General features: G+C 43.2%; 1 protein-coding gene and 6 pseudogenes across 5 annotated transcripts, besides 3 other annotated features; 3 read left to right on the plus strand and 4 right to left on the minus strand.

The window, feature by feature from the left end:
* BMS1P21 (BMS1 pseudogene 21) lies at positions 2,396-29,299 on the plus strand (annotated as a pseudogene). Its single transcript, NR_033857.1, has 6 exons — positions 2,396-2,547; positions 4,070-4,278; positions 5,166-5,354; positions 18,450-18,566; positions 19,412-19,486; positions 29,224-29,299. The product of NR_033857.1 is annotated as a BMS1 pseudogene 21 (transcript).
* Positions 2,468-2,567: an enhancer, noted in NCBI's record as "active region_3648". NCBI's record gives its function as "activates an Ori minimal core promoter by ATAC-STARR-seq in GM12878 lymphoblastoid cells {active_cell/tissue: GM12878}" and the evidence as "EXISTENCE:reporter gene assay evidence [ECO:0000049][PMID:35858748]".
* MBL1P (mannose binding lectin 1, pseudogene) lies at positions 17,676-20,617 on the plus strand (annotated as a pseudogene). Its single transcript, NR_002724.2, has 3 exons — positions 17,676-18,566; positions 19,412-19,486; positions 20,160-20,617. The product of NR_002724.2 is annotated as a mannose binding lectin 1, pseudogene (transcript).
* On the minus strand, positions 35,238-79,881 carry SFTPD (surfactant protein D). 3 transcript variants are annotated; one of them, XM_011540087.2, is made up of 8 exons: positions 79,716-79,881; positions 43,959-44,160; positions 40,261-40,377; positions 39,886-40,002; positions 39,452-39,568; positions 38,896-39,012; positions 38,203-38,286; positions 35,238-35,726 (listed from the first exon to the last, which is right to left on the minus strand). In XM_011540087.2, the coding sequence occupies exons 2-8, from the start codon at positions 44,155-44,157 to the stop codon at positions 35,350-35,352; spliced, it is 1,128 nt and encodes a 375-aa protein (XP_011538389.1). In that variant the 5' UTR covers positions 44,158-44,160; positions 79,716-79,881; the 3' UTR covers positions 35,238-35,349. The 3 variants fall into 3 exon arrangements, with proteins under 3 accessions (XP_011538389.1, NP_003010.4, XP_011538390.1); NM_003019.5 differs by lacking the exon at positions 79,716-79,881 and adding an exon at positions 46,564-46,603; XM_011540088.3 differs by lacking the exons at positions 39,886-40,002; positions 79,716-79,881 and adding an exon at positions 46,564-46,603.
* ZNRF2P3 (zinc and ring finger 2 pseudogene 3) lies at positions 78,968-80,116 on the plus strand (annotated as a pseudogene).
* Positions 80,408-80,738, minus strand: DPY19L2P5 (DPY19L2 pseudogene 5; annotated as a pseudogene).
* Positions 92,519-92,750: a silencer, noted in NCBI's record as "fragment chr10:81754777-81755008 (GRCh37/hg19 assembly coordinates)". NCBI's record gives its function as "represses an EF-1alpha promoter that drives an FKBP-Casp9 reporter gene in an ReSE screen in K562 erythroleukemia cells {active_cell/tissue: K562}" and the evidence as "EXISTENCE:reporter gene assay evidence [ECO:0000049][PMID:32094911]".
* C1DP3 (C1D nuclear receptor corepressor pseudogene 3) lies at positions 121,877-122,716 on the minus strand (annotated as a pseudogene).
* C1DP2 (C1D nuclear receptor corepressor pseudogene 2) lies at positions 129,108-129,947 on the minus strand (annotated as a pseudogene).
* Positions 132,937-133,456: an enhancer, noted in NCBI's record as "H3K27ac-H3K4me1 hESC enhancer chr10:81795195-81795714 (GRCh37/hg19 assembly coordinates)". NCBI's record gives its function as "activates a minimal SCP1, AML or CMV promoter by ChIP-STARR-seq in naive H9 embryonic stem cells {active_cell/tissue: H9 hESC(naive)}" and the evidence as "EXISTENCE:reporter gene assay evidence [ECO:0000049][PMID:30033119]".

Genomic DNA, 135,123 nt, shown 5'->3' on the forward strand with positions numbered 1-135,123 from the left:
TGTTTGCATCTTCATCATCTCCAAACTTTTTTCTCCTACTATGGCATCTTTTCATATCTGCATGAACCAAATGTGGCTTTTGAAATAGGAAATTTTGGATGGAATGATAATCCACTATGAAGGAGTCATATAGTTAATGTAAGGAGAAGGGCTGACTTACAAGACCTAAATATATTTTGAAATTCTTCAACACTACTATACCTTCTCTTTAATGTACCCAGAACATATGTCTCAGATTTCAATAGTCCTTGGAGACACATTTTCCTCAAATACCTGAATAAAAAGACAAACCTACAGTCTTACTTTATTATATATAAGAACTTAATAATTTACCAGGTATTCAAAGATACCCAGGAACATTTATCTTCTTCAAAATATTTCCTGATTTTCACTTGCCATTCCATTTCTCATCTGGATCCAGATCAGAACCTTTACCTACTTTTCTGCAGGTTACTCACTCCTGGCTTTCTTCGTGCTTGTGTGGCTCTCTTTTAAACACTTCACACTGAGTTGTGAACACCTATCCCTTCTTTTTTCAAAAGGTCTTTTTTCCCTTCTTTTTTCAGGAGGCAAGGAAGGGGGAGGCAGTAGGAAGGACTGAACAGAGAGGAAGACGTGCAAAATACTCATTTGGAACAATGGGAGATTGAATAGACCGGACAAAGAATGATTAAAGTGAGGACTGCTGGCATGGCCCTGTTTTCCTCCAGCCATGTTTAGTTGCATCGTTGTGGCATGGAATAGATGGAGAGCTGGGTTTATCCAGGGCTCCCATCTTACTAAGCAGATAGGAGGTGACAGGGAGGCGGGTGAGTTGAGGAGGTGTGCAAGGGACCAATGAGAATGGTTGGCCATGGAGTTTAAGCTGGCTCACTAGAGAGGGAAAAGTCATAAAGGAAGGAAGAAACAGTGAACAGGTAGTAAGATCTTGATTGGAGGTGCTGGTAAGGTTGCAGGAGTTTTGTTTCAGGGCAGTATAGGGAGTAACCTGGATAGCTAGGAGGTGGTGGTCAGAGTGGGCTACTGTGGGGTTTGCAGTCCTTGGACCTGACAAGGTCTAAGGTCTGATCATGGAGGGAGGGGGAAGCTGAGGTAGGGCAGAGGACAGGAGTGGGCTTCATGAGATCAAAAGGATGTCAGAAGGATTATCTACCCAGATACTGACATCTCCATGAAGTAAGAGGCCTAGTGTGAAGAAGTTACAACATCCTAAGCTCTTCAGGGATAAGGGAATCATGTGCCACGTGGGTAGCCTCCCCAGTCTAGCACCCAGTATATAGCCTATGCAGAATGAATACCTGAGGGCTGCTGGGGGCGAAAACAAGGTCCCTGTGACAGGACTTGAAGCCTGGGGGTCTCGGTGACAGGAGTGGGCCTAGTTTTTAGGTGTAGAATTGAGCCTTGCGTGCACTGGTGGGATCTTATTGAAAGGATCCCCTCCAAGACTAGAGGAAGATGCATCCTGACAATGTAGGCTCTGTAGGCGTCCCAAGTACCTGGGCTGGGGGTTAGATGGACTCCAAGGCATTTCCTCAGGTGGCAATGGGAGGATCCCTGGGAAGGCAAAGCTGTGCAGGAAGAAAATGGCAAGATGCTACATTCCCTCAGGGAAAGCCCCTTTACCGGGAGCAGGGAAGGCGAGGTAGTTTAGGCTGGGTCAGTTTGTCCCTGCCCTCAGAGTCTGTTGGTCCTGGAAAAAGAAGGCCTTATTTTATTTATTTATTTTTCTTTGAGACAGTGTCTTGCTCTGTCGCCCAGGCTAGAGTGCAGTGGCTCGATCTCAGCTCACTGCAACCTCCGCCTCCAAGGCTCAAGCGATCGTTCTGCCTTAGCCTCCAGAGTAGCTGGGACCACAGGGACCACAGGCGCCCGCCAGGACGCGGGCTTGCTTTTATTTATTTATTTATTTATTGAGAGAGAGCCGTAGCCTCCCTATGTTGCCCAGGCTGGTCTTGAACTCCTGGGCTCGAGCGATCCTCCCGCCTCGGCCTCCCAAAGGGATGGGATTACAGGCATGAGCCACCGCTTCCGGCCAAAAGAGGGCTTTAGGGCACCCCCAGAACGCGAGATCTCCCTCATCTGTCATCTTTAAAGAGGAGGAAGTGGACTCCCAGTCCAGCCATAGTCCATTCGTCCGGAGCACGGTCACTCCGGGGTGGCCAGGACCAAATGTGCCTCCTTCTGGCTTTTGCACCGCACCAACTAATCCGCGCCAGGCCGCACAGCTGCTCTGGCCTTCGGGGAGGACTCCTGGAGCGCGGTGTACACTGCTCCGGAGTCCCTCCGCAGGAGTTGAGGCAGCGAGTTCCGAGGGCGGGGTGGGGCGGAATCCGGAGGCACGCGGACCCGGTGGAACGCACTGCGCAGACGGCGCCGGCGCCTGCACTCAGCTGTTGACGAGTCTTTCTTCCAGCTCTACCCTGAAAGTCCTCCAGGCACCGGTCTTTTTTTTCTGCCTTTTGTTTCCCTCCCGGCGAGTCGGCGCGACAGTGAATTTCCGTTTCCCGCGGTGTCCAAGCGGACCTGAGGAGTTGCAGCTGTGAGCAGGTTCGGTGGTGCCGCGGGCTGGGGTAGGCGGCGGTGGGGTCCCTGGCTCTGGGGCACTGGGAAGATCGCGAGTCGTGCGCGTGGGAAGGTCCTCCGGCTCATCTTTGCTCCCCAGGAGCAGCATATTTCGCATCTGCCAGAGGTGTGCCCGGGGGTCGTTGGGAGAGGGACGGGGTGAATCCCTGCAGAGAGCCGGGACGGGGAGGGAAGGTGTCGGGGAGACGTGGTTTCCTGGCGACGTGGTCCCGGCAGGCGACTTAGACCTGAGCCGAATGTGTTGACCCCAAATTGTGCTTTTCCCAAGAAGAAAAGGGAGAGAAACATTAGGACAAGTTCGGAACTAAAATATAGTAGAGAAGCAACATAATCTCTGAAATCACACAGCTATTCGGTTTCAAAGAGTTCCTAGTGCCCAGCTCTCCTAACTCCCGGCTGGTGTTCCTTGACATTATGGTGATATATAAAGACTTTCTATTTCCGCTCGTGTGTGTGTCTGTGGGAAGCCTCTGACTCACCTCTGTGCCCCAGTAGCACCCTGTGCAGCCTTGCAATGTAGCCCTTATTGCATGGCACGAAAGATACTAGTTTGGATTCTCTGCAAGTCAGATCATAGGTATATCCATTTACTGGCACAGTGGCTAGCACATCATAGACAGACACAAACATTTATTAAACGGAATTAATACAGGACCTTAATTGAATGAAGTGGCACCCTGCCCCGCTGTTTTTCAATCAAGCTGTCAGATTTTATGCAGCCCGATATTCTAAAAAAAAAACTCACTAATTCAGTGATTACCAATTTATTGGCCACAGATTCCCAGGTACCTCAGAAATCACTGGAAGGGTCTCTGTAAGTCCATAGGGTCTCCAGGCATCATTTAGAACCAGTCATATCTCACACATGCAGATATTGCTATTTTTCAAATGTATGTAGATGAGTTGTAATTTAGGAGTTTTGCAGAGTCAACAGGTACTAAAAGTAATACTGTGATCATGTTGGAAGTTCATAAAAGCATTTTAAATTTTTTATTAAAATTTAAGTTTTGGTTTAAGTTAGGAAACCACTTCATTAGTCCAGTCAATATCTAGGTCTGAGCTGTCTAGTATGGTAGCCACATGTGACTATTTAGAGTTGGAATGAAATTAATTAAAAATTCGTTTTTTTCAGTTTCTCTAAGTACATTTTCAGTAACCACATGTGGCTAATGGCTAAATGGTGGAAAAGTACAGATACAGAATATTTCTATCCTTGCAGAAATAGATACTGATGATGTTGACACTTAAGACGAATAAAAAGTAACTTAATCATAAAGTGTAATCTTAGCAGAAGTAACTCATCTAATTTATAGCATAACAGAGATAAATGAAATTGGGGAGGGTTAAGCAGTTTCTACCCTTGTTCAGTGAACAAATACATCATGTCTTCATAAAGAAATAAATGAAATTTAATGTTTTTCCCTGGGTATTGCCTGGATTGTAAAATGCTTCTCCCACCTCCTTACCCCAACCTTCTTCCTTGTAGGTTAGAGTTACTTGTTATTGGTAAATAGCCACTATGGAGACTAAGGACCAGAAGAAACAAAGAAAGAAAAACAGTGGACCCAAAGATGAAAAGAAAAAGAAGCGGCATCTGCAGGATCTCCAGCTAGGAGACGAAGAAGATGCCCAGAAGAGAAATCCCAAAGCTTTTGCAGTTCAGTCTGCTGTGTGGATGGCTCGATCCTTTCACAGGTATGTTTAGCTACAGTCTGATGCTTCTTTCATTGATTCTTTTTAAATAGTAGGAGCCTCTCACAGGTGACATTTGGATTCACAAGTCTAGTCCAGCTCCAAAGGACATGGAGATGCATGCTGTGTGGCTTTTACTAAAACGTGAGAAGACTTCCCATAGAAGCTGCCTTGCCTCCAGCATCTGCACACTGGTTGGTGTTTCTTGCCCAAGATACAAGAATTTATAGAATTTGATTCTTCCTAAACTTTAAACTGTTTCTATGGTGATAAGTGTGCTTTTTCCCACTGGATATGTTTTACAAAGTTGTAATATAAAATACAAAAATTACAACATTTAATACTAACATAGCTTTATTGAATGAGTCCTTATGATATTCTTAGCAGTGTACTTTAAACATTATTCAACTAAATCCTCCCAGCAGCCTTACCAGAGTAGGAATCATTCTTGCCCTCTTTTTATGGACAAGAAAACTGAGGTCAAGAAAACAAGTTACCTCCAATCGTATAACCAGTAAGTAGGAGAGCCAAATTTAACTCCAGAGCCTCTGCTCTTATCTGTTATGATGCACTGCCTCGGTATTTACCTTTTGGTTTTTAAAAAATTATTAAAATCACTCATAAAACAGTCAGATTTAAGGAGTGTTTAATTTTCAACTCTCTATACTATTGAAGTTATCTTGTTACATCTTTATTGAACAGAAGTTATTTGGATGGGGCTCAAAAGTTAACAAGTTAATTGACAAGTTAATTATATTTATATATTGTCTGTTATACTCTATAAAATATACGAAAGTACTGATATCTATAAGTATATTTTAAAAGTCTACTTTTACTCTATTTTGAAAGTGAGTTTACTTTTTTGTTTGTTTTTTTTTTTAAATGAATAGGACTCAGGATTTGAAGACAAAAAAGCATCGTATTCCAGTGGTTGATCGAACTCCACTAGAGCCCCCACCAATAGTGGTAGTGGTGACGGGGCCTCCAAAGTTGGAAAGAGCACTTTGATATAATGCCTCATTCAGAACTTCATTGGCAGAAGTTGACTGAGATCAGAGGCCCTGTGATGATCGTGTCAGGTAGGGGATGCCACCACAGACATAGAGTTGGCATGGCTGTTGTCATCTGAGGGACATGCGTGTGTTTGTTGTTTTCTTGAGTGGAACATGTTAAATTTTGTCATATCATGTTACTTCTCTTATGCTTTTACTAAGTTAGCTATAACTTCAGAAAAGGGTAAGTTCCCAGAGATAAGGATGTGATACATATCTTATCCTGACTGCTGTATGGCTTTGCCAAGCATGTTCCTTGGAAGGGCGTAGCAGGCCTGGTCACTGTGAACATATCATTTAACAAATAGCACGTACCTCCTATGTGCCAGGTGCACATGCTTGCCCTTACGAAGCCACATGCTGGTGGAAGTGCGCGTTTTCTCTTTTTCCTGTGAGAATTTGTCTGCTTTGGGAGATGGCGACCTTTCCGAGTGTGAGGGAAGATGAAACAAACTTCCAGTGGTAGAATGGCAATGTACACTCTGAAATCTCTTGTTATTGCAATAATATAGTTGGATTGAGGCTTTTCTTTATCTTTGGAGCTTCCATATTTTCTTTTCCTTTTTTTTTTTTTTTGAGGCAGAGGCTTACTTTTTATGAAAAAAAGTTCATAAATATGTATTGATTTTTGTACACATGGCACCTCTCTTCTTTTTTTTTTTTTTTTTGAGATGGAGTCTCACTCTGTCACCCAGGCTGGAGCGCAGTGGCATGATCTCGGCTCACTGCAAGCTCTGCCTCCCAGGTTGACACCATTCTCCTGCCTCAGCCTCCCAAGTAGCTGGGACTACAGGCGCCTGCCACCACGCCCGGCTAATTTTTTATATTTTTAGTAAAGACGGGCTTTCACCATGTTAGCCAGGATGGTCTTGATCTCCTGACCTCTTGATCCACCTGCCTCAGCCTCCCAAAGTGCTGGGATTACAGGCGTGAGCCACCATACCCGGCTGGATGTTGGTTTTTATCAAAAGCCTTTTCTGCATCTATTGAGATAATTATGTGGTTTTTGTCTTTAGTTCTCTTTATGTGACAAATCACATTTATTGATTTCTGTATGTTGAACCAACCTTGCATCCCAGGGATAAAGCCTACTTAACTGTGATGGATAAGCTTTTTGATGTGCTGCTGGATTCAGTTGCTGAGTTTTGTTGAGAATTTTTTCATCAATGTTCATCAAGGATATTTGCCTGAAGTTTCCTTTTTTTATTGTGTCTCTGCCAGGTTTTGGTATCAGAATGATTCTGGCCTCACATAATGAGGTATGAAGGAGAAGGAGTCCCTCCTCCTCAATTTTTTGGAATAGTTTCAGCAGGAACGGTACTAGCTCTTCTTTGTTCATCTGGTAGAATTCAGCTGTGAATCTGTCTAGTCTTGGGCTTTTATTTTTTTTTATTTTTTTTATTTTTTGGTAGGCTATTTGTTACTGATTCAGTTTCAGAGCTCATTCACTATTGGCCTCTTCAGGGATTCAAAATTTCTTCCTGGCTCAGTCTTGGGAGGGTGTATGTGTCCAGGAATGTATCCATTTCTTCTAGATTTTCTTGTGTGTGCATAGAGGTATTCATAATATTCTCTGATAGTTATTTGTATTTCTTTGGAGTCAGTGGTAATATCTCCTCCATTGTTTCTGATTGTGTTATATATGGATTTTCTCTCTTATTAGTCTAGCTGGCAGTGTTTCTATTTTATTGATTTTTTTGCAAAAAGCCAACTCCTGGATTCATTGATCTTTTGAATACTTTTGTGTTTCAATCTCCTTCAGTTCAGCTCTGATTTTGGTTATTTACTGTCTTCTGCTGGCTTTGGGGCTGGTTTTTTGTTGGTTCTTTTGTTATTTTAGTTGTGATGTTAGGTTGTTAAATTGAAATATTTCTAACTTTTTGTTGTGAGTATTTAGTGCTGTAAATTTCCATCTTGACACCGCCTTGGTTGTGTCCCAGAGATTCTGGTATGTTGTATCTTTTTTCTCATTCGTTTCAAAGAACTTCTTAATTTTGGCCTTAAGTTCATTATTTACCTAAAAGTCATTTAGCAGCAGGTTATTCTATTTTGAATTGAACGTTTATGAAATGCTTAAACATTTTAACTAGCCTTTTTTAAAGTGCAATGAGAACTATTAACAAAGAGATAATAGATACATGAAATGATGCTTATCAATTTACCTAACTTTGCATTTTTCTGTCACTACTATTTTGTGGGAGTCTAAGTCTCTTTGAAGGTCTCTAAGAACTTGCTTTATGAATCTGGGTGTTCCTGTTTTGGATGCATAAATATTAATGTTTAGAATAGTGAAGTTTTCTTGTTCAATCAACACTTTATCATTATGTAATGCCCTTCTTTGTGGGCCAGTCCCAGAGAAAGCCTGTTATATTTCACTCAATTTTCTTGGAAACCTCTCTTGTTTAAAGTGTATTGGGACCCAGGTGCTATGAGGTATATTCTTATTCCCCACCTCAAAATATGTAAATTATTGATACTGTTAAAAGAAAAACTTTAGACAAATTTAAGAGAGTTTACTTGAGAAAAGAAAAAAAATGATTTGCAAATCAGCCCTTAGAATCAAAGAAATTTCAGAAAGACTTTGGCACTGTCACATGGTCAAATATCTATGGGAAAAAAATGTAATGTGCAGAAACCGAAACTGAGGTACAGAAATAGCTGGATTGGTTACAGCTCAGCATTTGCCTTATTTAAACAAGGTTTAACCAGTTGGCCGCCTATGAGTGGTTAAAGTATAGCTACTGGGATTGGCTGAGACTAAGCTGTTGTTACGGGGACACATACTACTAAACTTAGACTTTTAGTTTGTTTACCTGCTAAGTATGTGAGTATGGAGATTTTTCAGGCTAGATTTTAGTTTTATTTAGTAATACATTATGGGATCTGAAGGACACTTTTGTAAAGGTTGAAACAAACATATTTTATGCACATTTCCATTTCCGACAAAAGAAAAATGCTCCTTTAGCTCTGCTAAGTGTGACAGTTTCTAAATTAAAAGAACATTATTTACATCTCAATTGTTAATTCTAATATTAATTTCAAGTATTAATAATATAATCATTTTTCACTAAGCCTTCCCTTTTATGCCCGTTTACACTTTCAAATCTAATTATATTCCATTTTCATTTTAAAGGTCAAGCCCCAACTGTTTCATGGTGTGCCTTCTTTCTAATCAAGTATTTGAGACCAGTGGGAGTCAGGCTGGAACTGTATCATGTCAATTTTCACAAGCTGACATTCACAGTAAAAGTAGTTCTTGATTACTTCCCTAACACCTTTGATGTTAAGGGAAAAAAAAACAACAACAACACTGAGCTGTGTATATTCCCTCCTCATGCTCCTGGGTGAGAAATCATAGTTAGTAGCTGCTGATCTTGGAAATCAGAGTTTCGGCTACATTGCTAGCAATAACCTAAATCAATACAGAATAACAACACAAGCCAGTATGTGGTAAGTCATGAAAAATAGATCGGTAGTGATATCAATTGAAAATGATACAGAAAAACCATATTATCTAGAAAGAAAAATACAATTTTATAACACTCTTGGTCCTGAATAGTTTTAACTATGGTACACAAAGCAAGCAAGCAGCAAATTACAGATAAAGATGACTGTTACTTTCTTTCTACTGTTAACACCCTCTGGTAATAGATTGTAACAGAATGACTATTTGGAGGGTTAAGCATTGGGAGATGTCCCTAATTACATAGCATGTTTGGTAACATCATCACATTTTAATTTGCATAGTTTTGCTGTTTTTGAAACTGCATTTATGAGATTTTGGGGAACAGGGTTAAATGGTGACAGAATAGTGTCCTTTGTGAGTATGTGAAATGGAATAATTGGGATAAATAAATAGGGTTTATGTTTCATCTTCACTTCATCTCCAAGAAGTGAAGCATTATTTGTACCATTCCTTACATTTTATATATTTTAGGAATTTATAAGGTTCTTGTTTAAGGTAGGGTAGTAATTGGAACATGTTTAATATGAGCAATTTTGACCAACTCTCTTATTTTTACATATATTATATATATATATAACGTTGTGAGAATTATGTAGACATTTAAGACTTCTTTTTTCAGGCTTTGATACTGATTTCTGAAATAAATATGCTCCATAAAAATTCTTGCAATTTTTAATAGTTATGGACTTTCAAATCAGTTCCCAAATACTTAGTATTCTCACTATACTTTTTTAGAAAGTATATATATATATATATATATATATAGAGAGAGAGAGAGAGAGAGAGAGAGAGAGAGAGAGAGAGAGAGAGAAAATCATTACAGCTGTGAAGTATTTTATTTCCCTCTGTTGAGATTTTGAGAGCTATTGTAGCCTTTCAGAGCTTAGATGAGCTACCTGAGGAATTATTTGCAAAGGGATTGCAATCCTAATTTCAGACAAAACAAACTTTACAAACCAACAAAGATCAAAAAAACAAATAAGAAACCGTATACTCAAGTGATGGAAATGGAATATCTCAATTTATCAAATCTTATAGAACTTTTCATAAGAAAAATATATTTTCTTTAGAAATGCGTACTTGGGACCAAATTGTATCACTTAATATTATTTAATATTTTAACTATGAGATTTTTCTAGGACTTGACTTTAATCCTTAGTGTATCATTGATTACTAATTCTTGCTACAGTATGATGAGGGCAATAACATGTTTGAAAATTTAACCTTAAATTTTTGCTAATTCTAGTGGTAGCAAAATATTTATATACCCCTAAATAAATTTTGAGGAATCAAAGGATTGATACATAAGTGAATACATATAAAATGTTGATTGCAAACAAAAGAAAGATGATTGTCTGAGAGAATATAATTTGTCAGGGCATTTTATTTGCAGGACGTAATAAAACTGGACAATAATATCTATCTCATACAGTCCTTGTGAGTATTAGATATATTAATCTTATAAAGCATATGAAAGAATGCTTAGCACATAGTATTTGCTATATGAGTGTTATTTATTATCAATAGTATTCTTAAGTATCTAGATTTAGAGCTACCCTGAGGCTCTACTGAATACAGTATGTAAGAAATTTCTCATTGTAACTTTCCCTTTTCTGTTTTGCACACATTTCTTGTGGGATTACTTGAAGAAATATTCTCAGTATTGTTCCACATCAAGATGGCCACTAGTAGCACTGAGCTTATGTCTTACTAGCTAAGCTACTTTTTCAGAAAATGAACATTGTTTTCCTCAATAATTTCAACAAAATTTCTAGTTAAGTTTCTCAATACACTAGGTTGGATCATGAGCATATTACAAAATAAACCATATGGTTAATCTTTATTTTGGACAGGTTGAGACATATTATGACCACTGCCCATGATGATTAGGTCCATTGCTCTCACATGGTGTGAACTAGAAGTGAAAGAGAGGTAGAAATTCAAAAAAGATTGAAATGCTGCTACAGAAGAAAAAGAAAATACTGAGGTCTCTGTAATCACAGATATTTATGTTATAAGAAATCAATACAGATTAAAAATTAGGTAAGAAAATTGATTTACTAATAATCTTGATCTTTAGCCACATTTCTCTGAAATAAATTTGCTCTAATGCTGTGACGGGGATCAGCAAGCTACGTTTTCCAAGTTCCTTCAAGTGGGATCCTGCTAGGTTCTGCTATTGGGAGGTACTAGAGAAACATAGGCAAAAGAATGGAAGAATAGGTCTCCTTTTCCTGTTTGTTTGCTGTCCTTGCCGATATTCTCCCAAGAACATCCCCTTGCCCAAGGAGCAGTAATTGTTTCAGTTTACCAATTTTTTCAGAGCCCCAGAAAGTGCCTCTTCAGAGGTAACAGCAGCAGTTGGAACATATCTCTCCCTCAGAGGTCTAGCCTCAGCTCAGGAAGGCTTTTACTCTGAGTTAACAAATTTTAATAACTCCAGTCTCTTCCCTTTATTCATCTAAGCTTCTGAGGAGGTCTGTATGTGGCCAGGAGATGGTGGTGATAGCTGCATCTTGCAGTAATTTTCTTTGCTTTCCACAGTGTTGTTACTTTTTTCTCCGATTTCTTATGTGGTCAATTTTTTAATATTAACTCATAGTCATAGTGTAGTATTCATGCTTTATGTGAAATGAAATGTTTTTTATAATGTAGCCATGGCCTACCAATAGCATATTTTCTTTTAGATTTGGTGATATATATTTTGCTTCAGTGACTTTATATCCTTATTTGTTGCCCAAATTAGTTTTTTGTATACAAAACATCCACTATTACCCTGGTCCCATCATTTCTTCTGTTATCCATTGTCCTGTGATTTCTCCTGGAAAGTGAATTGTTTATCCGTCCATTTCACTCTGTGAAGTCATACAGGTCTATCTATATAGAACTCCTGTGCTCCAATTTATTCCCTGTGTGAAACTGGGCAATGTATTAATCTGGGAATATGTTTCTTCATATGCAAATCAGAGATAACACTTACCTCACAACATTGTTTAGAGCATTAAAAGAAATATAATATGATATCATTCACACAGAATTTCCCTGGGTGTGAATTGAACAATGTCAATTTTTCTCCCATTTAATGTGAAAACTAACTATATAAATAAACAAAAAAAACAAAAAAAAGAAGAAAAAATCAATAAAAATTATTATCAAATGTATACATATTAAAATATTATCGAGTCTTATACAAATTGAGTTTTTCAAAAATAATAATGATTGTAACTTTTATATTGCAGTTAATGCAAGAAGCATTATGAAGGAGAATCACATGTCTAGAGCAAAGTGATGTTAATAGTGTTTATGTTTGAGCCAGATGGAACTCCTCATAGGAGCACACAGTGCTCACCTCCTCCCAACTTTGCATTCAAAGAAATCATATTCATAAGCCAAAATTGGTCATAGAGGAAATATTCAACACCACTAAATTAAGCAAACTAAAAATACAGCAGTTTTTCTCAGTGAACTGGTTGTTAAATACATACTAAATCACCACTAGGTGGTATAGGCCCTCATAAATCGCAAAATAAAAATGGGACTGCTTAGTTTCTATTTTGTTACTTTCTTTATTTCTGAAGAGAATGAGCTCAAATTTTAACAGCAGAGAAAAAAATATAGTTATGAGAGAATCAGACTTTCAAGTATGTGGGGCTATTTTAAGGAAGGACATAGATGTTCTAAATTTATCCTAGCCAAGAAAAAAAATGTGCTTGGTTGGCTACAAATGAAAATCAATAAAATCCTCCCATAGGATTATTGATCAGTCTAAACCAAGTGTCAATTTTTTTTTTTTTGTAAAGGGTCATATTGTAAAAATGTTGGTCTTTATCAGCCTGTTTCTGTCTCAACTAACAAACTCTGCTGCATTAGTGTAAAAGTAACCATAGGCAAAGAATGTAAATGTAAATGAATAAATATAATTGTGTTCTAATAAAATTTTATTTGTATATCAAAATTTAAATTTTAGCATGTCATGATAAGTTATTCTTTGGGTTTTTTTCAATGAGTAAAAAATGTATAATCTACATTTAGTTTGCTTGCTCTACTAAGTGAGTTGGGGGCCAGATTCAGCTTGAGGAGGGTGGCTAGCTAACTCTTAGTGTAAACAATATATATTATTTAGTATTCCTTTGAAGTGATCAACTTGGTTATAATCATGGTAAGCTGGCAAGTGAGTTGTAAGATAAGGACTATGTTACTTAAGTTCTCCAGAGAAACAGAACCATAAATGAGATAGATAGCTGAGATAGATAGCTAAGGTAGATGTAGACATAGAGGTAGAGATGGAGATAGAGATAGATGAGATAAAGATACAGATGATAGAGATAGATATAGATGACACAGAGATACATATACTGATACAGATGAGATAGATAGAGATAGAGACAGAGATAGCTAGAAGAAGATAATTCTTGGGAGGAATTGGCTCACAAGGATGTCGAGGCTGAGAAGTTCCACAATCTCCTGCCTGCACGATGGAGGCCCAGGAAAGTTAGTGATATAGTTCAACCTAAGCCCAAAAGTCTGAGAACCAGGTGTTCCAATATCGGAGGACAATAGAAGATGGATGTCCCAGCTCAAGAAGACAGATTAAATTCACCCTTCCTCTGCCTTTTTGTTTTATTTGGGCTCTGAATAGATTGAAGGATGCCCATAGATACTAGTGAGGATGATCTTCTTCACCCAGTCTACCTATTCAAATACTAATTTCTCTGGAAACACAGACACACTCAGAAATAATGTTTCATCAGCCATGTGGGCAACCCTTAGCCCAGTAAAACTGACACATGAAATTACTCATCACAGGGAGGTCTGGGACAATTCACGTCTTTGTTAATTTAAATAGACACATGAAGAAATTATTTTTCCTCTATCTTTTTTCCTTCTTCTTTCTCTTTCTTTCTTTCTCTCTTTCTCTTTCTTTTTGTTTTTAACTAAAGGACATTTTGTAAGCACATGAAACCAGGGAATTGCAGTAGCCATATGGCTACTATGAGGTGAGAAAAAGGAACGTTTTTGCATCCTGCAGATCTGCCCCATCTATGGTCTTTGTGTTAACTGAGACGACAAATACGTTACTGTCTAAGCTTCCTTTAGTAACGTCTTCCACTACCTTTATGTTAAAACATTTTAAAAGATAAAATTAAAAATATAAAATGTTGTCCTTTTAGAGTGGAATAAAGTTGGCTTCCATAAGCTCCGATGTGAATTTTACACTGATTCTGGCCAAATTTTTCAGACAATTTTAGAAAATTGCCTAAAAATACTCTGTAAATCTAGTGTTAATTATTAGACATTATTTTTTTCAAATGTTATTAATATTATAGTGTTAGATGAAGAAAGTATAATCACTAGGGATGAGTTTAATTTCCTTAAGACAGACAGATATCAGGATCCTCTAATAATACATTAAAGGCCCACTAAAGTCAGAGGTATGTATTTGGTAATGTACCTCACTATATTCTTGTGGACAAGAAGGAGCAATATGGATTAGGTAATGGAATAATTTGGTAAATTATTTAATGGTTAATAGTTACATATTACTAACAAATAAAATGGTTTTAACCTGAAAAATTCATTTTTGTTTATATTCTGATAACATTTTCATCAGTGTTTTAGACATGTTCATCTGTCAAACACATGAAAAGTGAAACAACTCTGAGGATTAGCTAATAGGTTGATAAAATAAAAACCTATATGGATGTCTGTGTATTATAATTATGAAACAGCTTTTAGTCAATAAAACTAAATAGGAAAGACCCTTAAATATTACATATTTAACAATAAACCACACACACATAATGACAATGCTAGGATGAGAGACATATGTTTTAAAAAGCAAGATTTTACTACAGCAAGCAGTGTTTAGCTAGCTAGGCTGTAAACCAAGGGTTGGCAAAGTATGGCCTGCAAGCCATATCCAGCCAATAGACTGGTTTTGTAAATAAAGTTTTATTGCAGCATGGACACACTCATTCATTTGTGTATTGTCTATAAATGCTTTCTCACTGCAACAGCAGAGCTGAATAGTTGTATAGAGATTATATGGCCCACAAAACCTAAAATCTTAGCCTCTTTCCCTTTACAGTAAAGGTTTATTAATCCTGCCTAAAAACAATTTAGCAGAGTAATTTGGCTACAAGGAAAATAATGAATTTCTCTTATACGTTTAATGTCTGGACAAGGTTAATGAGAGCTATGTTTTTCTCCAGGTAGAGTATCCTGGACGTGCAGTTTAAAAAAAAAAAAGCATCACATTTTGAGAGTCTGTCATTTGAAGGCATGGTCTAGTCTAATCATGGTTTATCTCAAATGTAAGTTCAGAAATTGTGGATGTTACAGCAAGATATAATTTGACTCTAAATCAGCAAGTACTTTCAAATATTCAGAACTATCTGGAAGTGAAACAGCTTCCTCTGTAGACAGACAGCAAGTTTCTTATCCCAGAGCCTTGTAGATAGACCATCTGTGCAGGTTATAATCAGGAGATTCACAAATGTGGTAATGATGACATAGTCACATTGACAATGAGGCTTTTAGTCATACAGATTAAATATATACTCTATTGTGCAAACCTCCTAGTAATTGAGAATAAACTTAATCTTGGGCTGCAAGTAGATACAAAGTATTCCCAGTTAGATTTTACATGTATACATTTTGAAACTATTAATTTTTTTAAAATAAAGCAACGACTTTAAAAAAATTTTTATTTATTATTTATTTATTTATTTATTTTTATGGAGTCTCACTCTGTCGCCCAAGTTGGAGTGCAGTGGCGTGATCTTGGCTCACTGCAACCTCTGCCTCCCAGGTTCAAGTGATTCTCCTGCCTCAGCCTCCCGGGTAGCTGGGACCACAGGCATGTGCCACCATGCCCGGCTAATTTTTGTATTTTTAGTAGAGACAGGGTTTCACCATGTTGGCCAGGCAGGTCTTGAACTCCTGACCTCAGGTGATCTGCATGCCTCAGCCTCCCAAAGAGCTGGGATTACAGGCGTGAGCCACTGCACCCAGCCAATTTTCCCATTTTTGACACACTAATTCTAAAGTAAACTTTCCCCTTCATTACTTGAAGATTTATTTCAGGTGTTTTTCAGTTCCTCCTAATTTCAGCTCCTCAGTTCATATTTGGCTCACATTAATGATGGTTATCTGTTCTTGACACATAGAAAATACAAATATAGGACTTTTACTGAATTCTATTTTTTAAAAAGTTCTAAGGAAAAAGCTATTACATCCACATATATGTGTAAAATGTAACATGGACCTAAGAACTACTGTGAATAAATAGCTTGACTTTTAATACAAGAGAGTATATTGAATTTAAAGCTAAGAATCTGGGAATTCTAGAGTACTGTCTGCTAGAAACATTATTATGTCAAAAATAACAAAAAGGGTTATTTGACATGATTTGCTGATCACTAAGCCCACTGAGGGAAGCCCTCCAAGGTTTATGTGAGAAGTAGTCAGTTTTTTACTGGTGCAGAAGAAATGCTTTTTATTGCTCCAAGGATGGCACTGAGCCCCACAAAGCAACCACTGGGGAATATCAGGTTAATAGCATGAATCTGTGGTTATAAAACAAGCACACTGTTTTAAAAACATATTTAAAGTAATTCATGAGTTGGATGTTTCCTGATAGGTATACTTTTCAGTTTAGGCATTTAAAAAAAAGTCTGCAGTGTACCTTTATTTTCACTTTTACTTTGGTGTTTTGATGTCTATAGAAATGAGCAGTTTCTCTACTTCTTTCCCAGAAATTAATCTCCAATGCTGACGTGAGCACAAAGACCTTATGTACTGCGCTGGGAAATATGTTGTGTTTTAAGAATAAAAATTTTCATTAGAGTTAGTTCATGCATCACAGATATTATCCTTCCTGACAAGAGGAACACTGAAGCACAGACACTGTGTTGGGCTGTAGTTCTCAATGGAAAAATTAAGCTTTTCAAAATGTTAGTCACTGCCATGCTAGATGTTTCTTTAAGTCATTTTTACTACCTGTTTTGATAGATTCTAAGAATCAGTCTTACATTGTATTTTTCTATGGCTTACTGTTAAAATCTTATTCATAAAAATAACTATCACGCATGGAAATAGTATACACCAAAATCATAAACCAGAAAGTAATTTATATTTAACCCTCATAACAGTACTTCAAAGTAGAAATTATCTCATATTGTAGAGGAAACACAGGCTCAGATAGGATATAAATTGCCCATATCACAAAACTAGTAAGTGATGGAGCTAGAATACAAACAAGATCTGCCTATTTACACAAATCAATAATTTTTCCTCTATAACATGTTGTCATTACATGCCTTTGGTTTTCAAGTGAAATGCACTCAACTTCACATTTTAAAATATGCCACAAATGTACCCATAAAGTAAGTGAACTTGACTATTGAGTGGGACCACAATTATTAAAAAGTTTGCCTTGGGACCTTTGAAACAAAGACAGTATAGTGACCCTCGGGGAACTGAGTTACATGCCCAAGTCCAGCCAAGAGATGGAACTTGTGGGACCTCAGGTCTCCTGCTCCAGTCTAAGTCCAGCTCTTTCCTTCCATAGGAAAGGAAGAAGAAGGAAACCATGGCTCCTTTGGCACTTTAGAAAGAAATCCGAGCAATCCAGGGGCCAAAGCTCACACAGGCAATGAGTTCTCTTCACCTTTGTCTGGACCACTGTACCCAGGGCTCATGGATAATCCTCAAGCCCTGTGGGCTGTCAAGTAGGACGTGCCTAACTGCTAAGACTTGTGCTAACAGGAGCTCTGGGACCTCAGGGAGAATGGGCTCGCGTTCATCTTGCACCTGCCTTTGTTTTAGCACTGATCTAACTCTCACATTTTTTACCCACCAGTCTCCCTAGTAGCCTGAAAGTCATTCAGAGCCAGGGGTTGTGATGGTCCCCTCTGTGTCCACTGTCCCCAGCACAGGGTCCAGCACACCACAGTGGGTAGCAAATGCTATTTAAATGAGATGGGATGAAATTCCCTTCCTTCACTTTCTTCACCTCAAGGTAAGGACCATGTTCCTGTTTCCATCATTCCCTGTCCTTCTCCTGTCTGTGGTGACAGCTTCCTGCTCCAAAACAAAAGCCTGTGCAGATACCCAGAAGACCTGCTCCATGATTACCTGTGGCATCCCCGTCACCAATGGCACCCCAGGCAGAGATGGGCGAGATAGACCCAAGGGGGAAAAGGGAGAGCCAGGTCTGGGACAGGTTTCTGTGGCTTCCTAAATCTCCACCTCCGGCAGGTGTTCAAGCAAATCTGTGCTTGAGCCTGCCACACGAGGGTTAAAGCACAGACTTGGGGAGGCTCCCCTTTCATCAGGACCCATGCTACACTCAGAACAACCCCTGTAAAATGCCATTGCCTCCAAAACAAAGCTGTTCGTGGACTCTCTGGGATCCCATATTTCCACACAGGAACTGGGGGTGTGTGGTTGTCCCTTCAGAGGGGTGTCCTGCCTGGTTGGGGAGCTGGCCTTGGTGCAGGCCCTCCACTAGGTTGCAGGAGAGTCTTTCTTCTTTGGGTCAGATCACTGGCTCATTGGCTGTGCCGGGGGTGAACAGGAATGGAGCATTGAGCTTTTGGGGAAAAAAAAAAGAGTGACAGCCACTGGGTCATCTTCCCTTTGTCTTGCAACAGGTCAAGGGCTCAGAGGTTTGCAGGGCCCTCCTGGGAAGATGGGGCCCCCAGGAAACACAGGGACTTCTGGAATTCCAGGACCTAGGGGCCAAAAAGGAGATCGTGGGGACAATTCAGGTAAGGGGCACACGTCAGCATGTGTGGCCTGGGGGTCCCGGGCCTGGGGAGCTGAAGGACCAGCTGGGAGGTCCCCTTTTCCTTCTTCTCCTGCTGCCTCATGGGAAGATGCCCAACTCTGCATCCAGGCCCAGTGCGCCTGGCCCTCTCAACTTTACTTGGGGCCTGAGGAGACTCCCATAGGTGCCCAGGTGCAGACGTTCAAGCCATGTAGGGCCATTCCCTCATCAGGCCCCTTAGCAGATGGGCCCTGGCTTCTCTTCAGTGGAAACAGTTCAGTGTGCACCTCCGGGGTGCCAGGGAAGAAATAAGGCCCTTTAGGGGGTTGGGTTTACGTCCATTGTCACAAGAGTGGCACGAAAATGTTCTGCCTCTTAGGACCCCTGGCTGATGGGGAACATCACAGCCAACTTAGTTCAGAGTAAAATAGAGCAAAATTCAGTAAGAACAAAACAATAATGACAATCCACTTATTCATATTTGTCTACCAGCCTGTCAAAACAATAAAGGTATTTAAAAGTGTATCTGGAATGAGAAATGAGAAAGAATTACAAGAAAAATTTTCAAAAAGGAGGGTAATGAGTTGAGTATTTTCTTATGAATTCTTACAATATGACAATATGCAAGCCATATGTGGAGACGGGGGTCCAGGACTGAAGTTCCAGGTTGTGAAGGGATGTGGAGGTATAGCTGGGAAGGAGGAATGTAGTCATTTTCCCCTTTTTATTTCTTCTGCATTCTTATTTTCCTGGAATAAGCATTCTTCTTAGTAAGCTTTTTTCAAAATGCTCCGCTCTCCAAATTAAGGTCTTCTCCATAAATACCTTCTCCCTATTGCGTTGCAGTTGCTGAGGCTAAGCTGGCCAACTTAGAGAGAAAGCTATAGAGCCTGAGATCAGAACTGGACCACACGAAGAAGCGTGAGCTTTCTCTCTGCCCATAATGTGTTCTTGGCTCTCACTCTTTTCTTCAGCGCACTCTAGATTTGGAGGAGGTGGGAGGGGAACTAATTCATGAGCGCTCGTCCTACACCAGGGCCTGTGCTGGGTGGCATTTTCCCATAAGATGGTTTCATTCAATCCTCTCAGCAACCTCAGTTGTGGTTGTTGAACTTGCTTTATTGACAGGTGAGGAAACCGAGGTGCAGGAAGTGTTAGTGACTCATTTCAGGTCACACAGCCGGGAAGTGGCAGGGGAAGGGTTGGATGGAGATCTGTTGTCTCCAAAGTCTGTGCTCCTTCCTTGTCATCTACTGTGCTCTGATGTCTGTCCCTGCCTCTTCCTTATCCTGGTGCCCAAGCCTGCAGTGAGGCCCAAGACCGTCTCCCTATATGTACCTGTGCTGGGGCAGGTTTTAGCAGATGCTTTTTCAAGGTGGGATACCCAGGGGAGTCTGGGCTGTCTGCAGGAGTCTGGATGCCCCTTCCCAGGCTCTGCAGCTGAGGCTTACTTCCTGACCAGGCTCTGGCCTGAACTGCTGGGCATAGGGTGATTTTTCAGAGGTCTGGCTTCCCAGGGAACTCAGACTGCTTGCCTACTGTCCTGCGCTGGGCTCCAAACCCAGCCAGCCTCACTCACCATTTGTGGTTTCAGTGTAAGCCTTCTCCTTGGGGAAAATGTCTGGGAAGAAGCTTTTCGTGACCAATGGTGAGCGGATGCCTTTCTCCAAAGTGAAGGCTCTGTGTGCTGGGCTCCAGGCCACAGTGGCTGCCCCCAAGAATGCCGAGGAGAATAAGGCCATCCAGGATGTGGCCAAAGACACTGCCTTCCTGGGCATCACAGATGAGGCAACTGAAGGCCAGTTCATGTACTTGACGGGCAGGAGGCTGACCTACAGCAACTGGAAGAAGGATGAGCCAAATGACCACGGCTCAGGGGAGGACTGCGTTATTCTCCTGAACAACGGGCTCTGGAATGGCATCTCCTGCACCTCCTCCTTCATTGCCATCTGTGAGTTTCCTGCCTGAAGAGGCACGTTCCTCAGCCCCCTCCTTGCCTCCCTGCTGAACTCTCTGCTGCTTTGGAAGAGAATTCAATGTTGGTTTTCTTCTGCCCTGTGTTGAGTCCTTCCTTCATGTGGATGGGAGGAAAATGAAGGGGATATATTTGATTGTGGGGTGAGAACAGAAGAAGAGGCTGGCTGTCAGGCACAAGGGTTCTGGTTCAGCACATGGCAAAGGACACCACCATCCCACTAGGAGCACAGCGCTGGGTCGGAGTCTACCCTGGAAAGGGCCACATCTGACCCTCTCATTTCATGGTGAAGACACTGAAGCCCACCAGAAGGAACCAGTGGGGCCACACCTGGGTCAGAGTAGGCTGTAGATCCCAGCCACTGAGAGATCTTATTCCTTTTCTCCATGAGTTGCCACTACTGAATGCCTAAACTCCTTCCATGGTGAGCCCAGACCTCTCTAGGACACAGGTATTGTTTCTAGTTGTTCATGAGCTGCGCCAGACAACCTCTCACTACCTGACTGTAACACTTGGCAATATCCTACGTGGGCAACAGTTGTTAGTCCTAGGAATCCTCTCATCCTGCCCATGTAGCTGTGGCCACCCTTTAGTCACTAGGGTGACCTTAAGGCCAAAGAACAGCTTTTCCTCCTGCATCATTTTAGGATGCTGACTCGATATTGAGGTGTGTCAGCTGCGTGTGAGGAGGCAAATTGTCATGCAGAGTGTACCCTTCTCCGCAGGCCTCGTGAGTCTCATGAGTCTCAGCCCCAACCCCTACTCCAGTCCCCCACCTGGCCAGCAGCCCCTCCTTTCCCTGTAACACCCTCTTCCCATTATAGTTCAGTGGGCCCATTATCAGTACAGACAAGCGGAAAATTACCCCAAAGGTGAGCTTCATACCCTACGGGTTAAATTATGCGGGCCCAGCTGGCCAACAAATGCCATCCACTTTCGGAGCAGGCTTCTGATGCCATTGGGACCCACAGTTCTGCTCATGACCATGGCTGTTTTTCAGCTATCTCAGGGTGGGTGGCTCTGAGATGACATAGAGCCTGTGCAGCAAACTAAGGGAAGGGAATGGATTCCAGACCTGCCGTATGCCATTCACACAATGAGATGGGAAAATATTTCATAAAAAGGCTAAGGGCCACTTTAACTCTGTGAAAAGCTTTAGTTAATCTTGGTTTTCTATTTTACTTCTCTTTGTATCTGAACTACCAGGAAAATCACCACATGGTTGGTAAGTGCTTGATGAATATTTGTCAAATGGATGCATCAAAAAATTACACAGTGTGGGATCATGGTGGGATCCCAGGAGTGAATATCAAGCATGCTTTCTCTCAGTTGTCCTTCTTCTGTAGGACTATCCGGGCAGGGCTGGGACGTGCCAAGGGCATTGGGACCATCAGGGTGAGGGTGGCAGGACCTGTGTCCTTGGCCTCTGGCCTACATAGACAGCCATATCACTGAATTTTCAATTCCAAAAACCCCTTCTAAAGGTGCCAAAATTGGGGTCAATGAGAGGAGTATTTTCGTGATGCACAGCAAAATAATTAACTGCTTCCAATACAATCCACACTGCTTACCGAGGGAACAGGACACTGGTTAAGCTTTAGAAGCACATATGAACCATAGTGTATGGCAAATAGAGAAAGGAAGGACCAGAAACTTTTTAGAGGGAGAAAAGACACACATATACGGTGACCCAGAACAAAAGAATGACCAGAACCAAGCATGAATGTTACACCAAGCATGAATGTTACACCTGAATGTTCTCACAGCCTAGATGAAAATGAGAAAACTGGCCGGTGATGGTTACATCGTCCTTCCTATGTTATGCTAAGGAGGGTTGTCGTGGTCAGTGCTGAGATGAATGCCTCCTTTTCCACACTGTGCATAAAGGACAATATCTTCAGCCATGAAACTGTAGAACATGCAGTTATGTACTTCACATAGGGGTGAAGTACATAACTGGTTGTTATGGTTTTCCAGCATGCAATGATTGCCCCTCGGTCAGGGAAATGCAAAAAATCTTGCAGGGCAAGCTCCAATTCTTCCATCCCCCTTTCAGACTGCTTCTCTTAGTTCCTTCTACGGGACTCTTTTCCTCCTATCTCTCAATGACTACAGCCTCATGTTCCTGCTCTAAGAGCTTTTTATGCCACCAATGCCCTGTACTCCTTCTCCCCAGTTCATAAGCCTCCTTTCCCTGCCCCCTGGCACTTTGAGGTTCCTTGCTAATTCTCTCTTCTCTCAGCTCACCTGGCAGGGCATGAAGACTCCTATTTCTATTTGATGGTAAGGAAGATTGCCATGGTCAGTGCTTCTGGATGGGTCGGGCTTTGTTCTCTCCCTGATCCAGCACCTAACCATCTCTTTTGAGCTCCTCTCTCTAAATGTATCTGCTGCCACACTGTTCTTCCTTTAGTCTGGAATTGAGACAGATTGCCTCTCTGTATTCATTTCTCAGTTCTTATCTGCAAGCAGTGAGAGCCTGGTGTGTGTTAGCTGGGGAGAAGGTGGAGTTAATCTGAAGATATAGGATTCTCTTTCTGCAAGAAAGATGCCAAGAAAAACAGCTTTTAAAAAAGATACAGGATTCTCATGAAAGTCCAAAGATTGAAACTTCAGTTTATCCAGGCCTTCCAGGACCTGGGACAAGAGGAAAATTTTGGATTTAAGATGACCCTCCAAACAGTCTCCCTCCCTCCTACCCATCCTTCCTTCCTCCTTCCCTTTCTTCCTTCCTCCCTCCCTCCTTCCCTTCCTTCCTTTCTTCCTTTCTCCCTCCCTTCCTCCCTTCCTTTCTCCCTCCCTTCCTCCCTTCCCGACTTCTCTCCTTCCCTTCTCTCTCCCTCTTTCTCTGTCTGAACGGCTGAGGACAGGCAGCTTCCTTTATTAAGGAACAGACAATGATTGACATCTCTTGCACAGGGAACCCAGTGAAGCCACACACTCCACGGACAGGCCTGAGGAGCCCCAGGCAGCTCATTCCCCTGAGACTGCAGGAGTGGGGATGACTGTGAGCAACCTCTTGAGCCCTGCCGTTTGTTCGAATGGAGGAGATGTCTCTGCCATTCATTTCTCACGTTGGTTTTTGGACCGCAGAGCTGAAAGACATCTCCTAGCTGCAGTCTTCCTTTGCTGCCTCTTGCATGGAGTAAGAACCTGAAGGCCATGCTCAGAGCATTCCTGGAAGGGAAGCTGGTGTTCAGAACTCTGTGCAGCCTGGGCTCTGGCTCTGGGCCATGCCCAGGGGAGAAGAAGGCCTCGGTCTCTGTGCACTATGTTAGGGCCGAAGGAGAAATGGCTTGGTGGATGGGAAGTTCAGATTTTGGGAGCAGGAGACAGGGGTTTCAGGTTAGCTCCCTGACTAATGTACTCAGTGGCATGTCGGTTTCCTGGGCCTCCATTTCCCTATCTATAAATAGGTCACTAAAGACTTCTTTCCTCTAAAACTTAATGAATCAATTGTCACACACAAGTCCAGAGTGTAGGAGCCAATTCAGGAGCAAAGTGGCAGGATCTGAGTTTTTGTGTGTGTGTTATTTTGTAGAGATAAGGTTTCACCATGTTGTCCAGGCTGGTCTCGAACTCCTGAGCCCAGGAGATCCCCCCACCTAGGCCTCCCAAAGTGGTGAGATTACAGGTATGAGCTACTGTGCCCGGCCCTGTTTTCAGTTTTTGTTTCCTGGCAATTCTGTCCAAAGTAATTGTGGGCTAAATATCAGCTACTTCTGAATTCTACAAAAGACAGTCTGGGTAAATTAGAATGACAAATATACCTTGGCCTCAAGGTGGGAACTTCGGATTTAAATTATGTCTGCAGAAGTAGAGACACAGCAAGTATAATCACAATTTGCCTCCTGTGTCTGAATGAAAACAGCTACCAAAGCCTGTGACACTCGAGGCTCAGGCTCCTGCCTGGGTCTGAATCCTGGAATTGTAGGGCCTTGTGCCTGCAGGACACTGTTTTCTCAGAGTCCTACAGCTCTGCTGCTTCACTTTATCCATGTCCAAGCCAGAAGATGGGGAATGGGGTACCAGCTGAGGGCCCAGTGTTCATATCTTTCAAATCTTCTTCCTGCTGGTGCCAGCCAGCCTCCCTTCTCTGTGGCTGTCAGAGGGGGACCAGTGCCAGGGGTCACAGTCAGTCCCTGGACTTGCCCTCTGTGTCACAGCAGAGCCTCTGACCTGGAAGGCTGTTTGCTTGTCATTATGTAACTGGTCTGTGCTTTTGAGCCTGCCAAAGCTCAGGGTTTTTCCATTCTGGAAAGGGATTGGTTGCTATCAGAGGGCCTGGGCTGGAGATGCCGGGAAGTAGATTTTATAAAACGATGTTGTCCTGGTAACCCTGAGTGGCTGATGGGCTGCTGGGAAGAGGGGAGGAGATCAGGGCAGTGGGCCATCTGGGAAAGGGTGCTTACAACCCTGGTGGCCACTGTGTGAGGAATAGACAGTGTCCCCAACTATGAACCTGTGGTTTGTCCAGCAAACACAGGTGTATGTTTCAAAAAAGCTGGGGGCAAGCAGCCATTCATTAACCAAGCAAATGCCTTGGGTGAGGCTAGCCATTGCCAACCCACAGCCCAGCCTGCCCTGCCCTGGCTTATGCTTGTGCCACCTTGTACCTCTCTTCTGAGTAGTGACCAGCAGAATTGACTGGAATGCTTGACAAAATCATAGGCTCTTGGCCTCATTCTGGACCCAGTGAGTGAAAACCTCAGAAATCTGTCATCTTCATGGGTTCCTCAGGTGAACCGGATGTTTGGCCAGTTTTGAAACCACTGCCCCAAGAAATGCAGACACCACAGTGGCTTTCTGCCTGCCTCTCACCGTACAGTGCAGCCCTGGAGCCTGGAAGCCAGCATTTTCCCATTCCTTACAGGCCCCTCATGAGGTGAAGGGAGTGCTGCTTAACTGTATAGTGTCAGACCCCAAATAATCTCCCTCAACGGACCAGCGCCCCGCTAGTGAAAACCAACTGCAGACCTAAACCTTCCCTATTTCCAGGGTTTCACTGCTTCCTGTGACTTTAGGGAGGAGGTCTGAGGTTGAGACAGCTCTGAGGAGCTTCAGAGCACGTGAGGCACTGGATGCGTGAGACCTTGAGGGGGGAATTGTGTGCACATGGGCTTGGGGCTGTTTGTGTGTATTGTTGTACATGTGTGAGTGTGTGTTGAGTGCTTGTATGGAAACCAGCAATCCAGTATGGAAACCAGAACCCAGTGCTTGATGTTCTCAGCATCCTGCCACTGGCGGGGGCTCAGCCCCTACCTCCCCAGCCTGTCTCCAGGTTTACCTCTGCCTACTCCCCACTGAAGAACATTGGCTCGGGCTGACCCCGGAGACTCTGGGTGAGGAGTTGAGGTGCTTGGTCATGGACAAAAGGTCCTCTGTAAGGGGTCCTAAGCTGTGTTCTAGGACACCGGGGGGTCCACAGAGATTGAGCACTAATATGATCCTCTTCCCCTGCCAGGTCTTGGATTGTATGTCACCATTCCCCCCACCACCCGAGTCCCTACCTGACCACTGAAGCTAAGGTTGCTCCAACCCCAGTCACCATTACAACACTCCATTTTATTTTCTTCTAAGAATTATGGTTATCTGATATCATCTTGGCTATCTGCTTAAGTTATGTCAGTGTTGCAAAGTCATTAAGAATAAGGAATCTAGCTGGGGTCAGTGGCTCACGCCTGTAACCCCAGCACTTTGGGAGGCTGAAGGGGGCAGATCATCTGAGCTCAGGAGTTCAAGACCAGCCTGGGCAACACAGCCAAACCCCACCTCTAAAAATACAAAAAATTAGGCGGGCATGTTGGCGCATGACTGTAATCCCACCTACTCAGGAGGCTGAGGCAGGAGGATTATTTGAGCCCAGGAAGCAGAGGTTGCAGTGAGCAGAGATCGTGCCATTGTGCCCCAGTCAGGGCAATGGAGTGAGACTCTGTCTCAAAAAAAAATAAAATAAAATAATAAAAATAAAAATAAAAATAAAAAGAGTAAGGATTCTGGAGTCAGACTGCCTGGATTCAAATCCTGGTTCTACCAGTTTGCACCTGTGTGACCTGGGCAAGTCACATAATACACTCTCTGTGTGTTAGTTCCCGTCTTGGTAAAATTGGGATCATGACAGTGTCCACCTCAGAGGGTTGTTGAAGGAATAGATGAACTGATATAAGCAAGGCAATTAGGACAGCACTGGCCTGCAATAAATGCCATGCAAACATTAGTCCCTGCTGTTGTTATTAGTACAAGACCATATCACTCACTTCTGCAGTCCCACTGCCTTGAAAAGGGCTGGGAACCACATACACACTCAATAACTGTTGAATGAATAAGTGAATGAATAATGAATGAATGAATCTGAGTCCTCCACCAAAATGTGTGACCCAATTCCCTTCTCTGGAGCTTAACTCAGCTCTAAGCTGGATCCAAGAGAGAAACAGCAAAACTCATTTTGGAATATGGTTACGGACACAGCCTCCTTTCTCTGATAATTGAGTATCCCTGGCCCCGGCAGCAGTGGCCATGTGCAGCTGGTGCTGTGGCCTCGTGCTGCCCCCTGCTGGTTGCCTCCAAGACAAGGCCAGCAAACCCAGAGAGACTCAAGCCCAGCCAGGTGAGTGGTGGGATCACATGAGCACCTTGTCTGCAACTTCGGATGCTCCCGCTTTCCTCCTCTCGACGATTGTCCTGGTTGCTTTGCTCACTGGGGTTGTGCCCCCACCCTGCAGGGCCAGGGCCAGACGCACGCTCCTACTGCGTGACCGCAGGTCTTCAGCATGCTGGATCCCGACAGCCCTCAGTGCACAGCAAGCCCCGGGGACTGGCGGGATGCTCTGCTCCTTGTCTATACATCTGTCTCCTTTCCAAGCCTAGAATGTGATCTCTTTAGGGCAGGACCCACAGGCCACCCCCACACTCTCCTTGCCTGCCCCTCCACAGGTCTCTGTGGCCGAGGCAATTTCAGAATCCCCTCAAGACAGGACTTTGCTGCTGCTCTTGCCCGAGCCCTGTCGGGGCTGGATTTGTGGGCTTCTCTCTGGGTTCCCTTTGCGGACTTTTTGGGTATCTCTCTCAAATGCAGTCACTTTTTTCTTTCCTCAGCATCAGCAGGGAAAGAATCTGGACTTTTCTCTGAATCAGGTTCTTTTGGAGAACACTACTAAGTATATGCTTGTGATTTTCGTGTGATGACCTCGCGTCATTTCAAAAGGACAAAGGGGTTCAGGCTGGGAACCTGTAACTCAGGACAGTTTAGGGACTCTGCCTGGGACCCATCAGGCCACCAGCAGAGGGTCCGGTGCACAGATGGATGGTGGGGATCTCCTAGGGGATCTCAAATGGAAATGACATTGTTGTTCCGCCAGCTTCTACACTGTTCTTGTTTCTTGTTCTTGGGCTTCCTGGGAAGTCAGCTGGTGGAAGCACAGGATTCTTGCAGAAGTCCCTGAAGGTGCCTTCACTGGGTGCATGATGAAGCTGGGGGCAACCCCCTTGTTGGGTACCCTATGGACCTGCAGGGCAGTGCCCTCTTAAGCCAAGGATGACAAACATTAGCACACATACTTACCCTCTCCTCCCCGATATCTGTGCCAGATGCAACTAATCAACGATCTCCTACACAGCCTGGAAAAGATCCTGAAAGCCATTTAACCCCACAGTCATTACCAAGGGATGTGAGATGGTGTGGGGAAAAAGACTCATTGTCCAGCCCTCCAGCCCTGCCCAGAGCTCCTGATGTGTCCAGCTTCCTATCCCCATGAGAATCTATGACCTTGACAATTACAGAAGTACCACCAAAAGCCATATGCCGAGTTGCATGTGAGACCCTTTTCCCCAGTGAGAGCATCCTCTGGAGACCTCACCTTGCCCAGCAGTGCTGACCCTTTCCTGTGCTGTCTGCAAGCAGTTCCTGGGTGGTCATCTCTCCTACACTGATGGGATCTGGTTCCCAAGCACCCCAAGGGCAGGAATCAGAAAAGGTCATGAACATTTTGGATTCACTATGTGAAAAGGGTCTGGGGAGTCCAGAGGTAGAAGCTCCCAACCATGGCTGAGATGGAGGGGAAGGTGATGAGACATGGTTTAACATCACACTCACTGTTATATGGTCGTGCTTGCCTAATGCACCAAGATTATGAGCTAAATTCCACATCAGATAAAAAGCAGTGCCGCTTTCCTCCTCAGCCAGGGAGATGTAAACCACCTGGAGCTTCAGGGCAAGGAGTGTAAAATCTGACCCCAAGCCACAGAGCAAAAGCAAGGGAAGGATGGGAAGGGATGCCAAATTCCCTGAGTTCTTGCTGCTTTCAATTCTGATCAATGCCTAAAAGGAAGTGAATATGTTATCTCAAAATTCTTTTTATCTTTTTTGTATCTCTGCTCCTTTCTTATCGCTACTACATATGTTGGCTTTTTTTTTTCTTATACAGATTTATCAACATGTATTTGTCTAATTCAACTCTTAAAAAGTCTAGTTTCTGAGATAATTTGTCATATCTATTATTGCTTTTTGTCGTTGTCAACACAGGGTCTTGCTCTGTCTTCCATGCTGAAGTGCGGTGTCACAATCATGGCTCACTGCAGCCTCGACTTCCTGGGCTCAAGTGATCCTCCTGCCTCAGCCTCACAAGTATCTGGGACTTCAGGTGCACGCCACCACACCTGGCTAATATTTATTTATTTATTATAGAGACAGGATCTCCGTATGTTGTCCAGGCTGGTCTTTAACTCCTGACCTCAAGTGATCCTCCCCAATCAGCCTCCCAAAGTGCTGGGATAACAGGTATGAGCCACCATGCCCAACTTATTTCTATTATTGTCATTTGTTTTATATTTCATTAATTTCACTTTTATATTTATTTGTTTTGTCCTTTTTTTGTTGTTTTAAAAATTTGTTTTAAGAAGATGAACACTTAGTTCAACTATTTTCAGTCCATGTTTTTTTATTTTTAAAATTTTAGTAATGAAAGCAAAGTTACTTATTTCCTCTGAGTATAGCTGTAACTCTATCTCATAGATTTTGGGATACATATTACTGTTTCATTAAGGTTTAAAAATTACTACTAAGATTATGCATTTTTCACGTATCAGTACTATTGGCCATTAGTATTTCTTCCTTTATGAATTTCCTCTTCTCATTCTTATGCCATTTTCCTATTTAGATATTCATTATTTTCTTATTGATTTATCTGTTGTGTACATTGCAAATACATAACCACTTTTCTTTTACATTGTGTTTTACTTTTCAGTAGAAAAGTTTTACGTATTTCTTATGTAGTCAGATATATCAATATTATCACTTTGGGTTCCCCTGTCTGATAACATTCTTAGATAGCTCTTTTTCCTTCCAAGACTACATAAATTGTTACTTATATTTTCTTCTAATTTTAATTTGTATATGTAATAAAATAATCTGATTTTACACTTCCTCTAAATGTTTATTTAACCCAGAATGATTCATTGGTAAGTCATTGTTTTCCTATGATTTTGGCATTCTCTCTTTATCATGCATATAGAACACATACGTGTATATATACATACTTGAGCCCATTTTTAGCCTTTCTATTCTTCTTCATTGTTCTATTTCTGTGTCATTAATATACAACTTCAATTATGCTAGTTTTATAAAACCCTCTAACATAGATGGGTCAAGTTCATCCTAGTTATCCTATTTTAAGCAATTTTCCTAACCCTTGAGAGTCATTCTTTCATAAGAGCTTTAGAATCACTTCATGAAGTCCTCACACCTTCCTCCACTCCCTCTTTTCTTTCCTGTGAACATTGTATAGGGGTACAGTAAGTGTCTAGGTTCTCTGCGGGATCCCCATCCCTCTCATCCTCTCTCTGTTCTCTCAGGCCGTCTCTCTAGCTGGGGGCCAAGCATCCCCTTCCTGCCCTGATCCTTCCCTCTGGTCACAGAATGCGTTTGCTTGGCCTGAAGTTGTCATCAGAACTTTCAGCCCTGGCCTGGCCCCAGGCACTTACGCTTCAAATGAAGTATTAAGGGAATTAAAAAATAAATATGTACAAGGGCTGGCAATGAGGCCACTCTGCAATTTCCTCAGATCAAAGGGCCTAGAGACATCTTAAAAACACTTTATTCAACCCTACAAACAGGACTTACATAAGGACCATTCTGCTCAGGCAGGGTGCTGCTAAGTCCCTCTCTGTGGCTCAAAGGTGTTTCAGCCAGGTAGTCTGAGATTGCCTACAGACTCTTAAGTAAATAGAGGGCAAACATGTTAATATTCAAATGTATCCAGGAAGGATGGGTGCTGCAGTAACAACCCCCAAATATCACTCAGAGTACAAGTCCATTGCCTAGATCCAGGCAGTTGCTTTCCATGCATCTGCTCAGGTTCCAGAATGTTTGATTGTACAACAACTTTATTATTATTATTATTATTATTATTATTATTATTGAGACAGGGTCTCACTCTGTCGCCTAGGCTGGAGTGCAGTGGCGCAATCTCTGCCCACTGCAACCTCCACCTCACGGGTTCAAGTGATTCTCCCTTCTCAGCTTCCCAAGTAGCTGGGATTACAGGCACGTGCCAGCACTCCCAACTAATTTTTGTATTTTTAGGAGAGACAGGGTTTTGCCCATGTTGGTCAGGCTGGTCTTGAACTCCTGACCTCAAAGTGATCCAGCCGCCTCGGCCTCCCAAAGTGCTGGGATTATAGACGTGAGCCACCGCACCTGGCCTTGTACAAGAACTTTATATCTACCAATCTGTCTATAATCACAGAAGACATGGCAGCAGACGAGAGGGCATTTTAGAAATGTATACCCACTCTTTTCTGCTTCTCCCCAGGAGTGACCCACATCACAGGTTCATGCCTGCCTTCAAAAGTCCTCTCAGTGAAAGATTGGCGAGAAACAGTAAAACCTACCATAAGATGCCAGGCCTGCTGTTAGCCATAGAGAGGTCTAATAGTCACAGGCAATTAGAGTGGACAGTAATGAAGACTGCTTTGATCTCTGAGTGGCTTGGTAATTGCACAAAGAGAGGTCTCTTCTCTATTCTCATGGTTAAAACTCTTATCATCCGTCCATTCATTCTAAATCCACTTGTTGAGCACCGCTATTGTCCATTGCCAGAACAATCCTGCAGCTTACTCATCTTGTTATGTTAGGGAAGTGCAGGATCACGAGGGCATGACTAGCCATGTCAATCTTTGTATCCAATGCCTGGATAAATATTTGACATACAGATTAAGACTGCATTTCTCTAATAGATAACTAGTTTCTTTGCTCTAGGTAGGTAACTTGAAAATGTCAAGCACATCATTAAACTTGAATTTTAAGGTGAACATCTGGAAAGGAAGAGTGGTTGAGAATGCCCTGAACTTACGCCACTCAAGTTTCAGTGATGTGTATCAAGGGGATTCAGAACATAGACAGGATCCTAGAAAAGCAAACGTCAGAGGGCTCCACATCAGCTGCTCATTATGGAATGTGGACTGGGTTGGTGACAGAAGGTTGAAAACCAGGATGAGACTTGAGAGTGTACTTTTTAACTGAACAGGGGTTTCTCTATGAAACTGCTGTGAAAGTCCCCGCTTCAGACATGGATGGGTCCCAGCCTGCTCTCATGGTGTCCATGGTGAGAGTCACAACATCACCTGAGAGTGCAAATCACTTGACACACAGGCTACTAAACAAGGGACCCTGACTGCTACAGTTAAGGTGGGGCAGACACTGAGATCTGTGTTGACCTTGGCCCATGTGTGTTAGTGCAGGGGAGACCTCTGTGCTCAGGAACTGGTTAGGACCTGAATTTCTGAAATAACTGCTTCAGTCCCCTATTCCAATCAGCCTGTGCCTACAGATCTCAAATGGCCCTCCCTGCTTGTTCTCTGTGCTGGAGAGCAAACCAGACCCCTGTGGCCCATGGCACTGATGGATCTGAAGCTTCTTCTTGGGGTTTGAAGTATCCACATTCCAGGCCTTCAACATCATAGGAGATTTTTTTCTCTCCACACACTTCAACTACGCTGACTTTTCCCTTAGCAAGAAGTAGGTTTGGCTTAAGTATTGGGGTAGGTAGTGGTCACTTTCAGGGGGTCTTCCCAGACCATCATGATCTTGCATCTATCCCAGTGGCCATATTGTACCACGGGACCCACTCCCCAAGTTTAGTTGATTGGACCAGAGGTGGGCATCTGAGACAGAAAGACTCATTTCCACAGGAGTTTCCAATTGATCCCATTGGAGAGTTTCTGATTTCTGTGCAGCCGTCTTTAGGACACATGATTCTTAATGCTTGGGTAGTCAAGAGACCAGGAAGCAGAGGAAGCTGGTGTGCAAAAGAGGGAAAGATGCAAAGATGCACAGGGAGAAGCAGAAGCCAGGGAGAGAGCATGCCATTACCTGAGTCCCCCTAGTCCTTTTTAAGCCCATTTGGAACCCTTTATTCAGAGAAAAAAACACTTCTCTTGGTTTATGCTACATCCAAGTGTTTTCTCTTACTTGTAATAAAAAAGCCATTCTGAGCTCCCTCGATGAATGTGTTTCGGTGTGGTCTCTGAGTAGTTTGCTCATTATTGTGTAACTGACTTATATTTCAGAAGCTGCCACAAATTTGGGTTTTTTTTTTTTCAGTAACTGGAGAATGATCTTAGCAGAGAACCTGGGCTGCATGCTGTCTTGAAGTGTGGCTTTTGTTTTATAGACATGTTGTCCTATATATGAAATGTAGGAGTGTCGGGAAGAGGGATGGGACTGGGGGGTCCCATCCAGAAAGAGAAGTCTCCCTGGTTTGTGTAAACTAAGGAGAGAGTGGCTGATTTTCTATCAGGAAAGAGGTTGTTTGCCCCCCCCCTTTTTTTTTTTTGAGATGGAGTCTCGCTCTTTCGCCCAGGCCAGAGTGCAGTGGCGCAATCTCAGCTCACTGCAAGCTCCGCCTCCCAGGTTCACACCATTCTCCTGCCTCAGCCTCCTGAGTAGCTGGGACTACAGGCGCCCACCACCGCGCCCAGCTAATTTTTTGTATTTTTAGTAGAGACGGGGTTTCACCGTGTTAACTAGGATGGTTTCTATCTCCTGACAGCATGATCCGCCTCCCAGGTTCACACCATTCTCCTGCCTCAGCCTCCCGAGTAGCTGGGACTACAGGCGTCCACCACCGCGCCCAGCTAATTTTTTGTATTTTTAGTAGAGACGGGGTTTCACCGTGTTTCACCTGACAGGGGTTTCACCTGACAGCATGATCCGCCCGCCTCGGCCTCCCAAAGTTCTGGGATTACAGGCATGAGCCACCACGCCCAGCCTTGTTTGCCCCTTTTATGGGGCCATGGTTCATCCAGGTGTCACTGACATCTTTTGAACACAGGTGTCATTTAAATCATTATGTGCAATAATATGTCAAATCAACTAAATATGCATGATCTTTGGCCTATATATTTACAGCCTAAATGTATGGGCTTTAGGGTCAAAATGACCTTGCTAATGACCCAGCTGTAACACTGACACCCCCTTTTGTCCCTGCACAGGTTCATCCCTCTCTGTGCCTTGGTTTTCATATTTGGAAAATGACGAGGAGGATTTAACTAGATTATCTCTAAGGTTGAATGGGGAAAGAACATTCCTGGAATCACCAGGCAAGAAGAGGATTGGAGGTAAATCGGAGCTTGGCCAGAGACCCTTTGTTCCAAAGTTCCCTAAGATTTCAGACAGCTTTAGGATTGTGCAGCTGGTACTCCTCCCATGAGTCAAGAGGCAGTCATGTTGGCAGTGATGGAGAGAGATCCTGGGCAGTGCAGGGGTGAGGAAGGGCCTACTGAGTGCAGGGCCATGTGGCCTGGCTGGGGAGGCAGACATTCTCTGCCAGGTCACCCTGCCATGCTGTGCAGCTTCCTGGGCTCAGACCTTGAAATAAGAGGCAGCAATGGAGGCTGGGAGCCTCCTTTTATCCCTGGGCTCCAGCCAGAACTGGCTAGAGGAATCCGGGGTTCAGGAAGAGGTGCTGAATAGGGATACATCTGCAGGGGAGCCACCAGCCTCCAGAAGGAATTTGAATGAGGGGACAGGATGAGCTCATCTCTGGAGTGAGTGTAAGAAGAGAAGACAGCTGAGAGCTGAGACTTTGGCACTGCACCATTAAATGGTCAAGGAGAGAAAGAGGGACAAGTTAAAAAGACTAATAAGGGGCCAGGGGCGGTGGTCTACACCTGTAATCCCAGCACTTTGGGAGGCCAAGGCAGGCAGATCACTTGAGCCCAGGAGTTCGAGACCAGCCTGAGCAACATGGCAAAACATCATCTCTACCAAAAATACAAAAAATTAGCCGGGCGTGATGTCTCATGCCTGTGGTCTCAGCTACTTGGGAGACAGAGGTTGCGGTGAGCCCAGATCGCACCACTGCACTCCGATATTGGTGACAGAGTGAGACCCAGTCTCAAACAAAAAAAAGAGACCAGGCAAGAGTGGTATCTGTGAAGCTGGGAGGAGGAAGTGCTTGAAAGAGGAGGGAGAGATCTGCAGGGTCAAATGCAGCTGATGGTTTGAGAAAAGGGCCTGAAAAGGAGTCTTTGGGTTTAGGGACAGGAAGGTCATTGGAGACCCACTTTTATCCCTTATAGGGAAAGTAGGCTGGCCCCTTCTTCCCCTGAAAGGAGTTTTAGTGTGAAGGAAGCCTCACATTTCACTCTGTGGTGTCCTGCAGCAGCTGTAACTTTTGGCCACATTCTGGAGAGAAGTCCTTCCCGGCACAGATGGTCACCTTTTTATTAGGATATTGGCAGCATGAGGGTCTAAGCCTTGACTTCTGGCCAAACTCCTGGGCCAAGCACTGCCCCACCCACCCCAGTTGGCTCAGAACTCGCAGACCACAAGACGCTTTTCTCCACAAGCCCTGTCATTCCACTTGCCATTGGTGAAGATCTCCACACAGTCCTCTGACCCGCCATCATCGTTGGGCTCCCCTGGGGCCCAGTTGGAATAGACCAGGGACTCTCCTGTGGGGTAGGTGAACTTGCCCTCTGTCTTGGAATCAGTCATGCTCAGGAAAGCAGCCTCGTTCTTAGCTACGACCAGCTGTTGCAAGGCGGCATTCTCAGCGGCAGAGCGTGGAGAGGCCAACTGTCCACCAGCCTGTGTGCACAGCAGCTGTGCCTCCGTAAATGGTTTTACAAAGCCTGCTGTCTTGAAAATCTTCTCCCCGACACTTTGGCCATTTGGGAAGAGCTCAACTAGGAGAAGAAGAAAGTCAGGTTGGGGTTGTGGCATCACCTGGCCAAAGCTCAGGGGCTGTGAGACCTCTGTGCTCCAACCTGAGCCTTTCAGACCTCCCAAACAGGCACCGCATCAGGATGCCAGAGAGAATGCAAGAGAGATTGTTCCAGAACAGCCCCCGTCCCATGACCTACCCTGTGAGGTGACACCATGATTCCCCACTTACAGATGAGAGTACTGGAGTTTAGAGAAGCTAAGAGGCTCAAAGTCACACAAGCAGCAAACGTGCAGTTAGGAATTCAACCTCACTCAGTCTGACACCAAAGCTCAGACATGCTCTTTCTATTTTGGCACATGCTATATACTAGAATTGATTTCTCAATTACTAGGTAGAAGTGAACAATTTTTCCCAAGTTGATCACAGTGTAGACCAGGCCAGTTTCTGAGAGTACAGAAAACACCTGCAGTTAGCCCACTGTCACCCTGTACAACAGTAGGGGATGTGGGGTTGTCGGAGAGGGTCTGTGCTGTGTGATGGGGTGATGAAAGGGGAGAGACAGGAAGAGGAGAGGACATCTGAAAGCTGTCAGATGCTAATCTCTGCTCTGGGTCTGGCCTCATGTCGGCCTCTTAGTATGCACATGGATGATGTCCTAGCCAGTCAGCCTGCCTGGGAGGTGCTGAGGGAGTGGAGGAGAGCATCTGAAGGGCATGTGTGAGTGAGGCGCAGGGGAGTGGTGTTAGTGCTGGAGACAGCCCTGGGTGGGAACTGGAAGACCAGGCATTCAGATCCACATTGCGTGGGCAAGGGAAAGTCACTTCCCTTTTCAGGGTTTCCATTTCCTCATCTCTAAAATGAGGGCTCACTTCACAAAAGCTGTTGCGTGGGCAAGGGAAAGTCACTTCCCTTTTCAGGGTTTCCATTTCCTCATCTCTAAAATGAGGGCTCACTTCACAAAAGCATTGCCTGTGTGACATGTCAAGTATCTCTTTTTAGTCTGTCTTTGTGGCTCTTGGGCCCATGCATGGAAATCTTCCGCAAAGGACACTGGAAGCTCCAGAGAAGGCTGTGCCCCTGGCTTTGTTGGGCTGCTCAGAATGCAGGCTGCACCCTGACTCATCGTCCTTAAGATTCTCCATGGGCTCAGGGTGGCACCCAGAGCAGCCCTGAACAAAGTCAGCATAAGAGTTCATGTACCATTACTAAGTTTATGTGCCATGCACATATGTGGGCATGCCTTTGAATATATGTGCATCTACCCAAAGGTACGTGGGAGTATGTAAGGTTCATCTGGATGTGTGTGCATATTTGTGTGTGCTATATAGACAACATATGAGCTCATGTATGTAGATGGAGGTGGAGTGAGTGATGGTGTTTAAGTGCACACACATGCAGTGGGTGCATATGGACATGTTCCTCTGTGTGTTTCTGTCACTGTGCCTCTGAGTGAATTAGAGCATATGCAGAAAGAGATATATACCAAATGCTTGAAACTCTCATTTCAGAGCTTGGGTACTTAGAAGCCAAACCTGTGTTGCACCCAGTCAGCCCTTTTATGCTCTACTACTTCAGAAAACTTTAATCTTTTATTTTTTGGCTCAATGAGATGCGCCTGAACTCAAAGCTGATATCAGGAAAGGCGGAGGAGAGTAGGGGCAGTTGGGCACTGATGTGGAGATTCAAAAAGGCACCAGGCCCTCAGCTGTGTGTCCCTGGAGGCCTCTGACTCTTCAGGATTCCAGGGTTAGGGCAAAGTCTGCTTTAAAATACCTCCAGAGCTGCAGGTAGAGCCCAGCAGTGGCTGGAGCCCAGAAGCAGCCTGCCCCCTATTTGAACCAAGAGCACGTCTAAGGTGAGATATCTGATGGCCACATACCAAGGTCAGGCCCCCACCTGCCTTGTACCCCCAGAGCAGAACCCCAGTCCTAGTTCCCAGAACAGTATCTGGTTTCTGGGCTGCCTTGGGATGTGCAGCAGCATCACTGGGGACTCCCATACCTGGCCCCTCTGAGCTAAGAAATGCAGCCCGTGTTGGGTAGCCCCTTATCTATCAGAGGGACCAGCACAAAGTAGGCAGGAGAGAGGCTCTACTGAATTGCACTGGACTCAGGACAACAATTTATCTCAGGGCACAGGTGGCATTGAGGTTGGTGGGTAGTTCAGGAGCCTGATGGCCTTAACTATGCTACTGCCAGCCTGGTGAGCTGGTGATAGGGGCCACATCCTCCTCCTTTGCCCCCTTGGATCTACTTTGAGCTCCAGGAGCAGGTGGCTGCCCTCTTCTAGCCCCATCCCAGCCTGAGCCCTACCCCCTGCCACAGTCCCAGGTCCAGCCCTACACAGGTCCCAGCTCATTCCCATCCTAGACCCAGGGCAGGCTCTGCCTCAGGTCCAGCCAAAGGTCTAGCCCCAGCCAAAGGCCAAACCAAGGTCAAGATCTAGTGTGGGGCCCAATGCCAGTGCTGGGTCCAGGTTCAGATCCAGGAACTCACCTTTCTTATACTGAGAGAAAGCAGCCTGGAGGTGCTGTACTTGTCCCTGTAAGGCCTCAACCTGCTGCCTCAGAGAAGCAACATCTGGAGGGGAGAAAATGGCCAAGTAAAGACTTGTCCAGAGAGCGAAGGAAGAGCTCAGAGTCTGGGCCCCAAAGGAAGGGTGTCTAGTTTCGGGCACATATTGTGGGGCTGACCCACAGCAAGCCCACATCTACTGACACAGCTGGCCTCTGCTGTGTAAGGATGTCTTATGGTTCTGCTATGAACAAATTGCTGCCTGTACTTCACTGACACTGAACCAGATGACATTGTGACTTTAAAGTCTTGGAATATAATGGCATCTCCATTGGGTGGGTGGGGGGGTTGCTGGGCAGGAATACACACTCATGTGTTTCCTATCCACTGGGTTTTTAATGCCCAAAACTGTCCTATGAATTGGGAAGGCAGTTGTAGTTTTCCCGATAGTCAGATGGAGAAGCTGCCCAGGTTGCTTTCCCATGAGTACTAAGTGGCTAAGACCAGAGCCCCATGCTCCTGCCTTCCAGCCTGTCCGCCTTTCCTGAGTTCCACCCACCAGCTGCCATTAATGGGGCACACATCCCAGAGCCCCTCCTCTGGGATGAGGAGGGCTTCCTCTCTGCCCACCCATGCCCCAGCGGGGCTTCCCTGGGCCAGGAGCTGCTACCTTACCTGGAAGCCCACTTTCTCCCTTTGCTCCTTTGTCTCCAGGAATGCCTTTGTCCCCCTTCAATCCCGGGGGTCCCCTGGCACCTGGACTTCCCTGGGGACCCATGGCTCCAGCAGACCCTGGGGTAAAAGAAGAACTGGGTGAGCTATGTACTCATTTTATTTTTTTTGTTTTTAGCATTTTTACCTTCCCATACATGGACTAACTATCCTTATTGCCCAGAAATAGACAGATGGTCCCCAGTACCCAGCCATGCAGCTCCCTGTACACTGACTGTCCCTGTCACCCAGCAATCAACCCCGCTGTGGAAAACTGCCCCGCCACCCAACAACTAACCTTCCCTGTATACAGACTTCTCCATTGCTTGCGCCTCACTCTCCCTAGATAGGAACAGTCCCCAGAGCCCCCTCATGCACCCTTCTTGGATACAGATTCTCTCCATGTTCCAGCGATACCACCTCTGCCTTTGTGGGTGGTGGAGGGGGTGTAGGCATTGACAGCTCCAAGCAGGCACAGGAGAACTGGACCCAGCCCAGCCCAGCTCTTTCCACTGCTCACCTGCTGCCCCTGTGTTTCCAGGGACTCCACGCTCACCAGGGACACCTCGCTCTCCCTTAGGGCCTGCGAGGCCTCTTGCCCCTGCCGAGCCCTGCATGCCTGGGGCACCTACTTCTCCTGAAGAAGGAACACACAGGAACAAACACAGCTAAGAGCGCGTTCAGCAGGTGTGGTTTTGTTAGCAATGGAGCTTTTTGCCCGCAACTTTAGGGTCAGAGAGAGAAGTGGGGAGACTCTCCTTGCTTTCTGGGGCTCCTCTGTGGAGGGTGAGAGGAAAATATTGCAGTTGTGGGGATTGGGAGGGTGCATGGCAAGCCTTTGCAGCATCAAGGGTCTGGGCTCTCCCTGGCACTCTGAGCACGCCTCAGGTCATATCATGGACCCTTGTCCTTCCTCCTTTCCCTTCTCAGACTGGCCACAGACCAGCCACCTACCTTTGGGCCCAGCTTCTCCTTTTGGGCCTGGCTTGCCCTGAGGTCCTATGTTCCCCTGCTTCCCCAGGGGACCTTCTCTTCCAGCTGGACCAGGCACACCGGGAGGTCCTGGAGGTCCTGAGCAAAAGCACCAGCCCGGTCAGTAACAATGAATCCTCTTGGCAGGAGGAGTGTGTAGTAAGGTGAGGGTAATAACAGAGGTAAGGGAGGCAGCATTGTTGTCCTCCCAACAGCAGGTCCCATCTGTCCTGAAATGACCCAGTGCCACCTTCAGACAACCTTCTTCCTGGGATGGGCTCTGTGCGTGCCCACTGGCATATCCTTGCAGCTGCACCACCACCTGGAAACACCTGAAGTCGACACCCAGTTGCTCACCACTTGGCCCAGTGTCTCCCTTTGGTCCAGGTTCTCCAACAGAGCCATTGTCCCCTTTGGGCCCAACTGGGCCAGCTTGTCCAGGCATCCCTGCTTGCCCTGCAGCTCCTGGCAAACCTGTAGCAGCAGAAGAAATGGACAAAGACCTGGCCCTAGACCCAGAAAGGGCCAGCCTCCTGCAGGATCAGCCCCTAGCATTCCTTTAGGATTCTGCAGAGCATGAGACTTCCACCGTCACACACCCAGGCCCAGTGGTGATCCAGGAAATGGGTATCAACATCCCCATTTTATAGATGAGGAAGAAGCCTTCCAGAGTTGGAGGCGGATTAAAGCCAAGACCTGCCTGACCTTCTATGCGGTGCTCCTTCCCCTACCCCAAGGCCACTGTATTGATGGCAGGCAATTTGTCAGCTCTTACCTGTGATCATGGACTTCTTGCATTCCATATATATATATTAGGGAAGCCAACCAGAAATGGCACCAGACAGGTGGTGCTAACTTGTTCATTCAGTTATTGGTCGATTTGCTCATTTATTTGTTCACTAAGAGCCATCTATGCAGCATCTACTTTATACCTAGCACTAGGCAAGATGCAAATCTGAGCTTAGCCTCAGGTCCTGCTCAGCAGGGGGTTCATAATACACTGTGAGACAAGGGAGAGGAAGGACAATGCATGAAGTGTCCCTCATCTCATCTGAGCGTCCCCACCCCAGCACTCACACACTCAGAGCTTTCTTCTTCAAAGAGAAAGTGGGATTTTAAGAGCAAGGAGAATCGAGGGAGATTTGCAGAGAGGAGGTGACATTTCAGGCTTGGAAGCCATGCTCCCGTGGCAGAGGAGGCCAGGCCTCCATGGGGGGTGAGCATGTGGTTGTGGGTAAATTTGCTGGATGGGTGGAAGAATCTGTGCTGGCGTATCCCAGCAGCACCACCACCTGGAAACATCTGAATTCCATGCCCAGTGGAATTCCGTGCCCTGGGTCCAGCCACTGGTTACAGTCCTTATTAGGGATGAAATGGAAGCACAGAGGGTTATAGGATGGGCCCCACCTCTGACACCCAACAGCACATTTTCCTCAAGGCAGGATGCCCTGACCCCATGTGGAGCCTTGCTTGGGCTTCACCCAGGCCAAGTCAGCAGCAGGAAGATGGACCAAGAGAAAAATGTCACTCTCCAGAAGAGAGTGTTAGAGCCCACTTGTTCTTGGTACACAAACTATGGAGGCCATGAGAGCACCAGGGTGGAGGAGGGGCACCTCCCCAAATGCTGCACCCATGCCTTTCAAAACACTCACTGTGTATCGTAGTGTACCCAGAGACCTAGACCTGCACCCGAGTGCCACCTGAAGTGGAGCTTTATGGCCCAGCCTTTTGCCTGTTTTGACTCCTAAAATTCCTCCACCCCTTCCAGCTTCCATTCACTCACTCCATAAATATCTCTGGAGCCTCTAATACATGCCAGGCACTGTCCTAAATACTGGGGATAAACAGCCCTTCTCTGGGGAGCTTCAACTCTATCTCATAGAAACAGATAATAAAACATTAAAAATGTACAACATATGATATGTTAGATATAATGCCACAGGGAAAAGTAAAGCATAGGGTGTGTTGGGGGTAGGGTCTGTTTTTGGTAGGGTGGTCGGGGAGTGCCTCACTGAGAAGGTGATCCGGGAGTAAAGTCCTGAAGGAGGTGAAGTATGAGCTGCAGGGACAGCTATGAGAAGAGCAAATGGCAAGCCCCTAAAGAGGGAGGAGGCTGAGCGTGACCGGGGGCCAGAAAGAAGCTATGTGGTTGGAGCTGAGTAGGGGTGGCAGCACCAAATTCAGAGGAGCAGCAGGGGTACAGGGGTACAGGGTGGTCCTGCCGGGACTCATGGGCTGCTGTAAGGTGTGTGATTTGTCCAAGGGAGACGAGCATCCCTGGTGGGACTCCCCCACGGAATATTGCTGAGCAGGAATGCTGAAGGTGCTGAGGAATAAGGAATTGTTCCCCACAAAGGCAGGATCTGGGTCATATTTACCCTCCATGATACGTCGGGGATGTCACCAGAGTGACTCAAGCTTCACCCTCCACCCCTGCTCAAAGATCTCTTCTTTCAAGCCCCAATTTTCCTCGTAGCAGATTCTGGGAACCACATGCTTCCAACTCTGCAGGGGTGGTTGTCACAAGCACAGACTTTGGCCCACAGAGACCTATTCTGGGTAGATTCTGAGGATGCTGAGGATTCTGAGGGAACCCAGCCCTCAGACCTGTAACAGTGGAGTGACTGGAGAGACTGCGATTGAGAAGCCAGAGTGGAGCCTCATCCTGTAGCCCCACCGTGTTCTGTCCTGTGTCCAAGTACTGACCCAAAGCCAGGCCTGGAATGTGCATGGGTTGAGGCACATATGTGGGGAAGGGAGGCCTTGACCATGCTTCAGGCAGCAAGCTCCCAGGGCCATTGTGGGAAAGATCCCTGAGATTCAAATCCGGGGCCCCACTGGAGGCCAGACTGAGTTGGGAATCTCTGAGAAAGAGCTGCCAAGATGAACCCCACCCCCATTCTGGGATCCCCCCTGGACAGCCCTCCCCAAGCCCCATCCCATTCACGTTGGGAGCCACTTTCTGTCTGTAAGGGATAGGCAGATGCTTACTTGCCCCTTACCCCACAAAGCCTGGGGATATTGCTTCGTCTTTCCAGAAAGTTAAAGACTGTATCTGATCCCTTTGAAGCCCTGCCCAATGTCATAGAGGTCCCTCAGTTCATGCTGCTGGCTGATGGAATTCTCCTTTCTTGCCAGTAAGACCTAGATCTTTCCCTACAAGCGGGGAGCAGTATTTCCAGGGACAATTCCCTTACTCATCAGTACCTCTGCTAAGCTCAAGATAATTCACCTATTAGGTACAGCAGAAAATGCAACTTTATCCCAAAGACTCAAGAAAAAATAAAGCCTTTGGCTCAATGATTCATCACTGGGTGGTAGATATCATTCCCATTACCAGATAAAAAAAACAGACTCAGTGACACTGAGGGGCTCTCCCAGTGTGGAGATGGAGCCCAGGCCAGTCTGATGCAGAGCCTTCGTCCTTTCCACCTCCAGAATGGTTGCTACTTAGCCTCTCTGCATCATCATTTTCTTACCTGTCGAAGGAGATTAATATGTCCCCTGTAAGACTCTTGGGAGGATTAAATGAACTACTCCAGTGAATGCCCAAGCACAAGGGTGGACAAAGAAATGTGAGTGCCTTTTCTCCCCGTGTAATGTATTAGAGCAAATCCTCTTGATTAGGCTTGAGAATGGAGCCATGGAGCCCCATTTTTTTCCCACCCTTCATGCAGTAGTGTTTAATTAAATATTTAAAATATTTAATGCCCTGCACAGGCATCATTTAATTGGAATGAACAACTGCTAACTGCTGGCACAGGGCTCTAGAAGGCCCCAGATATCAGTAATTTACCACTGTTTGCTTGCTCTTGGGATAGGAAGGATCCGGGGATCCTAGAGGAGGAGCTAGGGCAGTTGGGTGCTGGAGGAGGCACATGGGGGCTCAGCACAGCCACTTGTTTGCCAGCTGGTGGAGCAGTGTGGAACTCGCCTTCTTGGGAGGAAGAAACACGTCTCCAGACTTCCATAACAAAGTACCCAGAGTTGCTGGGCTAGTTACAGTTCCAATGACCATTCCTCCCCAGCAGGATAAGCCCAGGGCCCCACCCTACCTGGGTCCCCCTTCTCGCCCCGAGGGCCCTCTCTCCCATCCCGTCCATCGCGACCAGGCAGGCCACTCTCCACTGAGCTACACATGACCAGGGTGCAAGCACTGGGCATTGTTCTGTGGGAGTAGGTCTTCATTTCTGCTTCCAGGTAGCCCAGGGGCTGTGTGAGCAGGACCAGTGCAGAGAGGAGGAAGAGCAGCATGGCCTGGAGAGGTGAACAGAAAGAGAAAAGACATGCTTATGCTTCATGGACATGGTTTAGGGCTTGGCTCAGCTTCTAGAGGTGACAAGAAGCCCCCATTCCCTCCTTCTGTCCTCTGCTATGGGGCCTAGAGCAGCAGGAATCCAAAAGCAGTTTAAGGACAAGGAGGGCACAAGGTCTGGATGGAGAGCATGAGTTACCCAGCTGGAACTCTGACATAGGTTGACAGCAGCATCCCCCATTCCCAGGTGCTCATGTCTTCCCTTCTTGTGCCTTCCCTTGGGCACTAAGTTTGGCACAGTGGCTAGGATGTAGCATTCCTCACTGGGGCCATCTGTCACATCAAGAAGGGTTCATTGAGTGCCTCTGGGCAGGACACCCCCCGCCCACTCCCTAGACCATCTCCCTGTCTGTACCACTGAGGCAACTGGCTTAGCTCAGACAAGGCAAGCCTGTTTCTTCTCTCTTGCTGCCTTGCATGGACTAGCACTGGTGCTGATAGTGCTGGTCTGAAAATGCAGCCAGAGTCCTGAGTGCTTAGTAATGTCCTTCCTGAGCGCAGGCTGGGAGTGTGGTGCACATTTGCCTGGCAATTTGCCATTCCTCGAGCAGGTGCTGTCTCTAGAGAAAAGTCCCAGAGGGAACCCAGGTGAAAGTTTTCAGAGACACTAAACTAGCAGTAGGAGAAATCCTGAGACACCTAGAGTTCTTCTAAGACCTGAGAGGGTTTGGAAAAGAAGTATGTGGAGTCTGGGCACGGTCGCTCATGCCTGTAACCCCAGCACTTTGGGAGGCCGAGGCGGGCAGATCACTTGAAGTCAGGAGTTCGAGACCAGCCTGGCCAACATGGCAAAACCCCATCTCTACTAAAAGTATAAAAAATTAGCCAGATGTGGTGGTGCGTGCTGTAATCCCAGCTACTCGGGAGGCTGAGGCAGGAGAATCTCTTGAACCCGGGAGGTGGAGGGTGCAGTGAGCCGAGATCGTGCCACTGCACTCCAGCCTGGGCAAGAGAGTGAGACTCCATCTCAGAAAAAAAAAGAAGTCTTATATGGAAAGAGGACATGCCAGGTAGGCTCAGTCAGGCAGAAAGCTAGTGTTGTGGGTAAGCAAGAGCAACTACCCAACAGGGCACCCATTTACTATCTAAGATGGTCAGGAACTGAGACCAGGATAAGAGCAGGACCTGGGACATTAACTGTTTTGGGTATCTTTTCTCTCAATGAGAAACCGTAAAGTTATGAGAGTGAAAAGAGCTGATCAGATTCGCAGAGGCTAGGAACAAAGCCAGAGGGACTTGTGCAAAGAAAGGGGTCACCAGGCCAACTGGGGTGGTGGCAAGTGGGGGGCTTCCTGCCCAGAGGAGTGCCTTCTTCTTTGACTGCTGGTGATTCTGGGCTGTGGATGACCCCTATTTCTCACTAGCCTCTTTCAATTTTGAAATCACCACTTCCTTGGGTATCCTGGTAGTCTCTAGAAACACCTGGGTGAGCTCACTGCCAGCAGCGGCTACCTTGTTACACCTGTTCTGGCAGAGGCTCAATCATGAGCAGCAAGGGCCAGACCCAGGCCAGAGCAAGGGCATTGTTCTGTGCCCCGCAGCTCCCTCACCCCTCAGGCCCTGTGTCTGATTCTGGGGAAGAATGAAAGGCAATAGGCATTCTGTCTACAGGCTCAAGATGGCACAGAAGGCACCAGCAGCCACTGTGGCTTGAAGGACACTTGGAGAGGGCAGACCCGGGTTTTCAGGCCCAGGATTCAGATGAGGCATCTTAGCTGGGGCAGCAGATGGAGTGGGCAGAGTTGTGGTCCCCCTCAACCCCTGCAGTGCCCAGTTTATGCTAAGCTTTCAGAGTACAATTTCATTGAAAAGGCCATCTCCTCTGAACATGGATTGGAAAATCAGAGACCTACTCCAGTAAGTATATTTTTTAAAGTAAAGACCTGAAGCTATGAGAAAAACAGGCTTGCCCTGCTTTTCCACAGGCTGTTGGCACCAGGATGGGTTTAGAACCCCAGCCTGTGAGTGCCTGGGTTTGTCTCTCTTCCACTGTCCTTTCTGAAGAAATCAGTGCAGAAAAGAGCCTAGAGATAAATTAGCATTGCATTTTTCCACCTGAAGCTTCCACACTGTGGCATCCCAGGTCTAGATAGTGTCACACCCACTCTTCCACCCTGTGCACCCCCAGCTCAGAAAGCAAATCCTCCCCTGGGCTGAGGCCACTGAATAAGGGGCAGAAGAGCACCATAAGACCTCCTGTGCTCCCCACCTCCTGCGCCCATGCCTCCTAGACCAGAACAGCTACACAGACCCTCCACACCAATAGGTTGAATTGCCCAGGTCGGCAGAGGGATATTTATAGGATGTGGAGAAAATAAAAAGAAGGCAAGAACAGAGACACTTACAGGTTTCTTTTTGTTAGGCCCCAGGAGCTCCAAGCAAACTAGCCTTTGCTTGGCAGGCACTCACTATTTATGCCTGCCCTGTACCCTGAGCTGCCCAGCCCCAAAAACTCCCTTCAAGAAGTGGGGCAATTTTCTTCTTTATTGACTCACTCACTCTTATCCCCACCTGCGTTCTGGAAACCTGCCACTGATATTCACAATACTATGCACATCCATCACTATAGTTTGCAGAACACTATCAGGCCTTGAACTCATCTGCACCTTTCTCACTGCAGCTCTGTGAATTAAGTGGCATCATCAGTGTCTGTATTTTATAGATGTCTAGAAATCAGGAGTCCAGAGACCAGCAGGTTGCACAATGACCTACAGCGATTGCAAAAGGAACTCACAACTGCAGATCTTAAGAGCCAAGACCTGCTGTGTCCACTTCTCCTCTTCCTTTGTCTCAACAGCACTGCCCAGATATTGGGAAAGAGCTGAGAGCTGCTTGGAATACCTGGGCAGGGGTGGGGCAGGTAGAGTGGCTGCAGAGGCAGCAGCATGTGGGGGCAGCAGCTAGGGAGCTGCCACCTGGAAAGAGTTGCTCTTTTGCATGCTGCTCTAGGCCTCAGAGAGCCCCTGCCTTGCTTGTCTTTTGTGGGATGGATTTCCCTTAGCAGACCTCTGCCTTGCCTTGTTCAGGCTTGTTCTCCCTGCCATCTTAGCTGGTGTTTGTCTTGTGCACTGTTCTTGTAACTAGTTAGGACCCCTGAGCTGATGCTACTTTTATCCAATCTTTTAGTCTGTATGTATTTTTTTTTTTTTTGAGACAGTCTCACTCTGTCACCCAGGCTAGAGTGCCATAATGCATTTATAGCTCACTGCAGCCTCAAACTCCTGGGCTCAAGTGATTGTCCTGCCTCAGCCTCTTTACAGGTGAGCATGATCACACCTGGCTAATTTCTCTTTTTAATTTTTTACAGAGATGGGGTCTCACTCTGTTGCCCACGCTGGTCTCAAACTCCTGGTCTCAAGCAATTCTCCTGCCTCAGCCTACCGAAGTTCTGAGATTACAAGTGTAAGCCATCATACCCAGCACCAATCTGTATCTTTTAAGTGGAACATTTACTCCATTTATTATCAAGGTTAATATTGATATGTGATGTTTTGTTCCTGTCATGATAATTGTTACCCAGTTGCTTTTTAGTCTCAATTATGTAATTGCTTTATATAATCTGTGAGTTTTTCACTTTAATGTGCTTTTATGATGAGGAGTATTGTCCATTCATTTCCATGTTTAGAACTTTAAGCATTTCTTGTAGTGCTGGTCTTGTGGTGACAAATTCCCTTTGCATTTGTTGTATGGGAAAAACTTTATTTCTCCTTCATTTATGCAGCTTAGTTTAGCAGGATACAAAATTCTTGGCTGGCAGGATTTTTGTTTAAGTAGATTAAACATAAGACCCCAATCTCTTCTGGCTTGTAAGGTTTCTGCTAAGAAGTCCATTGTTAGTCTGTTGGGTTTTCCTGTATAGATTAGACATTTCTCTCTTGCTGCTTTTAGGATGTTTTCCTTCACATTGACTTTGGATAGTCTGATGACGATATGCCTTTATGAGGTTTCTCTTGTAAAGCATCTTCCAGGTGTTCTCTGAGCATCTCCTATCTGGATGTCTAATTCTCTAGCAAGACCAGGGAAGTTTTCCTGAATTATTCCCTCAAATAGGTTTTCCAAGCTTTTAATTTTTTTTCTTCTCCCTCAGGAATGTCTATATATTGTATATTTGGTAACTTTATGTAATTCTATATTTTTCAAAGTCTTTGTTCATTTTTAAAAATTTATTTTTTCTGTATTTCTGTCTGACTAGGTTAATTCAAATGACTGGCCTTCAGGCTCTGAAATTATTTCTTCTGCTTGGTCTAGTCTTTTGCTAAAAGTTTCAACTATATTTTATAGTTCCTTCAATAAATTTTTATTTCTAGAAGTTCTATTTGGTTTTTGTTTTTTAATCTCTATCTCTTTTGTAAATTTTTCATTAATATCCTGAATTATTTTTCTGATTTCCTTATGTTAGTTTTCAACTTTCTCTTGTATCTCATTGAGCTTCCTTACAACTCATATCTTAAATTCTTTATTTGTTATTTCAAAATTTTTATATTGGTTAGGATCCATTGCTAGGGAGCTGGTGTGATCCTTTGGGCATGTCAAAATACTGGTTTTTCGTACTTCCAGAGTGCTTATGCTGATTTCTTCTCATCTAGAGAACCCGTTACTTCTTACTTTTGAACTTACTCTCATTTGAATGGGATTTTTTCCCCCTTTGAAGGTGTGACTGTATGTTGTGTGTGATCATTTGGCTTCAATTTTGGGTGCCTTCCGTGGGTCACAGCTCTGTATGAGTTCCTTGGTCATAGATAGCTTTTGTGTGGTGGCTTTATTATGCTGTATAGATAGCTTTTGTGTGGTGGCTTTATTATGCTGATTGTAGTAGCAATGTATTGGGCATATGAGCAGGAATACTACCTTCTGAGGGGCTGGGAATGTGGAAGTCTCTGAAAGTTTATCTCATTCCCCAGCACTATACCCTCTGTCAGCCTGTTTTTTATTTGGTTGTGCAATTCAATCTGCATCCCAATAAAAGCTGGCTGTGGCATAAGCTGATGGGTACTTGGTCTTTGTTTTCTGGGAGGGGATCTCTGTTGTCACAGGCAGTTGGCTGGTCTGTGGATGGCCTGATTCCCTGAAGGGAACACAAAGCTTTGGAGGGGGACACAAAACTGAGGGGCACTAAACGACCAAGCTCACCCTGGGAAACCCCAATTATGAGCAGAAGCAACTGCCTTGATGGGAGTGGAAATGGGAGCTCATGGTGAAAGGCACTGATGTCTCCACCAGAGTGGGAAGGAGTATACCAGCTCCACATCCTGGGAAGGCAGGAAGGCAATCCACTTTCCTAAAACACCCTTGTCCCGGAGCTTGTGACCTTCAGTTCAGATAGACATTGTCCTTCATCTCCAGGCTGCAGTGTGATGGAGGTCTGCAGAAAACACCCGTCCTGTGGCTACCACCAAAATGGCCTTGGGATAGAACCTCTTCCCTCAGCAGCTCTGATATTCATCTGCATTCTGCTATGGGAATGCTGCTGCTCCATATGGGGAGGAGGATAAACTCTGCCCTTCGTGCAAGGCTTGGCCAGCAGGCACCCCATCAATGGGAGTGCAGCTGCCCCCAGGAGCCCTCAAAAGCCATCCCCAGGTGCACTTGTGCCAGCTCCCAGTAGGGACAGCCAACGGTCTATCTGGAGCATTGAGTGAGGGGGTAGGAGAAGACTCCCTTTCCATGTTTATTCCCAGGCACCAGTGTCACCTGCCTACTGGTGCAGAACCACACTCCTCCCCTTCAGACCCCAGAACCATGCCTGTGTCTCTGCTGGGAGGGGCACAGCCAGCCTCTTCTCACACGTGGGGAGCTCTTAGGCAGAGGAGAGCAAATGAACTGGTTTCTTTTATCCAAAGGAGTACGTTGGCACAGACACTCTCCCTTCTCCTAAGAGCTAGACTTCTAGGAATTCCATAGCTCCCCAGGGTCCCACCCGTCCCCTGTGGTTGCTGCAGTCTAAGTGGGTTCTGGGGAATGTTCATGGAGGATCTAGTGATGCAGAAACACAAGGGCTGGGATTCCTTGGGAAGAACAGACCCACAATGGGTGCATAACCAGTATGACACCTGCCACTTCAACTCAGGTTTTGGGGGAGAGCGAGTGTGCCTGCATGAGCTGGCCACCCAATGCTCTGCCCTAAAGAAGTTCCCAAATTGCCACTGACAGCAATGCCTGGGCTCACAGGTGCAGAGGGTTTCTCCAACAAGTTCAGCAGTCCATAGTCTGCCACAGGAGTGAGGGGAGCAACTTCCCCTCCTACCCTCTCCATGGGACTCTATGTTCCTTGGAAGTCAATCTCTGCAAAACTCTTGCTGTCTTCTTTTTCAGCACCACAGCTTTTTCCTGTGGGTTCCCCAATAGGTCATGTCACTCATTCCTCAGTATTCCACTCAGACCATGATTATTCAACTGCAATTTTGGTTCTTTGTTCTGAGGAGAACTGGTGTCCAATGTCTCTAGACAGCCATCTTGGGGAAAGGAAAACTCTACTTGTCTTTATAATTACTTTTACCAGTGAAACTTATACTTTTGTGTGCATTTGTGTTTCTGTTTAACCTCTTTTTATTTCAACCTCGAGAACTTCCTTTAGCACTTCTTGCAAGGTGGACCTAGTGGTGACAAACTCCCTCAGTATATGTTTGTCTGGGATAGTTTTTATCTCTCCTTCACTAATAAAAGACACATTGCTGGGTACAGAATTCCTGATTGACAGGTGGGTTTTTTTTTTTTTTCTTTCAGTACTTTGAATATATCATTTCATTCTCTCCTGGTCTGCAGGGTTTCCACTGAGAAATCTCGTGATAGTCTTTTGGAGGTTCTCTTTTATGTGACAAGTCAGTTTTCTCCTGCTGCTTTCAATTTTTTTTCTTTGTATTTGACTTTGGACAAACTAATTATAATGTGTTCAGTATAGACCTCTTTGGGTTTGTCCTATTTGGGAAATTTTGGGCTTCATGAATCTAGATATCTGTTTCCTTCCCTAAATTTGGGAAGTTTAAAGTTACTATTTCTTTAAATTTTTTAAATTACTTTAAATTCTACCCCCTTTTCTCTCTCTTCTACTTCTGGGACACCCATAATACACAGAAAGGTTTGCTTCATCGTGTCCCATAAGTCCCATAGGCTTTCTTTACTCTTTTTTATTCTTTTTTTCTTTTTGTTCCTCTGATTGGATAATTTCAAATGACCTGTCTATGAATTTGCTAATTCTTTCTTCCACTTGATTGAATCTCCTGTTGAAGTGCTCTATTCAGTTTTCAATTCAGTCCTTGAGGTCTTCAGTTCCAGGATTTTTGTGGGTTTTTTTTTTTATATAGTTTTTATTTCTTTGTTATACTTCTAATTTTGTTTATGTATTGTTTTCCTGATATTTTTTCATTGCCTTTCTGTGTTCTCCTGTATCTTGTTGAGCTTCTTTAAGATGATTATCTGAAATTATCTGTTGAGCAGATTGTGGTTTGGTTTGGTTCATTTCTTTTGGTTTGGTTACTGGAGCTTTATTAGATTTATTTCATGGTGTCATGTTTGCCTGATTCTTTATGATCCTTGTATGCTTGCATTGGTGAGTCTGCATTTGTACAAGCAGCCAGATCAGAGATTCTGGGTAGGTTGGCTGATAGGGTCAGCAGACAACCCGCTGTTGGTGACCACAGGTGGGCCTATTGCTGAAATCTGTGGGTAGGTTTGCTGCATGTGTGTGCTTGCTGCAGGTGTCCGCACATGGAGGACCTGCTGCTGGGGTACACATTTGAGCAGGCCTATTGCCATTGTCTGCAGGTGGGGTCTGCCTGCTGTCAGTATCTGCAGGTATATTTGGCTAATTGTTGTAGTGGTGGGTGGGTGGTGGGTGCTGCAGTAGGGGTCTGCAGGTGGGCAGGTTGCCTTGGAGTTTGTGGATGGAGAGGATCACCAACAGGTCTGCTAGTGTGCATGGTCACTGCTAGTTTGCAGGAGGTGGAGCTGTTTGAGTTCTGTTGACTAGCCTTCTATTGGGGCCCTGGATGGACAAGTCTGTTAATAAGGGAATAGGATTTCCTTCTCAATGAGGCTTTTTGCAGTCTTAAGTCCCCCAAGTGTTAGGAGAAAAGCTGAGTGTTGGGAGAGAAGCCAAGGCAGGGCTTGGAACAAGTCCACAGTGCAGAGTCTAAAACCCCTGGTGGCCTTGGGAATGTATCTAGACTTGCTGGCTCCTTGCTTCTAGCACTCCCATTATCTCAAGTAGCCATATGCTTCAAAGAAAATGCTAAACCATCACAGCTATAGCTCATTCACTTGATACACCACTTCCTTTCAACCCCCACATCCTCACCACCTGTTTCTTTGTTTGATCACCAATAAATAGCTTGGGCCTCCAGAGCTTGGGGCCTTCGCAGCCTCCATACTAGCAGTGGTCCCCTGGTGCCAATTTCTCAACTTGTCTTTTCTCATTCCTTTGACTCCACCAGACTTCGTAGCCCCCACAGCCTGGTGTTGGGTCTGATCACCCCAACACCAAGGAGCTGGAACCTTTTACTTGGATCCCAAATGTTTTATAAAGGCATTTTGTCCATGAATAGTTGTTAAATTGGTATTTCTGAGCAGGAAGGAAGGCTGGGGATCTTCTGTGCTGCTATCTTCTTGGTGTCATGAGACTATAATTATAATGTTTTGAAGAGTAAGGTTTTATCTTAAAATATTTACCACCTTGCTTTGCAACTAAGTTGCAAAGAAAGACAAATATAGGGATCCTGAAGTAAAACAAAACAAAACAAACAAACAAACAAACAAAGAAAACCCTGCCATACCTTATGTTCTGCAAAATCTTGAAGCTTGATAGTCTAAACCTGTAATCCTCCACCCCCTCTCTCCACCACAACCTCACAGAAAAGGTAGGATTGCTTATGCTCAGGTGCTATCTGTTGTTGCAATCTAATCTGTTCACTAGATTCTGCAACAATTGTCAATGGGCTGAATCCAATTCACATGCATATGCAGGTTCTATGAATGTCTAACCTAATAAAAATGACAAAGTGAGAGTGCTTGAAACTACCTTTTTGGATGAGAATTCTAGGCACTTTACTCTTTGTTTCTTTAAATATTAACACAATAAAGGAAAAACACTTCACTGTGTAGCTCTATTATTCACTAGAGAAAGGAGTGGTTAAAGAGAAACATCTCTACTGCATCCTGACTGGTATTACTTCTGTCTCCTGCATCATTTGAAACTACTGAGAAAGAGCATGTCTTTTAATCTTACTATTGATAACTGAGTCAAAGACAAAGAGGCAGAAAAAAATATGAAGCAAATGTTGGCGGGAAGTAAAGAGATACAACCATACTAATTTCAAAAAAACAGAATTTTCATCTAAAAGCATGACTTAAAAAATCGTTATAGAATCCATCTGATTTTATATGAAAATGATTTATATATTTATTGTGAAAATGTTAACATTGTGAGAAAAAAGTTTAAAATCACCAAAATGGGGATGGAGCCAAGATGGCCGAATAGGAACAGCTCCAGTCTACAGCTCCCAGTGTGAGCGACACAGAAGACGGGTGATTTCTGCATTTCCATCTGAGGTACCGGGTTCATCTCACTAGGGAGTGCCAGAGAGTGGTTGCAGGACAGTGGGTGCAGCGCACCATGCACGAGCCAAAGCAGGGCGAGGCATTCCCTCACTCAAGAGCACAAGGGGTCAGGGAGTTCCCTTTCCTAGTCAAAGAAAGGGGTGACAGATGGCACCTGGAAAATCGGGTCACTCCCACCCTAATACTGTGCTTTTCCAACAGGCTTAAAAAATGGCACACCAGGAGATTATATCCCGCACCTGGCTTGGAGGGGCCTACGCCCACGGAGTCTCGCTGATTGCTAGCACAGCAGTCTGAGATCAAATTGCAAGGTGGCAGTGAGGCTGGGGGAGGGGCATCTGCCATTGCCCAGGCTTGATTAGGTAAACAAAGCAGCCGGGAAGCTCGAACTGGGTGGAGCCCACCACAGCTCAAGGAGGCCTGCCTGCCTCTGTAGGCTCCACCTCTGGGGGCAGGGCACAGACAAACAAAAAGATAGCAGTAACCTCTGCAGACTTAAATGTCCCTGTCTGACAGCTTTGAAGAGAGTAGTGGTTCTCCCAGCACGCAGCTGGAGATCTGAGAACGGGCAGACTGCCTCCTCAAGTGGGTCCTTGACCCCAGAGCAGCCTAACTGGGAGGCACCCCCCAGTAGGGACAGACTGACACCTCACACGGCCGGGTACTCCTCTGAGACAAAACTTCCAGATGAACGATCACGCAGCAGCATTTGCGGTTCACCAAGATCCGCTGTTCTACAGCCACCGCTGCTGATACCCAGGCAAACAGGGTCTGGAGTGGACCTCTAGCAAACTCCAACAGACCTGCAGCTGAGGGTCCTATCTGTTAGAAGGAAAACTAACAAACAGAAAGGACATCCACACCAAAAACCCTTCTGTATGTCACCATCGTCAAAGACCAAAAGTAGATAAAACCACAAAGATGGGGAAAAAACAGAGCAGAAAAACTGGAAACTCTAAAAAGCAGAGTGCCTCTCCTCCTCCAAAGGAATGCAGCTCCTCACCAACAACGGAACAAAGCTGGACGGAGAATGACTTTGATGAGCTGAGATAAGAAGGCTTCAGAAGATCAAACTATTCGGAGCTACAGGAGGAAATTCAAACCAATGGCAAAGAAGTTTAAAACTGTGAAAAAAATTAGAGGAATGGATAACTAGAATAACCAATGCAGAGAAGTCCTTAAAGGAGCTGGTGGAGCTGAAAGCCAAGGCTCAAGAACTACGTGAAGAATGCAGAAGCCTCAGGAGCTGATGCGATCAACTGGAAGAAAGGGTATCAGTGATGGAAGATGAAATGAATGAAGTGAAGCGAGAAGGGAAGTTTAGAGAAAAAAGAATAAAAAGAAATGAACAAAGCCTCCAAGAAATATGGGACTATGTGAAAAGACCAAATCTATGTCTGATTGGTGTACCTGAAAGTGACATGGAGAATGGAACCAAGCTGGAAAACACTCTGCAGGATATTATCCAGGAGAACTTCCCCAATGTAGCAAGGCAGGCCAACATTCAAATTCAGGAAATACAGAGAACGCCACAAAGATACTCCTCGAGAAGAGCAACTCCAAGACACATAATTGTCAGATTCACCAAAGTTGAAATGAAGGAAAAAATGTTAAGGACAGCCAGAGAGAAAGGTCGGGTTACCCACAACGGGAAGCCCATCAGACCAACAGTGGATCTCTCAGCAGAAACTCTACAAGCCAGAAGAGAGTGGGGGCCAATATTCAGCATTCTTAAAGAAAAGAATTTTCAACCCAGAATTTCATATCCAGTCAAACTAAGCTTCATAAGTGAAGGAGAAATAAAATACTTTACAGACAAGCAAATGCTGAGAGATTTTGTCAACACCAGGCCTGCCCTAAAAGAGCTCCTGAAGGAAGCACTAAACATGGAAAGGAACAACTGGTACCAGCCACTGCAAAAACATGCCAAAATGTAAAGACCGTCAAGGCTAGGAAGAAACTGCATCAACTAACGAGCAAAATAACCAGCTAACATCATAATGACAGGACCAAATACACACATAACAATATTAACTTTAAACATAAGTGGGCTAAATGCTCCAATTAAAAGACACAGACTGGCAAATTGGATAAAGAGTCAAGACCCATCAGTGTGCTGTATTCAGGAAACCCATCTCACATGCAAAGACACACATAGGCTCCTTCGTAGAGGAAGATCTACCAAGCAAATGGAAAACAAAAAAAGGCAGGGGTTGCAATCCTAGTCTCTGATAAAACAGACTTTAAACCAACAAAGATCAAAAGAGACAAAGAAGGCCATGACATCATGGTAAAGGGATCAATTCAACAAGAAGAGCTAACTATCCTAAATATATACGCACCCAATACAGGAGCACCCAGATTCATAAAGCAAGTCCTTAGTGACCTACAAAGAGACTTAGACCCCCACACAATAATAATGGGAGACTTTAACACCCCACTGTCAACATTAGACAGATCAACAAGACAGAAAGTTAACAAGGATATCCAGGAATTGAACTCAGCTCTGCACCAAGCAGACCTAATAGACAACTACAGAACTCTCCACCCCAAATCAACAGAATATACATTTTTTTCAGCACCACACCACACCTATTCCAAAATTGACCACATAGTTGGAAGTAAAGCTCTCCTCAGCAAATGTAAAAGAACAGAAATTATAACAAACTGTCTCTCAGACCACAGTGCAATCAAACTAGAACTCAGGACTAAGAAACTCACTCAAAACTGCTCAACTACATGGAAATTGAAAAACCTGCTCCTGAATGACTACTGGGTACATAACGAAATGAAGGCAGAAATAAAGATGTTCTTTGAAACCAACGAGAACAAAGACACAACATACCAGAATCTCTGGGACACATTCAAAGCAGTGTGTAGAGGGAAATTTATAGCACTAAATGCCCACAAGAGAAAGCAGGAAAGATCCAAAATTGACACCCTAACGTCACAATTAAAAGAACTAGAAAAGCAAGAGCAAACACATTCAAAAGCTAGCAGAAGGCAAGAAATAACTAAAATCAGAGCAGAACTGAAGGAAATAGAGACACAAAAAACCCTTCAAAAAATTAATGAATCCAGGAGCTGGTTTTTTGAAAGGATCAACAAAATCGATAGACTGCTAGCAAGACTAATAAAGAAGAAAAGGGAGAAGAATCAAATAGACGCAATAAAAAATGATAAAGGGGATATCACCACCGATCCCACAGAAATACAAACTACCATCAGAGAATACTATAAACACCTCTACACAAATAAGCTAGAAAATCTGGAAGAAATGGATAAATTCCTCAACACATACACCCTCCCAAGACTAAACCAGGAAGAAGTTGAATCTCTGAATAGACCAATAACAGACTCTGAAATTGTGGCAATAATCAATAGCTTACCAACCAAAAAAAGTCCAGGACCAGATGGATTCACAGCCAAATTCTACCAGAGGTACAAGGAAGAGCTGGTACCATTCCTTCTGAAACTATTCCAATCAATAGAAAAAGAGGGAATCCTCCCTAACTCATTTTATGAGGCCAGCATCATCTTGATACCAAAGCCTGGCAGAAACACAACCAAAAAAGAGAATTTTAGACCAATATCCTTGATGAACATTGATGCAAAAATCCTCAATAAAATACTGGCAAACCGAATCCAGCAGCACGTCAAAAAGCTTATCCACCATGATCAAGTGGGCTTCATCCCTGGGATGCAAGGCTGGTTCAACATACACAAATCAATAAATGTAATCCAGCATATAAACAGAACCAAAGACAAAAACCACATGATTATCTCAATAGATGCAGAAAAGGCCTTTGACAAAATTCAACAACCTTCATGCTAAAAACTCTCAATAAATTTGGTATTGATGGGACATATCTCAAAATAATAAGAGCTATCTATGACAAACCCACAGCCAATATCATACTGAATGGGCAAAAACTGGAAGCATTCCCTTTGAAAACTGGCACAAGACAGGGATGCCCTCTCTCACCACTCCTATTCAACATAGTGTTGGAAGTTCTGGCCAGGGCAATTAGGCAGGAGAAGGAAATAAAGGGTATTCAATTAGGAAAAGAGGAAGTCAAATTGTCCCTGTTTGCAGATGGCATGATTGTATATCTAGAAAACCCCATCGTCTCAGCCCAAAATCTCCTTAAGCTGATAAGCAACTTCAGCAAAGTCTCAGGATACAAAATCAATGTACAAAAATCACAAGCATTCTTATACACCAATAACAGACAAACAGAGAGCCAAATCATGAGTGAACTCCCATTCACAATTGCTTCAAAGAGAATAAAATACCTAGGAATCCAACTTACAAGGGATGTGAAGCACCTCTTCAAGGAGAACTACAAACAACTGCTCAATGAAATAAAAGAGGATACAAACAAATGGAAGAACATTCCATGCTCATGGGTAGGAAGAATCAATATCGTGAAAATGGCCATACTGCCCATGGTAATTTATAGATTCAAGGCCATCCCCATCAAGCTACCAATGACTTTCTTCACAGAATTGGAAAAAACTACTTTAAAGTTCATATGGAACCAAAAAAGAGGCTGCATTGCCAAGTCAACCCTAAGCCAAAAGAACAAAGCTGGAGGCATCATGCTACCTGACTTCAAACTATACTACAAGGCTACAGTAACCAAAACAGCATGGTACTGGTACCAAAACAGAGATATAGATCAATGGAACAGAACAGAGCCCTCAGAAATAATGCCGCATATCTGCAACCATCTGATCTTTGACAAACCTGACAAAAACAAGCAATGGGGAAAGGATTCCCTATTTAATAAATGGTGCTGGGAAAACTGGCTAGCCATAAGTAGAAAGCTGAAACTGGATCCCTTCCTTACACCTTATACAAAAATTAATTCAAGATGGATTAAAGACTTGCATGTTAGACCTAAAACCATAAAAACCCTAGAAGAAAACCTAGGCAATACCATTCAGGACATAGGCTTGGGCAAGGACTTCATGTCTAAAACACCAAAAGCAATGGCAACAAAAGCCAGAATTGACAAATGGGATCTAATTAAACTAAAGAGCTTCTGCACGGCAAAAGAAACTACCATCAGAGTGAACAGGTAACCTATAAAATGGGACAAAATTTTTGCAACCTACTCATCTGATAAAGGGCTAATATGCAGAATCTACAATCAACTCAAACAAATTTACAAGAAAAAAAACAACTCCATCAAAAAGTGGGTGAAGGATATGAACAGACACTTCTCAAAAGAAGACATTTATGCAGTCAACAAACACATGAAAAAATGCTCGTCATCACTGGCCATCAGAGAAATGCAAATCAAAACCACAGTGAGATACCATCTCACACCAGTTAGAATGGCGATCATTAAAAAGTCAGGAAACAACAGGTGCTGGAGAGGATGTAGAGAAATAGGAACACTTTTACACTGTTGGTGGGACTGTAAACTTGTTCAACCATTGTGGAAGTCAGTGTGGTGATTCCTCAGGGATCTAGAACTAGAAATACCATTTGACCCAGCCATCCCATTACTGGGTATATACCCAAAGGATTATAAATCATGCTGCTATAAAGACACATACACACGTATGTTTATTGTGGCACTATTCACAATAGCAAAGACTTGGAACCAACCCAAATGTCCAACAATGATAGACTGGATTAAGAAAATGTGGCACATATACACCATGGAATACTATGCAGCCATAAAAAAGGATGAGTTCATGTCCTTTGTAGGGACATGGATGAAACTGGAAACCATCATTCTCAGCAAACTATCGCAAGGACAAAAAAACCAAACACCACATGTTCTCACTCATAGGTGGGAATTGAACAATGAGATCACATGGACACAGGAAGGGGAACATCACACTGTGGGGACTGTTGTGGGGTGGGGGGAGGGGGGAGGGATAGCATTAGGAGATATACCTAATGCTAAATGATGAGTTAATGGGTGCAGCACACCAACATGGCACATGTATACATATGTAACAAACCTGCACATTGTGCACATGTACCCTAAAACTTAAAGTATAATAATAATTAAAAAAAATCACCAAAACTCCACCTTTCTTAGACAATCAATTTTAACATTTTGGTGATCATGTCTTTATTATTTTCTCTATGTATATGTGAATCTGTGCTCTGTGTATGTAAATATACACACAAGTGAATATTTTTATATATACTTACATACAAAATATACATTATATGATGAAAATCATGTAATGCATCCTATTTTTTCCTTATTAATAGCTTTATAATTTTCTAAAGCTATTTTTTAGTTCTTCTCCTGTCTTCCTCTCCTCCATTCACCTGTCTTATGTTTTTTAACTCCATTGTCCTCCACAACCAAGTAACATTTTCCATGTGGACCTCTTTACATTCACTTGTCTATGCTTCTACAGTCATTTATCAGCATATATGCATATATTTATGCTTGTAAGTGTGTTGGGAGAGTTTCCATTTTTTAAGGATCATATTAAACTTGCTTCTATTTGTTAAATTTTTCTTTTTAACAATACGTTGTAAAAATGTATTCAACTCCGTGCATATAAATTTAACCCACTCTTTTTTAGAGCAGTATAATTTTGCCTGGTGTAAATTTATCAAAACCTTTTCAATGATATTTCTATTAAAGTTGACTCTTTCAGGTTTTATAACCATGAAAAGTATTACAATAAACTTCTTTGTCTCTATTCTATCTGTGTATATATCTATCTATCATTTATCTATCAGTCTACCATCTGTCTACCTACCTTTCCTTATTCCTGGTGTCTTTGTTTCTATTAAAAAGATTTCCAGCTGGGCACAGTGGTTCACATCTGTAATCCTAGCATTTTGGGAGTCTGAAGTGAGAGGATTCTTTGAGGCCAGGAGTTTGACACAAGCCTTGGCAACATAGAGAGACCTTGTCTCTGCAAAAAATTAAAAAATTAGCTGGGCATGGTGATACATTCCTGCAGTCCTAGCTACTTGGCAGGCTGAATCTGGGAGGCTGGAGGATCAATTGAACCCAGGAGTTCAAGGCTGCAGTGAGCTATGACCACCACTGCACTCTAGCCTGAGTGAGAGTGAGACCGTGTCTCTTAAAAAAAAAAAAAAAACTAGGAGTGAGACTCCTGGATTGGAAGGTATATGCATTTTCATTTTAATAAATATTGCCAGAGGCTTTCAAAAACCTAGTATGTTATCTATTTCAACCAAGAATGTCAGAGTACCTATCCTAGCATAAGTGCTAATTCTAAAGTATTGCTTTTTCATTTTTGTGAATATGATGAATGAGGATTAAAATCTGATTGCTATTTTAGTTTGCATTTCTATGATTATTAGTGAGGTTGAATATCCTGTCATGTATTTATGACCATTTGGATTTTCACTTCTCTAAAACAACATTTACATAATCTCCTTTGTCCCTGTTTCTATTTGATTATTTGCACATTTTAGGAGCTTATTATATAGAGTGAGCTTGTGTTTAACTCCCACTTATAAATGAGAACATGTGGTACTTATTTTTCCATTCCCATGTTAATTCACTCTAGGATAGTGGCCTCCAGTTGCACCCATGTTGCTGCAAAGGACATGATTTCATTCTTTTTTATTGCTGTGTAGTATTCCATAGTGCATATGTATCCCATTTTCTTTTTTATCTGTATCTCTCTAATCCACCTGGCATTCACTCGATTTCCCCATATTTCCTTCTTTCCTGTTCCTCACCCTGATCATACTTGGTTTATTGATGGCAGTTCCACCAGGCCTAATCACCATTCACCAGCAAAGGCAGGCTATGCTATAGTATCTTCCACACCTATCATTGAGGCTACCACTCTGCCCCCCTCCACTACCTCTCAGCAAGTTGAACTCATTGCCCTAACTCGAGCCCTCACTCTTGCAAAAGGACTACTCATCAATATTTATACTGACTCTAAATATGCCTTCCATATCCTGCACCACCATACTGTTATATGGGCAGAAAGAGGTTTCCTCGCTACACAAGGGTCCTCTATCATTAATGCCTCTTTAATAAAAACTCTTCTAAAGGTCGCTTTACTTCCAAAGGAAACTGGAGTCATTCACTGCAAGGGCCATCAAAAGGCATCAGATCCCATTGCTCAGGGCAGCACTTATACTGATAAGGTAGCTAAAAAAGCAGCTAGCATTCCAACTTCTATCCCTCATGGCAGTTTTTCTCCTTCTCATCAGACACTCCCACCTACTCCCCCACTGAAACTTCCACCTATCAGTCTTCCCACACAAGGCAAATGGTTCTTGGACCAAGGAAAATATCTCCTTCCAGCCTCACAGGCCCATTCTATTCTGTTGTCATTTCATAACCTCTTCCTTGTAGGTTACAAGCCGCTAGCCCGCCTCTTAGAACCTCTTATTTCCTTTCCATCATGGAAATCTATCCTCAAAATATCACTTCTCAATGTTCCATCTGCTATTCTACTACTCCTCAGGAACTTGTCAGGCCCCGCTCCCTTCCCTACACATTAAGCTTGAGAATTTGCCCCTGCCCAGGTCTGGCAAATTGACTTTACTCACATGCCTTGAGTCAGGAAACTAAAATACCTCTTGGTCTAGGGAGACAGTTTCACTGGATGGGTAGAGGCCTTTCCCACAGGGTCTGAGAAGGCCACCACAGTCATTTCTCCCCTTCTGTCAGACATAATTCCTTGGTTTGGCCTTCCCACCTCTATACAGTCCAATAATGGACCAGCCTTTATTAGTCAAATCACCCAAACAGTTTCTCAGGCTTTTGGTATTCAGTGGAATCTTCATACACTTTACTGTCCTCAATCTTCAGGAAAGGTAGAATGGACTAATGGTCTTTTAAAAACACACCTCACCAAGCTCAGCCTCCAACTTAAAAAGGAGGACTCTGTCAAGTATAGAGCCCAAAAACTCACCAACCAAGCTGAACCCCCTTGGGCACTCTCTAATTGGATGTCCTGGGTCCTCCCAATTCTTAGTCCTTTAATACCTGTTTTTCTCCTTCTCTTATTCGGACCTTGTGTCTTCCATTTAGTTTCTCAATTCATCCAAAACCATATCCAGGCCATCACCAATCATTCTATATGACAAATGTTTCTTCTAACAACCCCACAATATCACCCCTTACCACAAAATCTTCCTTCAGCTTAATCTCTCCCACTCTAGGTTCCCACATCGCCCCTAATCCCGCTCGAAGCAGCCCTGAGAAACATCACCATTATCTCTCCATACCACCCTCCAAAATTTTCACCACCCCAACACTTTACCACTATTTCATTTTATTTTTCTTTTTTTTTTTTTAATTTTTTATTTTTTATTTTTTATTTTTAATGTTTTTTTTTTATTATACTCTAAGTTTTAGGGTACATGTGCACATTGTGCAGGTTAGTTACATATGTATACATGTGCCATGCTGGTGCGCTGCACCCACTAACGTGTCATCTAGCATTAGGTATATCTCCCAATGCTATCCCTCCCCCCTCCCCCGACCCCACCACAGTCCCCAGAGTGTGATATTCCCCTTCCTGTGTCCATGTGATCTCATTGTTCAATTCCCACCTATGAGTGAGAATATGCGGTGTTTGGTTTTTTGTTCTTGCGATAGTTTACTGAGAATGATGGTTTCCAATTTCATCCATGTCCCTACAAAGGACATGAACTCATCATTTTTTATGGCTGCATAGTAGTCCATGGTGTATATGTGCCACATTTTCTTAATCCAGTCTATCATTGTTGGACATTTGGGTTGGTTCCAAGTCTTTGCTATTGTGAATAGTGCCTCAATAAACATACGTGTGCATGTGTCTTTATAGCAGCATGATTTATAGTCCTTTGGGTATATACCCAGTAATGGGATGGCTGGGTCAAATGGTATTTCTAGTTCTAGATCCCTGAGGAATCGCCACACTGACTTCCACAATGGTTGAACTAGTTTACAGTCCCACCAACAGTGTAAAAGTGTTCCTATTTCTCCACATCCTCTCCAGCACCTGTTGTTTCCTGACTTTTTAATGATTGCCATTCTAACTGGTGTGAGATGATATCTCATAGTGGTTTTGATTTGCATTTCTCTGATGGCCAGTGATGATGAGCATTTCTTCATGTGTTTTTTGGCTGCATAAATGTCTTCTTTTGAGAAGTGTCTGTTCATGTCCTTCGCCCACTTTTTGATGGGGTTGTTTGTTTTTTTCTTGTAAATTTGTTTGAGTTCATTGTAGATTGTGGATATTAGCCCTTTGTCAGATGAGTAGGTTGCGAAAATTTTCTCCCATGTTGTAGATTGCCTGTTCACTCTGATGGTAGTTTCTTTTGCCGTGCAGAAGCTCTTTAGTTTAATTAGATCCCATTTGTCAATTTTGGCTTTTGTTGCCATTGCTTTTGATGTTTTGGACATGAAGTCCTTGCCCATGCCTATGTCCTGAATGGTAATGCCTAGGTTTTCTTCTAGGGTTTTTATGGTTTTAGGTCTAACATTTAAATCTTTAATCCATCTTGAATTGATTTTTGTATAAGGTGTAAGGAAGGGATCCAGTTTCAGCTTTCTACATATGGCTAGCCAGTTTTCCCAGCACCATTTATTAAATAGGGAATCCTTTCCCCATTGCTTGTTTTTCTCAGGTTTGTCTTTGAAAACTGGCACAAGACAGGGATGCCCTCTCTCACTGCTCCTATTCAACATAGTGTTGGACGTTCTGGCCAGGGCAATCAGGCAGGAGAAGGAAATAAAGGGTATTCAATTAGGAAAAGAGGAAGTCAAATTGTCCCTGTTTGCAGACGACATGATTGTTTATCTAGAAAACCCCATCGTCTCAGCCCAAAATCTCCTTAAGCTGATAAGCAACTTCAGCAAAGTCTCAGGATACAAAATCAATGTACAAAAATCACAAGCATTCTTATACACCAACAACAGACAAACAGAGAGCCAAATCATGAGTGAACTCCCATTCACAATTGCTTCAAAGAGAAGAAAATACCTAGGAATCCAACTTACAAGGGATGTGAAGGACCTCTTCAAGGAGAACTACAAACCACTGCTCAATGAAATAAAAGAGGACACAAACAAATGGAAGAACATTCCATGCTCATGGGTAGGAAGAATCAATATCGTGAAAATGGCCATACTGCCCAAGGTAATTTACAGATTCAATGCCATCCCCATCAAGCTACCAATGACTTTCTTCACAGAATTGGAAAAAACTACTTTAAAGTTCATATGGAACCAAAAAAGAGCCCGCATCGCCAAGTCAATCCTAAGCCAAAAGAACAAAGCTGGAGGCATCACACTACCTGACTTCAAATTATACTACAAGGCTACAGTAACCAAAACAGCATGGTACTGGTACCAAAACAGAGATATAGATCAATGGAACAGAACAGAGCCCTCAGAAATAATGCCGCATATCTACAACTATCTGATCTTTATTTTTCTTATTAATATAAGAAGACAGGAATGTCAGGCCTCTGAGCCCAGGCCTGCACGTATACATCCAGATGGCCTGAAGTAACTGAAGAATCACAAAAGAAGTGAAAATGGCCTGTTCCTGCCTTAACTGATGACATTACATTGTGAAATTCCTTCTCCTGGCTCAGAAGCTCCCCCAATGAGCACCTTGTGACCCCCGCCCCTGCCTGCCAGAGAACAACCCCCTTTGACTGTAATTTTCCACTACCTACCCAAATCCTATAAAACAGCCCCACCCCTATCTCCCTTCACTGACTCTCTTTTCTGACTCAGCCCACCTGCGCCCAGGTGAAATAAACAGCCTTATTGCTCAGAAAAAAAAAAAAAAGTTATTGATACATAATAGTTGTACATATTTATGGAGTATATGTGATATCTTGACTCATGCATACAATATATAATGGTCAAGTCAGGATAATCGGGATATCCATAACCTCAAATAGTTATGATTTCCCTTTGTTGGGAATTTTTAAAAATAATTTCAACTTTTATTTTAGATTTAGGGTGTACCTGTGCAGGTTGTTACATGGGTATATTGTATGATGCTGAGGTTTACGGTACTATTATACCCACTTCCCAGGTAGTGAGCATGGTACCCAGTAGTTTTTCAACACTTTCCCCCTCCCCAGTGTCTATTGCTGCCATCTTTATGTCCATGAGTATCCAATGTTTACTCCTATTTACCAGTGAGAACATGCAGTATTTGGTTTTCTTTTGCTACATTAATTCTCTTAGGATAATGGCCTCCAGTTCTATCCATGTTGCTGCAAAGGACATGATTTTATTCTTTTTTATAGCTGTGTGGTATTCCATGATGTATGTATACCACAGTTTCATTATCCGGTCCACTGTTGATAGGCATCTAGGCTGATTTCATGTCTTTGCTATTGTGAATAGTGTTGCAATGAATATATGAATGCATGTGTCTTTTCAGTGGAATTATTTATTTTCTTTTTGATATATACCCAGTAATGAGACTGTGTCAAAAGTAGTTCTGGGTCAAAAAGTAGTTCTAAGTTCTTTGAAAAACATCCAGACTGCTTTTCACAATGGCTGAACTAATTTACATTCCCACCAACAGTGTGTAAGCATTCCCTTTTCTCTGCAGCCTTCCCGACATCATATTTTTTTTTCTTTTTCATGATAGTCGTTCTGACTGGTGTAAGATGGTATCTCATGGTTCTTATTTGCATTTATCTGATGATTAGTGATATTGAGCATTTTTTCATATGTTTTTTTGGCCACACTTATTTTGAAAAGTGTTTGCTCATGTCCTTTGCCCACTTTTTAATGGGGTTGTTTTTTGCCTGTTAATTTAAGTTCCTTATAAATTCTGGATATAAGGCCGGTCATGGTGGCTCATGCCTATAATTCCAGCACTTTGGGAGGCTGGGGTGGGCGGATCACCTGAGATCAGGAGTTCGAGACCGGCCTGACCAACATAGTGGAATGCAGTCTCCAATAAAAAATAAAAAATAAGGGCCAGGCATGGTGGCTCAAGCCTGTAATCCCAGCACTTTGGGAGGCCGAGGCCTGTGGATCACAAGGTCAGGAGTTAGAGACCAGCCTGACCAACATGGTGAAACCCTGTCTCTACTAAATATACAAAAATTAGCCTGGCATGGTGGCAGGCGCCTGTAATCCCAGCTACTTGAGAGACTGAGGCAGGGGAATCACTTGAAACTGAAAGTGGGAGGTTGCAGTGAGCTGAGATTGCATCACTGCACCCCAGCCTAGGGGAAAGAGCAAAACTCCGTCTCAAAAGAAAAAAAAAATCTGGATATTAGACCTTTATCAGATGCGTAGTTCGTGAATATTTTCATTTTCTCCACATCCTCAACAACACTTATTATCCTTTGTCTTTTTTTATAGTAGCCATTTTAAAAGGAGTGAAGTTGTATCTGATAGTAGTTTTAATTTCCATTTTCTCAATGATTACTGATATAGAATTTTTTTTATATACCTCTTGGCCTCTGTATGTCTTCTTTTGAGAAATGTCTGTTCAGATCATTTCACATTTTAAATCAGCCTATTGTTTTCTGGTTATGGAGTATTTGAGTTCCTTATATAGTAACCCTTTATCAGATGTAGAGTTTGCAAATATTTTCTCCCATTCTGTAGGTTCTTTTAACTCTGATGTTTGTTCTTTGTTATACAGAAGGCTTTTAATTTGAAGTAATCATATTTGTCTATTTTTGCTTTGATTGCCCTTGCTTTTGGGGTCACATCCAAAAAATAATTGCCCAGACCAATGTCATGGACTGTTCCCCGTGTTTTCTTCTAGTAGTTTTTTCAGGTCCTATATTTACTCTTTAACTCATTTTCAGTTGATTTTAGTGTATGGTATGAAATAAGTTTCTAATTTCAATCTTCTGCATGTGGACCTCCAGTTTTCCCAACATCATTTGTTGAAGAGACTGTTGTCTCCCCATTGAGTGTTCTTGGCATCTTTTTCAAAAATCAGTTGGCTGAGAATGCATGAATTTATTTTTGGGTTCTCTGTTCTGTTCTGTTTATGTCTCTGGTTTTATGCCAGTACCATGCTGTTTTGGTTACTACAGCTTTGTAGTATGTTTTGAAGTCAGGTAGTATCATGCTTCCAGCTGCATTCTTTTAGCTCCAGATTTCATTGGTTATTTGAAGTCTCCTTTGGTTCCATATGAATTTTAGGATTATTTTTTCTACTTCTGTGAAGAATAGCTCATATTTTAATAGGAACTTTATTGAATCTGTAGATCATTTTTGGTAGTATGGTCATTTTAACGGTATTAATTTTTTCAAACTGTGAACATGGGATATCTTTTCATTTTTGTGATCTCTTCAATTTCTTTCATTAATGTTTTACAGTTTGCCTTGTAGAGATCTTTTATCTCCTCATTTAAATTTATTACTATGTATTTTATTTATTTTGTAGCTATTGAAATAGGATTGCTTTTTTATTTCTTTTTCAAGTAGTTCATTGTTGGCATATGGAAATGCTGCTGATTTTTGTCTGCTAATTTTGCATCCTACAACTTTACTGAATTTATCAGTTCTAAGAGTTTTTTTGTAAATTCTTTAGGTTTTTCTATTTATAAGATCATGTCATCTGCAAACACATAAAATTTGATTTCCTTCTTTCCAATTTGGATGTCTTTTAATTATTTCTCTTACCTAATTGTTCTGCCTAGAACATCATCCAATACTGGGTTGAATTAAAGTGGTGAGAGTGGGCATCCTTGTCTTGTTCTAGTTTCTAGAGGAAAATACTTCAGCTTTTCCCTATTCAGCATAATGCTACCTGTGGGTTTGTTATATGTAGTCTTTATTGCATTCATGTATGCTTCTTTCATATCTAGTTTGTTGAAGATTTTTATCATGAAAGGATATTAAATTTTATCAAATGCTTTTTCTGTGTCTATTGAGACTGTCATTTTCTTTTTGTCCATCATTTTGTAAGTGTTATGTATCATGTTGATTGGTTTGCATATGTCAAACCATCCCTGCAATAAATCCCAATTGATTATGGTGAATGATATTTTTAATGTATTGTTGAATTCTGTTTGCTAGTATTTATTTTGAGGAATTTTGCATCTCTGTTCATCAGAAATACTGGCCTATGGTTTTCTTTTTTTGTTGTGCCCTTTTCATGTTTTGGTATGAGGGTAACGTCATCATAGAATGAGTATAAAAGAATTTCTTCCACTTCAATTTTCTGGAAAAGTTTGAGAAGAATTGGTATTAGTTCTTTCTTAAATATCTGGCATAATTCAGCAATAAAGCCATCAGGTCCTTGGCTTTTCTTTGATGGGACACTTTTTATTAGTGATTCAATCTTGTAGCTCGTAATTGGTCTGTCCAGATTTTCTACTACTTCTTGGTTCAATCTTGGTGGTTGTATGTGTCCAGAAATTTTTCCATTTCCATTAGGCTTTCCAATTTATTGGCATATAGTTGCTCATAATAGTCTTTAATGACCTCTTCTATTTCTATGGTATCAATTGTAATGTCCCTGTTCATTTGCGGGAATGCTCTTATATGTGACTTTATGCTTTTCTCTTGCTGTTTTTAGATTCCCTCTTTGTCTTTGAATTTGATAGTTTGAATATAATGAGCCTTGGAATTGACCGTTTTGGGTTGAATCTATTTGGAAATGTTTGACCTTCATGTACCTGGATGTCTATATCTCTTGCAAGACTTAAGAAGTTTTTAGCTATTATTTTGTTTAATAGGTTTTCTATGCCTTTGTTCATCTTTTTTCCTTCTGGAATCCATAGGAAGATGACCCTCCACCTCCCAAACTCCCTTTCAATGAGGATTAATTTCAGACCCTGTTTGACATGCTGCAAAGCTCACCAGGGCATCATCTTTAGGAGAAAGGTATCAGTCTTATTACACCAATTCAGGCCTCCTCTCTTGGATGCAAAGTTAGTATAATGCAAAGGATGGGGGAACAAGAAACACAATAAATTGGAGAGCAAAACTAAGGCAAGAAGAAGCCACAGGCACTTTAAAACACAAAGAGGGCTGGGCACTGTGGCTCACACCTGTAATCCCAGACCTTTGGGAGGCCAAGGCAGGCGGGTCACAAGGTCAGGAGTTCAAGACCAGCCTGACCAACATAGTGAAACCCCGTCTCTACTAAAAATACAAAAAATTAGCCAGGCATGGTGGTGGGCACCTGTAATCCCAGCTACTCAGGAGGCTGAGGCAGGAGAATCACTTGAACCCAGGAGGCGGAGGTTGCAGTGAGCAGAGATCACACCACTGCACTCCAGCCTGGGCGACAGTGTGAGACTCTGTCTCAAAACACACACACAGACACACACACACACACACACACACGGAGCATTTTGACTCAGTCCTGTGGATAGCACCTAACTTCCATCCTCACTTCATGACCTAGATAATTGTTTCTAAGCTCCATATTGCCCCTAGAGAAAGCATGGGAACCAGGCTGTGAATGATTTCCCTGAATCCTGAATAACAAAAACATTTTCATGGCAAATATGATCTCCTCTCCATGACCATCACTTCCTTGGAAGTCTGTACCACGTACAAACTGGAACCAAACCAAGGTAATGAGAAAAGGTGAAAAGGGGACTTGTCCAGACTTTTCTCCCTTTTGGCAAGTTCAAAAGTCAAACCTGAAGGCGGGCAAATGGGCAGAACATGGGAGGATGCTAGATTTTCTCATCCTGTGAATTCATGACAAGGAGTTTTTATCCTAGCTCTGAGAGTTCCAAATGGGAACTGGAAGTTACTTCACTCTCCATCTCTCAAGGATTGACTCAATGAGCTTATATCCATCCATAATACTGAGCTGTTATCATGTGTGAGTTTCCCTTTAAACATTGAAACAGAAAGAAAATGACAGTAAAAGTTACAATAGCCCCTCCATGAAATCATTAAACAAAGTCTATGAACATTAATATTCCCACTTTGTTAGCATTTTTGTTAGTATTAACATGCATATCATGAAGCTTCCCTTTTTATTATAAATAAATTGTACATCAAGTTCAAGCCTCTTGGTTGTGTTTCTTCATTTGTGTTTTTTCTTTTCTATTTTTGTAACTTCCAAGGATACATCATGGATCTTCAAGCTGTAGGGGAGTTTCCACTGGTACATTAAAAATATCTTTGAAGGCCAGGCGCAGTGGCTTACATCTGTAATCCCAGCACTTTGGGAGGCCGAGGCAGGTGAATCACAATGTCAGGAGTTCAAGACCAGCCTGGCCAACATGGTGAAACCCCATCTCTACTAAAAATACAAAAATTAGCCAGGCGCAGTGATGGGTGCCTGTAATCCCAGCTACTCAGGAGGCTTAGGCAGGAGAACTGCTTGAACCTGGGAGGGAGAATTTGCAGTGAGCCGGGATCCCGCCACTGCACTCCAGCCTAGGCGACAGAGCAAGACTCTGTCTCAAAAAAAAAAAAAAAAAAAAGTCTTAGAAAACGAAATGTTAATTTCCTTGTGTTATTTTATCAATATACCCTCTGTCCCATCTTTTTTACAATTCCATTAGTCCTTTGCATTGTCTCCTTTCATATATACATGTGAGAGCAAGGACAGGGTACCCAGCTCTAGTTCATAGCTTGCATCTACAAAGGTGCCAGTCTGGAATAACACCACAGTGTCATGCAGTGAACTTCTTGGGATGACTCTGGATGCATTATGCCAAAGGGTTTCTTTGGTTTGTGTATGCAGAGCACAAGTGCCAGAAAATTCTAAACTCATTTTTTACTGGTGGATTACTCCAAGTAGAGGATACTTTTCCACATAATGCTGATTACGTTAACTGTGAAATTAGGATCTCTGTGTGTTTCACAGACAGACAGACACACACCCACACACACACAAATAGTAGCATCACAGATTCCCCTTAAATAAGCTGAAAAATTTATTTGACAGCATTAGGACTATGCCGTTAGTTGTTTTATTCTCAATTATACCCCCAGATATTTTTTATTTTTATTTATTTATTTTTTTTCTGAGACAGAGTCTTGCGCTGTTGCCCAGGCTGCAGTGCAGTGGCACGATCTCGGCTCACTGCAAGCTCTGCCTCCTGAGTTGACGCCATTCTCCTGCCTCCGCCTCCCGAGTAGCTGGGACTACAGGCACCTGCCACCACGCCCAGCTAATTTTTTTTTGTATTTTTAGTAGAGACGGGGTTTCTCGATCTCCTGACCTCATGATCTGCCCGCCTCAGCCTCCCAAAGTTTTGGGATTACAGGTGTGAGCCACCACACCCAGCCACCCCCAGATATTTTTTATATGCCATCAGAGATGAGACAGTCTAGTATTTCTAGTCATGCCTATATTTTCAAGAGTGATGTGATCATAGTTCTCTGGTTCATTAAAAAAATCTGATATTGGCCAATTTTAAGATACATACAAAATATATCTCTATGTATATATACCTCTCCATCTATCTCTAAATGCATATAAAGTGTATCTCTCTGTGTCTATATCTACTTCAACAATCCCGTCACCTCTCCTCATCACACCCTTCTATTCTTGTTTGTATATATACAGATGTGCCTACAGCTAATGTTGAAAGAGGAGGAGTCTTTTCTTTGGCAGAAATGCCGAGACCAGCTCGGTCAGGGAGACCTCTAACCCAGCAGTGCTAGAGGAATTAAACATACACACACAGAAATATAGAGGTGTAAAGTGGGAAATCAGGGGTCTCACAGCCTTCAGAGCATTAATTAGCATTGTTTCTATAGACATTCGATTAACTAAAAGTATCCCTTATGGGAAACAAAGGGATGGGCCGAAATAAAGGGGTGGATCTGGCTACTCTGAGTAATTTAAAAGGAAAGGGCTCAAATGTAGCTATAATATTTCCCTGTTGATCTGGGGGGGTGTATTCCAACAGGGAATCACCAAGCCTCTAAATCACTCTCTCATCTAGCTTGCTGAATTCCTGCCTGACTAGAACTAAGAGCAGTCGCTCTAGGTGCTGCTCGAACAGTCACTGGGGCAACTACTTTTTGCCCAGTGTCCTCCGGAAAAGAAAGATCTGGAAGGTCATTTTCTTCAAAATAATAAGGAGGGGGTGCAGAAGGGTAGGGATGAACCTCTCCCTCCTTTGCCACTTTAGCTTCAGCTGGTAAATAAAACTGCTCTGTAACCTCTTCTGTTACTTTGTTATACTCTCCTTCCTCCTCCTCATCAGTGTGAAAAAGTTCCTAGGTGGAATGAACCAGACCCCACACTTGTCCCATTGTTACCCTGATGCTTCCAAGCTCCCCTTCTTACTCACCACGGGGATTGCTTTAAGAGTACTCAGGTGTCCTCCAGCTTAGTTCCACATTCTCCAACTGTTGCTCCGGCGACCCTTCGACCTGGATTTGAGTCCCCATGATGGACACCACTTGCTGAGACCAGCTCAGTCGGGGAGACCCTAACCCAGCGGCACTAGAGGAATTAAACCCACACACACAGAAACAGAATTGTAAAGTGGGAAATCAGGGGTCTCACAGCCTTCAGAGCTGAGAGCCCTGAACAGAGATTTAACCACGTATTTATTAACAGCAAGCCAGTCATTAGCATTGTTTGTATAGATATTCGATTAACTAAAAGTATCCTTTATGGGAAAGGAAGGCATGGGCCCAAATAAAGAGGTGGGTCTGGCTAGTCATCTGCAGCAGGAACATGCCCTTAAAGCACAGATTGCTCATGCTATTGTTTGTGGCTTAAGAATGCCTTTAAGCGGTTTTCCACCCTGGGTGGGCCAGGTGTTCCTTGCCCTCATTCCAGTAAACCCACAACCTTCCAGCGTGGGTGTTATGGTTATCATGAACATGTTACAGTGCTGCAGAGATTTTGTTTATGGCCAGTTTTGGGGCCAGTTTATGGCCAGATTTTGGGGGGCCTGTTCCCAACACAGAAGTGGTGGGCTATACCTTGTGAAACAAGAGTTCTGGATACAGTGGCCTTAAGAAAAACAAGTTTCTCTTTTGGCAAAAGAATCAAAGTGATGGCCTTTGGTTCTGAAAGGAAAGAGTGACTCCAGTAGCATGAGGACTTTAAGATTTGGGGAAACTTGAATTGCCAAAGGCAATAAATGGTGCTGAAAGCTGGAGTTCAGCTGGTTTTGTGGTCCTGGTCAGCCAGCCCAAAGAAGCCTGAGATCCAGGCTTGCACAGTGGATCCTATCCCATCACCTGACAGCCTGTGCAAAAACACATCTGCATGCTCCCAGAAGTCCCTGGCTACTGAGTCAATCATATCTACTGCTCTGGGAAACCACAGAGTTTGGGAGGGTGAGTGATAAAATGGCTGTTGAAGGAAGTCTGGTGCCAGAAGAGTGATGGCACCACCACTGCCACTGCTGCCAGAGTCCAAGTCCAGGCTGGAAAAAAAGGGCTTTTCTCAGTAAAGCCATCTGCACCTAAAGGGAAAAACCCTGAGGATTCAACAAGAGCATAATGAAGCTTTCCACCTCCCCCTTCTGAGAACTGGGGACAAGAAGTCTTCAAAACCAAGTTATGGGACTAGCAGGCCACTTCTAGTTCAAGTGGCATGGGTCATTGGGTGCTGCCTGGCAACCATCCTCTCAGAGTGGGTGATATGGTTTGGCTGTGTCCCCACCCAAATCTCAAGTTGAATTGTATCTCCCAGAATTCCCACATGTTGTGGGAGGGACCCAGGAGGAGGTAATTGAATCATGAGGGCTGGTCTTTCCCATGGTTTTCTCATGATAGTGTATAAGTCTCATGAGATCTGGTGGATTTATCAAGGGTTTCTGCTTTTCCTTCTTCCTCATTTTCTCTTGATGGCAGCCATGTAAGAAGTGCCTTTCTCCTCCCACCATAATTCTGAGGCCTCCCCAGACACGTGGAACTGTAAATCCAATTAAGCCTCTTTTTCTTCCCAGTCTTGCATATGTCTTTATCAGCAGCATGAAAACAGACTAATACAGTGGGGAAGAAACTATAGGTGTGAGACGTGGCCATTTCACCTCTGGAGCCAAACTCAGCTTAGTTCCTGGCTGGGTGCCAAGGATTTATTCTTTAGCAAAAGTCTCTGCAATTAGTGACCCTCAATCAAGATCTTTTTACCCTGTGGAATCCCTCCCAACCACAGGACTCACTGTATTGGTGCTCTGCTCACAAACAAGCCCCAGCTGAAACCTGAGGCCAGAGAGCAACCTACTAGCTGTGAAGAATCCTAGAGTTCCACAGGACATTACTTCTATTAATACTCATAATGTTTCATTTAGTTCAAGCAAGCAGCTTTTCTGATACTCAATCATAAACAAACAACAACAACACACACATACACACACACAGTGCTCACACATGCACAAAGCAACATTGTAATCTATTTGATGTATCTAGTTTCACAGGTAATCAGTCTCATTTACAAATCAATCTGGCTAGTTTTTCTTGTCCTCATGGTAATATAAGGAACTTGTGTTTTTCAGGTATCTGTGGTGAAAGAGCCCTCTTGCCAGCTGGAATTATTTAAATGTAGCAATTTTCATCCAGTCATTGCTTTACAACACAGATGTGATATCCACAGCCTACTAAGGAGTTGTTACAGATTTTTTTCCATTTATACATGAAGTAGGTCTTCAGATTTACTTCTTTTTTTTCCTTTCTTTTCCACCTTTCTTTCTTCCTCTCTTTCTTTCATTATCTTCAATTTTGAGGAAAGTTTTATTTTTCAGTAAAGAGATCTTGCATGATACCTCACATCTTTCATTTAACCTGTTCTCCAGCACCACCCTTCTCCCAGCTTATTAAGCAGTGCAATCTTTGTCTGAGTTCAAGAATTTCTTGACTTACCCTGACAGTAGCACTCAAGAACAGGTGAGCCTAACCACTTGCAGTCTGTTTACCTTTTCTTTAAAGTGAAAAGGAGGATGTCCCATTTTTTGCCTTTTGGTTTTTATCAGATGATATAGCTTTGCCATAATTTGTAGTTACAGTAGATTAGTTACCATCTGTCCAAGATGCAATGCTGTTTGGTATAATCTATGGGACCTAACATAGGGGTGCAAGGATGGTTCAACACATGCAAATCAACAAATGTAATACATCACAACAATAGTGTGAAGGAAATATCCATGTGATCATCTCAATAGATGCAGAAAAAGTATTTGATAAAATTAAACATTCTTTCATCATAAGAGATATTACATTCATCACAACAAATTAGGCATATGCTGGGTGCAGTGGCTCATGCCTGTAATCCTAGCACTTTGGGAGGCCAACGTGGGTGGATCACTTGAGTTCAGGAGTTCAACACCAGCATGGGCAACATGATGAAACCCCATCTCTACAAAAATTACAAAAATTAGCCAGGTGTGGTGGCACATGCCTGTAGTCTCAGCTACTTGGGAGGCTGAGGTGGGAGGATCACTTGTGCCTGGGAGGTTGAGGCTGCAGTGAGTCAAGATTGTGCCACTGCACTCTAGCCTGGGCAGCAGAGTGACACCCTGTCTCAAAAAAAAAAAAAAAAAAAAAAAAAAGGTATAGAATGAATGTACCTCAACAAAATAAAGGCCTTATATGACAAATCTACAGGTAACATCATTCTCAATGGTGAAATTCTAAAATGTTTTCCTTGAAGATTAGAAACAAGACAAGGATGTACACTCTTGTTACTTCTATTTATCAAAATACTGGAAATCCTAGCCAGCTCAATTAGGCAATAAAAAGAAAGAAAAGGCACCCAAATGAAAGAAAGAAAGAAAGAAAGAAGTAAAATTGTCTGTCTGCAGATTACATTATCTTATATTTAAACCCTAAAGACTCCACCAAAAAACTGTTAGAATAAATAAATTCGGTAAAGTTTCAGGATACAAAACCAAAGTGCAAAAATCGGTTGCAATTTAAATACTATCAACAAACTATCAGAAACAAAAATTAAGAAAACAATCTTAAATAGCATCAAAATGTTAAACTATCTAAAAATATCATGAGAAAACATAAACCAGAAAATAAAAAATAAATAAAATATCTAGGAATAAATTTAACCAAGCAGGTGAATGATCTGTACACTGAAAAACAATAAAACATTGATAAAAAATTGAATCAGGAAGCAGAGCAAGATGGCCAGAGCCCTCCAATGATCATTCCCCATGCCCTGCAGGAACACCAACCTGGACAACTATCCGCACAAAAAAACACCTTCATAAGAACCAAAAATCAGGTGAGCAATCACAGTACATGGTTTTAACGTCATATCAAGGACAGAGGCAGTGAAGAGGGAAGGAAAGAGTCTTGAATTGCCTACACTACCCCCATTCACTGGCAGCATCAAGTGGTATGAGAGAGATCTGTGTACTTGGGAGAGAGAGAGCAAAGTGATTATGGAACTTTGCATTGGAATGCTGTCACAGCAGAAAGCAACACAGGACACAGTTCAGCCAGCACTCACAGAGGAAGCATTTAGACCAGCCCTAGCCAAAGAGGAATTGTCCATTCCAGGGGTCAGAATCTGGATAGACCCACCACCATGGGATGAAGTACTCTGGGATCCTAAATAAACTTGAAAGGCAGTCTAGACACAAGGACTGAAATTCCTGGGCAAGTCCCTATGCTAGCTGGGCTCAGAGCCAGTGGACTTGCTTGAGGTGTAGGTGACCCAGTGAGATATCACCTGGAGTGGCCAAGAAAGTGCTTGCCTCACTCCTCCCCGCCAACTCCAGGCAGTGCAGCTCACAAATGTGGGAGAAAAAAGAGTAAAGGGGACTTTGTCTTGCAACTTGAATACCAGCTCAGCCACAGTAAAATAAAGCACCAAGCAGAGTCCTGAAGCCCCAATTCTAAGCCATAGCTCCCAGATGAAATTTCTAGACTCATCTTGGGCCTGAAGAAAACCCACTGCCCTCAAGGAAAGAAGCCAGTCCTTGCAGAATTCACCCCCTGCTAACTAAAGAGCCCTTGGGCCCTGAATAAACATCAGTGGTAACCAGGCAGTAAGTACCATGGATTTTGGATGAGACTCAGTACCTTGCTGGCATCATGTGCAACCCAGCACATTCCCAGCTCTGGTGGCCACAGGGAGGGACTCCTGCTTGAGGAAAGGAAAGGGAAAAGTAAAAAGGACTTTGTCTTGTAACTTGGGTACCAGCTCAGTCTCGGTAAAATAAAGCATCAAGCAGATTCCTAAAATCCCCAATCCCAGGCCCTAGCTCCGAGATGGCATTTATAGACTCACCCTGAGACAGAAGGTAAATTGCTGCACTGAAGAGAAAAATTCAGTCCTGGCCAGGATTCATCACCTGCTGACTACAGAGCCCTTGAACATTGAATAAACATCAGTGGTAGCCAGGAAATTGTCACCAGAGGCCTTAGGTGGGACCCAGTACTGTGCTGGCTTCAGGTGTGACCCAGCACAATCCCAGCAGTGATGGCTATGGGAGTGCTTGTGTCACCCCTTCCTCAACTCCAGGCACCTCAGCATGGAGAGAAAGACTTTGTCTGTTTGGGAGAAGGTATGGGAAGAGAACAAGAGACTGTCTGGTAATCCAGGGACTTCTCTCAGATTTCACCCAAGACCACTAAGGTGATACTTTTATGGGTCTGCAAGAGTCACAGCATTACTGAGTTTGGGGTTCCCCCTATTGTGTATTTGGCTGCAGTGACCAAATAATTCGATTACGACGCTCATTTCCCTTTGAATACTTGAAAAGCCTTCTCAAGAAGGACAAGTACAAACCAGCCCACACTGAAAAGATTAAATACCTAACTCTTTAATGCCCAGACACTGGCAAATATCCACAAGCATCAAGACCACCAAGGAGAACATGACCTCACCAAACTAAATAAGGCATCAGTGACCAACTCCAGAGTTAGAGAGATATGTGACCTTTTACACAGAGAATTCAAAATAGCTGTTTTAAGAAATCTCAATGAAATCCAAGGTAATACAGAGAGGGAATTCAGAATCCTGTTAAATATATTTAACAAAAAGATTGAAGTAATTTAAAAGAATCGAGCAGAGATTCTGCAGCTGAAAAATTCAATTGACACACTGAAGAATGCATTAGAGTCTCTCAACAGCAGAATTAACCAAGCAGAAGAAAGAATTAGTCAGCTTGAAGACAGGCTATTTGAAAATACACAGGGGAGTCAAAAGAAAAAAGAAAATAATGAAATTTATAAAATAGCTTCAAAAAGGCAAATATAAGTTATTGGTCTTAAAGTGGAGGTAGAGAGGGAAATCAGAGTAAAAAGTTTATTCAAGGAGATAATAACAGATAACTTCCCAAACCTAGAGAAAAATATCAATATTCAAGTGTAAGAAACCTATATAGGCCGGGCGGCGTGAGGGCTGGGGAACCTCCTCCCCGCCTGGGCACCCCGACCTTCGCGGCCCAGATCCTCCCGCCAGCCCAGCCCAGGGGGAGCGAGGCGACGGTTGCCGGGAAGCGCGCAGCACCCCTCCCTCCCATTCTTCGTCCTCCCCTGGCGCACCGCCCGTTTTTCCTCTTTCTCCGTTAAAAACAACTGGGTGGCTGTGGGAAGAGGGAAGGTGGCGCCGGCGGAGTCTGGGCAGGCGCCTCCCACTCAGCCGCCAGCAGCCCTGGGAGCCGGAGGATGGCTGCGGTAGCAGCCACAGCCCCAGAGGAGGCGGTGCCCGACGCCCGGGGCGCCCAGCGCGCCCAGACCGGCAGTGGCCTTCATGGCGCACCAGAACCTAAACCAGAGGCAGCCACACGGACACCTGAGCCGCCTCTTCCTGCTAGAGCCAGCGAGGTGTGCCCGCAGCCGAGACCCCTTCCTCTCCACGTCTCCTCGTCTCCTTGTCTCCCGTGCCCGCGTCAGGCCGCCAGCCTCGCCCACCTCCCCAGGAAGAGCGCGCCGGGCGCCGACTTCCCCTGGGGCGGCGGCCCTGGACGTGCGGGGGGTCTCTCTGGGCCGGCTGCTGCGCCTTGGCCCTGCCCTCTAGCTCCCGCGCTCGCTCCCGCCCTCCTGGCTCTCCGGGCGCGCCTGGCGGGGCAGGGCGGACATGGGCACCAAGCAGAGGAGCCGCACGCGCACGTACTGGGGCTCGGATCTACCTTCCAGTAGCAACGGAGGAGCCAATGGGACCGCGGGCGGCGGCGGGGGCGCTCGGGCCACCGCGGGGCGGTTCCCGGCTCAGGTGCCCAGTGGGCACCAGCCCAGCGCCTCGGGCGGCGCTGCTGCGAAGGCCCTGGCAGCCCCGCGCAGCCGCTCCCGCGGCGGGGCCGTGGGGAGCGTGGCTTTGGGGGCCCGCGCAGCGCAGTCCTCCTTCAGCATGCCGAACAGTAGCAGCGGCCTATAGGGCTTACAGGACTCGGTGCACAGCAGCGCTGAGGAAGGTGGCGCGGCCGGTCCAGGCCGGTGGGCGGGAGCCCCGCCATGCAATGCCTGGTGATCAGCACCTTCCAGCTCACCTCTTGCCGCCCATGTTTGGAGGTGCTGAGAAACATGTCTGTTCTTCAAGAGCCAGCTAATCATTTTTACCAAGTATGATAATTAGCTGCCCTGATTCAGATACCATTTCCTTATTGTGACATAGGGGTGACTACTGTCAGAAAACCCTGAAAATGTTTTAAAACAAGAACTAATGGAGCTTGGCGATTCTTGCCACGCTTTTCCAGAGCTCGGACCTTGCTATTATTTGCTACTGGGCACCCACAAACCCTTGCTTATTAAACTGATCTCCTTCAAGACTCAAGAAAAGCGCCATGCGGCTCCCTCCTAGGGCTCTCCTGCCCTCTCCACACCAAAGCCCAGAGTGGTCTTCCTGGAGAACTGAGGCGCCTGCAGTTTGTGCACCTTTTCCTGGAGCTGCGCCAGGAAATTATGTAACAACTGGAAGCAGCCCAGAAGGGTCTTGGCAATCACGTCCAGCTGCAAGCCATTTGGAGGTCTCAGATTGCGCACCTCCTCCCGCCCCCTGGCAGGTTCCCTCTGCCTAGGGTCCAAAGCTACAGAGGCAGCCCGGACTCTTCCACCTCCTCCTCCATCTCTGGCTCCCTGGCTTGGGAGGCCCCTCAGCTTCAACTGGCTGGGGCGGGAAGATTGAAATGGCTGTGGAGCCGCTGCTTTTGAGCTTACTCCTCGTTTGCCCAACTATTTTCTCATAGTTCCTGTTCTGGTGGAGCTGGGTCAATTTCCCACGCAGCCCAGCCCAGTAGGGCGAGGTCTGGAAAGGCCTCACTGGCCTCGCAGCCTCAACTACTTGTACCGGCCACCGCAGCGGCTGCGGACCTCCCAGTCGTCATGGCGACTGTGAAATGTGGGGTGGAGGGCGTGCAGTCAAACCATTTCGCCCGGGCAGTCCCTGCATGTCCCCCAACGTGCTCTCCAGCGGCGCGCAGCACCCCAGCCTCCGCGCGTCCCCGAGCGTGCAGCCTTCCGTGAGGGCAGCCCCATGCACAGCCCCCCAAACCCTCCCCCACGCCTGCAGCCCCCCGATGTGCGCAGTCCCCAAGCCCGCACGTGCAGTTCCCACATTGCGCGCAGCTCCACCTACAGCCCCCCACACTCTCCCAGCCCCACTGGCGCAGAACCCATCACCGCTCGCCCTTCATGCGCTTCACTGGGCATGCAGCCCCGGGAGCACGCAGCTCCACGCAGCCTCTCCGCATGCTCCCCAGCGCCTGCGGCCTCCTCTTAACAACTTTTGCCAGGACCATACATACCTGCCCGTGGGCTGAGTGGATTGGCAATGACAATGGTGACAGCTGACATTTACTGAGTACATGCTGTGTTCCAGATGCTACATCTCCATTTCTTAGATGAAGAATCTAAGTCTCAGGGCCTCATCCAAAACCATACAGCTAATAAGCAGTACAGTTAGGATCTAAGCCCAGGGAATTTTACTCTAGAACTGACAGTATTAATCACAGTGCTCTCTTGGCTTATATTTCTAAGGCATATGCTGTAACCACTATATATATATATGTATATGAGATGGGGTTTCACTCTGACACCCAGGCTGGAGTGCAGTGGCGCGATCTCGGCTCACTGCAACCTTCGCCTCCCAGATTCAAGGGATTCTCCTGCCTCAGCCTCCTGAGTAGCTGGGATTACAGGCACGTGCCACCATGCCCGTATAATTTTTTGTATTTTTAGTAGAGATAGGGTTTCGCCATGTTGCCCAGGCTGGTCTCAAACTCCTGACCTCAGGTGATCCACCCGCCTCGGCCTTCCAAAGTGCTGGGATTACAGGCGTGAGCCGCTGCTCCCTGCCTATAACCATTCTTTTTTAGGGAGGTGTGGTAGATGGTGCTACCCTGGATCTGTAGTCAGGATTTGAAGAAGGGAGAAGGTATTTGCTTGTGAAGAAGGCACCATGCATTGTGCTCAGTAGTGGTGACTGGAGAGAGAGCTGGGAGGGGCACAGGCAGCAAGGTCCCTGCTTAAAGGCAGTTATCTAGTTTGGAGAAACTTAGCTGGATAGTCAGTTCTAACATGCATTTGGCAAGCACTTATCATGCACTGTAAAGAGGCAATGTGTCTAGTTTGTTAGAGGGTGGGCTCTGGAGTCAGACTCCTGGCTTTGAACCCCAACTTCCCTGCCATTTTCAAATGACACTGGAGAAGTCACAAAACCTATTTCTGTCTCAGATTCCTCCCCAGTAAGAGTGGGATGTTAATAGTACCTCCTTTGGCTTGATATGAAAATTCAATAAGTTGATATATGCAGAACATCTTAGAACAGCGACTACCTTAGAGTAAATCTTCAGTAAGTATAAACTAATTATACTATGTTTTTGGCACTGAAGCCACGTCGCAGTGAGTAAGACAGTTCCTGACCTCAAGAATCTCAGAGTCTAGTACTGGAGACAGGTAAACAAATACTTGCAAAGTGTGTGGTGTGAGAGAGGTGTGACGGGTGGGCGGGAGCCTGCAGCAGGCACGTCTGACTCATCCTAGGTGTGTATAGGGCAGAGAAGTTAGTCTAGGCTTTCTAGGGGCACTGATGTCTGGGCCAAGTCTTGCAGGGCAGGGAGCTAGTCAGGGGGAGCTGTAGTGATCCAGCTGGGGACTGAGCAGGAGGTGAAAGTGAGCAGCTCGCATCTGTAGCGTTGCCAGATTTAGCAACGGAAAGTACAGGATGCCCTATTAAATGTGAATTTCAGATAAAATAATAACTTTTAAGAATAAGTATGTGTCATGCAATGTTTTTAGTATAAGTATGTCCCAAATATTGTATAACCACACAAATTATTTGTTATTTATCTGAAATTCAAATTTCACTGGGCATCCTATGAAAAGTCTGGCAATTTTATCTGTCCACATTTAGGAAGGTGCAGTGTGTTTCAGAGTAGCTGGAGTGATGCAAGGAGGAAAGGCAGAGTGGGCCGGATGGGGCTGAGAGGCATGCAGGAGGCAGTTCATAAAAGACCTATTCTATGTTAAGGGATTTGGATTTTATCCTGAAATTAATGATGAGCCCTTGGAGAGCTTTAGCCACAGGGATGTGAAACTGTAGCGATATCAGTGTCAGGCATGATGAAATGAGTGTTAGTTTCTATGGCTGAATAGCAAATTACTCCAAATTTAGAGTCTTAAAACAGTAAACATTTATTATCTCACAGTTTCTGTGTCTCAGGAATTCAGAGGCAACTTAGCTGGGTGGTTCTGGCTGAGGTTTCTCATGAGGTTGTAGACAAGATGATGACCAGAGTGGCAGTTATCTAAAGGATACACTGGAGCTGGAGAATTTGCTTCTAAGGTGACTCACTCTAATGGTTGGGAAGGCACTGCTGGCTGTCAGCAGGAGAGCTCAGTTCCTTGCCACAGGGACCCACCACAAGACAACTTGAGCCTCCTCACAACATGATAGCTGCCTTAGTGATCCGAGACAGCAAAGTGACCTTAACTTTGGAAGTCATATGCCACCTTGTCATTCCCATATATCCTAGTGCTAACACAGCTCAGCCCTGCTCAGTGCAGAAGGGTCCTACACAACGATGTACATACAAGGAGGTGGGGATCATGGGTCATCTTGGAGGCTGCTTATCTGGGATGGGAGGCTTACATGGTGATGCCTGTGACCTTGGAAGTGGAGGAGAATGATGGGCGTACAGAAGAGTGGAGAAAGGCTGGGAGGAATAGAGATGTGGCAGAGGAGGGGAGGCAAAGAAAAAAGAAAGGGGGAAGGGATGTTGGAGCAGATTGTAGTCTGTCTGCAGCAAAGAGCATCACCAAAGCCATTCTAAGGGAACTAGATCCACCTCCTTCTCTCCTGGGCATGCCCCAAAGATGGTTGTGGCCTCCAGAGAGGACCCCAAAAGAAAGCACAAAAACTAGACAGTGGGAGGGCAGTACCCAAAAGCCCTGAGTTTCTGAGCAAAATATTGAAAGTTTCTATGGTGAAATAGGAAGGTAACACGCTTAGGAAGAAAAAAGTGGTAATGATTCAAGGAAACATAATCACACACAGTTTCAGTCTTAATGGACAGGGGAGGACCCATAAAAGTAATCTATCATCTATCAATTATATCAACTGTCTATCTGTGATACCCTACCCTGTTTTAACCTGAGTGACTCTCTCTTAGCTGAGAGAGCCGGACAGACTCCATTTTAGCTTCTTCACTTGCAGCCCCCTTATCCCCCCTCCCTTAGGGGAATAACTAGTGCAAGCTGACTCCAAGCACATCCAGGAATGCACTTACTGATAAGATATTGAGGCAAGCTGTACCAGCAGCTGCTGGGGATGTGCTCAGTGGATGGTACCCAAGCCCCTGCATTTATCTCTTTGTGATAGTTTAAGCCCCTGCACCTGGAACTGTTTATATTTCTGTAACTATCTCTGTAACCATTAATTTTTTTAAACTTTTTGCCTGTTCTGCTTCCGTAAAAATTGCTTCAGCTAGGCTCCCCATCCCCTATTTAGATCACAGTATAAAAAGAAATCTAGCCCCTTCTTCAGGGCCGAGAGAATTTTGAGCTCTAGCCATCTCTCGGTTGCCGGCAGTAAAAGGACACCTGAATTAAAAAAAAGAAAAAAAGAAAAAGAAACTTATGGGATACCAAGCAGATTTAACCCAAATAAGACTACCTCAAGATATTTAATAATCAGATTTCCAAATGTCAAAGATGAAGAAAGGATCCTAAAAGCAGCAAGATATAAGAAAAAGATAACATATAAAGGCGCAACACATCTGGCAGTAGATTTCTCAGTGGAAACCTTACAGGCCAAGAGAGAGTGGCATTATATATGTAAAGTGCTGGAGGAAAAACTTGTATTCTACAATATTAAATCCAGTGAAAATATCCTTCAAACATGAAGGAGAAATACTTTCCCAGACAAATAAAATCTTAGGGATTTTATCAACACCAGACTTATCCTACAGGAAATGTTAAAGGGAGTTCTTCGATCTGAAAAAAGAAAGGATGTTAACAAGCAATAAGACATCTGGCTGGGCGCAGTGGCTCACGCCTATAATCACAGCCCTTTGGGAGGCTGAGGCGGGTGGATCACAAGGTCAGGAGTTCAAGGCCAGCCGGGTGAAAGTCCGTCTCTACTAAAACTACAAAAATTAGCCAGGTGTGGTGGCAGGCAACTGTAATCCCATCTACTCATGAGGCTGAGTCAGGAGAATCACTTGAACCCAGGAGGCAAAGGTTCCAGTGAGCTGAGATCATGCCACTGCATTACAGCTTGGGTGACAGAACAAGACTCCATCTCAAAAAAAAAGAAAAGAAAAAGAATCTGAAGATACAAAACTCACTGGTAACAATAAGTACATAGATAAATATAGAATATTATAACACTGTAATTGTAGTGTGTAAAATACTAATGCCTTGAGTAGGAATACTAAAAAATGAACCTATCAAAAATAATAAGTATAACAACTTTTTAAGACACAGCAAGTATAATAAGATATAAATAGAAACTAAAAAGTTAAAAAGTGGGAGAATGAAGTTAAAGGGTAGAGTTTTATTTGTTTTCTCTTTGCTTGTTTGTTGCTTGTTTTTGCAATAAGAGGTAAGTTGTCAACAGTTTAAAACATGGGTTATAAAATGTTATTTGCAAGCCTTGTGGTAACCTCAAATCACAGATACACAAAAAAATATAAAACAAGAAATTAAAACATATCATGAGAAAAAATCACTTTCCCAAAAAGGCAGATAGGAAGGAAGAATGAGAAGACCACACAATGACCAGAAAACAAATAGCAAAATGGCAGCAGTAAATCCTACTTATTAATAATAAAATTAAATGTAAATGGACTAAACTCTCCAATCAAAAGACATAGAGTAGCTGAATGGATTAAAAAGACAAGATCCACACTTTGGGAGGCCGAGGCAGGTGGATCTCAAGGTCAGGGGTTCGAGACCAGCCTGACCAACATGGTGAAACCCCATCTCTACTAAAAATACAAAAAATAACTGGGTGTGGTGGCAGGTGCCTGTAATCCCAGCTACTCAGAAGGCTGAGGCAGGAGAATTGCTTGAACCTGGGAGGCAGAGGTTGCAGTGAGCTGAGATCATGCCATTGCACTCCAGCCTGGGCGACAGAGCGAGACTCCATCTCAGGAAAAAAAAAAAAAAAAAGACAAGATCCAATGACCTGTTGCCTACAAGAAACACATTTCACCTATAAAGATACACATAGATAAAATAAAGGGATGGAAAAATATACTCCATGCAAATGGAATTCCATGCAAATTGAGAAGGGCAGGAGTAGCTACACTTACAGAGATAAAAATAAAGTTCAAGATAAAAACTATAAAAAGAGACAAAGAAGGTCATTATATAATGATTAAGGGATTGATTCAGCCAGAGGATGTACCAATTGTAAATATACCTACACCCATCCCTGGAGTACCCAAGTATATATAAAGCAAATACTATTTGAGCTAAATAGAGAGAGAGACTCCAATGCAATAATAGTTGGAGACTTTAACATTCCACTTTCAGCATTGGACAGATCATCCAGACAGAAAATCAATAAAGAAACATAAGACTTAATCTGAACTACAGACCAAATGGACTTAACAGATATTTACAGAATAACTCATCAAATGGCTACAGAATACACATTCTTTTCCTCAACACATAGATTATTCTCAAGGATACACCATATGTTAGGCCACAAAACAAGTCACAAAATATTCAAAAAAATGGAAATTATATTAAGTATCTTATCTGACAAAAAAAGAAATAAAACTAAAAATCAATAACAAGAGAAACTTTGAAAACTGTTAAACAATAAACAATATGGCCTGTATAACCAATGAGTCATTGAAGAAATTAAGAAGGAACTTTAAAAATTTCTTGAAATGGCCAGACACAGTGGCTCATGCCTGTAATCCCAACAATTTGGGATGCCAGGATGGGCAGATCACCTGAGGTTGGGAGTTCAAGATCAGCCTGACCAACATGGAGAAACCCCATCTCTACTAAAAATACAAAATTAGTCAGGCATGGTGGCACATGCCTGTAATCCCAGCTACCCAGGAGGCTGAGGCAGGAGAATCACTTGAACCCAGGAGGCGGAGGTTGCGGTGAGCCGAGATTGCACCCTTGCACTCCAGCCTGGGTAACAAGAGCAAAACTCTGTCTCAAAAAAAAAAATTACTGAAACATGAAAAGGGAAACACAACACACTGAAACATATGGATGGGATATGGCAAAAACAGTAATAAGAGAAAAGTTTATAGCAGTAAGCACCTACATCACAAAAGTAGAAAAACTTCAAATAGACAACCTAAAGATGAATCTTAAAGAACTAGAAAAGCAAGAGCAACCAAACCTAAAATTAGTAGAAAAAGAAATAATAAGGGACAGAGCAGAAATAAATAAAATTGAAATAAAAAATGAAAGATAAATAAAATGAAATATTGGTTTTCTAAAAAAACAAAACAAAAGCAGCAAACTTTTAGCCAGACTAATGAAGAAAAAAGAGAGGAAGCCCAAATAAATAAAATCAGAGATGAAAAAGGAGACATTACAACCAATATTCAGAAATAGAGATACAACAGAAATTCAAAGGCTCATTAGAGACTATGGGTAACCATACACCAATAAATTGGAAAACCTAGAAGAATGGATAAATTCATAGACACATACAAGCTACCAAATTCAACCTTGAAGAAATTCAAAACCTGAATAGACAAACACCAAATAAAAAGATTGAAGCCATGATAAAAAGTCTCACAGCAAAGAAAAACCTAGGACCCAGTGGCTTCACTGCTGAATTCTACCAAACATTTAAAGAAGTAATAGCAATCCTACTCAGACTATTCTGAAAAAAATAGAGGAAGAGGGAATTTTTTCAAATGTATGCTACAAGGCCATTATTGCCTTGATACCAAAACCAGACAAAGACTCTATACTTAAAAAAAAAAAGAAAAGAAAACTACAGGACAATATCTCTGATGAATATTGATGCAAAAATCCTCAACACAATCCTAGCAACCCAAATTCAACAACACACTAAAAAAAATTCATTATGACCAAGTGGGATTCATCCCAGGAATGCAAGGATGGTTCAACAGGTAGAAATCAATTAATGTGATATATTATATTAACAGAATGAAAGACAAAAACCATAGGATGTCAGGTGATGCTGAAAATTATTTGATAAAATGTAATATCCCTTTATGATAAAAAGGATATGATAGAAGGAACATACCTTAACATAATAAAAGGTGTATAAGACAGACCCACAGCTAGTATCATACTGTACAGTAAAAAACTAAAAGCCCTTCCTTTAAGATCTGGAAAGTGACATGGATGCCCACTTTCACAACCGTTAATCAACATAGTACTGGAAGTCTCTAGTTGGAACTTCCAGTTTTGGAAGATAAGAGAAAGAAAGAAAAGGCATCCAAATTGGAGAAGAAGAAGTCAAATTATGCTTATTTGCAGATGATATGATCTCATATTTGGAAAAATCTAAAGACTCCACAAAAAAACAATTAGAACTGATAAATTCAGTAAAGTTGCAGGACACAAAACTAACATACAAAAATCAGTAGCATTTCTATGTGCCAGTAGCGAACAATCTGAAAAAGAAATCAAGAAAGTAATTCCATTTACAATAGTTTCAAATATAATAAAATACCTAGGAATAAACTTAACCAAAGAAGTGAAAGATCTCTAAAATGAAAACTATAAAATATTAATGCAAGAAATTGAAGAGGAAACACACAAAAAATGGAATGACATTCTGTGTTCATAGATTAGGATAAACAATATTGTTAAAATGTCTATACTACCCACAGCAGTCTACAGATTCAATGCAATCCCCATCAAGATACCAATGACAATCTTCATAGAAATAGAAAAAATTATTCTGAAATTATATGTAACCACAGAAGACCCAGAATAGCAAATGCCACCCTGAACAAAAAGAATAAAACTGGAAGAATCACATTGCCTGACTTCAAATTATACTACTGAGCTGTAGTAACCAAAACAGAAAGAGACTGGCACAAAAATACACATATAAACCAATGGAACAAAATAGAGAATGCAAACATAAATCCATGCATCCATAGTGAACTCATTTTCAACAAAAGTGCCGTGAACATACATTGAGGAAAGAACAGTTCAGTTCAGCTCTGATTTTGGTTATTTCTTGTTTTCTGCTAGCTATGGGGTTTGTTTGTTCTTGTTTTTCTAGTTTCTCTAGGTGTAATATTAGGCGGTTAATTTGAGATCTTTTTAATTTTTTGTTGTGGGCATTTAGCACTATAAACTTTCCTCTTATTACTGCTTTAAGGCTGAGTATGGTGGTTGATGTTTGTAACCCCAGCACTTTCGGAGGCTGAAGTGGGAGGATCACTTGAGTTCAGGAGTTCAAAACTAGCCTGGACAACACAGTGAGAACTTGTCTCTACAAAAGAAAAAAAATATATTAGCCAGGCATGGTGGCACGTGCCTGTAGTCCCAGCTACTCAGGAGGATTACTTGAGCTGAGGAGGTTGAGGCTGCAATGAGCTATGATCACACCACTGTACTCCTGAGTGACAGAGGGAGACCCTGCCTTGAAAAATAAAAATACTGCTTTAACTGTGTCCCAGAGATTCTAGTATGTTGTATCTTTGTTCTCATTACTTTCAAATAATTTCTTGATTTCTGCCCTACTTTCATTGTTTACCCAGAAGTCATTCAGGAGCAAGTTGTTTAATTTCCATGTAATTGTATGGTTTCGAGCAATCTTCTTAGTATTGCTTTCTATTTTTATTTCACTGTGGTCTGAGAGTATGGTTGGAATGATTTCCATTTTTTAAATTTAATTTTCTGAGAATGGATTTATGCTGTATTGTGTGGAGTATGGACTATGTGCTGATGAGAAGAATGTGCATTCTGTTGTTTTGGGTTAGAGAGTTCTGTGGATGTCTGTTAGGTCCATTTGGTCGAGTGTTGAGTTCAGGTCTCAAATATCTTTGTTAATTTTCTATCTCAATGATCTGTCTAATATTGTCTGTGGGGTGTTAAAGTCTCTCACTATTATCATGTGGTTATCTAAGTCTCTTCATAGGTCTCTAAGAATTTGTATTATGAATCTGGGTGCTCCTGTGTTGGGTGCACATATAGTTAGGATAGTTAAGTCTTCTTGTTGAGTTGAACACTTTATGTAATGCCCTTCTTTGTCTTTTTTGAGTACCGTTGGTTTAAAGTCTGTTGTCTGAAATTAGAATAGCAACCCATGTTGTTTTTTTGTTTTTCATTTGCTTGGTCAATTTTTCTCCACTCCTTTACTGTGAGCCTATGGGGGTCACTGCATGTGAGATGGGCCTCTTGAAGACAGAATACAGTTGGGTCTTGCTTTCTTATCCAACTTGCAACTGTGTACCTTTTAATTGGAGCATTTAGCCAATTTATATTCAATGTTAATATTGATACATGTAGATTTGATCCTGTCACTGTTTTGTTAGCTGGTTATTATGCCGACTTGATTCTGTAGTTGCTTTACAATGACAATGGTCTATGTACTTCAGTGTGTTTTTGTGGCAGCCCATAATGGTCTTTATTTCCATATTTAGCACTCCCTTAAGAACCTCTTGTAGGGCAGGTCTATTGATCACAAATTTCCTTAGTATTTGCTTTTCTGAAAATGAACTTATTTCTCCTTCGCTTATAAAGCATAGTTTGGGCAGATATGAAATTCTTGGTTTTAGTTTCTTTTCTTTAAGAATGCTGAATATAGACCTCCAATCTCTTTGGCTTGTAGGATTTCTGCTGAAAAGCCTGCTGTTGTCCTGATGAGGTTCCCTTTGTAGGTGACCTGCCCCTTCTCTCTAGCTGCCTTTAATATTTTTTTCTTTCACATCAACCTTGCAGAATCTGATGACTACGTGTCTTGGGGATGGTTGTCTTGGACAGTACCTTGCAGAGGTTCTCTGCATTTTCTGAATTTGAATGTTTGGCCTCTCTAGCAAACTTGGGGAAATTTTCATGGACAATACCCTCAAATATGTTTTCCAAGTTGCTTGCTTTCTCTCCCTCTATTTCAGAAATGCCAATGAGTCATAAATTTGGTCTCTTTAAATAATCCTATATTTCAGCTGGGTGCAGTGGCTCACGCCTGTAATCCCAGCACTTTGGGAGGCAAGTATTAACAGCAGAAAAGACCAAGTAGGGAAAGAATCTCAGAGCTTAAAGACTCCAAATTATCTCAATCAGACAAAACAAGAAAAAAGAATAAAAAAGAATGAACAACTAGGCACGGTGGCTCACGCCTGTAATCCAGCACTTTGGGAGGCCAAGACGGGCAAATCACAAGGTCAGGAGTTTGAGACCAGCCTGACCAACATGGTGAAACCCAGTCTCTACTAAAAATGCAAAAATTAGCCAGGCGTGGTGGTGCATGCCTGTAATCCCAGCTACTCGGGAGGCTAAGGCAGGAGAATTGCTTGAGCCTGGGAGGTGGAGGTTGCAGTGAGCTGAGATAACACCACTGCACTCCAGTCTGGGTGACAGTGAGACCTTGTCTTTAAAATATATATAAAGTAAAAAGTAAATAATCCTAAATTTCTCTAAGGTTTTGTTCTTTTTTTTTTTTTTTTTTTTTTTGTGAGATGGAGTCTCGTTCTGTCGCCTAGGCTAGAGTGCAGTGGTGTGATCTCGGCTCACTGCAACCTCTGTCTCCCAGGTTCAAGCAATTCTCCTGCCTCAGCCTCCTGAGTAGCTGGGATTACAGGCATGCACCACCACACCTGGCTAATTTTATATTTTTAGGTAGAGATGGCGTTTCTCCATGTTGGTCAGGCTGGTCTCGAACTCCCAACCTCGTGATTTGCCAGTCTCAGCTTCCCAAAGTGCTGGATTACAGGCGTGAGCCACCGCGCCCAGCTGTTCATCTTTTTTTATTCTTTTTTTCTTGTTTTGTCTGATTGAGATAATTTGGAGTACCAATCTTTAAGCTCTGAGATTCTTTCCCCATTTGGTCTTTTCTGCTGTTAATACGTGCAATTGTATTACGAAATTCTTGTAGTAAGCTTTCCAGTTCTATCATATCAGTTTGATTCTTTCTTTAAAATGACTATTTTGTCTTTTGGCTCCTCTATCATTTTGTTGTGTTCCTTAGATTCCTTGGATTAGGTTTTAACTTTCTCCTGGATCTCAAGTATCTTCATTCCTATCTATATTCTGGAATGTATGTTTGACATTCCAGTCATTTCAGACTATTTAAGGACCATCGTTAGGGCACTAGTGTGATCATTTGGAAGTTAAAAGACACTCTGGCTTTTTGAGTTGCCAGAGTGCAATGGTGCCGTCTCAGCTCACCACAACCTCCACCTCCTGGGTTCAAGCGATTCTCCTGCCTCAGCCTCCTGAGTAGCTGGGATTACAGGCATGTGCCACCATGCCTGGCTAATTTTATATTTTTAGTAGAGATGGAGTTTCTCCATGTTGGGCAGGCTGGTCTCGAACTCCCAACCTCAGGTGATCCACCCGCTTCAGCCTCCCAGAGTGTTGGGATTACAGGCGTGAGCCACCATGCCCGGCTGTGCTGGTTCTTTTTAATCTGTGTGGGCTCAAGTCCCTTTAATCTTTAATGTTGCTGTCCTTTCCTTTATCTTCTTTGAGGCCTTTAGGGGTTTGATTGTGGTATAAGATGGGTTCAGTCAACTGGATTCAATTCTAGAAGATTTCAGAGGACCAAGACTCAGCTCAGCACTCCTGGGCTGTGCACTCTAGTTCTGGGGGACTGGTACCAGGTCCCTGACTTTGTCTCTGGCCCATTGAGATTAGTAACCTCTGGCACTGGATGGGCCAAGGTGTTTCCAGTCTGCTGGCCACAACACTCCATTGGGGGTTGCTGGCCAAGGCGTTCCACTGGGGCAGTGTCAGCAGGGTCCATGCTCACTCGTGTGCACCAGCAGCTGCAGCAGCACAGCTGGGCTCACATGCATCGGCTGTAGCAGGGTGCTGGCCCTAGTCTTTGCCTTATTTTTCACGGATGCTATAACTGGCAAAATATTTTGGTGTTGCATTTTGGGCCACAATCCGGTAGGTAAAACTTAAGAGTGTTAGCCAGCAGATAGGCTGTTGCTCTGTTGCATGGCTCTTTTGTGTTTTGGCACATTTAACAGTATTGCTCTATGGTGATAGGGGAGAGAGATGACTCCCTCACCTAGTCTGCTACTGGGCCTTGGACGTGCCCCTCTGATACTGACCTCGTGCCAGTGTTTCTTTTGTTGGGTGTCTGGTCCATGAGGCTCCCTCAAGTAGGAGCCACAATTGGAGAAATCTAGGAGAGGAGTAGATTTGTGTCAGAGGGATTGAAGTCTCATTGTAGACACACAGAGTTTTATTTGCTGGGTAAAATCCAAGTGGAGGCCATATCTTTGCCAAAGTCAGCCCTGCAGAAGGAGGCACAGCCCACTCCATCAGCCTGAGAACCCAGGCATCTCACCTCTCTCAGTGATCCAAAAGTGAAGGCTTTTGGATCACTGAGAGAATTCCAGAAGCAGAACTGCTGGGCTGGAAGCTCTAGCAGGTGTGACCTGCCTGGAGATAAGAGGGCAGGGGTGGGTGGAGTCCTGCCATCAGTATATTTCCTGAGACAACAGGAGGCTGCACTCACTGGCAAAATTCAGGCAGAAGCAGGTATGGCCATCTGGCTACAAGCAGTGGGGGTGGGTAGAGTTGTCCACCTTGCTGTCCAGGTGTTTCCCAGGACAACAGGAGACTGTACCTGTCAGCTGAGCTCAGAAGTGGGACCACTGGGCTGGAAACTCTAACAGGCATTGCCTGCCTGGTTATCAGCAACAGGGGTGGGTGGAGTTGTGCACCCTGCCATCAGGGTTTCTCCTGGGGCAACGGGAGGCTGCAGCTGCTGGCTCAGTTCAGTCAGAAGCAAGACTGCTGAAGCTGGTGCCAAGCCTTGTCTGGCAAGGCAGGGTGGAGTCATCTTACTGCTCCCAGGCTCCACATCTGCAGCCTCTACTGGGGCTGTGACATTGGTGCTGGTTTGTTCTGGGGTCCAAAGTTTATAGAGGTTCCCATGAACTTGAGAGTTGCCTTTACAAAAACTCCAGGTGGCTAGCTGTCTGCCACAGTTTAGAATCAAGGTTAGGGAGCATATGCAGGGGGGAAGTACCAGAGGGATTCTCCCATTCCCAGGCTTGCATGGGGCCCTCTGGAGGGTGTGAATTCCCTGGGGTGCTCTCACTCACTCTTTCCAGTGCTGGAGAGCTTCTCCTGGTTCTACATTGATCCCAGATGGCAGCTGCCCAGCTTCAGTCCTCTCTGCCCTCTTCGTCCCCTTGCTGCCTTGGTGGATCCCAATGTGGTTTGTTCAATGTTCAGCTTGTAGGGTCAGTATTCACTAGCACTTTTGTTTCCTCTCCATGAGAGAGGCACATATGAGCTGCTTCTGGTCTGCCATCTTGACCCCTCCTTTCCTTCTACTTTTTAAGAAATCATTGATCATTTGGATTTTCCCAGAAATAGTTCTATTCATTTTATAACTTAGTAACAGAGTTACTTATATTTGTCTACATATTTTTCCTCCCAAACTTGATCTTAAATCCCCTTTCTAGATTACATTAATGATTAAATTCTTCCAGTTTTCAACCAACCAACAACTACAATGATCTTTGAGGAATTACAGAGCAGAAAGAGCAGGGGAAATATTTGCAATACTGTTTATAAATAGCATAAATCTAACACAATGAGTTTTTGTTTTTTAACTGATTCTGTGGTATCAGAAAAAGTTCCCAAAATGTTGGTTTGTGCAGCAAATCATTAGAAAGGAACTACCATGCCACCAGGGGCTGTGCCAGGTAATGGGGACACCACCAACAAACTGACAACTACCACATTTGGACCTGTCACTCCTCACCCTTGATTTTCAAACTTGCATACTCAAATATCCGCTTAATATCTCCACTTGGATTTTACCCAGCAAATAAAACTCTGTGTGTCTACAGTGCAACTTCAATCCCTCTGACACAAATCTACTCCACTCCTAGATTTCTCCTCTACTAAAAGGCAATTCCCGTTTTCCATTTACTCAAAACGTTGAAGCTTTGAGTCCCCTCTGGAGTCATCTTTGACTTTACCTTTTCTTTCACTGCATAACCAATACAGCATAAACACCACCCACTCTGTCTCCAAAATGTACTCAGTCTTACTAGTTCTCTCCATCTGCACAGCCAGCACCCTCTCTATCCCAAGATACCATCACCCTACAAATTAGCCTCACTCTACTCATGTTTTCCCAACACACATTGGTATCACATATAGATAAACAAGAAATGTGGCAAAATATCAATACCATTTTACCAGGTGATTAATGCTATTACACTGCTTCATAATTCTTTTCATTTTTTATATTATCTGTAAAAATGCAAATATTATGATACTTTTATTATGTGAGAAATTTCATACTTTTTATTTTGGTTGACTACCACTCTTTTCTCTTTGATATCATTCAATTATTTGCCTCTCTATTAAAAAAAAAACTAGTACCTACATCCATCTATATTTTTTCTTTTTTCTTTTCTTTTCTTTTTTTTTTGAGATGGAGTCTCGCTGTGTCACCCAGTCTGGAGTTCAGTGGTGTGATCTTGGCTCACTGCAACATCTGCCTCCCGGGTTCCAGCGATTATCCTGCCTCAGCCTCCTGAGTACCTGGGATTACAGGCATATGCCACCATGCCCAGTTAAATTTTATATTTTTAGTACAGACAAGGTTTCATCGTGCTGGCAAGGATGGTTTCGAGCTCCTGACCTCAGGTTATCCACCCATCTTGGCCTCCCAAAGTGCTGGGATTACATGTGTGAGCCACTGCGCCCAGCCTCATCTATATTTTCCAGGAAATTTACAAAGCTCTAAATTTGCCAGGCGTGGTGGCTCACACCTGTAATCCCAGCACTTTGGGAGGCTGAGGCAGGTAGATTGCCTGAGCTGAGGAGTTCGAGACCAGCCTAGGCAACACGGTGAAACCCTATCTCTACTAAAACACAAAAAATTAGCCGGGCGTGGTGGCATGCGTCTGTAGTCCCAGCTACTTGGGAGGCTGAGGCAGGAGAATTGCTTGAATCTGGGAGGCAGAGGTTGCAGTAAGCCGAGATCGCCCCACTGCATTCCAGCCTGTGCAACACAGGGAGACTCTGTCTCAAAAAAAAAAAAAAAACAAAAACAAAAACCTCTAAACTTACATGACTTACACACACATGACAATGCAGTTGTTTGACCAGTTCTCTGGTCGTAAAATTAGGGTAAGGGTGCTGTGCATATTTCTCATTAAGTCTGCACAATTCTTCCTCAGGAAATTTATCTTTGTGTTTTGTTTTTCCTCTTATTTTCTGTTCCCCTTACTTTATAACGCCATCCTCTTCAGCAATGGAACCTAATAGAAAGATGGAGATAGATAAGCATTGAAGACTGTGGCTCACACTTGTAATCCTAGTACCTGTAATCCCAGCTGAGGCAGGAAAGTCACCTGAGGCCAGGATTTCGAGACCAGTCTGGGCAATATAGTGAGACTCCATTTCTATTTAAAAAAAAGAAAAGAAAAAAAGAGTACTGGTAGTATTCAGAGAGAAAATGATTAATCACAACAATGTTGGTACAACTGACTACCTGTTTATAGTGTAGAATTAGGGCCTCACAGCCATTCACAATAATAATATTACAAATGGAAGCAGGGGTTGGCAAACTATTACAAATGGGCCCTATCCAGCCAGTTTCAGTTTTTATAAATAATTTTCTTGGGACACTAGCCACACCCATTTATTTACCTATTGTCTATGGCTGCTTTTAAGCCGAAATGACAGAGCTGAGTACTTGAAACTCCACTTTGCCCAATGCCCAAAATGTTTACTTTTTGTTGTTTGTAGGGAAAGTTTGCCAAGCCCTGGATTACAGAATTTATCTTTAAAATTAGGAGTAAATAAATGAGAATACTGTATAATTCCATTAATATTTTATATAAAACAGACAAAACTAATCTTTGCTGTGGTTAATTTATTTTATTTTATTTTGAGATGGAGTCTTACTCTGTCACCCAGGCTGGAGTGCAGTGGCACAATCTCGGCTCACTGCAACCTCCGCCTCCCGAGTTTAAGCGATTCTCCTGCCTCAGCTTCCCCAGTAGCTGGGATTACAGGCATGTGCTGCCATGCACAGCTAAATTTTTTGTGTGTTTTTAGTAGAGACTGGGTTTTACCATGTTGGCCAGCCTGGTCTTGAACTCCTGACCTCAAGTGATCCACCCGCCTCGGCCTCCCAAAGTGCTGGGATTACAGGCGTGAGCCACCATGCCCAGCTATGCTGTGGTTAAAAGTAAGGATATGAGCTACTGGGGGAAGGGTATCAGTGCCTTAAAGGGAACCAAAAGTAGGCTCCTGAAGTCAGGTAATATTATCTTTCTTTATCTGAATGTTTGTTCCATGAGTTTGGTTGTTTTGTGACAATTTATTAAACTGACTATGTATGATACATGGTCTTTTGGGTATGTGCACTATATTTCAATAAAGTTTATTTTCAATAGCCTACATGTCTTATCTAACCTGTACTCCTCCTGCCTTTCCTCTCTGACATCATTTTCTACTGTCCACCCCTCCGCCTCACATAGGCACCATCTAGTGGTATTGGCCTCCTTGCTTTTTCTTAAACATCTCAGGCTCCCTCTCACCTCAAGGCATTCCAACCTCTGCCTGCAAAGCTTCCTGACCTCTCATGATCCCCATATCCCTTGAATCACTCCTTCATCCCCCTCTCAGCCTTTGCCAGGTGGCCTTTTCAGATAGGCTTACTTTCATCTACCTATTTAAAGCTGCAATTCTCCAAAAATTCCTAATCCCCCTTATTTTATTTCCTTTTTTCACAATGCTATATTTTCTCAGTAATAATTTCTATTTCACTTATGATTACTTTCTGACCCTCTCACCCCTTCCCAAACACACTAAATTGAAAGCTCCAGAGATTGTTGGATTTTGTCTATCTTGTTTACTGATATTGTCTCAGAGCCTAAAATAATGCCTTACAAAAGTAAGCACACAATGAATATTTGTTGACTGGATTAATTAGAATGAATAGGTATGGATCAGGCCCAAAGTGTCAAGCACTGACGTAAAAGCCCTGAGCAAGATAGGCATGCCCCAGAAATAGAAATAGCAAGGCAGAGACTATGAGTGGAGTAGAGCGAGTGCATGCAGGGAAGGAGGAAGCGAGGTTACAGAGTAGATGGAGGTCAAATCATGAAGGGCCATGGGGCCAAGCATGGTGGCTCATGCCTGAAATCCCAGCACCTTGGGAGGCCGAGGTGGTGGATCACCTGAGGTCGGGAGTTCAACCTCAGCCTGACTGACATGGCAAAAAGCCATCTCTACTAAAAATACAAAAATTAGCTTGGCCTACTGGCACGTGCCTGTAATCCCAGCTACTGGGGAGGCTGAGGCAGGAGAATCACTCGAACCCGGGAACAGAGTTGCAGTGAGCTGAGATAGCGTCACTGCACTCCAGCCTGGGCAACAGAGCAAGACTTCATCTCAAAAATAATAATAAAAATAAAATAAATAAATAAAAATAAAGGGCCATGAAGCCATTGTAGGGCTGACTTTTGTATGAAATGGAATCAGAGGGAAGGTCCAGAACTAGGTAAGGCAAGTGAAAACTCACCTGGAATGCAGAAAGAGACCCAGTAATGAAGATAAAAAGTATTTTAATCTAACAGTTTATAAAGAATGAAATTGACAAACTATAGCCAACACAATGGATATTTGTTGTTTATAAATAAAGTTTTATGAAAAACAGTGCCAGGATATGATTTACCAGTGAAGTGGCTTCACTTGTGCAAGTTAGAGTTAGATCCTGATATTATTTAAAACTTCGATATCTTGTTCATCGTGAATTTTTGCACAAATTTTTAGTTTTTTAAATGTTGCCATAATATATTTATTGGATTTCCAGTTTCTGATCTGGCATGTAAGATGCTTGGAGGTCATCACTCCCATCCACAAAACATAAAAAAAAAACCAGTTAAACTGAAAATCAATAACTCTTCCTAGATTTATGAGAGAAGTGAGGTCACAGGCAAACTGCTGCCCTTTAAATTGAAGACAGACAGGAAGATGCAGAGAATCAAAACAAGGAGCAGAAACTGACTAGCAGAAACCATTGGCAGAATAGGAAAAGCTGCACTGCAATCAAGAGTTGCTGGAAGCACAGTATGGCCAGGCTTGAGAGTTAAAAATGCCAGGATAGTCCAGCCTTTGTTGGCTTTAGTCCCAAGAGTCCTACCAGGTTCTCAAAGTAAAGATCAGAGAAAATTCTCCTTGTGCTTTATGTAGGATGAGAGGAAAAGTAGACATTATGAAATATGCTCAGAGCATTCTCTTCTTCTTAAGGGATGCCCTCGAAAGAACCTATTTCACCAGAGCCTTCCCAACAGGGATTTTACCAGAACCTAGCTGATGTAAGAGAAGCAAAATTGCTAACTGCAATTGGGCAAGAATATGAAAGTAAAGGTGTTATATTGGAAAGGAAAAAGTGAAAATTTTCAGATGACATGACCTCTCATAGAGAAAATCCAAAGGAATCTAAAGACTGTTATAGCAAGTAAATGAGGTTGTAGAATGCAAGATCAAAAATTTTAAAAATCAGGCCAGGTGTGGCAGCTGACTCCTGTAATCCCAGCATTTTGGGAGGCCCGGGTGGGCAGATTGCTTGAGTCCAGGAGTTTGAGACCAGCCTGGGCAACATGGTGAAACCCTGTCTCTATTTTAAAAAAAGAAATAAACAATCAGTTTTATTTCTGTATACTGGCAATGAACAATTCAAAAATGAAAATAAAATAAACCTATACACAATATCATCAAAAAGAATAAAATACTTAGAAATATATTTAACAAAAAGATTCAACATATGCACACTGAAAACTTCAAAATGTTATTAAAAGAAAATATAAAAGATCTAAATAAATGGAGAAATATCCCATGTTTATGGATTGGAAGACTTAAACTCCCAAAAAGAGATCAACTAATACTCCCAAAAGAGATCAACAGATTCAATTCACTTCCTATCAAAATTTCAACAGCCTTTTTGCAGAAATTTACAAGCTGAACCTAAGATTCATTTAGAAATGCAATGGACCCAGAATAGCCAAATTAATCTCGAAAAAGAAGTACAATATTGGAGGACTTACGCTTCCCAAATTCAAAACTTACTACAAAGATATAACAATCAAGAAAGTGTGGGCTGGGCGCATGGCTCACGCTTCTAATCCCAGCACTTTGGGAGGCCGAGGCGGGCAGATCACGAGGTCAGGAGATCGAGACCATCCTCGCTAACACAGTGAAACCCCGTCTCTACTAAAAAAAATACAAAAAATTAGCCAGGTGTGGTGGCAGGGGCCTGTAGTCCCAGGTATGCAGGAGGCTGAGGCAGGAGAATGGCTTGAACCCGGGAGGTGGAGGTTGCAGTGAGCCAAGATTGTGCCACTGCACTCCAGCTTGGGTGACACAGCGAGACTCTGTCTCAAAAAAAAAAAAAAAAAAAAAAAGAAAGAAAGAAAGAAAGTGTGGTACTGACATAAGACAAAACTTATAAATCAGCTGAATAGAATTTAGAGTCCAGAAATAAACCCATACATCTATGATCCATTGAGTTCAACACCAATGCCAAGACAAATTCAATGGGAAAAGTATAGTCTTTACAAGAAAAGGTATTAGAACAACTGGCTATCCACAAGGAAAAGAATGAAGTTGAATATCTATCTCAAGTTACATACAAAAATTAATTCAAAAGGGAAGGAAGGCCTAAGCATACAAGTCAAAACTATGAAACCATCAGAAGTAAGCTTACCTGACCTTAGATTAGGCAACAGTTTCTTAGACATGATACCTAAAGCAGAAGTAACGAAACAAAAACTAGATAAATTGGCTTCATCAGAATTAAAAACTATTGTGCATCAAAGAACACTGTCAAGAAAGTTAAAAGTCATCACATGGTACGGGAGAAAATATTGATAAATCATTTATCTGTTATGGATTTAATATGCAGAATATACAAAGAATGGTTAAAACTCAACAATGAAAACACAAACAGCGCAATTTAAAAATGGGCAAAATGACAGGCCAGACCCAGTGGCTCATGCGTGTGTAATCCCAGCATTTTGGGAGGCTGAGGTGGGTGGATCACTTGAGGTCAGGAGTTTGAGACCAGCCTGGCCAACATGGTGAAACCCTGTCTCTACTAAAAAAATACAAAAATTAGCTGGGCATGGTGGCACATGCCTGTAATCCCAGCTATTTGGGAGGCCAAGACATGAGAGTCATTTGAACCAGGAGGTGGAGGTTGCAGTGAGCCGAGTTTGTGTCACTGCACTCCAGCCTGGGCAACAGAGCGAGACTCTGTCTAAATTAATTAATTAATTAAATTAAAATGGTCAAAATGAAAATTTTTTCTGGAAATAAGAAACACAAAAGCCAATAAGCACATTAAAAGATAGTCAACATCATTAAACACTAAGAAAATGCACACCAAAACCACAAAATGAGGCCTGGCACAGTGGCTCACACTTGTATTCCTAGCCGAGGCAGGAGGATTGCTTGAGGTCAGGAGTTCAAGACTAACCTGGCTAACACAGCAAGACCCCATCTCAAAAAAAAAACAAAAAAAAAAAAACCCACAAATGACACCATGGCACCACTCACTAGAGTGACTATAAGTTTTTTTTAAAACAATGTGTTGGCAAGGATATAAAGAAACTGAAGTGCTTATACATCTCTGGTGAGAATATAGAATGGTGAAGCTGAAGGTGGAAAACAATTTTGAGTTCCTCAAAAAGGTTAAATATAAAGTTACCGTATAACCCAGCACTTCCCCTAGTAGATACATACCTAAGAAAACTAAACAAGCTGGGCATGGTGGCTCATGCCTGTAATCCCAGCACTTTGGGAGGCTGAGGCGGGCAGATCACCTGAGGTCAGGAGTTCGAGACCAGCCTGGCCAACATGGTGAAATCTCATTTCTATTAAAAATACAAAATTAGCCAGGTGTTGTGCCAGGCGCCTGTAATCCCAGCTACTCAGGAGGCTGAGGCAGGAGAATCGCTTGAACCCGGGAGGCTGAGGCTGCAATGAGCCGAGATCACATCACTGCACTCCAGCCTGGGCAAGATAGAGCAAGACTCTGTCTCAAAAAAAAAAAAAAAAAAGCAAACTGTAAACCTATGATGACACAAAAGCTTGTACACTAGTCTTCATAGTAGCATTATTCATAATAGCCAAAAGGTGAAAATAACCCAAATATTCATCAACTGAGGAATGGATGAACAAAAAGAACATTAAAAGGAATAAAGTACATTGGGGGAGGTTGACATGGGGAGGGATAGCATCAGGAGAAATACCTAATACAGATGACGGGTTGATGGGTGCAGCAAACAACCATGGCACATGTATACCTATGTAACAAACCTGCAGGTCCTGCACATGTGTCCCAGAACTTAAAGTATAATTAAAAATTTTTAAAAAGGAATAAAGTACAATACAATATGGATGACCATTGAAAATAGCAAGCTAAGTGAATGAAGCCAAAAACAAAAGGCCACATATTGTGTCATTCCATTTATATGAAATGTCCAAGGCCGGGTACAGTAGCCCATGCCTGTAATCCCCACACTTTGGGAGGTCAAGGCAGAGGGATATCTTGAGTCCAGGAGTTCGAGACCAGTCTGGGCAACATAGCAAGACCTTGTCTCTACAGAACATGAAAGAAAGCCAGGGAGGATGGCTTGAGTGCTGTTGCCAGGGAAGGAGAGGAATGTGGATGTGGAGTGGCTGCTAATAGGTACAGGATTTATTTTTGGAGTAAAGAATATGTTCTGAGTTTAGATAGTGGTAATGATTGTACAACCTTTAGAATATACTTAAAGATGTTGAATTGTATAGTAATTTAAATATATAGCATTTAAAATGGCAAATTTTATAGTATACAAATTATATCCCAATTTTTAAAAAAATGACTATGCCACTACTTACTGAATCCACAATTTCCCCTCCAGAGGCTAAAGAGTGATTTCAGTTCCAGAGGCAAAGTCCCCACATGGTCACCATGTGCTTCTTCAAAACTGACAAAAACTGGACCAGGACTGGTCTGCAAGAAGGGCAAACTTCTCCTTGACTCTTCCTTTCATGTTTCTCAGACCCGAGTTCAGAGAAAGATGGGGCAGGCTTGGGGGCCTGGGGGTCTTCCGAGAGGGTACAGAGGTCTTTCTGGAAGGGATGCAGGACGCTGGAGATCCCAAGCCTCAGAAGGAACTTTGACCTCCACCGGGTGCTCACTGTGGGACACCTTTCCGCTCCTGCTACAAAACCACTCAGTGCAGGATGAATCCTGGAGCCGCAGAATGGCTTACTGATCTGCCAGGGCCTCCCAGGAGAGTACAAATGCCTTGAACCTCCAGGTCTGGGTACGGAGCCTCTTCAAGTCTCTTCAGCCTTGAACAAAAACCCAACAGGACCCAGGACCTCACCCACCTTCTCACTCACATTCTACCATCCACATAACAAGACTTAAAGGTGTTCAATGCTGGCTGGGCATGGTGGCTCATGCCTGTAATCCCAGCACTTTGAGAGGTTGAGGTAGGCAGATCACCTGAGGTTGGGAGTTCGTGACCAGCCTGGCCAATGTAGTGAAACCCCGTCTCTACTAAAAATACAAAAATTAGCCAGGCGTGGTGGTACACGCCTGTAATCCCAGCTACTTGGGAGGCTGAGGCAGGAGAATCGCTTGAACCTGGGAGGCAGAGGTTGCAGTGAGCCTAGATAGCACCACTACACTCCAGCCTGGGCAACAAGAGCAAAACTCCATCTCAAAAAAAAAAAAAAAAAAAGGCCGGGTGAGGTGGCTCACGCCTGTAATCCCAACACTTTGGTAGGCCGAGGTAGGTGGATCATGAGATCAGGAGATCAAGACCATCCTAGCTAACACGGTGAAACCCCATCTCTACTAAAAATACAAAAAATTAGCCAGGCGTAGTGGCATGCACCTGTAGTCCCAGCTACTCGGGAGGATGAGGCAGGAAAATTGCTTGAACTCAGGAGGCAGAGGTTGCAGTGAGCTGAGATCACGCCAGTGCACTCCAGCCTGGTAGACAAAGCAAGATTCTGTCATAAATAAATAAATAAATAAATAAATAAAGGTACCCAATGCTGTACATGCAACAATTTCCTAAAACTACCTCAAGAACAGGATATCTGGTTGACTCAATTTGTAAAAGGGACATCTAATTTATATGAGATGCCAGATATATCTGAATTTTTCTCTCCCCTGGCTGGACACTAATCCTCACCTGTAATTGCCAGTAACTTAGTCCCTACCTCTTGTTTCAAAAGCTAAAATTCACTTTTTTTGTCCAGAAAATGCAAACCTGGATACCTCCCTTCAGAGGATAGAAGTAGATTTGTAGAGAAGGTTAGGGATAGAGAGGAGGTAGGCAGGGGAGATGTAGATATAACATAGATATAGATACAGGTATAATTTACATAGAACTATACATAAAAAGAGTATATATTTATACAGAGAGAGGTACATATAGACACATGTTGAACATCCCAAATCTGAAATGCTCCAAAATTTCAAACTTTTTGGACACTGACATGATGCCCAAAGAAAATGCTCATTGGAGCATTTCAGATTTTGGATTTTCAGATTTGGAATGCTCAACCAATACAATGCAAATACTCCAAAATCTGAAAAAAAAAATTCAAAATCTGAAACACTTTTGGCCCCAACCATTTTAAATAAGTGATTCTCAACCTATACAAATATAAATGAATATATGTCAACTGACAAGCATCGGATTTGTTTTCATAACTTGGAGAACTCTTTCCACATTTGTGTTGCAAGTATCAGAATATGACTAGTGATACTTGGAGTTCTCATCTCTGGATAAACTTGAGAATCACTTGCGGGAACACAATAATCTCAGGAAACAACTTAAAACTAAAAAAGAATTACATCAGACTCTCTTCAGATAGTTCTGTGTCATAAATATGTGGGCATGCGTGCACACACACATATGTTAATCCCCTAGGTGGTTAATGAATGTACAGCTCATGTTAGGAGCAATAGCTTCTGATGAGTGTACTTTGGTAATGAAGAGAGTTTGGAATATGCTGGCACTTGTGCTTCCGTGTATAAACTCTTACACATATGTACCCAGATACAACATTAAAAATGTCTACTACACGGCCAGGTGCGGTGGCTCACACCTGTAATCCCAGCACTTTGGGAGGCCAAGGTGAGTGGATCACCTGAGATCAGGAGTTTAAGACCAGCCTGGCTAACATGGTGAAACTCCATCTCTACTAAAAATACAAAAATTAGCCAGGCGTGGTGGCGGGCACCTGTAATCCTAGCTACTTGGGAGGCTGAGGCATGAGAATTGCTTGAACCCGGGAGGTGGAGGTTGCAGTGAGCTGAGATGGCACTACTGAACTCCAGCCTGAGCGACAAGAGTGAAACTCCATCTCCAAAAAAAAAAAAAAATGTCTACTACATACCTGTAAGAAGTACAAAACTAGTATGTTTGTAGACATAAGCTATGAACTAGATCTATGTTGTGCACCTAATGTCATTCCAACACCTTCAAGTGCAAATGAAGAAGATGGAAAATTACTGAAAACTTGTATAATGGGGACATAATGCAATTTGATAAAGTAACACAAGGAAAGGATAATAATTTTTTCAAATATATTTTTATTGTACAAAACTAAAGCCACATACACTTTGTTACGTTATGATGTATTTTCACGTTATTACATCAAAAGAAGGTAGAAGACTGAGAAGAGGGATGATTATTGAAGAGATTTTAAGGTTATATATAATTCATTTGTAATAAAATAGGCTATTTTATGGGTATGTATGGAAATAACTACCTCAGCATAAGATTGTATACGAAAAATCCACAGCTAGGCCAGGCGCAGTGGCTCATATCTCTAATCCCGAAACTTCGGGAGACTGAGGTGGGTGGACCATGAGGTCAGGAGTTTGAGACCAGCCTGGCCAACATAGTGAAACCCTGTCTCTACTGAAAATACAAAAAAATTAGACAGGCATGGTGGTGCGTGCCTGTAGTCCCAACTACTAAGGAGGCTGAGGCAGGAGAATCACTTGAACCTGGGAGGCAGAGGTTAGGTGAGCCCAGATCGCACCACTGCACTCCATCCTGGGCAACAGAGCAAGACTCTGTCTCAAAAAAAAAAAAAAAAAAATACACAGCTAACATCATACTCAACAGTGAAAAACTAAAAGCTTTTCCTCTCAGGTAAGGAAAAGCGAGGATGTCCACTCTTGCCACTTCTATTCCAAGATAGACTGGAAGCCCGAGCCAGAGCAATTAGACAAGAAAAAGAAAAAAGGCATCCAAATTGGAAAGGAAGAAGTAAAATTATCTGTTTATGGATGATGTGGTCTCATAAATAGGAAAACCTAAACAAAGCTATTAGAAATAATGAACAAATTCATCAAAGTTACAGGATTTTAAAAAAAATCAGCATACAAAGATCAAATGTGTTTCTATACATTAACAATTAACAATCTGAGTAGCCAGGTGCAGTGGCTCATGTCTGTAATTCCAGCACTTTGGGAGGCTGAGGCGGCGGATCATGAGGTCAGGAGTTTGAGACCAGCCTGACCAACATGGTGAAACCCCGTCTCTACTAAAAATACAAAAATTAGCCACGCATGGTGGTGCATACCTGTAATGCCAGCTACTCAGGAGGCTGAGGCAGGAAAATTGCTTAAACCTGGGAGGCAGAGGTTGTGGTGAGCCAAGATGGTGCCATTGTACTCCAGCCTGAGCAAGACAGAGTGAGACTCTGTCACAAAAAAAAAAAAAAAAAAAAAAAAGCCAGGCACAGTGGCTCACGCCTGTAATCCCAGCACTTTGGGAGGCTGAGGCAGGTGGATCATGAGGTCAGGAGATCAAGACCATCCTGGCTAACAGGGTGAAACCCTGTCTCTACTAAAAGTACGAAAAATTATCTGGGCGTGGTGGTGTGTGCCTGTAGTCCCAGCTGCTCGGGAGGCTGAGGCAGGAGAATGGCGTGAACCCAAGAGGCAGAGCTTGCAGTGAGCCGAGATCATGCCACTGCACTCCAGCATGGGCGGCAAAGCGAGACTCTGTCTCAAAAAAAAAAAAAAAATCTGAAAAAGAAGAAAACGATCCCATTATGAAAGCATCACACAGCTGGGCTTACCTATATATCGAAAAAAAAAGCACTAAAAGAAATAAAATATTTAAGAATAAACTTAACCAAGGAGGCAAAAGGCTTGTATACTCAAAATTTCATAACGTTGAGCCAAATTTAACAAAACACAAATAAATGAAAGCAATCTTGTGTTCCTGAATTTCAAGATTTAATATTGCTAAGATTCTCATACTATTTAAAACCTATAGATTAAATGCAATCCCTATCAAAATTTCAATAGCATTTTATAGAAATAGGAAAAACTACCTTAAAATTCCTATGGAATCTGGGCCCAGTGCAGTGGCTCACACCTGTAATCCCAGCACTTTGGGAGGCCAAGGCAGGTGGATCTCTTGAGGTCAGGAGTTCGAGACCAGCCTAGCCAACATGGTGAAACCCCACCTCTACTAAAAATACAAAAATTAGCTGGGTGTGGTGGCGCATGCCTGTAATCCCAGCTACTTGGGAGGCTAAGGCAGGGGAATCACTTGAACCTGGGAGGCTGAGGTTGCAGTGAACCAGGATGGTGCCAGTGCACTCCAGCCTGGGCAATTGTGAGTTGAGTGAGACTATCTCAATAAAACAAAAACAAAATTCCTATGGAATCTCAGAGAAAAGCAAAATAGCCAAAACAATCTTGAAACAGAAGAACAAATTTGGAGATCTCACAATTTCTGATTTCAAAACTAATTATAAATTGATAGTAACCAACAGAGTATGGTACTGGCATAAAGGCAAACATATAGACCAATAAAACAAAATAAAGAGATCAGAAATAAACTCAGGAAAATGTAGTCGAATGGTCTTCAACAAGAGGACCAAGATCATACAATGCAGAAAGGACAGTGTCTTCAAGATATAGAGTTGGGAAAATTGAACACTTACATGCGAAATAATGAAGTTGGATCCTTACCTTACACCATATATGAAAATTTACATTTAAATATTCCATTCATTTTGAGCTAATTTTCATCTTATAAATTTCATATTATACTTTTTTTTGACGGAGTGTTCCTCTTGTTGTCCAGGCTAGAGTGCCATGGCGCAATCTCATCTCACCACAACCTCCACTTCCCAGGTTCACGTGAATCTCCTGCCTCAGCCTCCCAAGTAGCTGGGATTAAAGACATGTGACACCACACCCAGCTAATTTTGGTCTCAAACTGGCTAGTCTCGAACCCCTGACCTCAAGTGACCCTCCTGCTTCAGCATCCCAAAGTGCTGGGATTACAGGCATGAGCCACCACGCCTGGCCTCATATTATACTTTGAAGCCTTACATTTAAATCTTCCATTCATTATGAGTTAGACCTAAAAGTATAAAACTCCTATAAGAAATCATAAGGGAGGGTGGCTTATCCTCATTTGAAAAAGAAATCATAAGGGAGGCCAGGCATGGTGGTTCACACCAATAATCCCAACATTTTGGGAGGCCAAGGCAGGAGGATGGCTTGAGTCCAGGAGTTCAAGACCAGCCTGGGCAACATAGGGAGACCTCACCTCTATAAATATAAATAAATAAATAAATAAATAAATAAATAAATAAATAAATAAAATAAAAAGAAATCATAAGGGAAAAGCTTCATGAAGTTAAATAGTCCATGATTTCTTGGATTGACACTAAAAGCTCAGGCAACAAAAGCAAAAATAGACAAATAGGACCATATCCAATGTTAAAACCTATGTGGATCAAAGAACACAAAGTGAAAGGCAAGCTATGGGATGGGAGAAAATGTTTGCAAATTATATCTGATAAGGGGTTAATATCAAGAATATATAAAGAATTCCAACTGGGCACCGTGGCTCACACCTATAGTCCCAGCACTTTGAGAGGCCGAAGTGGGGAGATCACTTGAGCCCAGGAGTTCTAGATCAGCCTGGCCAACATGACAAAACCCTGTCTCTGTGAAAAATACAAAAAATAGCCAGGCATGGTGACACACACCTGTAGTCCCTGCTACTTGGGAAGCTGAGGTGGGAGGGTCACCTGAGCTCAAAGAGGTTGAGGCTGCAGTGAGCCAAGATTGCACCACATCACTCCAGCCTGGGCATGGAGTAAGACCCTGTCTCAAAAAATAATATAAGTCACATAATATATAAGAATTCCTATAACTCAACAACAAAAAACTCGATTGAACAATGAACAAATAACTTAAATAGACATTTATCCAAAAAAGGCATACATGTGAAACGATGCTTAACATCACTAATCATTAGAGAACTGCAAATCAAAAGCACAGTGAGATATCACCTGACACCCATGAGGATGGCCACTATCAAAGCAACAAAAAGTGACACGTGTTGATGAGGATGTAGATAAGTGAGAATTCTTGTACACTGCTGGTGGGAATGTAAAATGGTACAGCTGCTATGAGAAACATTAGAAAGCTTCCTCAAACAACAAAAAATGGAATTACCATGTCCAGCAATCCCACTTCTGGGTATATGCCAATAGAATTAAAAGTAGGATCTCAAAGACATATTTGTACACCTATGTTCATTGCAGCATTATTCATGATAGCCAAGAGAAGCAACCCAAATGTCCATTGATACATGAATGGATAAACAAAATGTGGCATATACATTAAATGGAATATTATTCAGCCTTTAACAAAGGAAATCCCATCACAGGCCACGTAGAACCTTGAGGATATTATACCAAGTGAAATAAGCCAGTTACATAAAGTAAATGCTGTATGATTCTACTTATGTGAGGTATGTAAAGCAATCAAACTCATCAGAACAGAAAGTAGAATGGTGGTTGGCAGGGGATAGGAAAAGGGGAAATCAGGAGTTGTAAATAAGAGCGTTACAGACCAAATTGTGTCCCTCCCAAATTCACGTGTTGAAGTCCCAACCTCAACAGGATTGTATTTGCAGATAAGACCTTTAAAGAAGTAACTATGATTAAATGAGGCTTTAACTGGCTGGGTGTGGTGGCTCACACCTGTAATCCCAGCACTTTGGGAGGCCGAGGTGGGCAGATCACCTGAGGTCAGGAATTCGAGACCAGCCTGGCCAACATGACAAAACCCTGTCTCTACTAAAAATACAAAAAATTAGCCAGGCGTGGTGGCACACGCCTGTTGTCCCAGCTACTTGGGAGGCTGAAGCAGAAGAATCGCTTGAACCCGGGAGGCAGAGATTGCAACAAGCTGAGATCACACCACTGCACTCCAGCCAGGGTGACAGAGCGAGACTGTCTCAAACAAAAAATAAAAATAAAAAAACTTACAGCTATCTATTGCACAACAATGTGAATATAATTAACATTACCAAACTGTACACTTAGTAATTGTCAAGACTGTAAATTAAATATTTTATTTTTACAATTAAAAATTAAAAAATAAGCACTCCCCTTTGGGCTTCAAAATGGTAGGCACTTCTTTCACCAGTACCACAATGTGCTTGTTGTTCATTTTCCTTTATATCACACTAATTTTGCATCCAAGGAAAGGAGGCCTGGATCGAGGTCATAAAAAAAAAAAAAAAAATCCTCCTCCTAAATCTAAAGCCTTGGCGAACTTCCCAGCATGTGGAGCAGAATCTGAAAATCTTCACTAAGCGGTTATTCAGGTCATGGACTGTCATCTGCTTAGAAAGATGATATCTTTTCCTGAGAATCTGTGGCAGACAGAAGTTAACCTAAAAAGCTTGAAGTTTATCCATAGTGCTGGTATGGTCAGTCAAGTAGTGCGATGGCTTTAAAAGGGGTGGGGCCTGTGCTGCCACCTGTGTCTCAGTTTGTCCAGGATATGCAGGTCCTTTTACAAGGTTCCCATCAGCAACAAGAGACTGGAGACACTCATTCCAGCATTGCATAGAGAGAGTGTGTCTTGCTGACCCAGGCCATGCCATTGCTGTTTAGGGTCACCAGGCTGAGGCTGAGCCAGATTCTTAAAGGGCAGCACTACCAGGCCAGTGTGCTTGTTCCCCTTGTCACCTTGGCATCTTCCTTGGTATGGGGGTCAGAAAGGAGTCTGCATATGTGACAGCCCCACTCATAGAATTGGTACTATTGACACAGGACTTCTAAGTGTCAAAGGAGAGTGAGAGCTCTCTCCCTGCACACCCTGGGTAGGCTGAAGCATCATGACCCCTGGTCCCTGGCTCATGCAGCTCCCAGGGGGATCCCAAGGAACAAAGGACATGTAGAATGGGAGAAAAGCCAGTACAAATGACTGTTTGCTGCTGAAAAACTTGGAAGGAGGAACGGGAGCAGATCTGCCCACCTCTGCCTCCCAAAGTGCTGGGATTACAGGCATGAGCCACCACGCCCAGCCAAGTCTGACACCTTTAAAAGTCTGAAAAGAAACATTTACCGCTGGGTGCCATGGCTCATTCCTATAATGCTAGCACTTTGGGAGGCCAAGGCAAGCTGATCACTTGAGCTCGGGAGTTTGAGACCAGCCTGGGCAATATGGCAAAACCTCATCTCTACAAAGAAAAAAAAAAAAATTGGCCAGGTGTGCTGGCATGCACCTGTAGTCCCAGCTACTCAGGAAGCTGAGGTGGGCAGATTGATTGAACCTGGGAGGTCAAGGCTGCAGTAAGCAAGGATCACACCACTGCACTCCAGCCTGGGTGACAGATGGCAGTCTTGTCTCAAAACAAAACAAAAAACAACGGCTTACCATCTATTCTCTTTGAGGGAGGTATCATCCATATAACAAGGCCAACTATGCTAGTCCACCTTCTTCCTTTCTCTCTCTTAACCTGTCTTGCCACTAAACCTGATTTACTTGTTTCGGACCATGCTCCAAGTCTATATTTTTTAGTGGCCTCAGGATGGTATATAAGTTTCTGTAACTCTTTGGGAAGTTGGGTCTTCATTCTGAAGACTCCTGTGTACACGTTAAATAAATCTGTATGTCGTTTCTCCTGTTGTCTGAGATGTTTGAACCAGAGTGGCTCCATCTGGAATAGGGGCTGGTTAAAATGAGGCTGAGACCTACTGGGCTGCATTCCCAGGTAGTCAGTCATTCTCAGTCACAGGATGAGAGATGGAAGTCAGCACAAGATACAGGTCACAAAGACCTTGCTGATAGAACAGCCTGCAGTAAAGAAGCCAACCAAAACCAAGATGGTCACGAAAGTGATCTCCGATCATCCTCACTGCTCATTACATGCTAATTAAAATGCATTATTTTATTTTTTATCTTTTATTTATGTATTTATATATTTATTTATTGTCGGGTTTTTTTTTTGGATGAAGTCTTGCTCTCTCATCGAGGCTGGAGTGCAATGGTGCCATCTAGGCTCACTGCAACCTCCGCCTCCTGGGTTCAAGCAATTCTCTTGCCTCAGCCTCCCGAGTAGCTGGGATTACAGGTGGGCACCACAACACCTGGCTAATTTTTTGTATTTTTAGTAGAGATGGGCCTGGTGGCGGGCACCTGCAATCCCAGCTACTTGGGAGGTTGAGTCAGGAGAATTGCTTGAATCTAGGAGGTGGAGGTTGCAGTGAGCCAAGATCGTGCCACTGCACTCCAGCCTGAGCAACAGAGCAAAAACTCCGTCTCAAAAAATGAAAAATCAAAAAAGATAAAGAGAAAAAGAAAAAAGAAGAAAAAGGAAAATAAGAAAAAAAACCCAAAAAGTTCAAAAACAAAACAAAAAAATACAAAATATTTTACAGAGTTTAACTCTTTTCATCGGCACTATTGATCTGCTTTTAATTCCCAAGCATTGTGCTCAAAGCCTATATCTGTTATCTAAATTAATTAATCAAAATATTTTTAGATAAAAAGTCTTACACACAGCTGGAATCTAAACTAATGAATGCCTTTATGAATACCATATGAGAGCTAACAGCACCTTACATTGTTTCCTGGCCTTTCCTTCTCACCATAGGTTCCAACGAGCTCAGTACCTCTCAGGCAGCCAATCACCAGGTCTTCTCACATGCAGCAATTTTATTACCAGAATTTGAGTAAACCCTATCTCCCATACCCAGAACAGATCATCTAAACATGAAACTGCCTTTGCAAAAGTTATAACAGTGAGAAAATTATGACAGTGGAAGAGATCTGAACTAACCAGCCCCCACCTTGCCTTTATTAATTAATTTATCTACTTTTGAGACAGGGTCTTGCTTTGCGGCCCAGGCTAGAGTGCAGTGGTGCAATATTGGCTCACTGCAACCTCCACCTCCCGGGCTCAGGCTACTCTCCTGCCTCAACCTCCCAAGTATCTGAGACTACAGGTGCATGCCACTACACCCAGCCCAGTTTACCTTTAACCTCCAAACTATCCCTAGGCATTCCTGGGCCTGGGCGAAGCTAACTTTGGGAGACATTTAGTTTATAGTTTAAATGATAATAGCCCTTCCCCAAAACTGCCTTTGTAAAGCTAATGAAAGACCACCAGGATAGGAGGATAAGAGGAGCCTGAATTCTGCTGATGTGGAGGCCTAAAGGATTACCAGCCATTATTACACAGGTCACAATTTCCCCAATTACTCCTCCAGATAACATCACTATTGTAGAACCTAAGATTGGCCTTTTGAGATGTCTTACAGGTTTTTGCACTTCTGACAACTGATAGCTCCACCCAGACTGCCAGCCACCCTGTGGGCCCACCCAGATGCAGACTCAGCACAGGAGGACCATATTCCACACCCGTATGATTACATCCCCACCTAATCAGGTACATCCGTTCCCTTACCTGCCAAACTATCCTTGAAAAATCCTAGCCTCTGAATTTTCAGGGAGGTTGATTTAAGTAAAAACTACTTCTCCACGTGGTGAGGCCAACCTCATGTCAATTAAATTCTTTATTGCAATGCCTTGGTCTCAGTTAATTGGTTTCATCTGCACAGTAGGCAGGACGAACCCATCAGGCAATTAAAAACATAAAATTTTATCCTCTTGAGCATTTTCAAAAATTGAGGTCATTATAACCAATTAATCAGAGACTGTATATTAGATGCTAACACCTGAACTCAATTTTTACCCCTAAAAAGACATATCCACTTATCTTCATTGGTTTAAATACCATCTCACTTGGGACAATTATATGCCTTATCTCTTTAATAAGTTAAAAAATTATCTTAGTTTAATTATTGCATCAATAATTTTATTCAAAATAATTCAATATAGAATTTCTTGTGTATGAATCAAATTAGGGACATTAGCTTAAAAAAAATTAGGGCCAGATGTGGTGGCTCACACCTATAACCTCAGCACTTTGGGAAACTGAGGTGGGAAGATTGCTTGAGCCCAGGAGTTTCAGACCAGCCTGGGCAAGATGGCAAGACCATATCTATACAAAAACTTTTTAAAATTAGCTGGGACCGGTGCAGTGGCTCACGCCTGTAATCCCAACACTTTGGGAGGCCGAGGCAGGCGGATCACCTGAGGTCAGGAGTTCCAGACCAGCCTGGCCAACGTGGCGAAGCCCTATCTACTAAAAATATGAAAATTAGCCAGGCGTGGTGGTGCATGCCTGTAGTCCCAACTACTCAGGAGGCTGAGGCAGCAGAATCGTTTGAACCCCGGAGGTGGAGGCTGCAGTGAGCTGAGATTGCACCACTGCATTCCAGCCTGGACAACAGAGCAAGACTCAGCCTCAAAAAAAAAAAAAAATTAGTCGGTCATGGTGGCTTGTGCCTGTAGTCCCAGCTACGCAGAAGGCTGAAATGGGAGGACTGATTGAGCCCAGGAAGTCGAGGCTGCAGTGAGCTGTGATTGAGCCATTACACTCCAGTCTGAGTGACAGAGTGACATCCTGTCTCAGAAAGAAAAAAAACAAGAGATATACACAGAGTTATTGCTCTTGTTTTATTTTTTTCACTACATAACAGGAATAAACTTCATGGCAAAATAGAGACCTAAGAGAATTGCTTGAAAGTGCTTAGCCTAGCTTTTCTCTTTACTTAACTTTGAAAGAAAATAAATAGAAACCAAATGCCTACCTGAATTCTAGGCTCTGGAATGCCAATTTCTTTGGCCAGTTGATCCCTGGCAGCTATACCAGGATAGGGATTCTTTTCAAACCATGCCTGGAGGGTATCTTTTTGACTCTGGTTCAAAACAATCCTCTTTCGCCGGGCCTCTCTTTCTAGTGAGCCTAGCAAAGACACAAAGGAATAAAAGAGTATGAAGAATGTGCTTATAGATTAAAATTGCTGGCATTATTTCAGACGGAAAGCCAATATATCCATTGATGACTCTATGTTTTTACTTTAGCAACATATCTTAAGTCATGCTAGTAAGGACACATATAAGTGTAAATTCATCTTTTAGGAAATATGATAGGCAATGATCTAAGTATACAGAGCAAAAGCTTACAGAAATTCCACAATAGTAACATGCAAGAAAATAGGAAGCAACAGAATTAGAAAAATGCGTAAAATTAATAAAACAGGTAAATATCATGTAAAAAACTAAAAGGTTAAAACACATCCTTCTAATCATGGTTTCATGATTTCAACTTTTTTTTTTTTTGAGACAGAGTCTTTCTCTGTCACCCAGGCTGGACTGAAATGGTGCGATCTCGGCTCACTGCAACCTCCACCTCCTGGGTTCAAGCAATTATCCTGCCTCAGCCTCCAAAGTAACTGGGATTACAGGTGCCCATCACCACGCCCAGCTGATTTTTGTATTTTTAGTAGAGATGAGGTTTCACCATGTTGGCCAAGCTGGTCTCGAACTCCTGACCTCAGGTGATCCTCCCACCTCGGCCTCCAAAAGTGATGGGATTACAGGCATGAGCCACTGCTCCCAGCCGTGATTTAAACTTTCATAAACTCTAGAAAACAAACAAGCCCTTTGGCATCAACACAGAGAACAGCCAGCAGGCTGATAGGAACTTACCATTTGAACTTTTGGCCAAATCCATACTGGGAAGAGTGGCCTGGATTCCAGAATCTAGTGGCTTCACAGAACAACTGCCAGAGACACAAGATACAACAAAACACAGGGTGGCCCACCCATCTCTCCAAATCCTGACCTCAGGTGATCCACCCGCCTGGCCACCGAAAGTGCTGGGATTACAGGCATGAGCCACTGAGCCTGGCCACACCCATTTCTTAAATACCTTTCTACTGAATCCCTTCATTAAATATTTAACACCACTTAAAAGGATTTTGAAGTAATTAGATTAAGGGTAAGATGAATTTTAAGTAGAAGTACAGATTCTACTACGTAATTTTGCATCTATCATGATACTTTTCCAAATATGACTTTGGTTCTCTGCTCTCTAGTTTCCACATATTTAAGCATTTTCTTCTCTGTGTTCAGGTTCTTTTATTTCTTAATTATTTTGACTTGTCCATGCTATTTAACGAATGGAGAGTCTCGCCTTATCTTGTACTTTTCACATTCTCCTCAGCTTTTCCTGCAACTTATTTTATTCCATCATCAATATGGTGGTCTGGCCATATGTCAAGTTAGCTAGTCTAAGGTTTGCAGTTTTTCCATCAAACATGAATGCAGGTGTTGCTATAAATGCATTTTGCATGTGTGATTAATATATAAAATCAATTGGCTTTACCCAAAACAGATTATTCACTGTAATGCGGGTGGGACTGGAGAGCAACTTTAGCTCCTGCCTGAGAGTGTCATCTTACCTTTCCCTACAAATTTCCTTCCTGCCTAGTCAGTCCCCACAATTGTGTAAGTCAGTTTCCTTGAAAACTGATTCTGTTACTCTGGTTGAATTTTGACTGACCCAGATATTGGTACAGTCAGTGGCTGTATAACAAAGAATGTTACAGATGAGTTTTCTGAATTGATTCTGGGTTTCTGAAATTGGTTCTCTAATCAAATAAACTTTAAGGGCACTGGCCAGGCACGGTGGCTCCCAACTGTAATCCCAACACTTTGGGAGGCCAAGGTGAGTGAATCACGAGTTCAAGAGTTCAAGACCAGCCTGACCAACATGGTGAAACCCCCGTCTCTACTAAAAACACAAAAATTAGCCAGGCGTGGTGTGGGCACCTGTAATCCCAGCTACTCAGGAGGCTGAGGCAGAAGAATCGCTTGAGCCGGGAGGCAGAGGTTGCAGTGAGCCAAGATCACTCCACTGCACTCCAGCGTGGGTGACAGCAAGACTCCATCTCAAAAAAAAAAAAAACTTTAAAAGCACTAATGACCAGTTCCAGTAATAGAGAGGGCACTGGGTTCATCACTAAATGTGGCAATTTATCACCATTGGACACTCCTAATCAAACCTACAGAAAGCATCAGAGGCTAACACTGAGTCCCCAGTATGGCACCATCACCCAGGGTGATAAGCTATACCTAGAGGAAAAATAATTACATTAGACCACTACCATTGTAGAAGGAATGAAGTTTGTTCTTACTGGAATAGACATGCTGCATATGCTTTTGCCTTCCCTGCACCCAATCCTTCAGCCAAAAGAATTATCTGTAAACTGACAGAATGCCTTATCTGCTGTCATGGTACTCCATACAACATTGCTTCCAACCAAGGAGTTCAGTTCCTAGCAAGTGAGGTATAGCAATGGGCCCATGCTCATGGATTCACTGGTTTTGTCATGTTCCTCAGCATCCTACCTAAAGCAGATGACTTTTTTTTTTTTGGACAGTCTCACTCTGTTGCCCACGCTGGAGCACAGTGGCATGATCTCGGCTCCCTGCAACCTCCACCTCCTTTGTAGCTGGAATTACAGGCATGTGCCAACATGCCTGGCTAATTTTTGTATTTAGTAGAGATGGGGTTTTGCCATGTTGGCCAGGCTGCTCTCAAACTCCTGACCTCAGGAGATCTGCCCACCTCAGCCTCCCAAAGTGCTGGGATTACAGGTATGAGCCACCACGCCTGGCCCAGTTGACTTTAAATAAGTGGTCTTGATTGTTGAATTAATCAGTTGGAAAAAAGGCCTTCAAAGCAGAACTGAGTCTTCCATAAAAAAAATTCTGCCTATGAACAACAGGATCAGCTCTTGCCCAACCTTTCCTATGGACTTTGGACTTTCTCAAGTGATCCTCCACAATCACATAAGCCAGTTCCTTGCAACAAATCTCTAAATACATACTAGTTCCCTTTCTTGGTTGATACTCTGATGGATACAATCATCCCATTGTTTATTTTGGTAAAATGACATAATAGGAAAACTTATATGGGTAGATTTGTCTCTGGAGATAGGCCATGGGTGATACAAAACTTCTTCGAATCCTAGAAAGATGGCAGACGGGCTGGGCACAGTGGCTTATGCCTGTAATTCCAACAGTTTGGGAGGCCGAGGTGGGCAGATTACGAGGTCAGGAGTTTGAGACCAGCCTAGCCAACATGATGAAATCCCATTTCTACTAAAAATACAAAAATTAGCCTAGCATGGTGGCACATGCCCGTAGTTCCAACTACTCAGGAGGCTGAGGCGGAGAACTGCTTGAACCTGGGAGGTGGAGGTTGCAGTGAGCCAAGGTAGCACCACTGCACTCCAGGCTGGACAACAGAGACTCCGTCTCAAAAAAAAAAAAAAGAAAGAAAGAAAGAAAAAAGAAAGCTGGCAGCCCATCTTATGCCACTGTAAATTTTTGGTAAATCTATGTCAGTTGTGAATACCTGGAAGGCAGAAGTGAGGAAAATAATGAAAGCAGAATATCACGATAATGACTCACCTGCTCTTAGCTGGTACTGTACATAAGGTATATATTGTACATACAGTACATATTATACATAGGGTATATATTATACATAGGGTATATGAAGAAAGAAATGAGTTCAGAAAGAAATATTTTGCTTAAGAGGGCGAAGGAAATGGAATAGAAAGAATACATCACTGGCCCGGCGCGGTGGCTCACGCATGTAATCTCAGCACTTTTGGAGGCCGAGGCGGGCGGATCACGAGGTCAGGAGATAGAGACCATCCTGGCAAATGTGGTGAAATCCAGTCTCAACTAAAAATACAAAAAAATTAGCCAGGTCTGGTGGCAGGCGCCTGTAGTACCAGCTACTAGGGAGGCTGAGGTAGGAGAATGGCATGAACCCGGGAGGGAGAGCTTACAGTAAGCCGAGATCACGCCACTGCACTCCAGCCTGGGTGACAGAGCAAGACTCCATCTCAAAAAAAAAAAAAAAAAGAAAGAAAGAAAGAATACGTCACTGTAAGGTAAAACCTACAGATATACAGATATCTTTTCTCATTTTAAATAAGGAAATAAAAGCATAGAGGCCCACATCCTAACAACAACTATATATATACTCAAACCTGGGTTATGGCCATCACACCATTGCTTTAAAGCAAAAAGGTGCAATGTGGACAACTACAAGCCACTGGAGGGTACTTCGTCCATGACGAGGAAACAAAGTATTGAGTAAGCCTTCACAATTCAAACAGCTCTTCAGAAAACACTGAGGGTCAATGGAGAGGCCACACATACACCATGGTTTTAGAGGGAGGAAGCTCACAGCCTACTCAGAGTTGCCGGGTGCCAGGACCAGTCCCCGGACCTGGACCAGATCTAAGGAGGTGGTGATGAAGGAACTTCAGACATCACATTCCCTCCATGGACCCCTGTGATCCTAGCTACAGGAGTTCCCACGATCCCCATAGACATTTTGACTTCCAGGGAGAGCCGCCTGGAGAACAAGCAGAGGCACAGCTTGAACCTGAGCAAAGCACAGAAGGCTTCACTGAGCTGTGCCGTGGTAGCAAAACACAACCATAAACGCTGATTTCCGAAGACGCTTCGTCTTGCACTGAGTGTGGGACCGAGGTGCATCTGGACCACACTCCCCCTACCACCTCACTCCCACTACCTCCCAGTCCCTCCCAAGACTGCCCACCTGGCCAGTCTCACAGAAGGATACCCACAGCACACCTCCACTGCACTGCACAGAGAAGAGTGCTATGTGGGTCCATGTGCCAGCATGGGAGCTGGGTGCCCCTCCCTTTGCAAGACTGGACTGGGAAGGGCATGGCCTGATAGCCCAGGCTTCTCCCCCATGGGGTGTCATGGCTGAGTATGCCTGGAACGGCTCACCAACCTGGATGCAGACAGCTGAGAACAAGCCTAGCCTGCTGGGCCTGCTGTCAGTGTGGATGCCAGAGGGAGACTCACCAGGTCAGGAGAGCATGAGCTGGGCAGGCCTCACAGTCACTTGCAGGGCTGAAAACCCCAGGTCACAGGTAGCATAACAGTTGTACACCACTGGTGCCACTGCATTGCCTAACTGCCCACAGACATACCCCACAACCCACTTGACTCCAGCAAGCACAGGGGACCAGAGAGAGGTCACAGAGGAGTTGTGGATCCCTTGGTGTCATAACCCTCTGTGCAGTCCACTCAAGGTTGGGGGAGTGCAGCCCACCAAAGCCCCCTTTGGAACAAAAGAAACATGGCCACAGCACTAGTCACCGAAGGGGTCACCATAAGAGCCTGGGAATGGACATGGAGAGGGTGTCATCTCTTGCCTCTCATCTCCCCTCCCCAGTGCACTGTTGCAGATGAGGCAGGGGCACTTCCACTTGGGACCCAGGAAGCATGTGATGAAAGAGGCTGCTCTGGCCAGGCGTGGTGGCTCATCCCTGCAATCCCAGCACTTTGGGAGGTGGAGGTGGGCAGATCACCTGAAGTCAGGAGTTTGAGACCAGCCTGACCAACATGGAGAAACCATGTCTCTACTAAAAATACAAAGTTATCCGGGCATTATGGTGCACGCCAGTAATCCCAGCTACTCGGGAGGCTGAGGCAGAAGAATTGCTTCAACCCGGGAGGCTGAGGTTGCAGTGAGGCAAGATCGCATCATTGCACTCCAGCCTGGGCAACAAGAGTGAAACTCGGTCTCAAACAAACAAGAAAACTAAAAATAGAATCACCATTCACCCAGCAATCCCACTACTAGATAGATGCCTAAAGGAAAATAAACATTCTACCCAAAAGACACCTGCATTTGTATGCTTATCACAGCACTATTCACAATAGTAAAGACATGAAACCAACATAGGTGCCCATCAGTGGTGTACTGGATAAAGAAAATGTGGTACATACACACCATGGAATACTACACAGCCATAAAGAGAATTAAATCATAGACTTTGCAGCAACATGGATGCAGCTAGAAACTATTATTCTAGCAAATTAAAGTAGAAACAGTAAACCAAGTATTGCATGTTTTCACTTATAACCCAGAGTTAAACCCTGGGTACACACAGACATAAAGATGAGAACAAAAGACACTGGGTACTCCAAAAGAGGAGGAGGAAGGGAGGTGGGAAGGTTTGAAAAGCTATCTATAGGATACTAGGTTCACTTTTTGAGTGACAGGATCAATAATAGCCTAAACCTCAGGACAATTGATTTGCAGTATGTACAAATACATCCATGTAACTAACCTGCACATGAAACTCTGAATCTAAAACAAAAACTAAAGTAAAATAAAGCAATGACTGGATTAAAACTTCTACCAAGAGATCATTTCAGTTGTCTACACTACTACAGAGGAAAAATAGTGTGTGCTTTTGCTACAACTGATGAGCTCAAAATAATTAAGAGAAAGAAGAAATAGTGAATTGGGGAAGTAACTAACTGTATCTGGAGCTACATCTAATCAGCTGCATTAAATGGCCTTTATCAAGTATTTTATATGTGTCTGTGGATGGTATAAGTGTGTTATTTCATTGAAAATACTACAAATATTTACAAAGAATACTTCACTTAAATTTCACAGTTGCTAAGAAAATGGTACTTGCAAAACTGACATATATAAAGAAATAAGAGTCTCTTCAAAAGAGATGGTAAATTGTAAATATAAAATATATCACAATGTTAAAATCCTCATAGTGCAAATCAATAAAGATAACAATCTTTGGAGAGGAAAGTATTGAGCTTTACAAATTTACTGTAAATTTACATATTAATTCAACAAGGAATACTTTTAAACCTTGCATTGCCACAGAATTACTTTGTGGGGAAAAAAAATGAGGTACTTTTTGAATGTGTGTACATCAAATCCAAAATGTTAACTTTTACTTTTTCCTTTATAGGCAACTTTGGATGCATTTTTCGGTTTTGGTTCCCAGAGGGCATTTCTTACAAATCTTGAAGCTGCACCTCTGTCCAGCTTGCCAGCCTTTTTCTTGTCTGCTATTTCCTTGACTCTGTTCATATATACTCTGATTCTTTCCAATTCCTGCTTTACTGAATGTTCCTTAGGATTCACTCCTTGAGTTGCCAAATAAGCCCAAAACATTGAATTTAATATGTATGCAGAAACCAAATCCACTTTTGCTTGTTCAAGTGGGTCCAACTTCTGCAACAACTCATTTCTAGAAACAGACATCATGTTCTTCAGCATCTCATCCACAGCATCAATGGAATTCGCAAATGCTGACAAATAATCGTGAATTTCTACTGGATAGTCCTCATTAATTTCTTCAGCTGCCCTTATGGCTGAAGCACGGCCTTTGACTCCAGTCTCCTAGAAAGCGGTCAGGCAACGATGACATCAATGACGTGCCAGATCTAGAACAGAGTCTTTTAAAAGTATTTCTCTACATTCCCAGAAATACATTTATTATAATTGCATCTTATGGCCCTTTTTTCAACAGAAGTAAAATTTCTGGACCATTAGAAGAGCACAAAATTTATTTTCTAAATGAAATATTCAAGGACACTTGTCATTCTCTCAGGCTCAAAGCCTAAAGAGGTACACCAATAAGACAAGATTCATTATCACATTGAAGATCATGGGGAGATGTTTGCTCAGGTGGTCACGTGATGTGCAGAAACAGAGGGAGACACAATTGAACCAAATAAATAAAGATGCAGGCTGGGCGCAGTAGCTCAGCCTGTGATCCCAAGACTTCAGGAGGCTGAGGCAGCAGATTGCTTTAACCTAGCAGTTCCACATTTATATATATAATGTATATATAAATATGTTATATATAATATATATGTTATATGTATTATATATATGTTATAATCATATATGTATATATAATGTAATCCCAGCTACTCAGGAGGCTGAGGCAGGAGAATGGCTTGAACCCGGGAGGTCGAGGTTGCAGTGAGCCAAAATCGTGCCACTGCACTCCAGCCTGGGAGACAGAGCGAGACTCCATCTCAGAAAAAAAAAAAAAACTATATATATATATATATATATAAAATACACACACACTATATATATATATAAACTATATATATAAGCTATATATATATATATAAGCTATATATAAGCTATATATATATATATATAAGCTATATATAAGCTATATATATATATATAAGCTATATATATATAAAGAAATAAAGCCCCAATGTTTTCTACATGTGGAAGAAAAGATAGAGTGACCCAAATGTTTCTTCATCCTTGAGTAGTGGTAGATAATTTGTACTTTCAGAGAAAAGCACGAAAGGTAAAAGAAAAGCCTCTTTGGATTTACTTTTCCATGTCCTAAAGTACTTTTCAATTAAAAGTGAAGACCAATCAATCCTCTCAGGGCCATTGTAAGGCACAGCACTTGGTTTCAATGAATAAGAGGACATCACAGATTTGTCCCTCACCAGTGAGGGGTGAGATATTCCAATCCTGCAAGCACAGGGTCATGTTGAAACCATCTTCAAGAAAACAGAACCAGGGCTGGGCGTGGTGGCTCATGCCTGTAATCCCAGCAATTTGGGAGGCTGAGGCAGGTGAATCGCCTGAGGTCAGGAGTTCCATACCAGCCTGGCCAACATGGTGAAACCCCATGTCTAATAAAAATACAAAAATTAGCTGGGCGTGGTGGTGGGTGCCTATAATCCCAGCTACTCCAGAGGCTGAGGCAGGAGAATCACTTGAACCCGGGAGCTGGAGGTTGCAGTGAGCCAAAATCCTGCCACTGCACTCCAGCCTGGGAGACAGAGGGAGACTCCATCTCAGAAAAAAAAAAAAAAAAACAGAACCAGATTTCCCACTGGCACTGACAGGGCTGGTATTCTTAAAGCAGTAACTTTGAATTTGTATCTGGACACATTTCCATAATTAAAAGAAAGAAAAGAAAAAATAAAAATAAAACAACAACAAGAACAAAACATAAAACAAAGAAAAAGAGATATCTCAAGGTTACTTTACATCACTAGGCCTACACCCAAGGGTAGAGACCAAAGCACCAGCTGTTCTTCAGAGAAGAAACACGATGATCCAGATGAAAGAAAGATGTTTCCCAATGGGCTCAGATGTCCTTTTAGAATCAAGGGAATGTCCCTAGTACATGCCAAATCACTACTTAAAGTTTATCTGGTGGGGCATGGTGCCTCATACCCATAATCCCAGCACTTTGGGAGGTCAAGGCATGAGGATCACTTGAGCCCAGGAGTTTGAGGCCAGCCCTGGCAACACAGCAAGACCCCATCTCTACAAAAAATAAAACGACTAGCTGGTGTGGTGGTGCGACCTGTAGTCCCAGCTACTCAGGAGGCTGGAGTGAGAAGATCACTTGAGGCTGAGAGTCAGGGCTGCAGTGATTACAGGCATGAGCCACCGTGCCTGGCCTTTTTTTTTTTTTTTTTTTCATCATGTAATACGTCCATGTAATGAAATTTATTTCTTACAGTGCTGAAGGCTGGGAAGTCCACAGTCTCTGGGCCGCAGCTGGTTGGCTTCTGGCAAGGGCCTCATCCTGCATCATAACATGGTGGACAGCATCACATGGAGGGAAGTCGCAGGAGACAGAGCCGAACAGGCTTTTATAACAGACCCACTCTCATGATAATTCACACACCATTATTCCTACTCACCCATTAACCCACTCACTCAGGAATGGATTCACCCATTCATGAAGGCAGGGACCTCATGATCCAATTATCTCTTAAAGGACCCACCTCTTAATCCTGTTACTTTGCAGACTAAGTTTCAGCATGAATTTCAGAGAGGACAAACAAATCATAGCACCATTTTAGTCAAATACACCTCAATAAGAATTTCACCATTTTACTTAATCTTTTCAGTGAATAAAGTATTTGATTTTGCAATTAGATTTTGATTATGGGATAGAATGTGCAAAGAAATAAACTTTTGTAGAAACCACAATAGTTCTTTTTATTTCCACCTATCAGTCTAGGTGTTTATAAAACTCAACTTGACTTTTTAAAAAATTATAGAATGGACATGGCAACAGGCAGATATTACTCCATGAGACTCAGCTTCTCCTGTTCTTTTTTTTTTTTTTTTTGAGACAGAGTCTTGCTGTGTTGCCCAGGCTGAAGTGCAGTGGCATGATCTTGGCTCGCTGCAACCTCCGCTTCCCAGGTTCAACCAATTCTCCTGCCTCAGCTTCCCAGGTAGCTGGGATTACAGGCACAGGTCACCACGCCTGGCTAATTTTTTGGTATTTTTATTAGAGACTGGGTTTCACCATGTTGGTCAGTCTGGTCTCAGACTCCTGACCTCAAACGATCTGCCCACCTCAGCCTCCCAAAATGGCTTCTCCTATTCTTGAAGAAATCAACACATCTACAGCTGACATTTCAACTATTGTTGTGATGGGCTACCAAGGGCATATAGTGACAGAAGATCTAAGATCCAGATGGAGCACTGTAAGTTGATAGAAACACCAGTGAAATTTCCTATAGGAATTTCTCTTGGCCACATCATATCTGAGCTAAGAACTATAACCCACTTTTCAAAAGAGTGAATATTTTATTCACCTGAAAGCTGTGCATATCTGGACTCCAACTGGACAGGGGAGGCCGCAGAGGGGCAGGCTAGTTCCTTTAAGGAGACACCATGAGATGACCAGGGACTATCCAAACTATCCATATCCCCACAGCAGGCTCCCCACTGCACCTGGACTGCCACCTGCCACCCTTCTACTTCTCTCCAACCTTGGTTTCCAGCTGGAGCTGGTTGGAGAGTGGAGGGACTACGCTGTGAGCCCTGGAGACTCTGTGTGGGGTACATACTCCTTTGTTTGGAACCAAACACAAATTATCAACTCCTGTTAGCAAGAGACCATGAGGTCAGTGAAAGAAAAAGAAAAAGCCCTTTTTTTTTTCTTTTTTTTTTTTTTTTCCGTTTTTTGAGACCAGGTCTCACACTCTCACCTAGGCTGGAGTGCAGCAGCACGTTCTTGGTTCACTGCAACCTCTGCTTCCTGGGCTTAAGCAATTCTCCAGCATCAGCCTCCTGAGCCCCTGAAATTATAGGCATGGATCACCACACCAGGCTAATTTTTATATTTTTTGTAGAGATGGGGTTTCACCATGTTGTCCAGACTGGTCTCAAATTCCCGAGCTCAAGTGATCTGCCCGCCTTAGCCTTCCAAAGTGCTGGGATTACAGGCATGACCTACTGCACCCGGCCTAAAGGCTTTATTGTCTATAACAATAAATAAACAAAAAGATCTATGGATCGGGGAGACACAGGCTCCAGTGTAAGACAAAAATTGAGCTCCAAAGAACAAAAAGAGGTCTAGGGAAAGGTCCTGCCCTAGACGTCAATATGGTCTGTACATGCAAATGAGGATTGAAACTGGTTCAGACCTCACTGGTTGAAAATAACTGTGTCTCAGTTGGGTAGTTTCTAAGCCCAAAGCCAGTGGTCTCTGTAGGGTGCCCCTTTCAAGCAGCTGGCAGGAGATTTCCAGCCACGTGTCTCGGCTCTGGTTTCAGAAGCCATCTTAGCTCAGAGGTACAAACAGGATGTTTGTCTAGAGCTGCCCTCTCCTGGAAAGAGGAAGGCATGACTGCTCTTCTCTCACCCCACCATGGCCCCTTGGCTCCCATCATCTTCATTTGAGTGTCACTTTCAGCCACAAGACGTCCTTCTCCTCTGGAGAGCTTGGGGTCATCCTTAGAGCTTCATTTCAGACTCCCAACTTGCACAAAGTCCCAGTTGCTCCTGCTAGGGAATGAGGCCCAACATTCCCACCAGAACCAGGCTCAGACCTTTCTCTCCAAAGCTAAAATACAATCTCAAGTAATGACAAGCCAATCCCAATTCTGCCTCTAGGCACTAACTCCCCATTTTTGGCTCCAAAGACAGGGCCACCTTTTGAAACCACCTTTGCAAAATTATGACAGTAATTTGAGTCTGACATAATTGACTCTATCTTGTTTCTAACCTCCAAGCTATGTTCAGTCATTCCTGGACATAGATCAAGCTGCTGACTTTGGGAGAAATGTAGCTTATAGTTTTTTTTATTTGACTTGATTATTTTATTTTATTTTATTTTTTTGAGAAGAAGTTTTGCTCTGTCGCCCACACTGGAGTGCAGTGCACTCGGGTCACTGCAACCTCTGCCTCCCAAGCCTAGCCAGTTGGGCCTGCTGCCACTGCGAATGCCAGAGGGAGACTCACCAGGTCAGGAGAGCATGAGCTGGGCAGGCCTCACGGCCACATGCAGGGCTGATAACCCCAGGTCACAGGTAGCATAACAGTTGTACACCACTGGTGCCACTGCATTGCCTAACTGCCCACAGACATACCCCACAACCCACTTGACTCTAGGAAGCACAGGGGACCACAGAGATGTCACTGGGGAGTTGCGGATCCCTTGGTGTCATAACCCTCTGTGCAGTCCCCTCAAGGTTGGGGGAGTGCAGCCCACCAAAGCCACCTTTGGAACAAAAGAAACATGGCCACAGCACTAGTCACTGAAGGAGTCACCATAAGAGCCTGGGAATGGACATGGAGAGGGTGTCATCTCTTGCCTCTCATTTCCCCTCCCCAGTGCACTGTTGCAGATGAGGCAGGGGCACTTCCACTTGGGACCCAGTAAGCACGTGATGAAAGAGGCTGCTCTGGCCGGGCGTGGTGGCTCATCCCTGCAATCCCAGCACTGTGGGAGGTGGAGGTGGAGGTGGGCAGATCACCTGAGGTCAGGTGTTCTAGACCAGCCTAACCAACGTGGAGAAACCCCATCTCTAGTAAAAATACAAAATTAGCTGGGCGTTGTGGTGCACACCTGTAATCCCAGCTACTCAGGAGGCTGAGGCAGGAGAATTGCTTCAATCCGGGAGGCGCAGGTTGTAGTGAGCCGAGATCACGCCATTGCACTCCAGCCTGGGCAACAAGAGTGAAACTCAGTCTCAAACAAACAAGAAAACTAAAAATAGAATTACCATTCAACCCAGCAATCCCACTACTAGATATATGCCTAAAGGAAAATAAATAATTCTACCAAAAGACACCTGCATTCCTATGCTTATCACAGCACTATTCACAATAGTAAAGTCATGAAACCAACTTAGGTGCCCATCAGTGGTGTACTGAATAAGGAAAATGCGGTACATATACACCATGGAATACTACACAGCCATAAAAAGAATGATATCATAGACTTTGCAGCAACATGGATGCAGCTAGAAACCATTATTCTAAGAAAATTAATGCAGAAACAAAAAACCAAGTATTGCATGTTTTCACTTATAACTCAGAGTTAAACCCTCGGTGCACACAGACATAAAGATGAGAACAAAAGACACTAGGTACGCCAAAAGAAGAGAAGGAAGGGGGGGAGGAAAGGGTTGAAAAACTATCTATAGGATACTAGGTTCACTTTTTGAGTGACAGGATCAATAAAAGCCCAAACCTCAGGACAATTGATTTGCAGTATGTGCAAATATATCCATGTAACTAACCTGCACATGAAACTTCAAATCTAAAATAAAAAATAAAATAAAATAAAGCAATGACTGGATTAAAACTTCTACCAAGAGATCATTTCAGTTGTCTACACTACTACAGAGGAAAAATAGTGTGTGCTTTTGCTACAACTGATGAGCTCAAAATAAATAAGAGAAAGAAGAAATAGACAGTGAATTGGGGAAGTAGCTAACTGTATCTGGAACTGCATCCAATCAGCTACATTAAATGGCCTTTATTGAGTATTTTATATGTGTCTGTGGATGGCATAAGTGTGTTATTTCATTGAAAATAGTACAAATATTTTCAAAGAACATTTCACTTAAATTTCACAGTTCCTAAGAAAATGCTACCTGCAAGACTGACCTACATAAAGAAATAAGAGTCTCTTCAAAAGAGATGGTAAATTGTAAATATAAAATATATCACAATGTTAAAATCCTCATAGTGCAAATCAATAAAGATAACAACCTTTGGAGAGGAAAGTATTGAGCTTTACAAATTTACTGTAAATTTACATATTAATTCAACAAGGAATACATTTAAACCTTGCTCTGTCACAGAATTACTTTGTGGGAAAAAAAGAGATGTACTTTTTGAATATGTGTACATCAAATCCAAAAAGTTAACTTTTACTTTTTCCTTTATGGGCAACTTTGGATGTATTTTTCGGTTTTGGTTCCCAGAGGGCATTTCTTACAAATCTTGAAGCTGCACCTCTGTCCAGCTTGCCAGCCTTTTTCTTGTCTGTTATTTCCTTGACTCTGTTCATATATACTCTGATTCTTTCCAATTCCTGCTTTACTGGATGTTCCTTAGGATTCACTCCTTGAGTTGCCAAATAAACCCAAAACATTGAATTTAATGTGTATGCAGAAACCAAATCCACTTTTGCTTGTTCAAGTGGGTCCAACTTCTGCAACAACTCATTTCTAGAAACAGACATCATGTTCTTCAGCATCTCATCCACAGCATCAATGGAATTCGCAAATGCTGACAAATAATCGTGAATTTCTACTGGATAGTCCTCATTAATTTCTTCAGCTGCCATCATGGCTGACTCACGGCCTTCGACTCCAGTGTCCTAGAAAGCAGTTGGGCAATGATGACATCAATGACGTGCCAGATCTAGAACAGAGTCTTATAAAAGTATTTCTCTACATTCCCAGAAATACATTTATTATAATTGCATCTTATGGCCCTTTTTTCAACAGAAGTAAACTTCCTGGAACATTGGAAGAGCACAAAATTTATTTTCTAAATGAAATATTCTAAGACGCTTGTCATTCTCTCAGGTTCAAAGCCTAAAGAGGTACACCAATAAAACAAGATTCACTATCCCATCGAAGATCATGGGGAGATGTTTGCTCAGGTGGTCACGTGATGTGCAGAAACAGAGGGAGACACAATTGAACTAAATAAAGAAAGACGTAGGCTGGACGCAGTAGCTCAGCCTGTGATCCCAAGACTTTAGGAGGCCAAGGCAGCACACTGCTTGAACCTAGGAGTTCTACATATATATATATATATATATATATAAAATATATATACATAATATAAATATATATTTTATAAATATAAACATATATTTATATACATTATATATAAATATATATTTATATATAATATATTATAAATATAAATATATGTAATATAAATATATATATAATATGTATATATATATTAAAAATATGTAATCCCGGCTACGTGGGAGGCTGAGGCAGGAGAATCGCTTGAACTCAAGAGGTAGAGTTTTCAGTGAGCCGAAATCTTGCCACTGCACTGTAGCCTGGGAAACAGAGGGAGACTCCATCTCAGAAAAAAAAAAACAGAACCAGATTTCCCACTGGCACTGACAGGGCTGGTATTCTTAAGGCAGTAACTTTGAATTTGCATCTGGACACATTTCCATTATTAAAAGAAAAAAAAGAAAAAATAAAAATAAATAAAACAACAAGAACAAAACATAAAACCAAGAAAAAGAGATGTCTGAAGATTACTTTACATCACTAGGCCTACACCCAAGGGTAGAGACCAAAGCACCAGCTGTTCTTCAGAGAAGAAACACGATGATCCAGATGAAAGAAAGATGTTTCCCAATGGGTTCAGATGTCCTTTTAGAATCAAGGGAATGTCCCTAGTATATGCCAAATCACTACTTAAAGTTTATCTGGTGGGGCATGGTGCCTCATACCCATAATCCCAGCACTTTGGGAGGTCGAGGCATGAGGATCACTTGAGCCCAGGAGTTTGAGGCCAGCCCTGGCAACACAGCAAGACCCCATCTCTACAAAAAATAAAACGACTAGCTGGTGTGGTGGTGCGACCTGTAGTCCCAGCTACTCAGGAGGCTGGAGTGAGAAGATCACTTGAGGCTGAGAGTCAGGGCTGCAGTGATTACAGGCATGAGCCACCGCGCCCGCCTTTTTTTTTTTTTTTTTTTCATCATGTAATACGTCCATGTAATGAAATTTATTTCTTACAGTGCTGGAGTCTGGGAAGTCCACAGTCCACGGGCTACAGCTGGTTGGCTTCTGGCAAGGGCCTCATCCTGCATCATAACATGGTGGACAGCATCACATGGAGGGAAGTTCGCAGGAGACAGAGCCGAACAGGCTTTTATAACAGACCCTCTCTCATGATAATTCACTCCCCATTATTCCTACTCACCCATTAACCCACTCACTCAGGAATGGATTCACCCATTCATGAAGGCAGGGACCTCATGATCCAATTATCTCTTAAAGGACCCACCTCTTAATCCTGTTACTTTGCAGACTAAGTTTCAGCATGAATTTCAGAGAGGACAAACAAATCATAGCACCATTTTAGTCAAATACACCTCAATAAGAATTTCACGATTTTACTTAATCTTTTCAGTGAATAAAGTATTTGATTTTGCAATTAGATTTTGATTATGGGATAGAATGCACAAATAAATAAACTTTGGTGGAAACTATAATTGTTTCTTTTTCTTCCACCTATCAGTCTAGGTATTCCTAAAACTCAACTTGACTTTTTAAAAAATTATAGAATGTACATGACATGCAAATAGGCAGATTTTTCCCCATGAGACTCAGCTTCTCCTATTCTTTTTTTTTTTTTTTCTGAGACAGAGTCTTGCTATGTTGCCCAGGCTGGAGTGCAGTGGCACGATCTCGGCTCACTGAAACCTCTGCTCCCCAGATTCAAGCAATTCTCCTGCCTCAGCCTCCAAAGTAACTGGGATGACTGGTTTCTGTCACCACACCCAGCTAATTTTTGTATTTTTAGTAGAAACAGGGTTTCACCATGTTGGTCAGCCAGGTCTGGAACTCCTGACCTCAGGTGATTCTCCCACCTCAGCCTCCCGAAGTGATGAGATTACAGGCTCGAGCCACTGCCTCCAGCTGTGACTTAAACTATCATAAACTCTAGAAAACAAGCCCTTTAGCATCAACACAGAGAACAGCCAGCAGGCTGATAGGAACTTACCATTTGAACTTTTGGCCAAATCCATACTGGGAAGGGAGGCCTGGATTCCAGAGTCTAGTGACTTCACAGAACAACTGCCAGGGACACAAGATACAAAAAAACGCAGGGTGGCCCACCCATCTCTCAAACTGCTGACATCAGGTGACCCGCCCCCCTCCGGACCCAAAGTGCTGGGATTACAGGCATGAGCCACTGAGCCTGGCCACACCCATTTCTTAAATACCTTTCTACTGAATCCCTTCATTAAATATTTAACACCACTTAAAAGGATTTTGAAGTAATTAGATTAAGGGTAAGATGAATTTTAAGTAGAAGTACAGATTCTACTACGTAATTTTTCGTCTATCATGATACTTTTCCAAATATGACTTTGGTTTTCTGCTCTCTAGTTTCCACATATTTAAGCATTTTCTTCTCTGAGTTCAGGTTCTTTTATTTCTTAATTATTTTGGCTTGGCCATGTTATTTCACAAATGGAGAGTCTCGCCTTACTTTATACGTTTCACATTCTCCGCAGCTTTTCCTGAAAAGTATTTTATCCCATCATCAATGTGGTGGTCTGGCCATATGTCAAGTTAGTTAGTCTAAGCTCTGCAGTTCATCCATCAAACATGAATGCAAGTGTTGCTATAAATGCATTTTGCATGTGTGATTAATATATAAAATCAATTGGCTTTACCCAAAACAGATTATTCACTGTAATGCGGGTGGGACTGGAGAGCAACTTTAGCTCCTGCCTGAGAGTGTCAGCTTACCTTTCCCTACAAATTTCTTTCCTGCCTAGTCAGTCCCCACAATTGTGTAAGTCAATTTCCTTGAAAACTGGTTCTGTTTCTCTGGTCGAATTTTGACTGACACAGATATTGGTCCTGTTAGTGGCTGTATAACAAAGAATGTTATAGATGAGTTTTCTGAATTGATTCTGGGTTTCTAAAATTGATTCTCTAATCAAATAAACTTTAAGGGCACTGGCCAGGCACGGTGGCTCAGGACTGTAATCCCAACACTTTGGGAGGCCAAGGTGAGTGAATCACGAGGTCAGGAGTTCAAGACCAGCCTGACCAACATGGTGAAACTCCCGTCTCTACTAAAAACACAAAAATTAGCCAGGCATGGTGGCAGGCACCTGTAATCCCAGCTACTCAGGAGGCTGAGGCAGGAGAATTGCTTGAGCCCGGAGGCAGAGGTTGCAGTGAGCCAAGATCGTGCCACTGGATGCCAGCCTATGTGACAGCAAGACTCCATCTCCAAAAACAAACAAACAAAAACAAACTTTAAAAGCACTAATGACCAGTTCCAGTAATAGAGAGGGCACTGGGTTCCTGACTAAATGTAGCAATTTATCACCATTGGACACTCCTAATCATACCTACAGAAAGCATCAGAGGCTAACACTGAGTCCCCAGTATGGCACCATCACCCAGGGTGATAAGCTATATCTAGAGGAAAAATAATTACATTAGACCACTACCATTGTAGAAGGAATGAAGTTTGTTCTTACTGGAATAGACACACTGGGTATGCTTTTGCCTTCCCTGCACTCAATCCTTCAGCCAAAAGAATTATCTGTAAACTGACAGAATATCTTATCTGCTGTCATGGTACTCCATACAACATTGCTTCCAACCAAGGAACTCACTTCCAAGCAAGTGAGTTATAGCAATGGGCCCATACTCATGGATTCATTGGTTTTGTCATGTTCCTTAGCATCCTAAAGGAGATGGCTTTTTATTTTTTTTTTTTTGACAGTCTCACTATGTTGCCCAGGCTGGAGTGCAGTGGCATGATCTCGGCTCCCTGCAACCTCCGTCTCCCAGATTCAAGGGATTTTCCTTCCTCAGCCTTCTGAGTAGCTGGAATTACAGGCACGTGTCATCACGCCTGGCTAATTTTCATATTTTTAGTAGAGACGGGGTTTTGCCATGTTTGCCAGGCCGCTCTCGAACTCCTGACCTCAGGTGATGTGCCTGCCTCAGCCTCCCAAAGTGCTGGGATTGCAGCTGTGAGCCACCTCGCCTGGCCCACTTGACTTTCAATAAGTGGTCCTGATTATTGAATTAATCAGTTGGAAAAAAGGCCTTCAAAGCAGAAGTGAGTCTTCCATAAAAAAATTCTGCCTATGAACAATGGCAGCAGTTCTTGTCCAACCTTTCCTATGGACTTTGGACTTTCTCAAGTGATCCTCCACAATCACATAAGCCAGTTCCTTGCAACAAATCTCTAAATATATACTAGTTCTCTTTCTTGGTTGATACTCTGATGAATACAATCATCCCATTGTTTATTTTGGTAAAATGACATAATAGGAAAACTTGTATGAGTAGATTTGTCTCTGGAGATAAGCCATGGGTGATACAAAACCTTTTTGAATCCTAGAAAGATGGCAGATGGGCTGGGCACGGTGGCTCATGACTGAAATTCCAACAGTTTGGGAAGCCGAGGTGGGTGGATCACTTAAGGTCAGGAGTTTGAGACCAGCCTAGCCAACATTACGAAACCCCATCTTGACTAAAGATGCAAAAATTAGCCCAGCATGGTGGCACATGCCTGTAGTTCCAACTACTCAGGAGGCTGAGGCAGAGAATCGCTTGAACCTGGGAGGTGGAGGTTGCAGTAGGCCGAGGTAGCACCACTGCACTCCAGGCTGGACAACAGAGACTCCCTCACCAAAAAAAGAAAAAAAAAAAGAAAGAAAGATGGCAACCCATCTTATGGCACTATAAATTTTTGGTAAATCTGTGTCAGTTGTGAATACCTGGAAGGCAGAAGTGAGGAAAATAATGAAAGCAGAATATCACTATCATGACTC

This window comes from Homo sapiens, chromosome 10 (assembly GCF_000001405.40).
Source record: "Homo sapiens chromosome 10, GRCh38.p14 Primary Assembly".
NCBI lineage: Eukaryota > Metazoa > Chordata > Mammalia > Primates > Hominidae > Homo > Homo sapiens.

Coding starts and splice junctions, on each gene's coding strand:
- SFTPD (XM_011540087.2), bottom strand. CDS start 44,157: ATGCTGCTCTTCCTCCTCTCTGCACTGGTCCTGCTCACACAGCCCCTG. Junction 40,378..43,958: donor GGGCGAGAAGGGGGACCCAG/GTAGGGTGGGGC, acceptor CTGCTGCTACAG/GTTTGCCAGGAGCTGCAGGG. Junction 40,003..40,260: donor GGGAGACACTGGGCCAAGTG/GTGAGCAACTGG, acceptor GCTTTTGCTCAG/GACCTCCAGGACCTCCCGGT.